General features: G+C 56.2%; 3 protein-coding genes across 8 annotated transcripts in view; 2 read left to right on the top strand and 1 right to left on the bottom strand.

Annotated features, from left to right (window-relative positions):
• Window positions 1-1,329, bottom strand: part of Arrdc5 (arrestin domain containing 5) — a 6,804-nt gene extending 5,475 nt beyond the window's left edge. Inside the window, exon 1 of the mRNA XM_059251814.1 lies at window positions 994-1,329. Within this exon, the coding sequence (XP_059107797.1) occupies window positions 994-1,246 (253 nt within the window). The 5' untranslated portion in view covers window positions 1,247-1,329. The remainder of the gene's footprint in view (window positions 1-993) is intronic.
• Window positions 1,330-3,436: 2,107 nt separating this feature from the next.
• Window positions 3,437-23,358, top strand: Uhrf1 (ubiquitin like with PHD and ring finger domains 1). Of its 3 annotated transcripts, none has more exons than XM_059251852.1 (17): window positions 3,437-3,679; window positions 5,201-5,365; window positions 10,598-10,840; window positions 11,650-11,810; window positions 13,087-13,302; window positions 13,886-13,989; window positions 14,087-14,273; window positions 16,061-16,184; window positions 16,265-16,372; window positions 16,638-16,742; window positions 17,703-17,809; window positions 18,747-18,906; window positions 18,989-19,126; window positions 20,531-20,651; window positions 20,784-20,926; window positions 21,781-21,885; window positions 22,139-23,358. In XM_059251852.1, exons 2-17 carry the CDS (start codon window positions 5,213-5,215, stop codon window positions 22,283-22,285), a joined length of 2,322 nt encoding a protein of 773 aa, XP_059107835.1. In that variant the 5' UTR covers window positions 3,437-3,679; window positions 5,201-5,212; the 3' UTR covers window positions 22,286-23,358. The 3 variants fall into 3 exon arrangements, with proteins under 3 accessions (XP_059107835.1, XP_059107834.1, XP_059107833.1); XM_059251851.1 differs by having other exon boundaries at window positions 14,063-14,273; XM_059251850.1 differs by lacking the exon at window positions 3,437-3,679 and adding an exon at window positions 4,367-4,539 and having other exon boundaries at window positions 14,063-14,273.
• A 20,246-nt stretch (window positions 23,359-43,604) lies between these two features.
• Window positions 43,605-119,315, top strand: Kdm4b (lysine demethylase 4B). 4 transcript variants are annotated; one of them, XM_059251781.1, is made up of 23 exons: window positions 43,605-43,711; window positions 51,828-51,992; window positions 56,490-56,665; window positions 57,010-57,124; window positions 61,739-61,932; window positions 78,161-78,210; window positions 82,215-82,318; window positions 85,696-85,833; window positions 97,801-97,997; window positions 102,654-102,755; window positions 102,915-103,108; window positions 107,110-107,501; window positions 108,840-108,960; window positions 110,449-110,609; window positions 110,834-111,050; window positions 111,669-111,745; window positions 111,928-111,983; window positions 112,201-112,309; window positions 114,402-114,587; window positions 114,714-114,878; window positions 114,964-115,083; window positions 116,333-116,425; window positions 117,198-119,315. In XM_059251781.1, the coding sequence occupies exons 2-23, from the start codon at window positions 51,852-51,854 to the stop codon at window positions 117,378-117,380; spliced, it is 3,291 nt and encodes a 1,096-aa protein (XP_059107764.1). In that variant the 5' UTR covers window positions 43,605-43,711; window positions 51,828-51,851; the 3' UTR covers window positions 117,381-119,315. The 4 variants fall into 4 exon arrangements, with proteins under 4 accessions (XP_059107764.1, XP_059107763.1, XP_059107762.1 ...); XM_059251780.1 differs by having other exon boundaries at window positions 110,431-110,609; XM_059251779.1 differs by having other exon boundaries at window positions 114,402-114,878.
• The last annotated feature ends 13,526 nt before the right edge of the window (window positions 119,316-132,841 follow it).

Below are 132,841 nucleotides of genomic sequence, written 5' to 3'. Positions count from 1 at the left end.
CGATAGCGTACACTTCAACCCCAGCGCTTGGGAGGCAAGCAGGAGGATTGCTGAAAGTTTGAGGATCTCTGTAAGTTTGAGGCCAGCATGGTCTACAGAGCAAGTTCCAGCACAGTCAGGGCTACATAATGAGATCCTGTCTCAAAAAAAAAAAGGACAAAACTAAACTAAATCCCAAACTTAGAAACCCTGTGAACACCCGCAACAACCCAATAACACGGTTTGGGAAGGAAACAGAGTTCCCAGTGATGATGTAAGCCCCTCTCCTGAGGTCTTCCAATGGCCAGGTGCCACCCACAGAACCCTCTAAGTGCCCTAATGGCTGGACCCAGCTCCTGCCCTACAGAGTAAAAAGCCCAAGCTCTGGACTTGAAATCCAACCAATCCCCGTCCTGAAAAGCTCCGTCCCCCACCCCAAGAAACTCTATATAAAGCCTGCCTTCTGTTCGGTTCCCTGCTATTTCTCACCTGAGCAGAGGCAGCCACCTTCCTGGATTTTTTCCCCTCCCAGTAAATCTCTTGTGTGAGGTTTGTTGTGCAGTGTGACTTTGTGGTATTTCTTGGCTCCCGACTGCCAGGATACCTTCCCATCTGAACTATAATGCTTACATATGTCAGAGCTGGGATGGCAGGGTTGACAATCTTTGTCCTGAGTTCTCTGCCCTCCCCTCCTCCCATGTGACCTTCAGGACCTCTTCCTGGATCTCCTGGAGTCTCAGCACCAGAGGGAGATGTTCATGAATTCTAACAAGAATGGTATCTTCGAGGGCCTCTCACAGCCATTTGTGGCACTGAATATAATACCTCCCAGGAGTTCATTTGGGATGTCTGTGTCCTGTGTGATTCCTGAGTCTTCGTATCTTCACACTGGTCATTATTTAACATGACTCCCCTCTGCCTGTCTCTAACCCTTGTCATGATACTCCTAAGGATTGTTGATTGACTAGCAGATGTGTTTGCCTCCCAGCCCCAGGCTGCTGGCTGCATTCTTACCTTTTATTGGGAATGTCTTTGTTTTATGGACGTAATCTGCCTTATTATTGCAAATAACATCTCTGCTATAATCGCGGTTCTGTCCGATTTCTTCGTTCCACTCAACGTAGCCCCTACCCACGAGCTCCACCTTCACAACAGGGTCCACCAGGGTACTGTTGAGGATGAGGACCACCTGCCCATCTATGTTCGAACCGGCCAGGTAGACTGCATCTTGGGGCAGCACTACCTCGATGGACTTCACCACAGTCATGGGAGGTTGGGCGAGGGGAGACACATCCTTCCCCTCCCCCGAGTACCACCCAGGTCCCCCTGGGCTACTCAGCTGTGGTGACCTCTGTGATATCACTACACCCAGAGTTCCGGGAAGGGAGACAGTTTCTCTTGCTAGCCCAGGCTGGCCTTGAGCTCTTTTGGTATCCAAGGATGACTTTGAATTCCTGATCCTTCGTCATCTCTGGGACCATCACACCCCAGTCCTGACCCTTGCTTCCTAGGACATCATAGAAAACCAAGACCCTCCAGTCTGGGCCTGGGACTCCAGGCCTGTCCCCACATCAACGTAGGAGCCTAGGGCAGGAAGCTCAAAACAGTTCAAGGCTACCTTGGGCAACTTTGTGTGAAGTTTGGAATAAAATAAACCAGAAGGCTTGGGGGCTTATGCTTTTAATCCCAGCACTTGTGAGGCAGGAGGATGGCCAGGTTTGGGGTCAGCCTGGGGCTTGTAGTGAGTTTCTAGACACTGAAGTCCTGATGCTCTGTGGGACTGTTCATTGTCTGTGGTCTGTCTTGCCTTGCCTTGTCTGATTGCTTTTGTAGACAGTGACATCATGTCTCCCTGTTTTTTTTTAATGAAAATTAAAAATTTTTTTTTTATTTGTAAGTGTGTGGGCACATACATGTGGGCACACACTCATGGAAGTCAGTTTTCTCCCACTGTTTGTGTTTAGTGATTGAACTCATCTCCTCAGTCTTGGCAGCAGTCACCCCCCGCCTGCTGAAGCTACTTTGTATGCCCGGATTTTTAATGTTAAAATGTTATTTTATTGTTTGCATTTTTGAGACAAGGTCTCATGTAGTCCATGCTGGCCTGGAATTTGCCATGTAACTGAAGATGACTCTGAACTCCCGGTCCTTCTGCCTCTACTTTCCAAGTGCTGGGGTACCAGGCGTGTGCCACCAGGCTATTCAGTCTGGGAAATCCTTTGCCACACTTGTAGAACCTACCTCACTGTGGAAGGCCCTTTTCTCCCAGATCTTGGAGATGAGGGCCTGGATACCATTGGAGGTCACAGGGAGATACTTGAAACATTTTTGGAGGGACAACCTTGTAAGAGCCCCCCAAAATGGGCCAGGTGTGGTAGTGTACCACTGTTAGCCCAGAACTAGGAAGGTGGAGGCTTGAGTTAAAATCATCTTTGGCCACAGAGCAAGTTGGGGCTAGCCTGGGCTATGTGGGACCCTGTTTCTAAAAACAAAAACAGTTAAACAAAAATTGGAAGTTTTCTGCTTAAGGACCTCCAAGGTAGAAAAGTCAGAGGCCAAAGTCCTTCCCGTGGCCTCTGAGGTCTTACCTGTTGTTTGTCCCAGCCCAAGGGCCTCCTCTGCGCCCCCCCCCCCAAGCCTTCTCCACTCCCTGTGTCCTCGGCGGTCCCCAGCCGGAAGTGCCTCTGTCCCAGCCCCCAAGTGGCCGCTGGTCACTTCCGACCTCATGGCTTGTGGTTGTACCTGGAATTGTCCTCTAGACATGAATTTTTTCTTGCTTGGTTCCTTAACCAGAATTTGCTTTACTAGAGACCCCAAATGCTGGAGGGGAGGGTGTGCCTCCCATGCAGTTGGGCCCTGCAGCTCTGGTCTCTCTGGTCATCAGTTACTGCAGATGCCCAGAGCCAAGTGCCCGTGCCCGCCAAGAATGGTCAGAATGGAGCAGACAGGGGCGGAGGGGGCAGGGAGGCGCTGCCCGCCTGGACAGCTTGCAGAAGGCGGGAAAAAAAAATCAGGCGGGAAAAGAAGCCCTGCGGGTGGGTAGCATGGGGGAGGCACTAGCAGCGCCCTGATGTTATTCAATGCGCTCAGTGCGTCTGGGGGTGCTCAGGATATGGGGTGCAGGATGTCTGGAGGAGAGGCACCCCTCAAGTTCCCCTGGGGTATATGGTCAGAGATTCGGGTCATAGATTTAAGAGGTCAAAGTGTGTCCAGCAGAAGGGGAATGGGCATGTACTGAGGTCAGGGGTCTCTCTGAGGGGGGGGGGGTTATCCCTCCCGGGATTCTTATATGGTTTGCATGCTGGAGGACCTGGGCCTTGGTAAACTGGGCACTGCTGGTAGGGTAGGTCCGTGGCCCGCTGGGCGGAGCTGGGGGTGGGGTAGATCCCTAATCGTGGGGACGCCCCCACTCTGTTTCTCGCTTCCCGCCACAGCGCGAGCCAATCAGGAATCAAGAGCCCGCCCCCCTCCACCCATTAGAGTGGCAGAGTCTCGCAGCAGTCTGCACACTTCTAAAAACGCCCTGAGTTTTCGCGGGAAAAAGAAAACCCCTAGCAGCTGGAAGGATCGCGCGCTGCCGAGCTCGCTCAGGTCCTCTGCCACTCACGCGGCCCCCTCCTCGGTCACCCAGCCCCAGAGCCCTAACCAGGAGCCAGGCACTCCAGGCGAGAGGACAGTGCGGATCGCTGCCGCGGGAGAGGTGAGTGGAAGAGCAGGCTGTGCTCACACAGTGGCACGGCCAGGCACGGCGCAAAACCGTAAAGAATACTTCCCACGGGTGGCCGCGGGGCTTGCTTCAGGGGATCCGAGGTCTTCCCAGTCTTCCACGCTAAACCCCTTTCCTGGCTAGCCGCACAACGTTGACGCCCTGGGTTGGAGGAGGGGGGAATTTTGCAAACTTTCCTGCGCGTGGGATGAGATTTGCAGAGAACCATTGCCCACGCGTGCTTCCGCATCGCGTGTAAGGGGGATCCGATTTGTATCCTCCACGCTGGGTCCCCTTCTCAGGCCCCGGGCACATACACGGTTACACCCCAAAACTTGGCAAAACTTTCCCGCGCGTGGCTCCGGGCATTGCAGAGAGCCACCGCGCATGCGTGCTTCTCCGTCCGTTGAGGGGCAACCTGAGTGGCGTCCTCTACGATGAACCTAGGTTTTGACCCTCCTGAGTGCCGCTAAGTCCGCGGGAAGCGCGTGGGGTCTGGTGTGTTTGGGGGGGGTACACGCGGCTCCGCGCCTGCGCGCGGACGCTCCTCGCGATTCAATTGTCGCGCCCGAGTCTGGTTTCGCGCGCCTTGGCTTCTCCAAGTACGTCTCGGCCAATCGCGTGCGAGGAGGGCGGGGCGTGCCACCCGGGCGGAGCCAATCAGCAGCGGGTTCTCCGGGAAGGGCGGAACTTAAACGGCGCGGCTCTGGGGGTCCGACCCTGGCGGCGGCGGAGGGTGTGGGCGTGGGCTCCGGGCCTCGGGGTCTTTAAAGCGTGTTTAAAGCGCCATCCCAGGAGGCCAGGGTCAGTGTCTCGGGGGAAGGTTAGGGAAGCTAGTCGTGCGTGGGGCCCAGGTGAGTTTCTGGCCACGAGCGCGCGCGCGGTGGTGTCCGGGCTCGGACTGCCGGTTACCATGGCCACGGCCGGGGGGGGGGGGCTGCTCCACGCACGCGCGCAGGGGGCACTGGCCCGGAACTCCGGGGGGCGTCCCGAGTGAGGTGTGTGTGTGTGGGGGGGTCCTGCCTTCTGTGTGACCTAGTTCTCCCTCCTGGGACTTAAGAAGTTCCGGTCCGCTTCGGAGTTGGCGAGTTCTCGTTGCTGGGACTTGGACTGTGTGGGATGAATGAATGGGTGAACGAATGAATGAATGAGCAGCTGCGACCACTCAGTCTGACCAGTCCCTTTCTCTCGCCATGGATATTGCTTTTTTTTCCTCCTCTTTGAAGACGTGGTGGATTGTCGTGGATCGCCCAGGATGTCTTTGGTCCACGCTCAAGTGTCCCCACTCACTCACTGGTCATTAAAACATTAGGCGCGTGATTTATGCCACCTGGTTCTCTAAGGTGCGGTCTGGCCGAGTACAGGGGCCAGGACGCCAGGAGGTTGATCCTGGGAGCTGCTTCTTGCTCAATCAGATGTAAAGAAAGCTACCGGGGTGAGGGTCCCCCACTTCCCCACCTGCTGGCCGGCCACAGTGACCCGAGTTTCCCTTTCTCTTTCTCTCTGTCCCTCCAGCATCTTGGCACCATGTGGATCCAGGTCCGAACCATGGATGGGAAGGAGACCCACACTGTGGACTCTCTGTCCAGGTTGACCAAAGTGCAGGAGCTGAGGAAAAAGATTTCGGAGCTGTTTCACGTGGAACCCCAGCTGCAGAGACTCTTTTACAGGGGCAAACAGGTAAGCTAACCAACCACTGCAGCTTTCTGTCCGCCCACTAAGCTTTGTTTCAGGCACCCTGCCTCTCCAAGCCACCAAGCGATAGTAACCCCCCCCTCCCCACTTACTCCCCCCCCTTGTCGGTGACTTCAGATGCTGGGGGGAGGGTGAACAAAGGCAGGCCTCTGCACCGCTGTGGCTGGCCTCTGCGCTGCAAAGCTTGCTACCTTTTTAATTATCCTTTAAAGTCTTCTAAATCATTTTTTGTAAGGAGAAAGTTTGGAGTGGCCAACAGAGGGCTCAAGGGGGTTGCGGATTAGTTTTTCCAACCGTCTTCACGTGGTGGCAGTAAAGAGGGACCAGGTTTTCCTTTTGAAATTCACCCTGATCGCCCACAGCTTGCTCCCAGGAGACATCAAACCCCCTGAGGATCCACGTTACTCACGAATTAGAAATTTATTCGCTTAGGTGTATGGGGAAAATGGGGCTAGTGGCCCTTATGGGGGGGTAGCTACCTTGTTGCACCTCTCTATCCCGTCTCTCCAGCTCTCCGTGGCCTTTAAAATGGCCATCTTTGCAGCCCAGCTGCCCACGCTTGGGACTTTTTATCATTGGCACCTGGCTGGGCCTTCTTTTTCATTGATGTCTTGAGGTGCTGAGAGAGCATGTGGTGGCCTGGGATCTCTGGTGTGGGGTCCGTGCTTGCAAGGGTCCGTTTGGAGCTGGGTGCACTGCACTAGCGGGAAAGGTGTAAGTAGACCTGAAGTCCCTGCTTCATGGCCTATACCCACTCTCGTGGTTGGGCAGGGCATTGCTGCCCTCTGGTGTCCGGGTCCGATGGTTCATTTCTTTAACTAGCTATGCCCAGGTGATGGCAGTGTGGCTGTGATCCCCTCGCCCCTTTCCCAGTCGTGGGGTGTTCTGGGTGCAGCCGGGTGGGGTGCGGGCACTGTGTCTGATTGCCTGCCATGACGACTCATTTCATTCCGTACCCAGCCTGCCAGTTCAGCGGTGTCTCTCCTGTGAGCTGTAGCTGGTCAAATTTACATCGGGTTGGCACAGCAGAGACTTTATTGGCCTTACCCACTGCAGAGATTCAATACGGTCCCCTCGGCTTCCCACTGGCTCCTCTGCCTTCTGTCAAGTCACTGGGCTCACTCACTCCTGGGGCCATTTCTGGTGGAAATGCTTGTCCAGGTTCTTGCTGAGCAGTGTTAGGCTTTTATTGAGAGACAGGGTTTCACATAGCCCAGGCTGGCCTTCAACTCGATCCACCTGCCTCTGCCTCCCGAAGGTGCCCAACTGCAGCCCACGTGACTGCCTGACTCTCCTTTTCCCAGCTCCCTTCATGCGGCAGCTTTGTCAGGGAGCAGGCGGTGGCTTCCGGTTTCCTGACGCAACTTCCCCAGCTGCAGCAGCTCCTGGGGACACAGCAGGCCATGGGGAGGGAGCAAGGCTGGGAGGTGGGACAAGCAGAGGGCTGGAGAAAGGCTGCTTCCCTGGTGGTTGACAGACAGCAACAGAAACCATGCAGACAGGCCGTTCTTACAGAAGGTTCTAGAATGTTCATGGTGCGCTGGCTTTTTCCTTGTTTCTTGTGGCCCAGCTGCCTGGGTCCATTGATACTTCAAAGCTAAAAGGAGCAGGCTGGTGTCAGGGAGTTGGTGTGTGCTCGCCCCTTGTCTCTGAGCACGATGGCAGGTATGTGGGAGGGGACTCTGGCCATCGTCCCTGCCAGGGCAAAGTGAGATGTGTCTGGTTGACCCGTTTTTGTTATCTTAAAAAACCACCTGTGGAAATAACCTTCAATGTGCCCAGTACATGCAGGCTTTAATGTCACCAAGTCCCTTGCCTGTCTGTTCAGGGACAGCTGACTTTCATGTCCCAAATAACACACATGGCTGACCAGTTGTCACTGCATGTGGTGATGGGTTCAGCGGGTCCTGGCTTGGTGATGGAGGCACCAGAAATCAACCAAGGGTCCCCACAGGGCATACGGTGTCTCCATTGCCAGGGCTCTCCACTGTTGAGACAGTCTCCAGACATCACCCAGGGTCCCCATTGCCAGGGCTCCCCACTGTTGAGACAGTCTCCAGACATCACCCAGGGTCCCCATTGCCAGGGCTCTCCACTGTTGAGACAGTCTCCAGACATCACCCAGGGTCCCCATTGCCAGGGCTCCCCACTGTTGAGACAGTCTCCAGACATCACCCAGGACTCCCCACTGTTGAGACAGTCTCCAGACATCACCCAGGAGTCCCTTGGGATGCTTCTCTCCCCTCACATCAGCTGGTCTCATGAGTGATTGATGTCAGCCATGCTGAGATTGTTGGTCCCACACTGGCCTGGCATCACAAACCTGGAGTCCCCAGGACCCTGTAACCCTGCCATGCCAGCACTGGGCCAGTCTTCTCTACCTGTGGAGTCCAGGGTCAGTCTGGGCTACCTGAAACCTTGTCCCCTCAAAAAAAAAAAAAGTGTGGGGAACAGAGTGGCCGGGCCAAGGCCTGCCTCAGGCTGTGGTGATTCAGCATGGCGGTGGCCCCAGAGCCATTGCCTTGCAAGAGTGATTTGTAAGGCGCCACCTAGGATCATGTGACAATCAAGTAGGGCAACGCCTTACCCCCTTCGCTGGAGGCACAGCAGACCTTCCAATAGTGTGGACAAAAGCCACCAGACATGTTGGGGAAATAGATGGGCCACAGCTGCAGTTACCCCAGTTATTCAGGAGGCTGAGGCAGGGTCTCAGCTGCCTTGTCTGGAAACGGTGTTGTTGATGTTTTTTAGATTATTGTGCACGTATGCGCCTTGTGTGTGGGGGTGGAGGTCAGGACAGCACTGGGAGTCGCGCCTCTTCGAGGGCTCTGGGGTCAGACTCACAGGGCAAGTGCTCACCTGCTGAACTGTCTCACTAGCCCTTATTTACTTTGAAGGGTCCCATGTAGCCCAGGCTGTAGTCAAATCCACAGCGTAGCCAAGGATAACCCGAAGTACTTGTTTTCTCTTGAGATGGGATGACAGCACGTGTTAGCACCTGGTTTATAATAGTGCTGAGGATGGAGCCCAGGGCCTTGGGCACACAGCTGTGCACTTAGCCCTACCCTGGGTTTAATTTTCAGTCTTAGAAATTAGCAGGAGGTATGTGTGACTAAGTGCTGGACTCGGTTATTGTTGAGTTCATTAAGTGGGAGCTGGACCTTTAAGCTCTTACAGTGTCTGTAAAAATTCTGGCCCCAAGGTGACCGGAACCTGGGCTTACCTGCTGCTTGAGTTTCCTAGCCAGCCGCTTTGCAAGTGGGATATGGGTGGGGGGCACCCCCTCCCCTAGCCCTAGTCACATGCCAGTGCAGGCTTCTACCTGCCTTCCATGGGGCTCTTCCAGATAGTTCCAGAAGCAGCAGCCAGAAGCTGCCCAACCGGCCTTGTGAGTTAGTTGTAGTGAGAACTGCAGGGTGAGTCTGCTCCAAGCCGGTCCCAGCCCTATCCTGTCCTGCATGTTGAATGGGGACTGTGACCATGGTGGGGCAGCCTGATGGACTCCTAGACACCAGAGCTGGTGGGGTGGCTGATGTGGTCTGGTTACCCACCCTGCTGGCCCTGCCTCCTGGCCGTCCCAGTGCTGATCCCTGGGCCCAGCAACTACCGCATTTTGCTTTGTATTTGAAAACTTTTTGGGCATGTGCGTGTGTCTGTGTGTGACATTGTATGTACATGGATGTCAGGTGGCCTCACTTAGCAGTGCTCCTTTTCATGGCTGAGTAGTGTTCTACTGTGTGGATGGCACATAGCAGTGCTTGGCCATCTGTGGAAGGGCTTTGTACACTGTGGGCACGGTGAGTGTCTTTTTCCCAGACCCCCTTCCATCTCGGGATCCCCAAGTCTGGCCTGTGGTGCAAAGTCCTTATGTGTTGGGTGACAGGTATGGTGGAGTGTAGTCCTGGCTGCAATATAAGTGTTCAGAGCAGTCATGGACTGCTGACCACATTGTCCCCCAAGCTCTCTATTCCTATAGACTCCAATTCTTGCAGAGTCCATTTCCAGCGTGCTACTTCTGAAGAGAGTCCCTTTCCCATCGAGTCTGATCCCTGTTCCCGCCGGCCGAGTCTGTTCCCGCAGGCTGGGAAAGGCCTGGTCTGTTCCCGCGGGCCGGGTCTGTTCCCGAGGGCCGGGTCTGTTTCCGCCGCTGCCCTGTGTCCTGCCGGCCGAGTCTGATCCCCCTGGCCTGTTCCCGCCGGCCGGGTCTTCCCGTTGTCTGTTCCCGCCTCCCGCCGCCAAGTCTGTTCCCGCAGTCTTATTCCCAAGGACTCCCACAGAGCTGGTTCGCGAATGCATAGAGTCCTGAAGAGAAGACAGACCTATTCCTAGTGTGTCCCCCTCTCGAATACAGAGTTAGTGCACTTGGGGTCCTTCTCCACACTAGTGGTCCCAGGCCTATTGTGGGTTACTGTAGTAGGCCACAGGGGCCTGCAAGCCTTTCTCTCACATGTCCCCCTCCCCGTTAGTCTCCAGGGATCTGGAGGCTCTAATTCACTGCAACCCAAGAGCCCCTACTAGTGGATGTGGCTGTCACAAAGGAGGTGCCGTTAGCCTGTAGTGGGGAAGGAGCCCATGATGAGATATGACATGAAGGGACTACTATGGGGCCACAGATGACTCCTTGGGCCCCCAGCTCTTGGCCACCTGCTGCTCAGGAGCAGCCTTGGGGAGATTGGAGGAAAGCCTTAAAGGATTCTGGGGACTGTGTTGTGGGTTCTCCCTGGTTGCCTCTGGACACCATGGGGCATAGGCTTCAGTCTGTCCCTGTGGGGCCTCCTGGGCCCTGCAATGTGCTGGCCATTGCACGCACCTCAATGCCAGGAGCTCCTCTCCTGGAAACACCACCCAGCAACACATACATTGGCTTAATGGCCCTTCTGCCTGCCTTCCCAGCCTTTGGGAGGTGGAGGAAGGAGGACCAGGCATTTGAGATGAGCTTGGGCTATGTGAGACCCCACCTGAACCCCTAAACCCCACTTAGTATTAATTCAGCAAGTCTTCCTGGAAGGGAGACCCCTGGACATCCACGGCATGGAGGGTTGTGTCGCTTATGCTCATGGCCTTCTGTGGGTGCTGACAGTGCTCTGTGTTTGCCTGCCCGGGAGTAGCTGGGAGAGCCTAGGCATGGGACAGGGCTTTGCCTGGCCGTGTATTCTCCATCTGCCCTGCCCCATGCAGGCCTTCGTGGGAGACAGTCTGCTTTGGGTTTCTCCACAGATGGAGGATGGCCACACACTCTTCGATTATGATGTGCGTCTCAATGACACGATCCAGCTGCTGGTGCGCCAGAGTCTGGCACTCCCTCCCAGTACTAAGGAACGGGATTCGGAGCTCTCTGACTCTGACTCTGGCTATGGTGTGGGTCAGAGCGAGTCAGACAAGTCGTCCACGCATGGTGAAGGGGCTGCTGAAGGGGACGACAAGACTGTGTGGGAGGACACGGAACTGGGCCTGTATAAGGTGAGGTTCCCTGTGGCTGTGTGGAGGTATGACACTGGCTTTCTGGATTTGCCCCCAACTCAGATTCTGCCCACCCTGACAGTGCCTGGGCCTCCCTGCCCCTCACCACAATGAGAGCCACACAAGGTGTCTGGGACTCCTTGGTGACCCAGAGCCAATATAGCCAGTACCTGCCATTCTGAACTCTCTCCAGGGAGTTTTGCCAAGATTGAAATGTCTGTGCATTTGACAAACCGGAGGCTGAGCCTCCCTGGGAATCCCAGCCTGTGTGGTTGAGGCTGAACAGCCCCATCACCTTCTGCCCTATGACCACAGCGCTGTGAATCCACCTGCTCTTATCTGTGGTTCCTGGAGGCATGACTTCTTACCCAGGATCCTGGTCTGGAGTGTGGAGGCGTGGGATGTGGCTCAGCACCTGGAGCCCTAGGAACACATGTGGTCCTTGCTTATTTGCTGTCAGCAAACCTCTGGAGATAATCACAACCGTCAGAGCAAAGTCTCCTGCAGAGGGTGGTATTGACCTGAGCCCCCTTCAGAACAATCCGGTCCCATCCACTGTCCACAGTGCTGAGGTTTCCTCCCGTGTGGAGCATGGTGGCTCACACCTGCCATCTCCACTCTGGAGGCTGAAGCAGCACGCTTGATTGTGTGAGGCTAACCTAGGCTACGGAGTGAGGCCTGTAGGCATAGCTGGGTGCAGACACACTTGCCTGGCATGTGTGGCCCTGTGATCTCTGTCTCACAACCCAAATCCTTGACCCTGGTCCCGCCCTGCTGCCGGGTCCCCTGACCCTCGTTCCTTCCTGTAGGTTAATGAGTACGTGGACGTGCGTGACAACACCTTGGGTGCGTGGTTTGAGGCCCAGGTGGTCCAGGTACAGAAGAAAGCCCCATCCCAGGAGGAGCCTTGCAGCTCCAGTGCCAGCACGACCCCAGATGAGGACATTATGTATCACATCAAATATGATGAGTGAGTGCCATTGTGAGCTTGGTCCTGTCTCTAGCGCTGTCCAGAGCCCCTGCCCTGCACTCCCCAAGTGACTGCTGCCAGGGACAAGGGTGGAGAAGCCACAGAAGGCTACTCTTGGCCCATCCTCGGCACCCTGTTTCCATTTGAGACTAGAGGAAGGGCCCTCTTTCCCTAGGAGCCCAGATGTGAGCTGCCCTGCCTTGATCAGTTTTGTTCAGTCTGTGAGGACATGAGGATCTCTTGAGATGGTCCTTGGTCCCAGCCATCTCAGGGTCTCAGGTTTCAGTCCCTGGGGCAGCAGAGCATCTCGGGTCCAGGTTCCACATGGTGACACGGTGGGATGGGGCCTCAGGCAGGTAGTTAAGCCATGTTCCTCTGTGTCCTTGGGCCTGGGGAGGCCACAGTGCTTCCTTGGCAGGCCAGCATCCCGTGGGTGGAGGAGGCCCCCGCCCGCCCGCCCGCAGGCCTTTGCTGAACTGTTTCCTTCTCCTGGTTATGCTGGGTTTCTGGTGTCAGCCCCTGACTAGAGGAAGGGGTGCTGTCATTTCCGTACATGGCCTGGGTGGTTCCCTCAGGGCCGTGGATGGTGCAGGTCCCAGTAGTATAAACTGACATCGTGTGATTTCCATGTTACAGTGCTTGCTGTTGAGAAAGCTTCATTGAAAAAGCTAGTCATTTAGGGTGGAAGTCCTTTGTGAAGATGCTTGCTGAACTGAGTTCTGTGACGGACCTGAAAGGGAGTGAATCTGACATGGTGTAGCTCAAAGCTGCCTAGAGCGCTCACCTCAAGTGCAGTCTAGTATCTTATTCTATAGGCCTCCACACATGGAGGCCGCTCTATACGTGGATGTGGAGAAACATTTACTTTCCCTTCCCGTGGTTTCCCAAAAGTCTGGTCCCCAGACCAGCTGTCCCAAGCTGCCCTGACTTGGCATTCCTGAGCACATGGGCACCTCACCATGGTGTCTGCTGTTACCTGTGCCACATGCTTCCTTCTGTCTGTCACTTCTGTCTGAGAACCTAGAGCTGTCCCTACTCCATCAGGCCCACCGCGCTGCAAAAGCCTTACTTCCAGACTGCCATCTCCCGGGTTGCTGGGATGGGGACGAGCCACTTTGGGAGATCACGTCTGTCCACATGTCCCACATACCTGGCCCACCGGCATAGATGGCTAGGGTCACCCAGAATATGATTCCCCATGCTACCACATCTCTGGGCCTGTGAAGGGACACCATGTAGTGGCCTGGGGGATCTGAGGTTGGGCCTTTGCTTGCAGCTACCCAGAGAGCGGAGTGGAAGTCATCAAAGCCAAGGATATCCGTGCTCGTGCCCGAACTGTGATCCCGTGGGAGGACCTGGAGGTCGGCCAGGTGGTAATGGTCAACTACAATGTGGACTACCCCAGGAAACGTGGCTTCTGGTATGACGTTGAGATATGTAGGAAGCGTCAAACCAGGACCGCGCGTGAGCTGTATGGCAACATCATGCTCGTGTGAGTGGCCTGCCTGGACAGGGACCCTGATATCCTCCCTTATCCTCACACTGGGCCATCCCTGGCCTTGTCTGGCTCCGTGGCCCTCAGACTTGGCTTTCTAGAGGCTTCTGTGTGTTTGTCCATGTTTTCCTACACTGGGAAGGTGTGGGACTGAGTTGCTTCTAGGAAGCCTGCCAGCCTGACTTAGCCTTGTGGGTGCATGGGGACTTCCAAGGGGCCAAGGGCATTTGCCTCATTTAGGGGGCACCAGATCTCACTGTCTTGCCCGAGGTCTCTTTAAACTCTTGGCTCAGTGCTGTGTAAACATGAGGACATGAGGCATCAGGACCTGTTTGTATTGCTAGCAGTGCCATAGGGACATGGGAATCCCTGGATGTCCAGGGCCAGCTAGCCTGACATGTGCAGCCAGAAGTCCAGGATAGACCGCCAAAGAGGGTGCTGACTGTTATGAGACACAGGAATGCCCATGTTACAGAATACACACATGCACAAACCAATGGGGAAGAACCCACCTGGGGTCAAGCCAGCCTCCTGCTTCACCCAGCCCCACGTTGTTCTAATGTTTTGGAATGTTCTGCAGAAACGATTCTCAGCTCAATGACTGCCGGATCATGTTTGTGGATGAAGTCTTCAAGATTGAGCCCCCTAATGAAAGGAGCCCCTTGATCGGGGGCCCCTTGCAGTGTGAGTGCTGGTCGGGCCCCGAGCGCACCTGGGTGGGGGTGGCAGACCCAGGTGGCATGGTGGCCCGCTGCAGCCCCTCCTGCCCTCCGGAAAACAGGGAAGAGCGGCCCATCCTGTCAGTACTGCAAGGATGATGAGAACAAACCGTGTCGCAAGTGTGCCTGCCACGTGTGCGGCGGGCGGGAGGCTCCTGAGAAGCAGGTTCTGTGTGACGAGTGTGACATGGCCTTCCACCTGTATTGTCTGCAGCCACAGCTCACCTGCGTCCCCCCTGAGCCTGAATGGTGAGTGGCGGACCTCCGGGGTCACCTGGCACGCCTGGAAGGGAACTCAAGACAGGCTACGAAGTGGCTTTCAGCCTTGCTTCACAGTTCTGCTGTCCTGAGTTCAAACCCAGAACTTGAATCAAAAGCTGAGTGTGGCTGTTTCATGGCCCTGGGAGCCCAGTGCTGGGGGGGCAGTGACAGGGAGATGGCTGGGACCCGCTGGCTGCCAGCTTGGCCGCAGGCTCAGCGAGAGGAAGCTGCAGTGGTGTCCGGGAGGCTGGCTCGTGCCCCTCAGGTTTGCCACTGTGTGCCCTGCCCCACTCGGTGGCTGGGCACTTGGGGAGCTTATGTTCCTGATAGTGGTGTGCAGAAGGGCCTTTGGCTGCCCGACCCTGTGCAGATGGGAAACCGGAGGCTCTAACAGAGAGGAGGGTGCTATCACATGCCAGTTTCTTCTCCATTACTCAGCATTGGGATTTGCTTGGGGTCTTTTTTTTTTGTTGTTGTTGTTTTGTTTTTATTTTCTTGAGACAGGGTCTCACTGTATATAGCCTTAGCTGTCCTGGATCTCACTCTGTAGACCAGACTGGCCTCAAACTCACAGAGATCCACCTGCCTCTGCCTCGCAAGTGCTGGGACTAAAGGTGTGCACCACCATCACCCAGTCTTTGTTTGTTTGTTTTTTTAATTTACTGTTAGTTAAATTATATTTGTGTTGTGTGTGCATGTGGGCAGGGTGCCACAGAAGCCAGAGATGTCACATCCTGCAGGAGCTGGATGACTGTGAGCCCAGTGATGCTGGTGCTGGGCATGGAACGCCAGTGCTCTGCGGGAGCCACCAGTGCTTGAGACCACTGCACCCATCCCTCCAGCTCTGTTGAGTTTTATGTGTGTGGGTCTCAGTCTTCGCCTGGGCCGGCTTTGACCTGGAGTGGCCTCTGCTCTCTTCATTCTGACTTGCTGGGAGTACAGGCTTGAGCGAGTCTGCCTGGCTGTGAAGTTTTTACTTATAAATTCAAGTGGTAGGGGCTGGGGCTTTAGCTCTGTGTGGTTCTTTTTTTCTTTTTCAAGACAAGGTCTCTGTTGTAGCCCTGGCTGTCCTGGAACTTGGGTGTAGACCTGGAACTCAGAGATCTGCCTGCCTCTGCTTCCCTGGGAAAGGTGTGCGCCACCATGGTTTTCTGTGGGGTTCTTTTCTTTTTCGGTTTCTCGAGACAGGGTTTCTCTGTGTAGTTTTGGTGCCTGTCCTGGAACTTACTCTGTAGCCCAGGCTGGCCTTGAACTCAGAGATCTGCCTGCTTCTGCCTCCCGAGTGCTGGGATTAAAGGTGTGCGCCACCATGCCTGGCTCTGTGGGGTTCTTAAAATAATTTTTTTGTGTTACTTTTGTTTACGTGTGTGTGGAGATCAGGAAACAACTCTGGGAGTCAGTTCTCTCCACCATGTAGGTCCGGGGGAATTGAACTTAAGTCCTGAGACTTGGTGGCAAGCCTCTACCCAGTGATTTCACTGGCCTTCTGCAGGCAGAGAGCTCTTAGTGGAAGGCTGAGGAAACCCATGTCCTGTAGAACATTTGTAGGGATTCTGTAGGGATGGTTCAGCCTAGAGTTTAACTGTGTGCCCATGGATAATGGAGCGTGTCTACACCTGCCAGGGAACCCAAGTTTATGATTTGACCTTGGTTCTGAACTACTATGTGGACTGTGTGTCCCCTGTCTCTGGCCTGTGTGGTGTCTGGGGAAAGGACATCATCTGTCTGGCACTTAGGCATCAGGCCATATGCAGGTGACATTCTTGTTGTCCCAGGTACTGCCCCAGCTGCCGGACTGACTCCAGCGAGGTGGTGCAAGCCGGTGAGAAGCTGAAGCAGAGCAAGAAGAAGGCGAAGATGGCATCGGCCACCTCGTCCTCCCGGCGAGACTGGGGCAAGGTGAGGCACACACACACCCTGTCTCGTTCCTGTACCTGTTCCCCACTCCTGGTGCTCACACAGCCCTTTCTACGTGGCAGGGCATGGCGTGTGTGGGCCGCACCAAAGAATGTACCATTGTGCCCGCTAACCACTTTGGGCCCATCCCCGGCGTCCCTGTGGGCACTATGTGGCGCTTCAGAGTCCAGGTATCTGCTGATCCCACTGGGTTCCAAATAACTTCTCTGTTGAGTTTGTGTCTAAATATGGTTGGGGGCAGGAAATCTGCTGAGTGGGGTTCCTGAGGATGCCTGCTTGGGAGAGGGTGCCAGGTTGGGGCATGACCCTTTCCCCATGTCACGGCCAGCTCTGTTATGGTAGCTGGACTCAGCCATTGGGCCAGTGTGCTCTTGTCAGGGACGGTCATCCTGGGGTTCCCAGGACACTGAATGCGGCTTTTGGCGGTGTTTACAGGTCAGTGAGTCCGGTGTGCACCGGCCGCATGTGGCAGGCATCCATGGCCGGAGCAGTCAAGGTGCCTACTCTTTGGTGCTGGCTGGCGGCTACGAGGATGATGTGGTGAGCACTGCTCCTCCCTCACCATTGCTTGGCTCCCTCCCTCTCCCGCCTCAGCTGCCTCTCACTCTGGCTCTCACATGCCATCCACCATGATTGGTCAGCAGGGGTCACGCCCAGCTCTGAGTGGCCGGTGGCAGTTCTGTATCATTCTGTCCGGTCTCTGCACTGGGCCCGCCCTCAGTGCTGGCCAGAGTTGCCAGGCCATGCTGTCAACATGTTCTAGTCCCTCTTGTCGGACTTCACAGTGTCCCCAGACAGCAGGAACAGCAACACTCGTGGTTCATTTCTGTTGGAGAGATGTCATGAAGTGTTACCTGTAAGCACAAAATAAGTCTTCCGATTTTATAAGGAGAGAAAAATAAGCTCTGAGGATGCCACAGCTGAGTGTGGTGAGGGCGGCAGGAGCCAGGCTGCTTCTCAGTCAGGGCTGCCGTGTGGGGTGTGATGGCCGCTTAATTAGAAGGGAAGGTGGGAAATTACAGGGTGGGTTGAACATTCTGCACCCATGGGTGCCGGGGGCGGTCCGACCCTCCCTTCTCGGCAAGTTCAGCAGTATGAGGCCTCGTCAGGTGCCCTGTCTCTACCATCCGCCGCTAGAACTTTGCATCTTCCCCCTGTTGAGTCTCTGTCCTCTCACCCTTTCCCTGGCCTGCACTGTCCTCCCTCCTGTCTGGGTCTGACAACTCCAGGGTCCCAGGGCATTGGGCCTGTGCTGTCTGTTCCTGTGTCTGCTCATGTCACTGATCATTGTGCCTTCAAGGTCCCTCCATGTTGGAACAGGACCCAGTGGCATTTCAAAGAGCTGTGCTTGGTCTCTCTGTCACTGCCACACGGTGGCCCTCACTCTTCCCTCTTGCTACAACCTCACTGCCTCCTCTGGGTCTGCACCTCTGGTCCTCATTGAGCTGGGCAAGGCTCGCCCCTATCCGAGGGCTCATGTAGCCCTTCTCCCTATTGCAGGACAATGGCAATTTCTTCACGTACACTGGGAGTGGCGGCCGAGACCTCTCCGGCAACAAGCGCACTGCAGGACAGTCCTCTGACCAGAAGCTTACCAACACCAACAGGTGTGTGGGAGCTTGGCCTCTGCCAGGGGTGCTGGCCCCACATGGCAGCAGGTGATGGGGACACAGGCTCTTCTGTTTACCTCATGATGGCGCTCTGTCCTGTTTACAGTCCAACCAGGGGTATCATTTCTATCTCAGTCTGGAGGTGGCGTGCTGGTCAGCGTCCTCTGTATTCTGTTCTGCTGCAGCCAGGGTGCCTCAGATCTTTCAGCTTGTTGAGAGGGGAAAGGTTTGTTATTGTAACAAATCCTGAAAACTGTGAGCCTATAGGGAAGGATTCTGTTGCAGTAATAAATCCCTAGTTTATAGACAGGATAGTTTTTGTTACTGTAACAAGTCCTGAGGTAGGATTTCCCCTGGCTGCACACCTGGGTTGTCTTTGGTTGGGCTGTAGTCTTGAGGTCTCCCACTAGGGGGCAACACATGGCGGAGGTGTGTGGCACATGGGCCAGGCGTGAGAATGAAGAAGACACTGGAGTCTTTAAGGGCCCCGCCCCTTAAAAACTCCATTCCCTGTAGCTCTACCCTGGGGAACCAGACATCAACACAGGGACTTCTGGGGGACATTTAAAGAATTGTTTCATGTGTATAAGTGAGTATGTTGCCTGCAAGTCTACATTACTTGGGTGCAGTGTCCACAGAGGCCAGGAGAGGGCATTGGATCCCCTGGGTCTGGAGTTACACCACCGTGTAGGTGCTACGAATTGAACCGGGTCCTCTGTGACACCAGCTAGTTCTCTAACCACTGAGAAACCTCTGCAGGTCCTTTTGGGGACACTTAGATCAGACAATAGCCTCTGGCAGCTTCTGGCCTATGCCAGTGATCTTGTCCTGGTGTCCTGTTGGTGATGAGGTCCACGTATCTATGGATGCTAGGGTGTGCCTCTCTGGGAGGACATGTTAGAACTTCCCTCATGTGTGTCCTGTCTCCCCAAAGGGCTCTGGCGCTAAACTGTGATGCTGAAATCAGTGAGAGCGGATCGGAGGCCAAGGACTGGCGCAAGGGGAAGCCAGTGCGTGTGGTCCGCAACATGAAGGGTGGGAAATACAGCAAGTACGCACCTGCAGAGGGCAACCGATACGACGGCATCTACAAGGTAAGCTGTGGGCACCTGTCCTCACGCCCGTGCCCCGAAATTCCTGAGCCACACTGCACCAGCCATGCCGTCCTCTCCACAGGTGGTGAAGTACTGGCCAGAGAAGGGTAAATCTGGCTTCCTTGTGTGGCGCTACCTCCTGCGACGGGATGACACGGAGCCTGAACCCTGGACCAAGGAGGGCAAGGACCGCATTCGGCAGCTGGGGCTCACTATGCAGGTGTGTGGCCTGGAGGTCAAGGGCTCTAGTCTCCCCCTCTGAGGCTGTCTTCTTTGGAGCTTGTTGCCCATCATGGTGGGAACTGGGAGTGGAGACACCTGTTCTGTTTTCAGGTCCCAGGCTTCCCAGGGTCCTTGTCTCCTCCAAACCAACTGCCAGAATCAGGAACAGTGGTCCAGGTCCTCAGAAGGCTGAGGTCAGCCTGGCCGTAGCAAGACTCTCTCAACAAGATGAAAATAGGTCTAGGCCAGCAGCTCAGTGGGTAGAGCGTTCTCCTGTGCCAAGTCTGCATTCTGTCTCCAGCACCACATAAACCTTGCAGGATTAAGGCCAGCGTGGCCTACATGAAGAAACTCAAATATGGGGCGGGAGAGTTGGCTCAGTAGTTAATAGCGCTGGCTGTCCTTGCGGAGAAGCAGTTTGACTCCCAGCACCCACGTGGTGGCTCACGGCATGTGTAACTCAGGCCCGGGGCTGGTCCCCTCTGCAGGCACTGCACACACCATACACTGAAAAATCCAAACCTTGAGGTTACGGGTAGGTGTGGGCACACAGGTGACACATCTGGCCAGCCACACCTGTCGCTGATGTTGCTTCTGCCCCCTCTGAACTCTGACCTATGACCCCTCCAACATTAGCAGAGGAAGCTACCAGAACTGATAGAAAACAGGCAGTGGGGGTGGGCAGGTAAGGATATCAAGTCCCTAGCAGCCACCGTACCTCTTTGCAGCTAGAACATTTCATAAGCCACATGGTGGACGCTCCCCCTGGGGCTCTAGTCATGTTTCCATCGTGTTGGGAACTAACTAACTATTCAAGGAATCTTAGTACCCATGGGACATGATGGCGCCTGTCCCCAGGTGTGGGGGCTGCATTGAGTGTGTATAGCAGGGTGTGCAGAAGCCTGCCTGCCTGCCTGCCTGCCTGCCTATGTGCACATGCGGGGTAAGAGGCTGGGCAGGGTCAGGGGTAGGGCTGATAAATTTAGTTTTTCTTTCTGGTTTTTGAAGATCTCATTCTGTAACCCAGCTGGCCTGTATCTCATAAGATCTGCCTCAGTCTCCTGGATGCTCAGGAACCACACCTGGCTTCATGTAGCCCAGGCTAGCTTTGAAGTTGCTACGACCTTTGAACTCCTGACACTCTTGACCTCTAGTGCGGATGACATGAGTGCCATCACCCCTGGCTTTAGTTTTCCGTAGGGATCTCCCTCACATAACCCAGGCTGGTTACAGGACTCTCCCTTCCTGACTCCCGAATGCTAGGATCCCTCCATTGCCACACCTGGCCCTCATGCTTATCCAGCAATACCTTCCGGTGCCCAAGAGCTCGCCGAGTGATGGCACTCTGCCTCTGCAGGGTGGGCTGAGTCCTGACTCTTTCCCACCATCCCTCACCCTTCAGTACCCCGAAGGCTACTTGGAGGCCTTGGCTAACAAGGAGAAGAGTAAGAAGCGCCCACCCAAGGCCTTGGAACAAAAGCCCACATCCTCCAAGACAGGCTCCTGCAAGCGGAAGACCACAGGTGGGTGCCCGTCCGTCCGTCCCGACTTCCTATGTGTCCTGATGACTTCCTGTCCATCCCATATGCCTAATGTTTTCATTAGCACTGCTGTACTCCTCACAGGTCTTGTTCTGTTCACCCCCCTCCCCCCAGGCCCGGCCACTAACACGCGTGTATCCAAGAAGAGCAAACTGGAGCCTTACACACTCCCGGTGCAGCAGGCCACCCTCATCAAGGAGGACAAGAGCAACGCCAAGCTGTGGGACGACGTGCTGAGTTCCCTTCAGGATGGGCCGGTGAGCCGCAGGGCCCCATCCCTCTGAGGGCAAGCTGGGTCAGGGTCTGTGTTCTGGCCTGCTGCAGCACGCCAGGGTGGCCTCACATAGCCCATCCCTGTGGGTGTGCAGCTGTCCCTGGAACTCTCCATGTCCCCACACTAAAGCTCTGTCACCTTTTAGCGTTAATTGGCTTCTGGCACCCACCATTCCTCTCCTCTGTGACTCTGCTGACTTCAGGGACCTTCTGGGAGTGGGACCCGACGGCTTTGCCTTTTTGTGACTGCTCACGTCACTGAGGCCCATCTATGTTGGACACAGTGGGTGTCAGAACACCTTTCTTTTCTGCTTGAGTGATTTTCCTCTGTGGGTAGACTGCCTTCTCCAGTGGCTGTCCATCTGTTGGGGTTCCGTGGGCTCTTGTGCCACTGAGACCTGGGTGTGAGCTGTCCCTCAGCCCCTGCTGTGCTTGGCTTCAGTGTGTCCCAGGAGTGGGAGTGTGTGTTGATGAGGGCTTCGCTGCCATCAGCAAGGCTGGGACAATGTGGGGCCTTGCCAGGATGGCTGCTGTCGTGCTGAGGCCAGCTTCTCTGGCTCATTCAGGGTCCAGCAGGATGAAGCTTCTACTCCTTATGGACCGTGAGTCCCAGTCAGTCAGTCCAGAACTTGTTGTACCTCCAGGGCTGAAATCCGCTGAGGCTCTGATCAGGTCGTCTGCACAGGGCCACCACCCTGTGCTGTCAGATGGCTTCTCCTGCCTCATACTGCAGCGTCTTCAGTCTTTGTCAGGCTCAGATGGGGGGCGGGGTTGGTTTCTGACTTGTGCCTGGGTGAGGATGATGGAAGTTGCCCTCCCTCCCACACCCCCTCTGCAGTATCAGGTCTTCCTGAGCAAGGTGAAGGAGGCTTTCCAGTGTATCTGCTGCCAGGAGCTGGTGTTCCGGCCCGTCACCACTGTGTGTCAGCACAATGTCTGCAAGGTGAGGAGGCGGTGGGAGGCTTGGGAAGATGGCCTGAACCCACTGCCTGCACTCTTGGGGTGTCATGACTGTTCCTCAGCCTTATCCTTTATAGAGACCCCAGGCTCCCATACACTCACCCCATCTAGGACATCACCAGGGACTAGAGGAAGGAGCTGAGTCCTGAGTGGGTGCCTGAGAGTCAGGAGGGAGCTCTGAGTGTCTGCGTGGCTGCTCCCAGCTGTCCTCTTCACCCTGCTCATGTCTCGTGCAGGACTGCCTGGACAGGTCCTTCCGGGCCGAGGTGTTCAGCTGCCCAGCCTGTCGCTGTGACCTGGACCGCAGTTCCCCAACCCGGGTGAATCAGCCTTTGCAGACCATTCTCAACCAGCTCTTCCCTGGCTATGGCAGCGGCCGGTGATGTTGAGAACCAGGCGGAGGCCTCTTGGCCCTGCTCTGAGTTCGTAGTGGGCTTAGCTTGAAGGTGTTGTCCTTCCATGTCTGCCCCTGGCGACCCGTCTGCCTCGGTCGCCAGTTAACCAGGCATCTGCAAGAATCCCGTGTTCTGGCTACCAGTTGGACATCTTGTTTTCCATTTCTTTTTTTTCTTCTTTTCTTTTCTCTCTCTCTCTCTCTTTTTTTTTTTAATACAAAGCCTGCAATTCTCCAAGAGAAGGGAAAAAAGAAACCTGCCTTTTTCTTTTTTGAAGAAGGATTTAGAAACTGTTCAGCCCCGTACCAGACCTCAATGTCATGTCAGGAGTTCTCATCCCGAAACCAGCTGCCTAGAACAGTCCTGCAACCATCTTTGAAGAGATCAGGCATATATTTTCCTGGCAGCTGGCAGGGTGCTTTGTTCTGGGGTTGGCCCCAGCAGCTGTCCTTCAGGCCTTCGCAGGAGACCTGGAGGCGGGGCCTGGGCCAGCCTCAACCCTGGCCTCGCCATCCTCACGGGTGCCTCTGGGGCGTAGCTGACACTACCTCAGTGGGACTCGACTATGGCCTCAGGCCAGGGCATCAGCTGGAGCGAAACTGACCACGTGCCTTTGGCTCATTGCCCCTTCCACTGTCCTCGGCCCTGAACTGTCGGATGCCCGCCTCGGGAGCCTGGCCACTGGGGTGCTTACTGTCTAGGTGTCGTGGAGGTTTGAGGTGCAGTGACCAGTTTTCACCTTGTTTTTAACTCAGCAATGAGAATTATGAGGGTTTCTGTATTGTATTTTTTTTTAAACAGGATGAATGGTTTCCTCGATGAATTTCTCTTGTAGTTACAGCCTGTACTGAGGAAGACTGTGACTGTGTGTTTTGTTTTCGTTGGTTGGTTTTTGTTTTCTTTTGTTCCTTGTAACCTTACCAAAGTGAGCAGGCCGTACCTCAGTAGAACCTGGAAACTGAACACATAACCGCAGGCAGACTGGGCAGCACTGTTTTAAGGGTCACGTTTTGTGGTGTTTTTTTTTTAGATTGTTAACATATTGGGGAAGAAAATGAAATTCCATGTGTCCATGTGGATATTTTCTAAAGTTCAATACTTTTTGTTCAGATTTTAGATCTCAGAATAAATTTTTTTTTTCTGCAGATATATTTGAATATTTGTGTTTGCTTGTTTTCAAACTGCTTTTGGTGCTGTCATGAAAACGAGTTGAGGCTGATGAGACAATGGGCATAAGGGCACTCTGATGTCCAGGGCCACAGCTCGGTTGTGCAAATAAAGTTTTATATAGACAGCTATTCCCTCATACATGCTGGTCCTGCTGCAGTCAGCACCATCCAGTAGGTCAGACAAACTCCACAGTTCTGAGAGCGGAGAACAGTACCATCTAGCCTTTGACTAACAGTTTGCTGGCCTCTGTTCTGGAAGATTCTACCGTTGTATAGATGGCACTACAGGTTTCTAGAAAACTGGATGTTGAAGATGTGTAGGGAAAAGGCAGTGCTAACTTGTGAGACCAGAGCCCCTGGCCCATGGTGGGGGTTAGGAGGGCTTCTGTGGTTTCTGGTGTGGCTGGCGTGCTTGCATTTGGCACAGGCGCTGCAGGCGGCAGAAGGGTCTGGGCTCCTGTGGAGTGGTGGATGGGGGAGCACATTGGAGGCATGTCGGCCACCCACAGCACATTAGGTTGCTCAGAATGGTCTAGGGGCCGGGGGTGGGATGGGGCGCTTCAGGATGAGTCTTGCTTTTAAAAAAAAAATTTACACTTATGGGTTTGGAGAGTTCAGAGCACTTGGGTTTGATTCTCAGCACTCACGTAGTGATGCAACAACCTGCCTGTAACTCCAGTTTTGGGGCGTTGATGCCCTCTCTGGCCTCTGCAGGTATTGCACACAAAAATGTGCAGGCAGAACACTCAGACACATGAGTCTAAAATAATGTTAGAACGTGTGAGTCAGACACCTTTGGAAGTCTGTTTTCACTGTGTGGAACCTGGGGATGGAACTTGGGGTTGTCAGCCTTGACCGAAAGTTCCTTTATATACACATGGTGCCGTCTCACCAACAAGTAGGTTATTGTTAAGAAACATGTCATGGCTGGGTGTGGTGCAGTATGCCTGTTAGCCTGAGCTTGACTTCAAGACTAGCCTAGGCCACATAGCAACACCCTGTCTCAAAAGCAAAATGCGCTGGGCATGGTAATGCAGGCAGACCTGTGAGTTCAAGGCCAGCCTGGTCAACAGAACAAGTTCCAGGACAGCCAGGGCTACACAGAGAAACCTTGTCTTGGAAAAACAAAAAAAGCCAAAAAACAATGGTTCCATCGAAGGCTGACCTGGAACTCAGATCTGCCTGCCTCTACCTCCCCAGTGCCAAAACTGAGGGCATGGGCCGCCATGTAAAAAAAATTATTTATTTATTTATTTATTTATTTATTTATTTTTGGAGACAGGGTTTTTCTCAGGCTGGCCTTGAACTCACAGAGATCCACCTGGCTCTGCCTCCCGAGTGCTGGGATCAAAGGCGTGCGCCACCACCGCCCTGCTTAGAAAGTTTTAATCATATGAGCATGTGAGTGGATGCCTCTGGAGGCTGCAGGTGTTGGATCCTCTGGAGCTGGAGCTGGTTGTAAGCCGCTTGACAAAAGTGCTGGTGTTTGAACTCTGCCCTCGGAAGAGCAGGATAACCATGTTAACCGCTGAGCTACCTCCCCAGCTCAGACGAGTGCCCAGAACACTCTGTAGACAGGAATCCTGAAGGTAGAGCAGATTTAATAAAAATCCACTCCTAACTCAAAACAAACCACTGCTTCACACAGGTCGCGTGCCCTTGAAAACATGGTGGGGATGACCATACATGATTCTCTTCCTTTGTGTGTGCGCCTGTGCGGGCCCAGTGCCGTCTGTGGAAGCTGGAACAAAGGACTTCCTTCACCATGTGGGGGGCTCTGGCCGGCTCAGCTTACAGAGCTGTCTCACCTGCCTGCTGATACAGGGTCTTCGGTTGGTTGGTTTTCCGAGATGAGTCTCATTGCGTAGCTGTGGCTGTCCTGGAACTGGCTCTTTAGACTCAGACCCACCTGCCTCTGCATCCCAGTGCTGGGATTAAAGGAGTGTGCCACCACTGCTTAGCTGAAGAGAGAGGCTGGCCTCCAACTCTACATAACTCAGGATGACCATAGTGCAGGGTGGCGGCAGGCATGGTAATGGCTGTTTCCCTTACAATTATCGCACAACGAAGAGCAAGGGAAAGAAATCAAGAGCCATCCAGCTTGGAATAATTTATGCATGGGAGTTAGTGAATGGGGAGGGGCAGAGCGAACATCTTGCTCTAAGGAGGGTACTCCAGATATTAGATGTTAAAATGGAAGGACTTATAGTCCTGCCCCATAAAATGGGCACACCTTCACCCTTGCTTGCTCAAGTATAAAAAAAAAAAAAAATGATGGTGGACCCATAAGCAGACTTGGTGGGTAAAGGGGCTTGCAACCCAGCCTGACAAAGTGAGTTTGATCCTGGCACCCAGATGGCAGGAGAGTCAAATCCCAAGTGGTCTTCTGACTTCTATAGAGCACACAACACAAAATAATAAAAATTTGTAAGTACATATTGATGGGGATGATGATAATAAACACTCCATAGAGCCACAGCTGTAGCTGGAATCTGGGTGGCCAGGCCTCCAATTTGGAACATACTGAGCTGGAGAGAGCAGAACGGAGGAAAATTGAGAAGTAGAGAAAAGAACCTCTCCTTTCATTGAATTATTGCGAAATTTTACGCGGGCACCGCTATCATTTCATGGGAGGAAACAGAGGCCCAGTTAGGTGACTTCCCCAGAGGCACGGCCCCAGCTGAACTCACGCACATTAAAGGGAACGGTGCTTTGGGGACCGTCTGTATCCTAGTTTGGCCCCTTGTAAAGCTGTGGTCAAATCTCGGCTCCGGGTTTTGATCCACCGGGTCTCGAACTACTGTCTCCCGGCGTCTCGGACCCGGTGCCGATGTTGTGCAGGGTATCACGTACTCAACAGCCGCCTGATAACAGGGCGGAGTCCGGAGCAGCCAAGACAGTGACTGACGTTCAGTCCCAACCAATCAGCGCCCAGAGGCCGGTACCAAACACCAATCCGTGCTTCTCGCAGCGGGGTCCCTGAGAACGAGCATGTCAATCTGCCTGAGCTCCGGGATATCCCAGACCTGACCACTGTCGGATTGGCTGCGTCCCTTTAGACGGGCGTGCACAGCACCCACTGAGAGTTGAGCCGGTCACCGGGCACGTGAGTGGGTGCCGAAGCGTCCTCATAGTTGGACCAATGAAGGAAAGAGGTCGTGAGCCTGTGCCCGCCCCAGGTCGCGGAGGGCGGGGCCGCGCGGTGTTGATGAGGGGAGGGGCGGAGCTGTCAGCCACCACCAATCAGCGTGCGGGCGTGGGCTGGCTGCCCAATGGCGGCCGAGGAGGAGCCGTCACCCCGCCCCCTGGAGCTTCGCCTCCCCGCCCGAGGCGCTCGCTGAGGGCTCGGCCGCGAGCGAGCGAACGATCGAACCTGCGAACGAACGGGGCGAAGTCAGGAGCCGAGCGGCCCGAACGAGCGAGCGAGGCCCGGCGGGGGCGACGCGAGGCGGCCGAGCACGCGCCGCTCAGCCCGCTGTCCACACTCGGGGCCGCGCGCGCCGCGCCAGGTGAGTGTGCGATCGGCCGCGGCGCTCCGCAGCTTCCAGGCCCCTCCGGGGGGCCGCGCAGCCGCCATGCCTGCCCCCGCGCCGCGCCTCGCGGCCACGGCGCATACTCTAGGCCGAGGCTTCGGCTGCGGCCTACTCGGCTCCGCAGGGCGGTGGGGTACGCCGGGCTTTTGTCCGCTCGGGAGAAGCTGCTGTTTGTTGAGCGACAAAACGATTGTGTGCCTGGGAAAGGAGGGTGTGTTTTTTGGGGGGACGATGGGGCCGGACAAAGGCGGGGCGGGGGCGGGGCGCCGCGTCCCCTTTCCAGGGCACAAAAGATGACAGCGTGGGTGGCCCGGTCCAGCCATCCCTTCAGCACTCCCAAATCCTTAAAAATAAAAAACCCACTCCAAGCCCTCGCTTCCCCCCGCTTGCATTTTGATTCCCTTTAGGGGACACCGATGCTGTCCCCTCCGAACACCCCATCCATCATGCCTTCCAAACTTGACCCCCTCTTGTCCCAGAATCCCTAAATCACCATGTAATCTGCCTTTTTTTAAAAGTTAAAATAAATAGTGCACGTATCTGCTGTTGCGATGGCAGCCTTCCCACCTCGCATCCGTCCCCAGGTCCGTGTCTGCCTTCCAGCCCCCTTCTCTCTGTAAGCCATGAATTGTGCATTTGCCTGCGTGCACACCCGTCCAGGGCGTCCCCGGCAGACAGCCCGTTTCTCCTTCCTGGGAAGCCAGCAGCCAGCAGAGCCGGGGACAGCTGGGGATGGCTTTCCTACCGTCGTGTGCTGGGGGCTTCTGGGTCGGGGGGAGTCTACAGGGGGTGTGGGGGCTGCGGTGAACCAGGTGTGAGTATTAGGGATTCTGGTCCGCCTGGGTCCCGGTTTGCAGATTTGATGGTGTAAACGGTGCGGTTTGGGCATTGCCACTCCTGGGCTTCCCCTTGTCCCACCTGTCTGACTGGGGGAGGGGAAAGGATGGCATTGCTTTAATAATTCAGTAACACCTGGGGAAGTGTCTTGCCCGAGTTGCTAGTTAGTTTTTTCAACTAGCGAGAGGGTGGATCCTGTAACATGTTTCAGAAAGCCAAGAATGTATCTTTCCTTGTGTGCAAGTGGGGTTTGCTCAGCCTGCAGCCTGCTGCCTGCACCTTCTTAGGCTCCAAGGATCTTGGTTGCAGAAGGTTCGGGGCCCGGGGATGTCTCTGTGTCCCAATAGTTGTGTATCTGACAGTCCCCGGGCTGACGCCTGCACCGTCCCCAAACAGCTCTTGCCTCAAAATGGGCTCATTACGTGGGTCTTCAGAGGCTCCCCCACACAGAGACACACCAGGAAAAGGGCTAATCACTCTCTTTAGTTCTCCAGTAATTGCTGCCTTCAGAGCCACCAGGAGGGCGTGTCCCCAGACAGGGCCGGCATTTTTTTCCCACCCTGCACTAGCAGCATCCAGCTATCATCTTCCCCTCTCTTGTTCCCCAAATCTTGTGGGTGCCCTGTAGAAACTCTCAGGGTCCCTTTGGAAGACACTGGGAGAGTTTCCATGCTCTCCCTGGGAGGACACGAAGCCCGAGGCAAGAGATTGGGTTGCCCAGATTGCCATAGTGTGTTTTGGTGTTTGGAGTAGAGGTGTTCCTGTGCCAGGGGCTCTGTCTGTGTGCCTGTGTGTGGAGTCAGGTGCACCTGTGAGTGTGTGTGTTTGGACCTGGGAATGTGCAGGTCTGAGTGACAAGTGGTTTTCTAATTCTTTCCTCCCAGGATGATGGCTGCTGACTACATAGAGGGGTCTCCAGAGACTCAGTCACTGTCCTCTGGATAGCTTCCCCACCCATAGCCTGTCTCCTTCCCCTGTCCCAGGGGTCCTTCGTTCTCCCAGCCCACCCAGCCCTGACCTAGACTTCTGGTCCTTGCTCCCCCTCCTCTGCTGGGCTCTGGCCCCCTTGTTCTGCCTGTCCCTGTCCATGTTGTCGGGGGAGTCCCAGCACGGGGTGGCCATCTGTCCCTGTACCACCTGACACCTGTGGGGAGTCACCTGGCCCATCAGTTGGCAGGTTGTGCAAAGCCTCACTCCAGGGGCCCGGGGCTCTTTGGGAGTGCTGGGAGGAGGCTGCTTGGGCCAGCCCAGCACCCACAGACAGTGAGGCCACAAGTGGTAAGGGGCAGAGGTGTGAGGCGAGAGACACTTCCTGATGGTGGTCTAGAGATCTCGAGTTGGAGTGGACGGTTCAGGCCTGGTAGCCTTAGGCTTGTCACTTGCTCCAGAACCAAGATCAGAGCTGCTAGTCCTCCCAAGCCTCCTGGGAGCAGGGGGCGGGAAGCAGACTGTAGCAGATGGCCAGCCTCTGGAGAGACCTGCCACTGCAGGGCCTGGGGGGCAGGGGTGGTGCCGGGCTCCAGCCGCCATCCGCGGAGTTCAGGCCATGGTGGAGTCCCAGAGGTCTGGGTTGAGGTCCTTCCTACAGTCAGGTAGTTGCCTTTCTTGCTTTGTCCAGCATCCTGGTTCCTTCTCCATCTGCAGAGTGGGTGCCCAGCATGCTCCTGCCCTCAGGTGGCCTTGAGGGTCAGGGACAAGGAGCCAGGAGCTTGGAAGCTTTCTGCTCTGCCCCACTGTCCCCACTGGCTTAGTCCACTGTGGCCAGGGCACACCTAGGATAGGCATTCAGAGTGCTTAGTGTGCGGCTGGTCCTCACCCTCTTGCCAGGACCTCATCTAAGTCCCTCCACATGAGACCTGGGGCTTGGCCTTCAGTCCTATAGATCCACCTGCCTCTCTGTCCCAGATATCCCACCCCCCGCCCGTCCACCCTCATTGTTTAGTGGTTCTGTTTACTGCACTGTCCACTGGTCCAGACTCTAGTCCAGGCTGTGACCGCACAGATGGGATTTTCCTGCGACCAGCCTTGGCACCCCCATGCCCACCCTGTGCAGGTCCCACTCTGGCTGCCTTGGTTCTGTGGAGGCGGCACCAACACCCCTCCCTTTGCTGTACCCCATCCTGTAGCTTTGAGCAATTTGCCGCTAATCGACTTTGGTTGACTCATTTCTTTAATCTTGGCCTTCTCATCCACAATGATGTCCCTGAATTCATGGGGTGTTCCTGCGCTGCCTGCTTCAGAGACAGTGACAGAGACCCAGTGACTTGCTAAGCCTTAGTGTCTAGTGGGTCACAATGGTGAGGCGTGAGGCCCTGGCTCCACCCCAGCACCACAAGAACAACTTTGCAGCAGTGAATTGATTTTTAAAGAAGTCTCAGATGAGTTGGTCTTCTGTCCCCCCTGGGTACGGTCTGCTCTAGGACCCTCCTCTTGGCTCTGTCATTCTCCCGCTGCTGCCCCTGTCCCGGTGGGGACAGGAGGGCACCAGCCGTCACCACCTAAAGCCACTCCAGAAAAGTAAAGTCTACTAAAAAATGAAGCTTCGGGGCCAGGGCTGGGCTGGGTGAGCACAATGCATGCCTCGCATGTGCTTAGCACTGGGTTCCAACTGGGCGTGGATCGCAGCACTCTGGAGGTGGAGGCAGAAGAATGGAGAGTTCCAGGCTAGCCTGGGATACATAGAGAGACCCTGTCTCGAAACACAGCCACAAAACGATGGCTGGGAGAAGGATGGGAGCCGCTGCTGTGTAAGCACAGGCCCAAGTTCAGGTGTCAGCACTCACTTAAAAGCCGGCCATCACCAGGCATGCCTGCAGCCCAGTCTCCACTGGTGGGTGGAGACAGGAGGCCCCCAGGGCAGCCAGCCTAGGTCAAATGGTGAAGGTTGAGGGTGATGGAGGACACCCATGTTGACCTCGCCTCCACCACACACACACACACACACACACACACACACACACACACACCCTAAAAACACAGCCATAAAGAAACAAGGCCGGGGTGGGGGTGGAGCTCGGTGGCGAGTGCTCACCTAGCTCACACGAGGTCCTGGGTTCCTCCAGCACCAGGTCAGTGACAGCGAGGCCACAGCTCCCTAGTTTGGTGTGTTGCCTGTCCTCACTTTGGGTGACAATTCCTGTGGTGTGAGCAACATAGGAGCCCGACATATACTTAGCCTTGGGCCTCGTGGAAGCCCCCCTCCCCTGGGTGACATGTCATAAGCACCCTGCCTCTCTCTGAGCCAGTGCCAGTGGCTGTGGAAGAACACCATCACCCCTAGAGGTGGCTTCTACTGCAGGTCTGGGTGAGGGCCGCTGCCCCGGGTGCCCGCCATAATCCTGTCTCACTCATGTTCCCTGATTTCACCCTCCGCTCCCGAATAGTGTCAGCCTGCACAGTTTTGACAACAAGGCCCTGCCAAGCCATCCGTGCGCTGTGGGCCCTGTGGTCCTTTATTAAAAAATCTGCGTGTGCACACGTGTGTGTCAGGACAACCTTAGGTGTGGATCTTTGCTTCCACTGTCTCCCAGTGCACATACCAGGGCAGCTGGCCCTCTAGCTCTTGTCTCAAAGCTGCACCTTGCTTTCTGGGGATTTGAACTCAGCCCAGCATACTTGTACAGCAAGCACTTTACCTACTGAGATCCTAGAGATCCTAGAGATTTTGGCCTGGAGATCCTCCTGCCTCCCCCTGCACAGTACTGGGATTGCAGGCCTGCTCGACATGCCTGGCTTTGTTATGATTTCTGGGAATTCAAACTCAGGTCCTCATGCTTGAAGTGCTTTATCCTGGCTGTCCTGGCCCAGGCTGGAGTGCCAGGCTGGCCGTCCTTGGAAGGCGGACAGAGTGAGTGTGTAAAGCAGGCTGTGGTCCCTGCTCAGGGACAGAAGGGGCGCAGCAGCCTGCAGCCTTACCTGCGGGCCCGCCCGAGGGGCCGCTGTGTATGCATTGCTGCAGGTGGGACTCCAGGGCAGACTCCAGCCTCAGTGCCTTTCCGGGGTAGCTCCAGGCACTGGGCCCCTTCGCGGCCGAGGCTGGCCCTGTCCTAGGGCATGGGATGTGGAGCCAGGTGATTCCTTGCAGGAGGAGAGAGAGGCTGCAGGGTGGTGGGTCTCTGGGGTCGCCTTGACCACAGAGTTGGCAGAAGCCTCCCTGGGTGGGGGATGTGCCAGGGACCCCGGGCACGGTGAAAGAGAAGGGGCAGCCAGGCCTGGGGCGCCCAGTGGGTCTCAGTAGCTCCCCCAAATTCCTGTGTCCTCTCCATGAGATTTTTTTTTTGTTTACACTCTCTTCAATTAGAGAGGGTCAGCCATAAGGGGGTCCATGTGTGCTACCACCTCAGAGAAGCTGTGGGCAGAGGGACAGGGAACCATGGCTTCTTTAGGAGCAGAGCCCCAGGAATTTAGGACCCCCTCCTAGGGGTCACTGGTACCTTGGGGACCTAAAGGGGTCCACTGCAGTGCTTTCAGACTGTAGCTGGGAGCTACAGCATCCCAAGTCAGAGATACCAGTGCCCTAACTTGGCACAGGGAACCCTTCGTGTTCGGGTGCTCTGATTCTGCCTGTCCCCGTGGCTCTCCACCAGATGATTGGCTGCAGCTGGTCGGCATGGCCTGGCGTGGCGGCAGCCGGGGTGGCATGCTGTTCTGCTCCCTCTGTGTAGTTGGGCAGAGTGTGCCTAGGGCAAGCGCAGTGGCAGCCAGTGACCAGAGCCCGATGTGCACAGGTTGTCCTGGCACTGTGGGCGACCAGGCCAGAGACAGCTGGCCGGGGGGATGGTTGTGGTTTCTTAGAGGTGCACCTTGGGGCCATACCTGTCTATCCTGCTTGACGATGGGCGGAGGAAGGAGGAAGGGATGCTAGGGTCATGACCTTGGAGACCCTGAGAGGCAGACCAGGAGGAGGTGTGGTGCTAGACTGTGGGGTGTCTCTTGGTTTCTGGGGCTCCCCAGCACCAGGGCCCCATGGGCAGTGGGTTTCCCTCAGCAGTGCTCAGTGTCACAGGCAGTGTGAGGCCTTCTGCTCCCTCCCCCATGCTGGAGGACGGCTCAGTGGTTAGACACAGTACTGGGAGGTCTGACAGCCTCATGATAGTGACCCTGTTGTGGCCAGATCTGGTGTTTTAGGATCTCCTTCCACTAACATGACCCCACTGTGGACCTAGCAAGCTCTGGCCCCTCACACATGTAGGGCGTCACCATCAAAGTTAACTGCCGTAGTCTGAGGTGCTTTAGGAAATGGTTAGTTTTGGATTTAAATTTTTTTTAATAATATTTATTGTGGGGGGCAGGGTGTTTGCCACAGTACACATGTGGAGGTCTGGAGGTCAGGCTTGGCAGCAAGCACCTTTACCTGCTGAGCCCTCTTGCAAGCCCTTAACATTTCTGAGCCACAGTAGAAGGAGAAAGCAGAGCAGGTGAGCCTGGCCTCAGTGCGAGCCTCCAGCAGCCAGGGCAGCAGCGAGCCATGGGTATCTTACTGCATGTTGCTTTGTAAAAACTTTTACTTATTTCATTTATATGGATGCTTTGCCTGTGTGTGTGTCTGTGCAGTGCCCGCTGAGGCCAGAAGAGGGTGTCAGATCCTCAGAGCTGGAATTTCAGACAGTTGTGAGCTGTCTTGGGGGTTCTGGAAACTGAACCTGGGTCCTTTGCAAGAGTAGCTGGTGCTGTAACCACCGAACTATCTCTCCAGCATGGGGGAGAGAGCAGGAGGCCTCACACTCACGGACTGTGACGCTGAGCACTCCTGTCTTTCCTGCTGTACCTGTGACCTGAGCATGGCTGCAGTCATCTGGCTGCCACCAGCTACCTAGAGGCGTGAGAGCAAGGATCGGGGTGAGTGTCACCTCCAGTACCCCAGGCCCAAGGCTTGTTCCCTTACACCCCAGAAAGTGTGGCATGAAAACCAACTGCAGGGCCCCGGTGACATGGCTCGGTGGGTAGAGGGGTTTGCTGTGAAGCCTGACACCCAAGTTCTATTGCCAGGGCCCACAGGGTGGAAGGAGAAAACCAGTCTCTGCCGGTTGTCCTCTGACTTCCTCCAAAATAAATAATAAAAATAAATTGTAGCCGGGTGGTGGTGGTGCATGCCTTTGATCCCAGCACTTGGGAGGTAGAGGCAGGTGGATCTCTGTGAGTTTGAGGCCAACCTGGTCTACAGAGCAAGTTTCAGGATAGCTAGGGCTACACCGAGAAACCTTGTCTCAAAAAAAAAAAAAAAAGAAAGAAAAGAAAAGAAAAAGAGCTAGAGAGATGGCTCAGGGATTAGGAGCACTGGCTGCTCTTCTAGAGGACCCAGGTTCAATTCCCAGCACCCCACATGGCAGCTCACAACTGTCTGTAACTCCAGTTCCAGGGGATCTGACACCTTCACATCAATGAACATGAGATAAAGTTAAATAATTATTTTAAAAAAGTAAAAATGTATAATATATAAAGAATTAGCTGCAGAGTTTGTTTCCTGAGATGAGTCCTCATATGCCAGGCCAGGTGCTGGGACGTTAGCACAGGGTCGGGGGGTGTGAACGGGGCAGGCACCAGGGAGAGCTGAATGGAGGCCTCCTGGTCACTGCCCCTGCACCAGATGTCCTGCAGGTGATGTGGGCAGAGACTCCCGAGGACAGACAGACCACACACGTGCAAGCCTGGGGTGGTGCTCCCATTGAAGGAGCTGGTGTGCCCCAGGCTCACAGGCCATGCCAGCCTTGGGGAGTGTCAGGGGATGACCCTGTGATGGCAGAAGAGTCCTCGGCAGTGCTGGTGAGCCCGGCACTTCTCCGTGGCTGTGGCGACTTTGCATCATGCCTCAGGACAGGGTGGGGGTGTGTGTGTGCCTGAGCGCTCTGTGGGCGAGGGGAGGGGAATCCCTGGGCATCAGCATTTCCTGGTCCAAATGGCAGTCACTGATGTCTGACTGCACAGCGTCCGTCCGACCTTCGCTGTGTCCCTTCGGTGTCCTCTGCATCACCTCCCCTGGCTCTCACCTTCATTTTCCCGAGTTGTTGGGAAGGTTTACAGTGCATCACGGAATGCACCCTCCTCCAACTCTATGACCTCCTCAGTGAGGTGACGGGTGGCACTGCCTCCTCCTTGCTCCTCTGAGGGCTGGGACTTTGGTTCTCAGAATTTCCACCCATGTCATGTCATCTCCTGTGCCCCCCATACCTCTACTTCTGGGTGGCCTTGGGCAAGCCATGTCCTGCCCTGTGTCTCCTTCAGCAACTAGGACAGTATAGTGATGGTGCTGCTTCAGATGGCTGTGGTGCCGGGCAGGCAGCACCTGTGCGTGTGCGCATGTGTGTGTGTCCATCCGTGTCCGTGCATCTTTGTGTGTGCCTGTGTGCATGTGTGTGTGGACCAGACTCCCTGCTGACCTTGTTAGCTGAGGCAGTGGCAGGTGAAGGGACCTGACCTAGGCCACTGGGCTCCGTGAGCCCAGGGATGGCAGGGCATCCAGCTTCATCTTTGGTCCCACCGACACTGGTTATGGTATCTAGTACAAGGCTTGCTCAGGGGTCAGTAAACAGACGCTGGCCAAGGCTGGCACTCAGTAGCCGAGGATGCACCCAGAGGCCTGCGGTGTGTGCAGGAGGCGGTGCTGCTTGTGGGGGTCTCTCATCTGCAGTGCTGGGTGCTGGGGTGCTGGCAAGGGACAGACAGGTGGTTCTCACCAATCTGCTCCCTCCCTCTGAGCTGGTGGTACTGGCAGGCCCTGGCTTCCTGCAAGGCTGTGGGGTTCCAGGGGCTAAGCAGCCATGTCTATGCCCCTGTCCATACTCCAGCATTGACTTAGTTTTCATTTTATTGTTTTGTTTTTTTTTTTGTTTTTAACTTTTAGTGTACTTATAGTGTGTGTATACATGTACTGTGCCTGTGGAGGGAGTCCACTGCAGGGGGTCCTGGGGCTTCAGGTGGTTCAGGTGGGCACTGGTCTTTTTTTTTTTTTTTTTTTTTGGTTTTTCAAGACAGGGTTTCTCTGTATAACAGCTGTGGCTGTCCTGGAACTCACTCTGTAGCCCAGTCTGGTCTCGAACTCACAGAGATTCTCCTGCCTTTGCCTCCCGAGTGCTGGAATTAAAGGTGTGTGCCACCACCACCCAGCTGCCTGGTCATTCTTACGTTTGTCCTAGGCAAGTCACCCTGGCCTGATTGGTGTTATGTAATTACACTGATTATTTGCCTGAGTGAGTGTGTGTGACTGTGAGTGTGTGTGCTCACTCATGTGTGTTCGTGGTGGGGTCAGTGTGCAGATGTGTGTTCCCGTGCATGTTCTCTGCCTCAGTCTCTGAGATAAGGCTTCATGAACCAGAAGCTCACCTGCCAGGCTGGGCTGCCCGCCAGCAGCAAGTCCTGCTTGTGCCTCCCCATAGTTCTGCAGTCCAGGCACACGTGGGCCACCAGAGCCAGCACCAGCAAGGGCTTCGGGAAGGGCTCTGGGGTGTCTTCCTGAGGCTCCCACGTTGGGGCACTCTGCAGATGTCTGCCTCTCCTTTCTGTTTACCTGAGCCATCTCAGGCAGCTGTGGGCAGAGTCTTCTGTATCTCTAATATTAAGTGCGTGTTCCCTCCAGGCTGGGACTCCTGACCAAGTTGTCAGATCTGTTCCTTATGATACTGACAGGCCCCATCTTAACTCTGTGGTGGTCTGTCGGTAGAAAGAGAATCCAGGGTCCAGTTGGCCCATGTCCTGTTGTTCCTTTTTACTGGGAACAGTCCCTTGAGCCTGTGTGGGTTTCATGAGGTTGGGCCCCAGGTGTGGCAGGGGAAATGCCACTGTGTCCTTGTAGTGTGGGTGCAGAAGGCGATGTGGATCCGTCCCGTTTGGGGTGATGTGAACTCTGATTAGTGGAGAGGTGTGGCCCTCCACGCTCTCTCTGTGTTCCTTAGGAGTCTTGGAGGGAGATATCAGAGCTGTGAGAGCTCACTGCTGGTCCCCACCCGGGGAAGCTGTGGAGCGAGAAGGGTGTCTGTGCCATTGTGCCATTGTTCTGTGCCTTCCGTTCTGAGGTGCAGCGGCTTCTCTCCCTGGGTCATTGGTGAATTCTCCTCTTCCAGGGACATCACAGAGTGCAGGCCTTTTGAGCTGTGCTGCTCTCAGTGCAGCCTCACCTGCTGCCCAGGGGTGGATTCCCAGATGGCCTTTCCAGGAGCTGAGCCTTGCGCTGTCCTGTCTCAGGGCTGTGGTTCTTCTAGACCCTCATCAGCATTGCAAGGCCACTGTGTACACTCAAAGTACAGGCATGTGACAGTATCTAGTTCCAAACTGAGGGACATGTCTGTATGTATAGCTAATCTAGGTAGACATTTTTTTTTTTTACCCCCGAGACAGGTTTCTCTGGCCTTGGAACTCACTCTATAAACCAGGCTGGCCTCGAACTCACAGAAATCCAACTTCCTCTGTCTCCCAAGTACTGGGATTAAAGGTGTGCACCACCATCACCGAGCCCCAAGTAGACATTTTATCTATCCACTTACCTGTCCTTCCATCCATGTTTCTGTCCACCTCCCCACCCACCCAACCACTCATCCATCTGTCCATCCATCCGTCCGTCCGTCCGTCCGTCCATCCATCCATTCATCCACTTGCCCATCTCCCACTCCTGTCCTGTTCCTAGTAGCAGTGCTGTGAGTCCACACCAGGGCCAGCAGATCCCATGGAGAGTCCCTCGGTCCTCAGTTTCCTCTGCTGACAGTGGGGTCCACCCTGTGCACTGAGAGCCCCCAGAGGAGTTGCATCTTCCATGTTTGTCTGTCCTAGGGCACATAGTTCAGGCTTTTGTGCAAGTTCTGTGGTCATGTCCCCTAACTTGGCCATGCTATTTCCTTGAAAAAACATCATTTCTTTGGTTCTCCTCCTGTCTGAGCAGGGACACCTCTGCCCTCACAGTTTCTCCTTGCTGGTGTCTTTGGAATGTGGAAGGAGAACGAGGTTCAGTGTTGGGTCTGTTGGGAAGGTGTCACTGCCCTGCCCACCGCCTTCCTCAGAGGCTTGGGCTCCTGCTGTTAGCACGTGGGTGTGGAGCCCACAGGCTAGCTTCTTGCGCCTCGTGCAGCCAGTGTCCTCTGCCCAGCCTGTGTCCCCAGTGTCTGCAGCGCCACCCTGTCGAAGCACAGCTGGTGCACTCCCCACGTGCTGGAGGAGAACCCTGCCTGCTGCAAAGGCCTCCTGGGGTCCTGGGGCCCCCATCCACATGCTATTCCCCGCCTCGCCACCAGAGTGCACTGTTCTCATTCACAGTGCCTGCAGTCTGGACTGCAGGGACCTCTTGGTTGGTGTCAGCCTCCTGAGCAAGGTCAGCCACCTTGTCAGAGTAAGGCCATCTTCCTGTCTTTCCTGAAGAAGTTTGTTTTTGCCGTTCACTCATTTTCTAGGGGAGTTTTGACCTTTCTTCAACTTTTATTTAGTTCTTAAAAATTGCATTGGTTTGTTTCTTTACTCACCCTCTGTGTGTACAGGAGGGTGGCCCTCCTCAGTGTGTGGGAGCTCGGGGACAGCTTGCGGGAGTCGGTCTCCCTCCCACCACGCAGGGTGCCAGGCTTGGCTGCAAGTGCCTTTACCTGCTGAACCGTCTCAAAGCCGACTTTTATTGATTTATTTACTTTATAATTTTTACATTTTAGTATTTAATTAAATTATGTGTGTGAGTACAGTGCCTGTGGAGACCAGAGAGTGTGTCAGGTCCCCTAGAACTGGAGCTACAGGTGATTGAGAGACATCTGAAACAGGTGCTGGGGACCAAAGACACATCTGGAAGAGCAGCCAGTGTGCTTAGCCACTGAGCCGCCTTTCCAGTCCTCCACCCTTCATTTACTTTATGTCCGTCCTTCCTCCCTCCTTTCCTTCCTTCTGTCCGTCCTCCCTCCCTCCCTTCCTTCATCCCTCCCTCCCTCCTTCCCTCTCTTCCTTCCTTTTTTAAAGACAGGGTCTTACTGTATAGCCCTGGCCTGGGGCTATACACAGAGATCGTCTGCATCTGTCTCCTGAGTGCTGGGATTAAAGGTGTGAACCATGCCTGACAGTTTTAAAAACTTTAAAATTTGATTTTTGCTGTTTTTTGAGACAGGGTCTGGTTGTGTAGCCCAGGCTGGCCTCAAACTCATAAATCCCCTGCCTCAGCCCTTGATGACTGGGATGACAGGCATGCATCATCCCGAGCTACACCCCAGTCTGCTTCTGCATATTCTGTTGCTGTAGCAATTTTGGGGATCAATACGACTGACCTAAAGAGAAAAGGCAGTTCTGGGTTGGCAGGAGGGCTTAGTGGGTAAGGTGCGTACTGCCAAGCCTGGCCACGTGATGGCAGGAACCAACATCTGCAGATTGTCCTCTGACCTCTACATCTGTGGCATGGCATGTACACTCACATATGAGATAAAGAAATGAAAATGTAATAAAAATAATTTAAAACATGCCCATTTGCACTCACAGTAGCTTGCCCTTCATTCACTCCACTAAGACGTCTGTCCCCATGATGTGCCTTGTTGCCTGTCTCCTCAGGCCTCTGTGTGACCCTTCTGTGGCTTGTGTATTTCCTATTGTGCCCATGTGGTAGGTGATTATTATGGGTTAGACCACAACAGTAACATCAGAATTCAAGGGGGTAGGGCTATGGATGGATGGATGACTTGTGTCCTTCTGGAAAGTGGTCGGTGTGCTGTTGGGGACACAGGGCCTTCGATTTGTGTTCTTGAGTTCTCCTGGGCATCACCCTGTGCCAGGCCCTTACCTTTGGCAGAAGCCAGTGGCCTGGCTGTTCCTGCCATCTGCAGCCACCCTGTTGTCTGATGCTCAGGCCTCGCTTACATCCACCCTTCCTTGGCTTCAAGCCCTGGACCTCCTCACTGCCCACCTGCCAGGCCCTGCCTGTGCCCCGGGTCTCCAGTGACGACAGGTCGGAATGGTGTGGCCAAGGGTCCTGCTGCCTGGGACAGGGTGCAGGTGCAGCCTTCTCCTGTCTTCCTGGCCCTGTGGGCCAGCCCTGCCTCGTCCCTCTCGTGGACAACATCCCCACCATGCCCTGGGCCAGCCTCTGTTTCTCCCCACCATAACTCCTGCCCTCCCACCCCTGCTGCCTTGGGGGCAGGTGCCGGGTGCCTGGGTTCTTTCACATCCCAGCGGAGGCCATCGGCAAGCCTGTGTGGCCTGTCCCTGGTCATCTCTGTGTTGACCCATCCTGAAGGGAGGCTGCAGAGCAGTTCCTAGCGTCATCCCCTTGAGCTCTGTGGCTGGCATTGTGTGATCACTTCAGCCAACGGCTCCATGGACAGGACTATGACCTGACTCTAGTGACATCCCAAGGGTACTGAGGATAGACACATCTCCTCATGTACCTAAAGCTCACTGTGTGGTGCAGAGCCTGGCTCTAGCCACTGAGGGACCTCTCTCTGTGGCAGTCCATCCTGCCTGGGTTGCCATCTTGGTGACTTTAGCTAGGGAGGAGCTTGGAGTCAGGGAGGTGTGGGCTCCTGGACTCTTGTCATGACTGGCTGCTACCTGCTGAGGTGGTGGCTTTCTGTTTGGTCCCTTGGTGTCTCTGGTGTGCAGCCTGGGCTGGGCAGATGTGAGTCCCCTGATGGAATGGATGGAGTCACAGCTACAGACCTGCTGGGAGGATTTCTTTCTGGGGGATGCTAGGCAATGTCTGCCCCTCACAGTTAGGCCAAGCCACAAACTGGACGCCCAGTCTGGGGAACTAATGGCTTTATTGGGCTTACTTTTTAATTTTTATTTTATTGTTTTTAAAATTGTATTACCACTATGTATTACCTACATATGGGTGTTTTGCCTGCATGTATGTCTGTGTACTGTGTATGTGTATGTTCCTGGGGCCCCTGGAGGCCAGAAGAGGGCATCAGATCCCCAGGAACTGGAGTTACAGATGGTTGTGAGCCACTGTCGGGGCGCTGGGGTGCTCTGCCAGAGCATCCAGTTCTCTTAACCATAAGCCATCTCTCCAACCAGGCTTACTTAAGGAGCATAGCGGGAGGGGAAGGGGTTATGGGCAGTGGTGTGGGTCCCCTTAAAGCCGCCATAATGGAAAGTCTGCACCCTTAATGGATAATGGAGTCCCCTGTCCTTATCCTCTCTGAGACCATCTGCAGTTAGGGTAGAGTCACCTCAGACGGCTCAAGGAGCAGCTGGATACTCAGGTGCTGCTCCCGTGACCCTCCCCACACTGCTCTGTGAGTGGAGTCCATAAGCCCCGCTGATCCAGTGAAGATGACGGACGTTTTGCTAGGGGAACAGCACTGTACAGGAGCTGGGATTCAGCTGAGTGGTGGCCACTGCTCAAGTTTCTCAGTCCTTCACCTACCCCATGTCCCTCTCAGAATCACCGCAGAGTCTGTGCCCAATGCCAGCTCAAGAGTAAGCTCCTCCATCTCTGGTGTGATTGTTCCGTTGCTGTGAGGCCAAGCAGCTGCTTTTCTTGGCCACACATGTCCCTGAGAAAGTGCTCAGACCCTCACCTGACTTTTCACGGCTTGTCTTTGGTTGAGTGGCAAGGACCCTTTCTGTGTTCTGGATGCTGGTCCCTTGTCTTCTTGTTGTTGAATGGTGTCTTAGTCAGGTCCCTATTGCTGTGATGAACCTCATGACCAAAACAACTTGGGGAGGAAAGGGTTTGTTCAGCTTACACTTCCAGGTGACAGTCCGTCGTTGAAAGAAGTCAGGACAGGAACTCACACAGAGCAGGATCCTGGAGGCAGGAGCTGATGCAGAGGCCATGGAGGGTGCTGCTTACTGGCTTGCTCAGCCTGCTTTCTTATAGAACCCAGGACCAGCAGCCCAGGGATGACACCGCCCACAGTGGGCTGGGCCTTCCCCATTGATCACTAATTGAGAAAATGCCTTACAGCTGGATCTCACAGAGGCATTTCCTCAGCTGAGGCTCCTTCCTCTGATGACTCTAGCTTGTGTCAAGGTGACATGAAACCGGCCAGCACAAATGGTGAGCTCCTTGTATATTCTGGATACTGGCCTCTTGTTTTCTGGTTGAGCGGTGAAGACTCTTTAGATGTTCTGGATGCTGATCTTCTTAGACCTGTGGCTGTTAGGTGTTTCCCAGACTGTCTCTTCCTTTCATCATGGTAGCCTTTGCGTTCAGAGCCCAGTACATGTTTTCTCTTACATCTTGTCTAAAAGCCACCTGCTTCAAGGCCATAAATATTTGTATTCTAAGAATTTGATGTTTGATTTTAAATTTTGGTCTGGACCCATTTAGAATTAACTTTGTGTGGTGTGAGGTCAAGGTCTGAATTCATTCTTTTCCACGTAGATTGTAGGACCTTTTCTTGAACAAAACCCACCCCCTCCCTAGACCAGCCTTCACACAGACCTTCCATTTTGGTCTATTCTGTTCAGGAACCTTGACTCTGGTAGCTCTTGAATGCCCTTAGCCAGGGTTGGCGGTGCTGGGACTAGAACCCAGGGCTCCTGGAGTCACCCCCATCCTTATTTGTTAAATTCTTGTAGCTTTGCCACCCCAAGCCGTCTGACATCTGGTCCTGTCTGGATGCTCAGGCTGAATGACCTCTCCCACCTTGTCCAGAGAGCCCCAGACTAGCCTGGGAGGGTAGAGCCTTCCCTGGGGTCTCAGCCTGGCACTCATCATAATCTGCTGGGCTGGTGGCCAGAGAGCTCCTGTCCCCACAGCTCCCTCCCGCCTCCAGCATCAGTGGCAGCTGAGCGCCGCTCTTTACCTAGGTGCTGGGGTTCAAATTCAAGTCCGGTGGGGCGCAGCAAGCCCTCTCCCCACTGAGCCGTCTCTCCAGCTCTCTGTTGGCGTCTCTGCTCTTTCAGGGAGAAGGTTGTGAGCTGGTGCTGGCAGTTTGGTACCCAACAGGCCCAGAAACAGAGTGGGGGTGGGGGGTGGGGCGAAAAGGTGACTTTGCACTGGGCAGGGGTGAGGACAGGAGCATGCAGGAGGGCCCGGCAGTCTACAGAGAGCAGAGGAGGAGGGGCCTTGCTGGTGCTGGACCTGGAAAGACTGGCCCAGGGGATCCTGAAGATGCATGGTGACAGTGGGGTGGGCGTGCCACGGCTGTGGGTGCCAGGAGGGGAGTCATCAGCCTCACACTGTGTAGGGCGAGCTTCCCTTAGACCCGGGCCATGTCAGCCGGGACTGGACACCTGAGCAGGGGTGAAGGCAGCTGGAGCCCAGGACAACAGGAGGCACGGGTGGGGGCCAGAGGTCGCAGGTTGGTGACCTCGGCCACAGGCTCCCATCATGAGGTCCTAGTGCCACAATGGCTCTTCCCGTCACCAGGCCCTGAGCATCTGAGTCCCTGTACACTAGAAGGCGACTCACTGGCAAGGACCCACTGACCTCCCTCTAGAAGCCAGGCACTTTGGAAGGAGCCAGGCACTTTCTGCTTTTCAAGGCCAAGTGTTAAGTAGCCCAGGCTGGCCTCAGACTTGGTGTGTAGCTGAGGCTGGTCTCAGGTCCCTGCCATCTTTCCTCCACCTCCTGAGTGCTGGATGACAGGCATGTGCCATCACACTTAACTAAACTTGAAAATCAGTAGCTGTCTGTGGCTTCTGGCTTCTAGAAGCTTCTCTCCTGTCACTTGACTGGTCCTGGTTCTCACTGCACTAGCTCATAGTGGGCCAGCACAGAGCTGGGTACAGCCTGCATGCTGTTGAGAACGGACAAGGGCTGGACGGGCTGGACCAGGCCAGTGTCCTGGCGGAGGCTGTGCTGGGAGGATGGGACAGGCAGGGACCGCAGCCCTGCACATCAGTCCTCACTTCCGTCTGTACCTTGCAGGACACTGTTGTCACTGGAGGTGCCTGACAGAAAGCAACCCTGACTGCTTCCTTGAGCCTGGGTCATTTGGCCACCTCAGCCCCCTGGAACCTCCTGGAACCTCCAGGTAAGTACAGCAGCCAGGCTCCAGATGGGTGACCTGATTGTGGGTCCATGGGTCCTGAGATTGGGCAGTGCTGAGGCCTAGTGGCCTATGGGTGGAGTCTGTGCACCTGTCCAGCAGTGACTCAGGCTTCTCTTAGCACTGGTGACTGGGGTCCTCTTGCACTGAGGTAGGACCTGCAGCTCAGGACCATCTGGCTTGTGCATGTTGGTCTCTGGGACACTTTCTTTGGGGCTATGGGGCTGTGGGGCCTGTTTCCGTCATCCACCTACAGCAGGAAGTTGGGATCAGGGATGGGGCTAAGGTCTCCAGCAGTGGGAGGCAGCTTTTAAAACACTGTAAAGACTGGATGTAAGCCAAGGGTGGTGGCCCATGCCTTTAATCCCAGCACTTGGGAGGCAGCAGAAGCAGGTGGATCTCTGGGTTTGAGGCCAGCCTGGGCTCCATAGTGAGTTCTAGTATAGCCAGAAGAGCATAGTAAGCCCCTATCTTGAAAAGAAAGAAAAACAAAACAAAACAACAGCAACAAAACCCTAGTGGATGTGGGGCTAGAGAGATGATCCAGTGGTTAATAGCAATGCTGCTCTTCCAGAGGACCTGGCTTCAGTTCCCAGCACCCATGTCAGGGGCCTACGACGGTCTGTAGCTCCAGTTCCAGAGATCCAGTATTCCGGTACCTGCAGGCACCTGTACTCACGTGCACACACAGCTTTCATCTCACTGTGCAGGGCACTACTGTTGCTCACATGTACACACACAAACACATATAATTTTTAAAAATCTTAAAAAATGAAAGAGCCTGTTTATGGGGTAGTATGTGTGCATACACATGTGTGTGCATGTGTTTCTGGGGCTGGGGTGAACCCAGGGCCTTGTGCATGCTGGCCCATGCTTAGCACCAAGCCTCACCCCAGCCTACTTGTGAAGTGTGAATCATGTTAACTGCACTGTCCAGTGCTCACCATGTTTCTGTGGTGGCCTTCAGAGTCCCTGCCCAGCATGGGATGTTGGTTCTACCCATGTCCTTCTCAGATCCCCTTGAAGTGCAGTGAGGTACTGCTATCCCGTCACCCTCTCTCACCTCAGGTTCCTCTGACCTCAAGGAAGCCAGATGGGTGTGTGGGGGTGGGTAGGTGGGGGGGTAGGAACACAATCCAGGACCCTGTGTGCAGAATTTGGACACAACCACTACACCACTCTGCAATTTGGACAGGCCTAATACTGCATCTGCAGTGGTCCAGAGCTCCCCAGGAAGGGGACAGGGCTGAGAAAGGCCATTGGGGCCACTGAGTTGTGGTAAACATTGGGGGTTTCAGGTTGGGCTCCTGTTGGCAGTGGAGATGCTGCTGCCAATTGGTTTAACTGCCACCTCTTAGTTCAGGGACGCGTCCCAGCAAGGTGATTGTGCAGGGCAACTGAGCTGGGCAGGCCCCTGCAGACTGGAACTGGGGAGGCCTTTCCTCTTGCTGTTGACAGGACGCCACAGCTCAGAAGGGTTGACCTGCAGGGCCCAGGCTGCAGCAGGGCCCAGGCTGCAGGCATCTTAGGTGGGGCTGGGTCTCTGGGTCCCTGCCTATCTTGTAAATAAAACTTTATTAGTTTACAGCTGGCACAATGGAGTCTTGTACCAGAGATTACTGCCTGTGGGGCTGAAAATGGCCAGAGCCACTATACACAGGCAGTGTGGATTACTGGTGGGCAAGAGGCGATGTTGGTGACCTGGCTTGGAAGTCATTCTATCTTAACCTCCTGAAACACTGCTTTTGTCCGTCAAGCTCAGCTGTGCTCCAGGCAGCCTTTGCCCTCAACCAAAGTGCTCTGAGCCAGGATGGGCACACAGGGAGCAGAAGAGTGCATGCTGAGCCCGGCTTTCCCTCCAGCTCCCCAGAGGGAAACTAAGGACTCCACAGTGAGGCCTTGCCTAGTGATGGTGCTTGGGACAGACGGGGCTTGGCAGGTCCTATGGGTGCCTCTGTAAGGAGCATCCACTCAGGCCCGCCGCCAAGAGTGGACAGCTCAGTGGTTTGCAGTATATTCAGAATAGTGCCGCCCTTGCCACTGTCGAGTTCCAGAACATCCAGCTCACCACTCCAAAAGGAAGCCCCATCCCCATGAGCAGTTACCTCTTTCCCCAGCCTCTAGCACCCACAAATCCACTTCCCATTTGTGGATTGGCCCGTTTTGGAAATTTCCTGTTACAGATTCCCACACTGAGTGTTGACTTAGTCAGGGTTTCTGTTGCTGTGTTGACACACCTTGACCAAAGCAATGTGGGGAGGAAAGAGTTTATTCAGCTTACACTTCTTCCAGGTAACAGTCCACCATTGAAGGAAGTCAGGATGGGAACTCACATGAGGCAGGAACCTGGAGGCAGGAGCTGATGCAGAGGCCATGGAGGATGCTGCTTACTAGCTTGATCCCCGTGACTTGCTCAGCCTGCTTTCTTATAGAACCCAGGACCAGCAGCCCAGGGATGGCACCCCCCACAATGGACTGGGCCTTCCCCATTGATCACTAATTGAGAAAATGCTCTATAGGCTTGCTTGCAGATAGAGCTTATGGAGACATTTTCTTTTTTTGGTTTTTTCGAGACAAGGTTTCTCTGTGTATCTTTGCGCCTTTCCTGGATCTGCTCTGTAGACTAGGCTGGCCTCAAACTCACAAAGTTCCTCCTGCCTCTGCCTTCCGAGTGCTGGGATTAAAGGCGTGTGCCACCACCGCCCGGCTGGAGACATTTCCTAATGAGGCTCCTTCCTCTTAAGTGACTTTAGCTTGTGTCAAGTTGATGTAAAATTAGCCAGCATGAGTGGCCTTTTGTTTCTGGGTCTCGCACTGAAGCTGATCTTCAGGCCCTCCACGCTGTGTGTGTCTGAGTCTCACTCTTGTTCAGGGCTGCCTGGTGTTCCAGTGTATGGCTGGGCCACTCTTTACCTGTCCTGTGTCTTGTCTGTGTTGGTGGCTGTGTGGGACATGAAGTCACTCCTTGAACTAACGTTGGCTCTGGTTTGTGGTGGCAGTAGCTTTGGTCTATGGTAGTTTGAATAAGAATGGCTCCCGATAGGCTCCTATATTTGAATAGGTGGGATTAGGAGGTGTGGACTTGTTGGAGGTGTGTCCCTGGGGTGGGCTTTGAGGTTTCAAAAGCTCATATCGGACTCTGTCTCAGATCTGCCTGCTGCTTGTGGATCAGGATATAAACAAGCTACTACTTCAGCACCATGCCTTGTCTGCACTCCAGCCTGCTCCCCGCCATGGTGATCATGGACTAAGCCTCTGAAACTGTAAGCCCTCAGTTAGATGTTTTTCTTTATCAGAGTTACCGTGGTCATGGTGGCTCCTCACAGTGGTAAAACAGTGGCTGAGACAGGCCTTTGGAGCTAGCAGGCGTTCCCAGTGGCTGCCCCACCTTCCATCTGTAGTTGGAGTGAGAATGGTTGTAGCCTTTGCAGAAATGCCTGGAGCATCATCTGGAGTTGCTCCCCACCTTCTCAGAAGCTGTGATCTGGGCTGTGACAGCTGCTGGCAGCCCTGGACCGCAGTTCAGTCAGAGCTCATGTCACACTTCCGCTTTAATCCTATTCTGCCTCCTGCCGCAGCCCTTCTGAGCGTCACCTGACACCTGCTCTGTGCCTGCTCTGAGCAGCTATAGGGAGTGGCCCAGTGTGATGGCGAGGGCCATGACCCTTGTTCTTGTGCTGGTGTGTCCAAGACGTTGTCTTTTATTTCCTCCTTTAACAGACAAGAGTGTGGAAGTGGCCTAGGCCTTCATGGTCAGGAGCTTGCCCAGCAATTCCCTTCACTCTGGTGGCTTCCAGCCAATCACCCGGGAGGGGACATGTGGACGCTGCACTTGATCTGCATTTGAGATGCTGAGGCAGGAGGATGGCAGGGTGGGTCCTTGCTGCAGAGAGCAACCTTGCTGTCTTCTGGCTGTTACTCCTGTGGGGGAGCCAGGGGGTCTGTTCATGTGGCTTGTTGGCCTGGATGTCCCACGTACTTTCTGTAAACATGGCAGGTCCCTACAGTTCCCTGGCAGCATTGAGTATTGCTCTTGGGACTGCACCACCCCTCAGCTGGCCTCAGGGAGTGCTTAGTCGGCTGGCCTGTCTCCTCTTGGTCCTGTGCCAAGCCCACTGCCCACACATCTCTGTGGCCTGGGTGCCCAGCCTCCTCATCCCAGAAGTTAAATAACAAAGTTCTGAGCCCACCAGCCCCAGCTCTCAGCCCTTGGCCTTGGCCCTTGTGCCCTGTCCTGTCTGTTCCTGCTGTCCTGCAGCCCCGCCGTCCATCCCGCAGCCCTGCCATCTATCCCTCAGCCCCTGCTGTCCTGCAGCCCCACCGTCCATCCCGCAGCCCTGCCATCTATCCCTCAGCCCCTGCTGTCCTGCAGCCCCGTCGTCCATCCTGCAGCCCCGCCGTCCATCCTGCAGCCCCGCCGTCCATCCTGCAGCCCTGCCGTCCATCCTGCAGCCCCGCCGTCCATCCTGCAGCCCCGCCGTCCTGTGGTCTGGCTGACCAAGTGAAGCCCTCAGGCCTCATCCTCTGTGCCTGCCCTTCTTGTTCCCATCTCACCCCCGCTGTTCACTCAGATAAAGGAGGGCAGGGCTGCTAGGGAAGGCTGCATGCACAGGCCTGGGAGGTCCTTCTGTTACAGCATATGGACTCCTTGTGCTCAGGGGTCACGTACAACTGGTACACAGCTGAGGAGCAGGGGAAGTGGGGCAGACAGTTCTAGGGGCAAATCGTTCTCACCTTGCCTGGGCTCTCTGCAGGTGGGACCTGTCAGGAAACCCACTTTCTCCTGCTGTGTGACTTCTGGAGCTATGGGGTAACCCCAACATGAGTCTAGCCACACTCCTGAACCAGGCTCAGGGAGTCATGGCCACCTCCCTGCTGGGGACTGAGCTTATGTTGAGGAGCCTGTCAAGATGGTGGCCCAGGCCCATGGCCAGCCAGAACTCACCAGAGTTTGGGGTGTCACCCAGTGGCCTGACCTCCAGCAGTAGGGACCTTCGGGAGCAAGTGGGGTTGGGAACCCCCCCTCACACTTGGGGGACTGGTGCCTTTAGTGCCACTGGGAGGAGCGTGCCAGCCTCCTGTGCTCCTCTGTGTTTTCCTAGGATGCTGACCAGGGCATAGAGCCTGTGCTGTGCTGGCCTCATGGTACCGTCCATTGCTGTGCACCTAGGGGCTCAGTCCAGGGCCTGTCACTGCACTTTCAGGACCTTTGGAACCCAGCCCGTAGCTCCTTAGTTTTGCCCTGGGGGACTGTTCTGGGGCTTGTGTAAGGTGGGACAGGTGTGCACAAGCAGTGGGGTGCAGGTGATGGGACACGGCCTGGCCATTGCAGTGGTCCTCTGTGGACAGACCCTGCTCCACAACCAGCCTGGCCTGAAAGCGCTGGTCTTGACATGTGCCCCTGGATAGTGGGAGCAACCTCCTGTAGGGTGGGGTGAGTCTCAGTAGACTGCTCCCTCTGAGCTCTGTTTAACCGACAGGAGGCAGAGAGGGCACTTTCTCTGTGGGCAGTAAGGAGCTGTTGTCACTAGGGGGAGTCAGGGCGCTTGCTGTTGGGCAGCTGGCATGAGGTGGCTGGGTGTCTTCTCCCTCCAGCCCCCAACACACACACTCTGAGGCTAGTGGGTTCCAAACCCACTAGCCACAGCTCCCAGCTCTAGGTTACTAGCTCTGCCTGGGCTGCTAGGCTCCTTGCTCCCAACTACGAGGCTATTAGCTCTGCCTACCTCAGATTTTCAAAACAAGTGGCACCTGGCATACTCATTGTGCTGCCCATCACAGGCTTTGGGGACCTCCATCTCTGTGTGCACCCCACCAGCTTCTGCAGCTGGTGGCTATAGACATGGTGGCCGCTGCCCCATATGGGGATCCTCAGGTGGTGCCCTAGTCTGTGGTGCGTCTGTATGGTAGCAAGTGAGATGTCTGGCCCTCCTGGGGACCCTGGAACACTCGACTTGCCAGTTTGTCCAGCTTCTGGTGGCATTTGAGCCCTCGGCTCCTGCCTCCCTTGTGATGACACTGCCCAGGTAGCTCTGGCTGATCCCTGTCTCTGTCCTTCCTCCCGTCTTAAGAGTCCTTTTCTTTGTGTGCTGTTCCAGCTGTAGGGTTAGGCTTCCCGGGGAGTGGCATCCCGTCGTCCCTAGTTCTGGTCCACACCTCCGCTGTGTCTCTCAGAATAGCTCGAGGGATCAGCTGTAGCCCTAGCTCTCTGCTGATTCTTTGCAGCGGGACCTTCACGATCTCAAGTCCTGGGCAGGAAGATAGATGCACCTACTGCTAAGGCTGGCAGCTTGAGTTCCATCCCTGGTCACACACGGTGGGAGAGACAGCTGACTCCTGCAGCTTGTCCTTTGACCTCTGCACGTGTGCTTGGACAGCACTGCCTGCTGTGCCCTGGTCCTGCTGCCCCTTCTGTCTGCAGTGCCCCCTTGATGGAGTACAGCCCTCAGGTCCCATGCCCATCACAGTCGCCCACACAGGACCCTGGTGACAACCTGGTCTTGGCTGGCCATGCAGGCCTTGAGCAAGAGACAGGCAGGAGGAAGGACTGCTGTGTGCTGCCCCAGCCCAGGTGGACGTAGTCCCTGGGAAGGAGAACTGTGTGAGAGGGAGGAGGTGGGTGCAGGAACCCTCATCATACAAGGGTGAGGAGTCAGACCCTGGAAATGCCCTGTGTGCCAGGGCTCAGCAGTAGGTCATGGAAGAGGAACTGTACTGTCTTCGTGTCATCCAGAAGACACACAGTGCTCCCCCGTTGAATGTGGCCTGCTGGGCAGCTGAGGTGGACCCTGTCCAGGGCCGAACTCTGCTGGTGGCTGCTGTGCCCTCCCATGCTCCTCCCACCTGCTCACCTGAACACTGAGGCACACCAAGGCTGTTGATTTCTAGGCTGTGAGGTCCCCGAGGACATGATTCCTTCTGACCATCTCCCCCAGCTCTCAACTCTGCATGGGGTGGTGGGATGGCAGGTAGACATTTGGATCCTGGGCTCAGCAATTGATGTGAGGCTGGTGGGGACAGTGGTGGCCCTGAGACCTGCGGTGGGTCAGATCTCCAGCAGGATAGCTTCTAGTCTGTGGCTGGGGCCTCCCCTAGTGCCCTTGGACTGGAGGACAGTGTCTGACAGCCCCTCTCCGTAAACCATGTCCTAGCACATGGGACTGTGGTTCTGAGAGCTGTGTCCACTAGAACCCCAGGGCACCCAGGTGTCTGGTACAGCCCTGGGGCTCCCAGGTGGTGCAGCCTCATTTCTATCCAGAGCCCATCAGGGCGGTGGCCTTTGGGTGCCTGGCCACCAAACCCTGGCCTAGATCTTTTCTGTGCCCATCAAGCCCTGCACTCCATTCCTGGGCATGTGCTGCTACCTGTCAGTCACCCTGGGAAAGTGCGTGAAAGCTAGGGGTAGGGGAGATCTCCAGGAGGAAGGGACTCTGACAACCCTTCTTGGACCCTGGGCTGCAGGCTATGATGTGGTCTCCCAATGAGGAGAGGTCACGGGCTGAGAAGGTTCCTATATATACAAGGGGCAGTGAGGAGACCGGCTGTGCTGCCTCCCTGCAGCATGGGTGCTCCCAGCATCTGTGACGTCCCCTCCATGCTGGCACACAGGTGGTCGGTGCTAGCTGTGGCTTGAGCTGACTCATGGGTTCCCTGAATAGCTTGATGGATTCTAGGCTGTGAACAGTTAGCCCCTGTGCACAAGTGGGACATTCTCAACCTTCCCAGGATGACCTCATGTGTGCACAGGGCTCCTGGGTGGATGTGGTGACCACAAGGCCACAAGGTCCACATGGAAAGAAGGTCCTTGCTGAGGACAGTTCTGCATTCTAGGGGCCTCTGGTTAGAAAGCGCGCAGCTTCTGGGACCTGTGCGTTTAGTCAGCTGGGGTCACTTGGGTGCTCAGGCTGGTGGGAGTGACGGAGTCCTGTGGTTTGCTGGCAGGCCCCAGCTGTCTGCTGTTCCCCTATTGCAGCTGGGGGTGCTTTCGTTGCCTCTGAGGGAACATCACGGTGGTGATGGCAGGGCTGTGGTGACGGCAGGGCTGTGGTGACGGCAGGGCTGTGGTGACGGCAGGGCTGCACTGACTGCTCTTCTCTCACAGGTGTGGCTCTGCATCGCTGCAGTCATGGGGTCCGAGGACCACAGCGCCCAGAACCCCAGCTGCAAAATTATGACCTTCCGCCCCACCATGGATGAGTTCCGGGACTTCAACAGATACGTGGCCTACATCGAGTCGCAAGGTGCCCACCGTGCAGGCCTAGCCAAGGTGGGTCATGCCCTCCCAGTCTGCTTTGTGCCTAGACGCCTTGTCACTGCCGCTCCAGCCTCTTTACATTCACAGAGGCACCAGGCTCTGTGTGGGTGCCTGGACCAAAACAGGGCACTCATGTTCCTAACCCTAGGGAGCAACCCAGCCTGGGTGGGACACAGAGCCTGCTGCTGTGAGGGATAGGGCTACACTAGGCCTAGGACAGAAGGCAACCCAATGCCTAGGGGCAGTGGTGCCAGGAGACACCTTTAATTCCTGATTAAGTGGCAGTGACCCAGAGAGAGAGGGAGTATAGAGAGTCGTGTGTGTGTGTGTGTGTGTGTGTGTGTGTGTGTGTGTGTGTGTGTGTGTGTAGTCATAAGGCCTTGCATAGTAGAGTATGCTTGACATCTACAGAAGGGTGTTGGGGTCACCTTGCATCTTTTTTTTTTCTTTTTTAAAAAAGAGCCAGGTACTGGTAGTGCATGCCAAGAAGCAGAGGCAGGCAGATGTCTCTATGAGTTCGAGGCCAGCTTAGTCTACAGAGCGAATTCCAGGACAGCCAGGACTACACAGAGAAACCCTGTCTCAGAAAACAAAACAAAATGTGTGTGTCTGTGGGTGTGCATACATGTGTGTGTGTGTGGTGCATGTTGGAGCCACAGCAGTTTTGAGCCTCCTCATGAGGTGCTGGGCTCTGAACGGTGAACCAGCTCTCTGCCTCTTGCTTCATTTCTTCTTTCTCCTTAGCACTGGGATGTGCCAGGTCTCCCGTGTGCTCGTAAATGGCCCTTCCAGGCCTCTCATGTGCAAGTAAACGGTACTCCAGCCTCAGGATTTTTTCTGAAACCACCCAGGCACTAAGAGGGCAGGCCAGCACCCTCACACCTGGCCTTGCTCACGGGACACGTGAAACAATTGCTTGTGGGTCCCCACATGGCCACCATGCTGTCTAGAACACCTGGTTCTCTGGAGTTGAGCCAGCACCCCAGAATGCCAGAGACAGTCCAGAAACCCCACAGGTGGCAGGTGCCTGTGGAACTCTATTCCCAGGCAGACGATGGGGCTGGATAGGTAACTGCACCACCAAGCCTGAGCTTAGTCCGCCCAGATCCACACACTAGGAAGAGAGCTAACGCCTGTGAGTGTTCCCCTGACCGCCATGTGCGTGCACATCCATGCGCACCCGTGATAAATAAGCCAGTAAAAAAGCCGAGAAGGCACACGGCCGTCCTCAGGGCAGCAGTGCCCTCTGAGGAGGCAGGCCTCCTGCCAGCCGCCGCCCCAGCTCTAAAGCTGTTGAGCACTGTCCCCTCCTGAAGTTCAGTGTCTCAGTGAGCACCTTCCTTGTGCAAAGCTCAGGGGCTGGATGGGGCCTGGACCCAAGCTCGCAGGCCTTAGGCTGTGTCTGCCCTCCCCTGTGTGGGGCTTCCCCATGGCACCGCCCCACTGCCACGTTGGTCTGGTGGCTCTCATCCTTGTGGCCTGGAAGCACTTAATGACACGCTCATAGTGTTCCCTCCTGTTTTGGCCTGACAGGTGAGTACAACAGACTAATGCCTTTCCCCTGCCCTGCCTCTCTGTGCCTGCATGTAGGGACCCAGCTAGCCTGACTGGTACACACCCATGTGCATATATACGGGTATGCAGCCATTTGACGTGTGCGTGTGCAGGCCGGAGCAGAGTGTTGGGCGTCTTCCGCTCTCACTCTTCCGCTTCTGCCTAGAGACAGGGTCCCACTGAACTGGAAGCTCACCAGTCTGGCTAGGCTGACTGTCAGGCTGTCCCCATCTGTCTCCCCGTGCTGAGGTCACAGGTGTGCAGCCCTTTACATGGGTGCTGGGGATTTGAACTCAGGTCCTCAAGTTTTCAGAGCAAATGTCCTTACCCATTGAGTGTCTACCCAGCCGTGTGTGTGTGTGTGTGTGTGTGTGTGTGTGTGTCTGTCTGTCTGTCTGCACTCCTGCGCATATGCCACCTGTAGACTGCCTCCAGGCATTTTACAGTCCTGGGGTTGGCCTTGGGTTTCCTGTGGAGGATGCCATTGCTCACAGATACTCTTGTCCCCAGCCTCAGCTGGAGTCTGTCATCTCAAGGCTCTTGAGCCGTTGTTTTTGAGCTGCAAGTTCCTACCCCTTCCTTTCCCCCCATGGCCACAGATTGGGTGACATGTCCTACCGTGAGCCCCTTCCCCTGCCTGCAGCGCCCTTCCACCAGAGGCCATTGGTCACCGCCATCGTAGACTACCCTCTGCTTCTGCTGCGGTCCCTGCAAATGAGACCATGGCATCTTTGATCTGCCACCTCCTGCCACAGCCTGTGCAGGTGCAGCTTCCTCTCAGGCATTTCTAGCATTGAGAGTGCGCCCGCGTGCACATGCGTACTCGTCCATGGCTTTGTAGGGCTGCTGCTCTTCCTGTGTTGGTTTCTGGCCCTCCCTTCCTCTGCCGCACCTTGTCCTCGGGGACCGTGCTGCTCAGCCACACCTTTGCATCCCACTCTTTTGCCTGCCTGTCTGAGTGGAGCCATCACACTAGGTTGTGGCTCAGGTTCCCTGTGACTTTGGGGATCTGTGGTACCCATGGGAGAGAAACCTGGGGAGGCTGACTCAGTCTGAGCACTGGGCACACATGTGCAGCACAGCACAAGCACACACACCTCCTGCCTTCTGAGGGCAGATGGACTCCAGGAACTGCTAGGCACGTACAAGCTGAGGGCATGGGGTTCATCAGCCTCAACCATTGTGTGTGTGTGTGTGTGTGTGTGTGTGTGTGTGTGTGCGCGTGTGCGCGCGTGTGCACGTGCGCGTGCGTGTGCGCACATGCGTGCTCAGATGCATGAATGCATGTGCACGTGTTTGTATGTAAGAATGTGAGTATGTGTAGCCAGGCAGTGGTGGCGCACGCCTTTAATCCCAGCACTTGGGAGGCAGAGGCATGTGGATCTCTGAGTTTGAGGCCAGCCTGGGCTACAGAGTGAGTGGTCCAGGGCAGCCAGGAACCCTGTCTTGAAAAGAGAGAGAGAATGAGTGTGTGTGTGTGTGTCTGTGTGTAAGAATGTGTGTATGTGTGTCTGTAAGAATGAGTATGTGTGAATATGTGTGTGTGTGTGTGTGTGTGTGTGTGTGTGTGTGTGTGTGCGCACATGTCTGTGCTGGGAGCTTTTCTGGCAGCACAGCTGTCCCCACCACCTCCACAGGATCTGTGAGCCCCAGAGCTAAGAGGGTGCTTGCTATAGGCAGTGAGAACCAGACTCACCCAAGGGTGGGGAGTGCTCTGAGTATGTGCTAGGGTGCACAGACCAGGGCTTCCTGGCTGCTTGGTAAACGCTGGGTGTGAAAGCCTTGGAGGTGCTGGCTTGGGGTCTCCTGGAGGTCAGGTTCCTTCCCATGGGGGCCAGCAGGAAGCTCAGTGGCTTGTCAGAATGGCTGCTGCCCCGTGGCCACCTCTCACCTGCCACTTGTTAGCCTTATATGAAGTGCGGTCTCAGTCCCCCATCCCCACCCCTGCGTCCTGGCACTGTGGACATGGAGCTGGCTGGTTCTCTGGGGGCTGTCCTGGGCACTGCAGGGTACCGAGCAGTGTCCCCACCCACTGCAGAACAGGATGCCCTCAGTGCGTGTCAGCCACAGGCATCCCTAGACATGAGCAGAAGCCCCAGCTGAGACTTCCCTCCCTGCATGCAGCGTGGGAACTGGAGTTGCTGCCTGTGTGCCTGTTGAGTCCATGGGGACCACAGGTGACTTGAGCCATCCGAAGCTGTCAGCAAGCTTAGAACAGTCCTGTTCTAGTGGCCAGAGCAGAGAGGGAGGCCTGTGAGGCTTGGTACAGCGGCCCTGAGAGCCGCAGGCCTTGTGCACTCTACCTCACCTCAAGGAGGGCTGGGACGGTTCTGATGCTTCCCATCTTTGGGGTGATAGTGCCACCTTCCTGGCCCTGCCTGGCCCTCCCTTGTATACCAAGTGCCGTCCCCATCCCAGTGCTCGGGGCTGGGTTGATGAGCCCTTGTGCCTCAGCTTCCTCAGAGCGGCTGCTTGCAGCCCAGCACCGCTCCGTCTTCCTGGGATCCCAGACTGCTTCTGACCTTGTCTCGTGCACTCCCTTACAGCTTTCGGCCGTGTGTGTGTGTGTGTGTGTGTGTGTGTGTGTGTGTGTGTGTGTGTGCGCGCGCGTGCGTGTCTGCGGTCTCCTGCAGCCAGGGGCACCTGTGCGTGGTAGCAGTGATCAAGAACAGGTTCACGTGTAAGAGTGTCTCAGAATGGGGCCCCTGCTGACCCTTGAGTGCATTGGCTCAGTTTAGAACCACACACACCATGCCCGGCTCAGCCCTGGCTTGTGGCCCAGTACCGCTGTGTCTGCTGCAGTGGGGCCCAACTGCCGCCTCGGCTGCCATGGCTGTCATGGTTATGTGGTGCCTGTGTGTGGCAGCATGAGTCTGGGGGCATTTAGATCTTTGGGGACCTGGGATTTCCTACCCTTGGGCGCTGCATCACCCACACCCTTCTTGGCCCGCACAGATCATCCCACCCAAGGAGTGGAAGCCACGGCAGACGTATGACGACATTGATGATGTGGTCATCCCAGCACCTATTCAGCAGGTGGTGACAGGCCAGTCGGGGCTTTTCACACAGTATAACATCCAGAAGAAGGCCATGACCGTGGGCGAGTACCGCCGCCTGGCTAACAGTGAGAAGTATGTGGGTACAAGCTGTCTCCCTGCTGCTCAGACTCCCCACTTCCTGGAGGCCCAGCTTGGTCCATAGGGCCCCTCACCCCTTCCCTGTCCCCAGGGGCTTCCCTCATCCCAGTGTGTGGCCTGGTAGCCTTCCAGTGGAGGTCCCCCAAGCTTCCTGCTCTGCAAATCTTGAGACCTACAGTCATAACGTGTGTAGACACATGGTCCCCGTGTTCTCTGCTCCAACTGCCCCTGGTTCTGAAGCTCTGGGCCTCTCCTTGCCACAGCCAGCCTTGGTTCTGAGGTGGCTAGAGGGTGTCGTACTGCCTAGAGCCCGATCCGAGCTGTTGTGCTGTCCCCAGGTACTGTACCCCACGCCATCAAGACTTTGACGACCTGGAACGAAAGTACTGGAAGAACCTGACCTTCGTCTCGCCCATCTACGGGGCCGATATCAGTGGCTCTCTATATGATGACGTAAGTGTCTGTGAGTGGCTGCCATTGTGGGCTCTGGGGATGGGAGGAGAGTGGCTATGCTCAGGACCACCCTGACTCCAGTGGCTCCCACCACCTTCATGTTTCTGGACACTGCTTGGCAGGACTGTGCTGACTTCTGGCCCAGGGTGGCATGCTGAACAGGAGGCTACAGCTTGGGCTGGTCTCTGTGATGGTGGGGACTCTGGGTCCTGCCTCTTCTGACTCCTGTGTCTGTGGCCTCGAGGTCTTGGCTACCTCGGCGGTGGCTGCTGAGGTGTGGAGCTGGGAGCCCTTGGCTTGGAGCTGTAGCAGGATCCCAGCTTGGTGGTGACTCCTACCACCTTCACCTGCAGCCTCCCTGCCCGGGCTCAGTTGTCAAGCTCAGGAAGAGGAGCCACCTCAGGAGCCCAGGGCAGAGCCACGTTGGTGCTGGCACCTCACTACATACATGGCTCTGGAAGGTTCTGTTGGTTGATGATGTGTGTGTATGTGTGTGTGCGCACACACAGGAGGCCTGTGGATCATCTTGAATGTCTTCCTCAGACCGTGGTCCTGTCTCCCTTGCTTGTTTTGGAGACAGGGTCTCACTGTGTAGACCAAGCTGGGAGGTATGCTTGCCTCGTGAGTGCTGGGGTTACCTGCTCCACCTTGTTTTTTTACTTTTTTTTTTTTTTTTTTTTTTTTTTGGTTTTTCGAGACAAGGTTTCTCTGTGTAGCTTTGTCCCTTTCCTGGGACTCACTTGGTAGCCCAGGCTGGCCTCGAACTCACAGAGATCCGCCTGGCTCTGCCTCCCAAGTGCTGGGATTAAAGGCGTGCGCCACCACTGCCCGGCATTTTTTACTTATTTTTTAATTCTGTGTGTGGGTGTTTTGCCTGCATGTATGTTTAATTCCCTGGAACTGGAGTACCGCTGATGTGACCCTCCATGTGGGTTCTAGGAACTGAACCCTGGTCCTTTGGAAGAGCAGCCAGTGCTCTTAAGCACTGAGCCATCTCCCCAGCCCCTCACCCTGCCTTATTTTCTGGGGCAGGGTCTCACTGAACCTGGAGCTCACCCGCTAGGCTAGATTGACTGGCCAGCAAACCCTGGGGACTCCCCTTGTCTGTCCAGAGCTGGGATTGCGAGTGTACACTGCTGCATCCAGCTTTCTGGTGGATGCTGGTGGCTGGGCTCAGGGTCTCCACTGAGCTGTCTCCTCAGTGTTGATTGGTTTGTTTGTTTGTTTTTTAGTTGTGTGTGGTATAAGTGTGGGTGTCTATTCTTGTGTGTGTGTGCATTCAGGGACGTGCGTGTCCCGCCTCTATGTTGTAGATCTGAATTCAGGTCACAAGGCTTGGTGGCAGCACCTTCATGCCGAGCCCTCTCAGTGGCTGTGATTGTTCCTAAAGGCAGCCTCACTTTGTGTGGCCTACGTGCCATGCACTATAGCGGTTAAAAGCACAGGGTTCAGTGGGCTCCAGTGTACCCACAGTGATATAGATTCCTCGCCTACCACCCCACAAACAGTCCCCCCTCCCCAGACTGACACCCAGGAGTCCACGTCTGTCTGGACAGTTCTTGTTTTTAGTGTTCCACGTTGAGGTCTCTTGTGTCTGATTCTGGATGTCCTCAGGGACCCTGCACATGAGCGTGTGGAGGGCCACCCAGCATGCCCTTGTCTGTCAGGTGATAGATGTGTGGGCTGTTGCCTACTTGGGCTCTGGGAGGTGAGGTAGCTGTGGGTGCTGCCAGGTCATGTGCTCTGGGCTTTGTTTCTCGGAGGTCCATATCTGGGGTGCCCCTCAGGGCTTGAGAGGCACTGGTGTGTAGTAGTTCCTTTGGACAGGATGCCGAGTCTGCTGGGCGCTCGCTGCTTTCTCTTGCCTCTCTGGAGAAGTCTGTTCATAGATTCTCTGCCATGGGAGCATGTTTCTAGATTACTGAGTTGTGGGGTGAGTTCGTCACCAGCAGGCCATCTACAGCCTGTCTGACTGCTCTGGGAGCTGTCTGTCTGTCCAGTCTTCTTTCCCTCAGTGCTGGGATGGACTGTGGGGCCCTTGTGCGTGCTGGGCCGGTGCTCAGACTCACACTCTTTGTACTCTCTGTTTGCACTTCTGAGTGCCTGGGGCCACAGGCCTGGTAGTTTTCCTTCCTGGCGTGGCCTTACTTGGTAGAGTCCACATAATCCTTTTTTTGCTTCTGTTCTTGGTGTCACATTTAAGAACCTGTTGCTGATTCCACAGACAAGAAGGGTTGGCCTTGTCCCTTTCCTGAGAGTTCAGTGGCCTTGGTCCTCAGTCTGCTGCTCTGTGAGCTGGGGTCAGCCCAGGTTGGTGGGGAGAGCCACCGGCCCAGCATCAGCTACTGGAGAGATGCTTTTACCCCAGGGGATGGTCTGGATGCCAGGGGGAGTTCTAGGTCAGTATTGGTTATGTTGGTTTGTTTATAGGGCTGGTGAGGTGGCTCAGGTGGGGAACGTGCCAGCTGCTGACCTGACACCCGAGTCTGATCCCAGAACACACACTGCCGAGGGAGCCGAAGCTGTCCCTTGACTCCTCATGTCACACACAAAAGAAATAAATGGGGACAAAAGTTCTCTTTGAGACAGGCTTTCTCTATGTAGCCCTGGCTGTCCTGGAACTCTCTCTATAGACCAGGCTGGCCTCAAACTCACAGAGATCCACCTGCCTCTGCCTCCTGAGTGCTGGGATTAAAGGTGTGCGCCACCACTGTCAGGCAACAGAAGCTCTTATAATAGACTTTTTTTGGATCAGTTTTAAGTCCACAGCAAAATGGAGCAGAAACCTCAGTTTCAGGGGCTGGGAAGATGCTCAGTGGTTCAGAGTACTTCTGTTTGTTCAGGGGACCTGGGTTCTATTCCCAGCACCACGTCAGGTGCTTCATCACTGCCTCTAACTCCAGCTCCAGGGCATCTGGCCTGTGGGCGCTGCACTTGCACACACGCACATTCACACTCAAGTAATTCAATAGTTAATGAAAGTCCCACGGAAGTCCCTGCAGTCCCCTGCAGTCCCCTGCAGTCCCCTGCAGTCCCCTGCAGTCCCCTGCAGTCCTCTTGCCTCCCTGCCTCCATTCTTGTTCCCTTTCTACAACGTCTCAGGACTGGAATCATGGCACAGCTTTTCCATTGGCTTCTGTCCTGCAGCCATGCGGGCTTAGGACTCGACCATGTCCTTTCTGACTTGAGGGGTTATTTCTTTCAAGTGTGTATGCTCACCTGTGAATGCGGCTCTCCCAGCCCAGTGCCGGTGCCTGAGGAGGAAGCTGTTCCACAAGTCCTTCTGCAGCTGGTTTCTTTCTCCTCCCTGAGTCAGGCTCTCACGGAGCCCAGGTTGGATTTGAACTTGCTGAGGATGACCTTGAACTCCTGACTCTCCTGTTCCACCTCCTGAGTGCCAGTGTGCTGTGCCCTGTTCACAGTGCCCAGCAGTGCACCCTGTGTGAGCAAAGCCTCTGCTCTCTGATGGGGGAGGCTGTGGGGGTCTCTTGGTGGTTTAGTCTGCTTTACCCACTTCACAGGTGGCAGGAAGGTCTTGGGTATGTGGCCATGTGTTCTTGTCTCTTGGTTTTGGGCTCCCCGATCTCTAGTAGGTGTCTTGCGCTGTCATTTGCGCTCCCGGGGTAGTGCTGCGTGAGATCAGAGTCTGGGCTTAGGCCTGCACCCCGCTCCTGTCAGCCAGTGTGCCGACTTTGTGGAAGGCTCTGTCCACACACAGGCTTCAGCCGCCAAGGCCAGTCCCTGGGCTACATCTACCGCAGGCCACCTGGAAGCTTGTGGCTTGGGCCTCACCTAAAGTAGTACAGAATCTGTTACAAATGAGGAAACTGAGGACCAGAGCAGAGGACTTTTGACCCAGCAGCCATGGGATAAATTCTCCCTGGGAGGCTGTACCTGGGTCCCATTCTTGTAGCCTATGACATGTCCCATGTGGTGACTGTCCTGGGTGGCAGGCAGGGCAGCAAGGCCATTGTATGCTTAGTGACCTGTTGCCGTGCTGCTGTGACCTCAGCAGCCTCTGCCCTCCAGACTTGGGTCTTCGGCCTCTTGGCTGGGGAATGGCCACCTCCAGGGTCACTGTGTGGAGATGCTGAGATGCACCCTGGTGGTTCTGGGATGAGGAGAGGTCTCCGGTGCATGCACCTGAGGCTCCTGCTCTGCCTTAGCTGCAGCTAGCAGTGTTTGATGAGAGCATGCGTTGAGGTGGGGCTTCATCCATAGTTGCCTGCATCCTCCTGAAGTAGTCTGGTCTTGTCTGATGGAAAGTTCTGGAAGGGCTGTCATTTGGGCATGGGTTCACATGGAGACTGCCTTTCTCCTTCTGTGTTACTTAGAGGTGTGGAGGTTACCTCCAAGCTATAGTTTTCCTTGGCACATGCTGGCTTGTAGATTGTTGCCTGTAACATGCTGGGGTGGCAGGTTCAGAGCCTGAGCAGTTCTAGTCTGCCCATGACCCTAGTCCCCTTAACCTCTTGGGATGACCAGCTGGAGCCTGGATACCTGATGCTGACACACCTCAGTAGCCCCGTTCTACCCCAGGTGACTGCAGCCAGGGTGCAGGTGGGCACAGATGTCCTGGGAGGATTCTGCTGACCACACACTTGCTGTCCACAGGATGTGGCCCAGTGGAACATCGGCAACCTGAGGACCATCCTGGATATGGTGGAGCGTGAGTGTGGCACCATCATCGAGGGTGTGAACACACCCTACCTGTACTTCGGCATGTGGAAGACCACTTTTGCCTGGCACACAGAAGACATGGACCTGTACAGCATCAACTACCTGCACTTCGGCGAGCCCAAATCCTGGTGAGTGCCGGGGTGTGAGGTGTGGAGAGATCTGGCCACTAGTGACAGGTTACTGTGGGGCGCCTCCTGTTCCCCCTTCAGGCCTGGGGGAGATATGCTGGCCTAGGACCATGGCTTTGGCGGTACCACGTACCCACATGCAGTCCTGTCATTCTGGGTAGCAAACCAAGGGCTGTGTCCTTGCCTGAGGCTCCGCCATGCTGATCGATGGGGGTGTCACCTGCAGGCCACATCCCAGGGCTTAGTTCCCACTGGACCTGGAGGCGGTGAGGTGCCAGTGTGCCAGCGGCGCTCTTTCTCTCTCTCCCCATCTCCCTGGAGACAGCCAGCCGTCCCCCTGGGCCTCTGCTCGGGGTGCAGGGAGCCCCATTGTTCCCTTCAAGTGCTTTGTATCTGGGGCACTTGCGTGGCTCTTGCAGTCTCCCTGCAGTGTAAGGTGGTGGCACAGGTCTTCCTGGTCGGGGCTGCTGCCTCCTGAACACTGGGGCTCTGGTGCCCCTTAGTTGCACCCTGCGACCACATAGTGTGGTCCTTGTGTCCCTACTGTCCAGCACCTCCCTGATGTTCCAGGTGTGACAGGGACACCTTGTCCTCCACAGGCCTCCCCTGTGCTGCTGCTCAGCTGTGGCCAGGACTGTGTGCCGAGCCTGTGGAGGGCCACGCCAAGAGTGCCCTCTTTGTGGGTGTCTCTGCACTCAGCCCCCAGGCACACAGTCCTCCCCGCTCCAGTGGAGTCGGTGCTCGGCCCTGGGCCGCTCTCCTTCCCTGGAGGACACTGCTGTATGTGTGCCTCCCACGTGAGCCCTGCGGCCAGCCATCGCCGAGCTAAACCGAACCAGGGCTGCCCGGGCAAGTGAACCCCAAATACTGTCCCTCTTTCTGACTTTCTCGTGTCTTGTGTGAGTCCCAGCACTGTTCCCTCATAGTTACAGAAGTGAGACACCCCCGAGGTGTTGTGTCTGCCACTTCCTGGTTCCCTGGGCCCTTAGGGAGCGCTGCACTCTGCTGCCCCAGGGTCAGAGGCCCTGTGTTCCCTGGCCTGGGGCAGGACCCTTTCTCCCAGTCTGCTTCTGACCCCCCTGCCTGCCTCTGAGGGCTCTGTGGTGACACTGGTGATCCAGGACAGTCCCCTGTGCATGGGGAGGTGATCTCCCACAGTCAGGGGGGCGTGGGCAGCACTCTGCCAGCCCTGGCTCTCAGCTGCTTTTCCTGTTGCAACAAAATCCTCTGACAAAGGCAACTAGCAAGAGGAAGGGTTTGCCTTGGCTCCACCGTCATGCCGGGAAGGTGCTGAGGCAGATGGTCACATGACAGGAAGGGGACCAGATGGGTGCTGGTGCAGCTCCTTCTTGTCTCTGGTCCAGGATCCCAGCCCAAGGGATGGCGCTGCTCACAGCAGGGCAAGTCTTCGCTCCTGGAGGCCTGTCTCTCAGGCTTCTGGATCCTGTCCACTAGACAGATAATGCCGCCCAGTGCACTGGTCACTGTGGGCTCCTGCTGGGCTGTCTAAGCTGTGCATACCACCGATTTCTGTAAGTTCAACTGACAAGATCCCTGTTTGTGGAAGCCTGGTGTTAACAGTGATAGGCTGGGTGGCATCTCATGAGCAGCCTAGACTGTGCCCTCAACCCCCAGGGTGGCCCCTGGCCTTTGATGGGACTGTCATCTATGTACACCTGTCCAGCCAGGTGATCCCCCCATGGTGCTCTGCTACTACCTGTGTGGAGGGCAGCTGTGGCAGCTGCTACCTGGGCTCCTGGGATCCCCTGAGAAGTGATGTGGCAGCAAGGACCAGTGGCCTGCTCCTTGTGGCTGCATTGTCCTGCAGGGCTAGGGACACCCTTGGACACAGACAGCTCACGGGTGCTCCTGCTGCAGATCCCCACATGTGCACAGCAGTGGCCTGCATGAACAGCTGTTTGTATGTGAGACTAGCATGTGCTGGGACCAAGTCCTGCTCCTGGTGGCCACTAGGTGGCACTCCCGCCCTTCCGACGGGCAGCCATTCCCTGGCTCCCAACCTAGCTACTCCTAGGTGCTGTACCCAGCTCCCTGGCTGCCTGTTGTGTTGGGGATGGGGAGACAGCCCCCTTTCTCCCTCAGAAAATAAGAGTGGAGAATGAGAGCTGCAGGCCGGCCGGCCAGGGCTACATGCTGTGGCTACAGCTCAACCAAGCAGAGACAGAGAAAAAGAAACCAGGCCAGCCCCTGGCGGGAGGCTGAGATGGGACCTGACTAGCACCCACTGCTTAGCTTCAGAGAGACCCCTGAGCTGCCAGGAGCCATCAGAGTGGCCAGTGAAGTGGGTGCCAGCCCCAGAGAGACAGGCTGGTGGACCTCTTTGGGACTAGAGCATCCCTAGTGTTAGGAAGCACCTTGGCAAAGACAGTGAGAGCCATGCTGCCTGAGGGTGGCGATGGGCCATGCCCGGCCACATGGCCCTGCAGCCTGTGAGGCCTGGAGCTTCCTGAAAAGTGATGGCCACACGTGGACAGCTGTCTGTGGCGGGAATCCACGCAGTGTGCCACAGGCTGGCCCTCTTTTACCACCAGTCACCCATTCCGCACACTGGGTGCAGGTCCCTGTATCCTGCTGTGACTGGGGGTGGCCATCAGGGCTAGTAGTGAACACATTGGCCACTTGTTTGGGGACAGAAAGCGCCGGCAGAGTTCAGCCTTGGTCTTGGTGAGAGAGGCCCTGTTGCCTATAAACAAGGGTCTCCTACTGTGAGCGTCCGCCCTGTCACCCCCCTCCCATGGCAGGGAAGGGTCTTAGTTAGCTCTCTGTTGCTGCAGTAGACACCATGACCCAAAGAAGCTTGGGAAGGAGGGCTGATTCTGCTTACCCATTCTAGCAGTACTCACTCCATCATGGCAGGAAGTCAGGGCAGGAGCTGATGCCGAGGCCGTGGAGGGTGCTGCTGACTGGCTTGCTCCCCATGGCTGGCTCAGCCTGCTTTCTTACAGATACCAATAGCACCAGGGATGGCACCTCCCACAGTGGGCTGGGCCTTCCCCCTCTGATCATAATCAGAACACCGTCCCACAGGCCAGTCTGATGAAAGCATTATCTCAGTGGGTTGGCTCTTCCAGGGCAATCTAGATCTGTCACATTGACAGCTGACCATTACAGGGTGAGACCGGACCCATGTATCCTTGGGGACACACAGACCAGGTGTGCATTTGACTTGGGTTCTCCCTACCAGGCTATGGGCCCCAGAAAGATAGAGCTATATCTGTGTCCCTAGCTCCAGCAGGGACCTCAAAGGGGTCAGCACTACTCGGGTCCTTGTTATACCATTGGAGTTAATACATTCTCCCTCTTGGACATGTGGATGCTGCTCCCTGGATACGGCTTAAAACTGGGGAGTCCCCACTGCTGAGCCCTCTGTCTCCCCCTGTTGTATGACAAGAAAGAATTTTCCCGAGGAGACCGGACACACACGACTACTCACCAGGTAGGGAGCCCACAGCAGACCGAAGTGCAGACACCACCAAGTCCTGCTAGTGAACGTGAGTTTTCCTGGGGTCACTGACAGGCATATGGGTGAGGGGAGACAGCTGTGTCACCAAGGCCCACCCCAGCATGGGTGACGGCTCACAGAGCTGGGAACCTGGAGTGTATTACACAGCCCGCAGGCCACAGGACAGGCTGGAGAACGTGGTGCCTCAGCTGGCCTCAGCCTCTTCCAGGCAGCTGGGCTTCCTGAGGGGACCCTCAGCTTTTATTGTTCATTCTGGTGGGGAGGGGCCTAGTGAAACTGGTCGGTTTCAGAGACTTCCTGGAGCTATTTTGAGTTGCTTACCTTCCTGTTTAAAGAGCCTTCCTGCAGCATGAAAAAGGCTTCAATCCCAGAGGAAATTATTATCCCACCCCCATCGGAACCTCTAGTGTGGGCTGTGTCTGCTTTGCATCAGCACCATGATGGGTTGTGGTGCATGAGGCTATCTGCAGGTCCCAGCATTTTCTGAAGCTTCTCTGGGTTTGTTGCTGCCTTGGCTGATGTGATCCGGGTCAAAGGACTTTGAAGGTGGTGGGGGATGCGCTGCCCTGGGCAGGCAGAGTAGAGAACCCCAGGCTCTGTGCAGTCCCCCAGAAACGGTTGCGGCAGGTGGAGGTGGCACTTGGAGGTGGGGTGGGTTCTCATGCCTTCCACAGAAAGCTGTTTCTGTACTGGGGTCTCTGGAGGGGTGGGCACACATGTGCGGCTGCAGTGTGGCCCCTGCGGACAGGGCCTTGCATGAGAAGTGAGGAGCTTGCACTTGCAGGGCTCCCGGTGGCGGCTGCTCCTCCTCCTCCTCCTCCTCCTCCTCCTCCTCCTCCTCCTCCTCCTCCCTGGGTAATCTGTGGCCACTGCTTAGTCAAACCCTGGGCTCTAGCCTAGGGAAGGTCACCTGCATCACCACCTAAGGCCCGAGGGGACAACTGGACCTGTTGGGGACCTACCCTGTGTCACCTGGGGTGGTACTGGCTTCTGAGTGCCTTGCAGTCCCCATCCTCAGGGACCAAAGATGGTCCCTGCACCTCACCGTAGGCATGACCCTCTGCAGTGGTCAGCTGCTACCAGGTTCTTCTGACCACCAAGCCAGTAGGAGGCAGCTTGGCTTGCAGTGGTTGGTTCTCATCTGGCTTACGTCAGGTGACCCTCCCCGTCCTGTTTCCACTGTGTGACGCCTGTGAGGTGTGGATGCTCTCCACTAGGGAAGTGTCAGGTTGCTGCTTCCACCTGAAGCCAGTGGCTGTGATGGTGGCCGCTGGGGGAGGCTCTTCCCTGGTCCCTGCTCTGCCACTCTGCCCTCTCCAGAACACCTGGCCATGGTGCCTGTCCTCAGCTGTCCTAGGAGTTCTGTGAGAGGCAGAGCGGTCTGCAGAAGGAGCCTCCCCTGAGGGTGACAGTTGTCCCATTGGCTACCCTGGGCTGGTAGAGCCTGGCAGCGGGCTCTGGCTGTGTTGCTGGTGCACCTAGTATGACTGTGGCAGGGAGGATCTTTCTCTACCCAGTCCACATCTCAGTGGTGGCCTTGGCCTCTCTGTCCCAAAGATGCAGCCAGCTCCATGTCCCCTGACCTGTCCTGTCTCAGACACTGCAGGTGTATGAGGCAAAAGGTCAGCCCACAGGTTGCTGTGTGCCCCCTCACACCCCGCTGGGGCTGCTAGAAGCCAGGAAACCCCAAATGGCAAGGTGACCAAGAGCCAGCCAGGGGTGCTCTCCAGCTGGCATTGAGGCTCTGCCCTGCAGGGGTTGGCATGCCAGTCAGCTCAACTGCTTGGTCCAGACATACAGAAGCTAGTGAGAGACAGCTGTATTATCCCTGGCCCGGTTCCCCTGCAGCCTCCTTATTGGGCCTCTGGCCTCACCCTGGCCCCAGTCACTCTGTCACCCCGATGCCACTGCTCTGGCCTTCTGCTTCTTGAGATTGTGCTGTATATCTCAGCTACCTTGGGAACCTGGTGACATGCCTGAGCTCAAACTGGGGCATTGGGGCCCTTGGTACAGCAAGATGAGCCCTGTGTCATTAGCCACTGGGGCGCTCTGATGATGGCAGGCAATTCAGAGAATCTGGTGCACACGGCAGGGTGCGGCTCTGAGTCACACCCTGTGCCCATTAGCTCGATGAGCCATCCCATTCCACATCCTTTCCACAGCCGGGCCTTGCCAGAGAGGTGGTTGTAGCAGGCCTGCCCCGCAGCTGTGTCCCTGGGATCATCGGAGAGTCAGAGCAGCGGGACATCACTGCATGTTGGGGCTCTCAGGGCCTCCACTGACTGTGTCCCCAGCCTTTCTGCCTCGGAAGCACTGAGCAGGAAGCTGTCTGAATTCTTTGCCCAAAGCAGGGCTGTTAACTTGCAGCAGGTAATGGAGCCTCCCCACAATAGATTTGAGGAGTTGGAGCTGAGCTGGGCTCTTGGGTCAACTGCTGAGCTGGGGGGATGGCCTGCGAGTTTATCTCTTTGATTGTGGCCTACTTTTTTGGTTGGGGATTCCTCTCCCTTGCTCCTCTTCCTCCCTCTCTCTGTCCCCTCCTCCCCCTCCTCCTGCCCCTGCTCCTCTTCCTCCCTCCCTCTGTCCCCTCCCCCTCCTCCTGCCCCTGCTCCTCTTCCTCCCTCTGTCCCCTCCTCCTGCCCCTGCTCCTCTTCCTCCCTCTCTCTGTCCCCTCCTCCTCCTCCTGCCCCTGCTCCTCTTCCTCCCTCCCTCTGTCCCCTCCTCCTCCTCCTGCCCCTGCTCCTCTTCCTCCCTCTGTCCCCTCCTCCTGCCCCTGCTCCTCTTCCTCCCTCTCTCTGTCCCCTCCTCCTCCTCCTCCTGCCCCTGCTCCTCTTCCTCCCTCTGTCCCCTCCTCCTGCCCCTGCTCCTCTTCCTCCCTCTCTCTGTCCCCTCCTCCTCCTCCTCCTGCCCCTGCTCCTCTTCCTCCCTCTCTCTGTCCCCTCCTCCTCCTCCTGCCCCTGCTCCTCTTCCTCCCTCTCTCTGTCCCCTCCTCCTCCTCCTGCCCCTGCTCCTCTTCCTCCCTCTCTCTGTCCCCTCCTCCTCCTCCTGCCCCTGCTCCTCTTCCTCCCTCTCTCTGTCCCCTCCTCCTCCTCCTGCCCCTGCTCCTCTTCCTCCCTCTCTCTGTCCCCTCCTCCTGCCCCTGCTCCTCTTCCTCCCTCTCTCTGTCCCCTCCTCCTCCTCCTGCCCCTGCTCCTCTTCTTCCCTCTGTCCCCTCCTCCTGCCCCTGCTCCTCTTCCTCCCTCCCTCTGTCCCCTCCTCCTCCTGCCCCTGCTCCTCTTCCTCCCTCCTTTGATGGTGCAGGTGGGTGGGTCTGTTGATGAGGAGCTGGTGGTTCAGCTTTCCCATGATTCACTCCTGCCGTCCATAGACCCTGCCTGCTGTGGCTCTTGGCTGGTGAACACCGTGCCCTGTGCAGATTCGTCAGTGTCCTGCACAGTCCCCTGGCTCCTGGATTCCATCTAGAGTTGTAAAGTGTCCTTGGCTACTGTGGGCCAGCCTGTTGTCTGACTTCCCTTGTGCTTGATGGCCTTGGTGATGTGGAGCATAGCATGCTCTGTGGTCACCTCCATCGCAGGCCAGCCCTGCTGATGTCCTTGACCGTGTGGCTGAGGTTGTCTGCTGGTGTCCTCTCCCCACGCTGCACTCTGAGGTGAAATGAACTCTGTAAAATGAAATGTTTTAATTATCAGAGAAGTCAAGAGAGGAAGGAGCAGAGCGGCTCTGTGCCAGGCTGGCAGCTGGGCCCAGCGCTGCGCCGACTTGAGTTCCTTTCCTTCTTCCTGGAGAGGAATCACAGATGGAACGCTCGCCTGGGGTTCCATGGCTCAGAAGCAGAGTGTATGGGCCCTTCAGGCTCTCAGGTGGCTTACAGCAGGCCCCTGCCTCCAGGCTGCATGGGAACACCCTTGCTCTAGCAGCCCTGACCTTGGAGGGACTGTCCCCTGATGAGGCCAGGCTCATCCCAGGAGTCGGTCAGTTTTGTTTTTTTTCACTGATGTATTTATTTTTATTTTTATTTTATGTGCATTGGTGTTTTGCCTCCATGTGTATCAATGTGAGGGCATCAGATTCCCTGGAACCGGAGTGAGCTGCCATGTGGGTGCTGGGAATTGAACCCGGTTCTTTAGAAGAAAAGCCAGTGCTTTTAACTGCTGGGCCATCTCTCCAGCTTTGAGTTGCTCAGTTTTTTTGTAAGCTCCAGGTGTGCCATGGAGCCCCCTCATCCCTTCCTGTGGGACAGAGGACAGGTTGTCCAGGGCCATGGTGTGTGTGCATGTGCCCTCTCGCGTGTGTGGGGGGACTAGAGCGCTCTGCAGCAGCCCCTGTCCTCCTCCGTACCCTCTGTACTTAGCACTGCCGTCCTGGCTTTGGGGAGGTGAGCTGCCCCCTTTATCCTTGTGGTCTGTGCATCTGTCCCTGGGCTGCATGGCCTGGCAAGGGCCACTTCCACACTTTGTACAAACAGGCCAATCTTGTCTCCACCTGCGCGTGAGAGTTGGCTCTGCCAGGGGGAGCGGTGCTTGGCACACCTTCCTGCTGGGAACTCCCCTTTTCAGGACTGTATCAGGGTTTGCTGGTGACTATTGAGCTGCCCCTGCAGAGGTTATGGCACAGGACCTGCCACCGTCATACCTGCTGTAGGTGGAGGGACATCACCTGGCTGTGAGCCTCACTCAGAAAACACTGGCCTTGCTTCTGAGAAAGCTCAGAAGGGCTTTTGTCCCTGCTGCTTTCCGTACTAGTGGGCCAACACCTGGTGGCCCAGCATTACCTCAGGACTGGTGGTAGGCAGGCAGCCAACACTGGTCACTGGGCAAGCCCACAGCCTTAACCCGCTCCAGCCTGCCCTCCACCGGGGCCCTGCAGAGTGGTCTAGCGTAAATGTAGCATACTCACTAGCACGAGGCAGTTGGGCCACTCTATGTCTGATGTTACCTACTCTGGGTCTGTTGCCCCCCCACCCCCACCCAGGGTACAGGTGGGAAACTGGGGCACTGCTGGAAGATGAGGTTGGGTCAGGAGTGAGGAGTCCCTACAGTGCAGAGTGCCTTTGAGGAAGGTTCCCTAGTATGTGGGAGGCTCTGGGACCCACAGATGTTCACAGTGTGGTCCTGTCCTGTTTGACACCAGTGGCATGTCCCCAGCGTCTCTGGTTGGGTCTGGTGGCAGCAGGTGACCCTGCATCGTTTCAGCATCTTTAGGGTTAGCGCCATGACATGACAACCTCGGGTGCAGGAGACCACAGGGTCTGTGTGCTAGGAATGCCCCTAGTCTATCTGGACCTGGCTAGGTGTGTCCCCAGCCATCTGGCCGCCACTCAGGAGGTCTGTCCTGTCACCTAGGGCGGCTCTGAAGTAGGAGCCTGCAGTGGAAAGAGCCCCCCCCCCCCCCCCGCAGCAGCTGGTTTCCACAGCAACCACTGCTTGAGTTAGAGTGCCTGCCTTGTCTCTGCTCAAAAGTCAGTCACTGGTACAGTGTGTGCCCTTCCACAGCCTTGGCTTCTGATGGGGTTAATGGCCCTGCTCAGTGGCTTCCTGCCCTGATTTTGAGAGTGGAGGACTGGGGGAGAGTTGACCCCTGTGTGTTCCAGCCACTTCTAGTGCAGGAACCTGGAGCCCCATGGAGCAAGTGGAGTGTTGCAAGGTTCCTCCAGCAGGCATTGCGTCTGGATGTGCAGTGGGAGCTGTGGGAGAGGGCCTTTTGATGGGCCACTAACAGTGTCCTCAGTTTGGGTCTGCACTGGGCTCACCCCGGAGAGGTCTGAGTGACCACGGGCCTGGTACCCATGCTGCCTACCATGCCAGCCACTGTGTCCCAGGAGTGTCCCCTGAATACAGCCTGTTGTCTCCACCCATGCCCTCTCCCTCCTGAGCAGCACCCCCCTCTGGTTCCCAGAGGACCTGTCCTTAATCCTCGGTTTTCAATGTTTGAGCAAGTGACTGGCTTGGGAGACCAGTGCTGCAGGTTCATGCGTGGACTGTGGAGTCCAGGCTCGTGTCTTTGTGTGAGCTCCTGGTTGTTTAAGCCATGGTTCGGGGCAGTGGAACACGGGAATTGGAAGCTTCTGCATGCCCACAGCCACAAGTCCAAATGCTGTGCCTGCAGCACCAGGCTCCTTGCCAGCTCTGCACCATCACCAGGACCTGCTTCTCCGACTGTCTCCTGTGAACAAGTCCCAGACTTTTGGCAGTGCAGGGTAGGTGCCATCCAACTCAGGGCCATGGGTGGCTGTGTAGGCGTTGATCTTGGTCATGTGCTAAAAATTGCCAGGCTGGGGTAGGGTCCCACATCTCTGCTGAGCATGCAGCATCTGCTAACTGAGATGGGTGGACATGAATGGGCCAGTGCCCACACCTCCTCCCCAGGCCCCCAGGGAGTTGTGACAGCCACAGATATCCACCTACCCCCACCCCGGCCACCAAGATGCTGTTCCCCCAACACCGCCAGCTTCCCTGTGGGGGGTTGGTTCCGTCTCCAGTTCTCTGTGTTCTCCAAGCCAGCTCTCTTGATCCCCTGTGTGTTTCAATAAAAATGTCATTACAAGAAGCCATTGACACTGCTGGTGTGTGACACCAAATTCTACTGCCTATTGTCCCAGAAAACGATCCATTAGAGATAAAGTCAGCAGCTCGATAGTCTCCGCCCTGGGAGCAGCCTTCCCGGTTCTGGCTGCTGCTGTCTTTACTGCAGTCTGTGTCTGTACCACCCACGCAGGCAGGCCATAAGAGATGGGATTCCCCGGTGCAAATAGGCAGGCCTCACTTGTGCCAGCTAGGCCAGGTGGTTCCTGGCTGGAAGCCCCTTTTAGCTCAGGTGAATTGAACCCCTTTTTGCAGCAATGGTCAAATTGGGGTACACAGAAGCCTGTTCCCTCATATGGAGCTGTTTGCAGCCCCCATGTGCCTTTCCCATGTGTGTCAGATCCTCCGTGGCCTCTGTAGGGTGGGCAGAGGGTGGATGACAGTGTCAGATCCTCCGTGGCTCCTCTGTAGGGTCAGATCCTCTGTAGGGTGGGCAGAGGGTGGATGACAGTGTCAGATCCTCCATGGCCTCTGTAGGGTCAGATCCTCTGTAGGGTGGGCAGAGGGTAGATGACAGTGTCAGATCCTCCGTGGACTCTCTGTAGGGTGGGCAGAGGGTAGATGACAGTGTCAGATCCTCCGTGGCTCCTCTGTAGGGTGGGCAGAGGGTGGATGACAGTGTCAGATCCTCCGTGGCCTCTGTAGGGTGGGCAGCAGGTGGATGACAGTGTCAGATCCTCCGTGGCCTCTCTGTAGGGTGGGCAGTGGGTGGATGACAGTGTCAGATCCTCTGTGGCCTCTCTGTAGGGTGGGCAGCAGATGGATGACAGTGTCAGATCCTCCGTGGCCTCTCTGTAGGGTGGGCAGCGGGTGGATATCAGTGTCAGATCCTCCATGGCCTCTCTGTAGGGTGGGCAGTGGGTGGATGACAGTGTCAGATCCTCTGTGGCCCCTCTGTAGGGTCAGATCCTCTGTAGGGTTGGCAGAGGGTGGATGACAGTGTCAGATCCTCCGTGGACTCTCTGTAGGGTGGGCAGCGGGTGGATAACAGTGTCAGATCCTCCGTGGCCTCTCTGTAGGGTGGGCAGTGGGTGGATGACAGTGTCAGATCCTCCGTGGCCTCTCTGTAGGGTGGGCAGCGGGTGGATGACAATGGGTTTGCCAGTGTGCCTTCGGTGCCCAGATGCCTGAGTTCAAGGGTACCTTGAATACCTGTCCAGGTTTTACTCTGACCTGTGGGGTCCCTCCTTTTGTGACTCAGCTGCAGTGACCTCTTTAGTCACACCAAGATGTCCCTGGCTGTGGCTAGGGTGAGGGTCACCCTTTCTAACTTTTGCCATTGGTGTGACCACAGGCCTCAAAGACCCTGGTGGGGGCCGGGCGGTGGTGGCGCACGCCTTTAATCCCAGCACTCGGGAGGCAGAGCCAGGCGGATCTCTGTGAGTTCGAGGCCAGCCTGGGCTACCAAGTGAGTTCCAGGAAAGGCGCAAAGCTACACAGAGAAACCCTGTCTCGAAAAACCAAAAAAAAAAAAAAAAAAAAAAAGACCCTGGTGGGGGCGGGGGGTTGTCTGCCACTCTTGTCTGCATTCCTGTTGCTAGGGACAGGTGACCTTGGACACCAGGCAGCCTTGGTTTACCCCTCTATCAGCCCGTGCTTTCCGAGTCCCTTCTGCTGTGGGCAGTGCACAGGTGCCGCCCGTGGCTTGGCTCAGCTCTGAGGGTGCGGCTAGCTCTGGGCCTCCGCTCTTGTCACTCCCTGAGCGCTGTCTCATTCCTGCTGGGTCCCTTTGCCTGGTGTTTCCAGGGTGGAGCTGCTGGGGTTGTCTGTGATGGGCCACTCACCTGGCTCCCACGGTTGCCTGATCACTTCTTCAGTGTTGCCCTTGACTACAGCAGGAACGCTTGCGAACACAGCCCTACCTGTCCTGGCTGTCCGAAGGCTTTTATGTGGAGTGGCTTGGTTTGTTTGTTCTCTCTGTCTCTTTCATTTTAAGATCTCACTATGTAGCTCAGGCTGGCCTTGATCTCATAGGGATCCACCTATCTCTGCTTCCTGGGTGCTGGGATTAAAAGAGTGCATCACCGCTCCCAGCTGGCCTGGCGTTTTGTACAGGTTTTTGTCTCCAGTAGTTTTCTAGCAGCCCAGGGGGTCGGTTCTCTGGCCGATTCCCTGCTGTGGGGCTGGCCTGTCACCTGACACATCCCTGTTGACAGCATTGTTTTTGTCTGTCCTTCCTTTCTCTTCCACTAAGAAATCTCTGCCAGGGCCCCTGACTCAGTTAATAACACCTGGCCTTCTCCTCAGCCACAGCCTGTGGGCAGGTGGCACTATGTCTTCAGTGGCCAGGGCCACAGCTTTTTCCAAAGGGAGGCCTATGACCTGGTGCTTGCTTCTCTGATGGGCCCAGGCCATTTGAGGTTCCGTTTGCAGTGGATGACACACTGACCTCATCCTCGGAGCCGAGATGTTCAAACAGCCCTCCTGAGGGGTGACACCACACCCATCCTAAGGTACTGTGTGCAGGGGCCACGGGAGGACTTGATGTGATCATCAGATCAGTGATCGTCAGATACGTCTCCACTGTCTTTGGCCTTTGATCTCATGGTGCACGCAGAGGGCCACCGTGGGGCTTGGGCAGCTTCAGGCTCACGGGGTGGAGGGCAAGCCATCCTGCTGGGCTGGCAAACCCCAGAACGGGAGCTGCCCTGTTGTTCTCAGCCCAGGGGGCTTTGTGTCTGAGGGTGGCCATGACAGGTCAGCTCCTGGGGCCCTGGAGAGCCACTGCCGTTGAATCTACAGTAGCATCCAGGGTTATAGTGAGAGCACACGCGTGTGCATGCGTGTGCCAGGGGCCTTCATGTGGCATGTGGCCTGGCCTCTGTGGCAGAATGAGAGTACCCTGTCCCTCTTCCTGGGTCTGTACAAGTTGCGGTTGTCCGGAGGTCTTGCCTGGTGCTGCACAGGCACTGTGGAGTCACCGCCCTCGTCCTCAGCGGCGGGCACTGAACAGGGCACCCTCACTGCCCGCCGCTTGGCACGCGGTCTCAGTGTTGTCACCATAGCCCTGAGCTCAGCTGGAGGATGGTCTCCTGTCCCCAGCTCAGAGCCATCAGTGGGGACTGAGCAGGATGGTCCCCAGCAGGGCCTGGGAGCTTGGGGCTCAGATGGGGCTAAAGGCTTGGTGAGGTACCTCACCTGTAGGAGCCAGACAGAGGCCACCAAGGCCAGAGGGCTTAGAGCACATTAGAGCAGCTGGGACGTATGGCCCATGGCTCACTGTCACCCTGCTGAGGGGCTCTGTGCGAGTCTGCTCCCCACCAGGCCTTTGTGCCCCTTTCTGACACAGTCATTTAGTTTTTAACTGGTGAGGCTTTTGCTTATTTATTTTCGTTGTTCTTGATAATAATTCTGAGCCATTAGAGGGGAAAATTATATTCAGAAACGCTGTTTCTTGCTTTATTTGTTTGATGATTTAGAGCGATAGAGAGCAGCACATACGCTGGCTTTTATAGTCTGGTAATTATTCACATCCATCAGCCCTTCCGGGGGATAAACAGAACACCGCGGAAATTGCACTATTAATAGTGGCCTCCTCCGTGGGCGGGAGGCAGGCAGTAGGGCAGGAAGGGAGACCAGTGTGTCCGCTGAGCCCTCTTTACCCTATTGCACCAGGGCTCAGCTGCTCAGTTCCACCCACAGGGCTGGAGACCCATGGCACCCTGGGGCCTCGAGCTGCCCCCACTTACTTGAAACCTGTACTGTACCCTCAGGGCCAGGTGCCGTGTGTCTCCCAGCTGGCCCTGGGCTACTCAGCACCACTTGACACCATAAGCCTGGCACAGAGTTCATAACTCCCCCTCCCCTGGCCTCATGTTGAGGCACCTGGGGCTTCTGTGTCTCCAGTTTGCCCCAGACCAACCTTCCCCACATGGCTCAGTCACTCCCAGAGTCAGCCATGGTGGGTGCAGACAGGGCTGAGTCACCGCTCATGCCCTGGCATGAGTTTGTGGGTTCAGCTTAGGGTTTAGGGGAGGCAGGACTTGCCTTAGAGGTAAGGAGCCAGGTCGACTATCCTGTCCTTCCTGGAGACCCAGCTCTTGCTTCCTTCTAGAACCTTCAATCCAAACTCACCCTTGCCCTTACTCAGGCTTGTCGCATAGTGTCATGAACCACTAATGGGGGAGAGTGGCCACAACCAGCACACCCGTCTCAGGGCTGCATCTGGAGCAGCTCACACTCCCCCAGAAGGCTCTGCTCCTCTGCTTCGTACCTGAGTCTCTTTCCCAGGGGTCCCTCAGCATAGCACCCCCCCCCCCCATATGCAGGCACAGAGCTGGTGTCTCCTGATGGCCAGTGCAGTCTCCCAGTACGGTTGCCAGGGAAACCAAGTCCGTAGCGCATGCTAGAGACACAGAACAGGGTTGTCTCTGCTGCAGGTCTCCTGGACATACTTTGTGCACAGCAAAGGCTTTAGTACGTGGAGACAGGTGCCAGGGGACTATGGGAACTCTTCAGAAGGATGCAGCCAGCCTGACATGAGGTCTCTGACCTATGCATCTCCTAGGAAGAGCCAGCTAAACCTCAGAATCTTAGGGCTTTGAATGGCCTGCTTAGTGTCCATCTCAAAGGCTCCCTATAGCCCCCGAAGCGTCCTCCTGGACCCAGTACACAGCCCAGGGCAGCCCACAGTGTCCACAGAGCCCAGCCTGCTGGAAGCTTCTCTGCCGTGCTGAAGCACCCCAGGGTGGCTTGGTCCAGGCAGGTATAGGTTTCTCAGCTGTTAGTGGAGACAAGGGCAGTCAGTCCGGACTGAGACACATGGGGCATGTGGATGTGTGTGCATGTTTGTGTACATCGATACAGGTGGGAGAGCGGAGGTGAGGTGGGAGTGCCAAGGTGGGCAATATGCAAGCAGTGACACACAAGAGAGCCTGGATCAGTCTGCGACGGTGGCTGCTGCCCAGGCCCAGTGTGGGTGCTGTCTGTGCAGATGTGCTGTCTGGTGCACAGCTGCTAGGGCACAGGGTATTGATGCTATGGGGAGTTGGACCTTGCAGTGGGGGCACTTGCCTGTGCTGCAGCTCCGAGATGGAGTCATGGTGCTGAGGTGGCTCCTGATCCTTGGCAGGGTGGTGCATGGTTCCCAGCCTAGACTGCCCTTTGCAAAGCCAAGCCTGAGTGTCAATGATGCCCCAGCAGAGAGCTGGCCCGAGCATAGTCGTGGTTCTTGTGGGTGTGGGTATGGAAGGATCCATGGGAAGGCTGACTCTGCACGTGACTGTGGCCACCCATAGCTGTCCTTCAAGATGGGCCTGGCTGCCCTGACTTGTGCAGCTTCTTCCGGGTTAGCATTGGACCCTCACCCTGGCCTCAGCTTGGGGGTCAAGGTGTTTGTTGGCTATGGCCTTCGGCTGGGCACAGTTTTTGTGGCCTCATCTGACTGTAGTGTAGCATAGAGGTTCCTAGTACTGCTGCGCCCTGTCACCGTCCACAAGCTTGTCTCCCCAGGGCCTCCCTTCTGCACCCCTGGCTAGCGGCCTGCAGGCTGCACTTTCCGATAACGCCAGGCGTGTTCCAATGTATTAAACTTCCAGCAGCCGCCAGATTCAATTAATCTTATCTTTACAACTCCTAATTACAGGCGCTAATTAAGTGGAAGGCACTGTGGACTGGGGATGCCGCATTCATCATTGTGGCCAGAGCTGGGAATTGGTTCCTTCCAGGCCTCGGGTGGCTTCCCAGAAGCCTGCCCCCACCCCTACGGCTCCCAGAATCACGGTGCTTTGAGCTGTGGAGAGATAAGAGACCTGGACAGAAGTGTGACCTCAGCTTGTCCAGACATGGAAATTCTGGAGTAACCCTGCAGCTGAGCGTGCTCAGGTTTCCTCAGACAGAGTCCTGGGGTACCTGAAAATTCTTTATTGTGTCCTCTGCAGATGCAGTGACAGGACAGTGGCTGAGTCTCCCACCATCTTTTTATTTCATTGGAAAACTCCTCAGTTCTGGGCTCTTTTGGGCTTCCTCTGCCTTGGCTCCTGTATCCTGTTGTGTCTGAGCCCTGAAGGGTGCCGAGCCACATCCCAGCCTTCCTGCTCCACTCCAGGAGCTCCCCCATTGGACCCCCTGCCTTATGGTTTGGTGGTGACAACCCTGTCTGCTGTCTGAGTGTGGACTGCGCTGGCCAGAGGTCCTCACTCTGATGTGCCCCCTTCTCTCACAGGTACGCCATCCCACCGGAACACGGCAAGCGCCTGGAGCGCCTGGCCATAGGTAGGTATCTGAGCCCCAACGGGACAGGGACAAAGATGAGACAGGCAGGTGGCCCATCCAGGTGAATCTCACTGTGCCTGTCTCCTGGTCACACGACCACCCTGCAGTCACCCCTCTGGGCCCTCTCCCTGGGGTGATGGCGAAGCTTTGGGTACTGGCTGTCAGAAAGGAACTAAGCAGCCAGGGCTCAGAGAGCAGAGAGGTTCCGACTAGAGGCCCTATATGTGTTTGAGGGGTGGGGGAGGGACTGTGACCCCGATCTCCTGACTCCAGGGCTCAGAGAGCAGAGAGGTTCCGACTAGAGGCCCTATATGTGTTTGAGGGGTGGGGGAGGGAGTGTGACCCCGATCTCCTGACTCCAGGGCTCAGAGAGCAGAGAGGTTCCGACTAGAGGCCCTATATGTGTTTGAGGGGTGAGGGAGGGAGTGTGACCCCGATCTCCTGACTCCAGGGCTCAGAGAGCAGAGAGGTTCCGACTAGAGACCCTATATGTGTTTGAGGGGTGAGGGAGGGAGTGTGACCCCGATCTCCTGACTCCAGGGCTCAGGCAGCAGAGAGGTTCCGACTAGAGGCCCTATATGTGTTTGGGGGAGTGGGGGAGGGAGTGTGACCCCGATCTCCTGACTCCAGGGCTCCTAAGTGCAGGGAAAGACATCACAGAGTCACCTTGTCAGTGGGGCTGGGTGGCAGCATGGCCTAGCCTGGCTCTCTGAGGTCCGTGGGAGTGCAGCGACATGTGCTCAGATGGGGTGCAGCAAGCCATGCCTGGTTTTCATACTGGGTTTAGATTTGTAGCCCAGACTGGTGGAGAACCCTCCATCCTCCGCCTGAATCTAGGACATGTGGGACAAGCGTGTGTGCCACCACACTGAGCTGTTCCTTTCTCCCACCATGCTCTGGTACGGGATGGGACCCAGGGCCTCGAGCTGCCGCTGAGTCACTTCAGCCACGTTGGTTTTTCTTTTCTTGGCTTTGTTTGTTTTTGATTTCTCCAGATGGTTTCACTGTGTAGCCTTGACTGCCCTGGAACTCACTCTATAGATCAGGCTGGCCTTGAACTCACAGAGATCCACCTGCCTTTGCCTCCTGAGTGCTGGAATTATAGGCATGCACCACTACTACCCAGCTTTTTGGTGGCTTTTTGAGTTTTGCTAAGTTGCCCAGGCTAGTCTTGAACTCACTTTGTAGCCTCAAAATCCTCCTGCCTCAGCCTCCCAAATGCTGGGGTGACAGGCCCGTGCCACCATGCCCAGCTCACCCATTCCCTTCATCCGGTGTAAATCTGTATATGGGAACCTCAGACACACACATTGAGAGGTGTGAGTCCTGACTACTTGAAAGGTCTGTCTGTCCTCTGTCATCCCCAGAGCAGCCCTGACACAGGCGTCATCTTCTGCTAGCCAGGGCTTCAGGACTGAGATGGACTAGCTAGCCACACAGCCCTTCTGATGGCCTTGGTGGGCAGTCAGGTCTATGGCAGCTCTGAGCTTCTGGAAATTCTCAGCTGTGCAGCCCCTCAGGAAGGCTAACCTGGGTCCTGTAGGACCCATCTGCTGGAAACCCACAGCTGCAGATGGAGCCCTAGACGTCTCCCACTGTGGTGTTCACAGTGTGGACTTGAGTGTGGCCCCTAAGGCAGCGCTGGCCACTGCTTCCCAGCCCCACTGTGCCCAAGCACCACAACCTTGGCCGCTGTAAACAGCCTAGAAGGCACCTCCACAGTTCAGAGTCCATAGGCCTGGCAGGGTGTCCTGGGCGTGCTGCAACCCACCATTCTAGAGGCCCCACGTCCCTCAGCTCTCCACCCCTTCTTCCTAGTTCAGTGCCAACAGTACAGCATCTCCCATGTTCTCTGTCTCTCCCCTCACCCCCGCCTTCCTCTGAGGGCCGTGAGGATACTGGGCCCAGGATGCTCCCGGCTCAGGGTCTTTCACTTGGGCCAGATGCAGAGTCTCTTCTGGCCCTGGAAGTGATGCCACAGGTCCTGGGGAGTGTCCTGAGCGAGCTGATGCTATATATGTTCCTCTGCTCACAGTGTCTGCCTGGCCCCTGCTGACATGACAGTGTCCCCCCCGCATGGGATGTGGTTCAGTGAGCCAGGCTCAGGTGCTTCTTGCTCTGTGGCCTCCTCTGGAGACAGTGAGGCCGACCTCAGAACGATAAATGGTCAGGATCTCAGTGCCCTCTGTCCACCCCAGTAGCCACATCCCCATTTCCAGTGCCTGCAGGGGATGTAGGTAGCAGCTTGCCTTCCCAGAAGGTGTGTGCAGAAGCTGAGGGAAGGGAGAGCTAGCTGCAGAATTTCAGTTCTGAGGCTCCAGAGCGGCTGCTTCAAACACCTGTAGGGCATGGTGGCACACTCCTTTAATCCCAGCACTCAGGAGGCAGAGGCAGGTGGATCTCTGTGAGTTCCAGACCAGCCTGGGCCACTTAGTGAGACCCTGCCTCCTAAAGAAAAGAGCCAGCAGGGTGGGGCAGCTGCCTGGAACCCGAGAAAGGACTGAGAAGTCTGCTCAGGGGAGGGGTAGGGTGGGGACAGGACAGGGAGGCAGGATGCATGACCCAGCAGTGTCTGCAAGAGGCACATGCAGCTAGCTCCCCCACAGCTCTGGCCTTGGCAGCCCTGAGACCTTCTTTGGGCATGCGCCACTGATGCCACCCACGGCAGAGCCGGGTGGAGTGGGCTCACAGTTAGCACAGAAAATGAATAGCTGAGCCGTAAATGGGCTTACGGGGAGAAGCGCCCGCGGGAGAGCACTAATGTGGGGGCGCTAATCACTTCAGATGCGAGCCTTTATTAGGGCCCTAATGAGAGTCACTTAAGCCGTGCATTAAAAGGGGGACGTGTGGCTGGCAGCGGCAGTCATAATTTTAACCAAGGCGCTTTTAGCATCAAGGAAGGAAAGATGGGGATGCGGTCCTCATCCCCTCTGGAGCCTGCTCTTCCAGCTCAGCCTCCTGCCAGCAGCCAGGGCCTCCAAGCCCTGCTCCCTATGCGTCTGTGCACGTGTCTGTGAGCATGCACGCTCGCACCCATCAACATGTGCTCTTGAAGCAGAGACCGACCAGGGGCATGCTAGCCTGGAGGCTAGGGTGCGTGTTTGTGTGGGATTCTGGAAAGTTCCCCAGACTGAGGCTGTGGATCAGTTCTATCATCACCCTCTGCTTTGCCCACAGCAGACTTCTGTGACCCTTGCTGTGGTAGGGTGATGGTGTGCAGGCATGCTCTGAGGATGCACAGGCTAGTGTGGTGAGCAGCTCTCTAGGGGCTGGGTATGCCCTGCCTTGGTTGCTCCCTATACTGCCCATCTTGGTTCTGACAGGGTGTGGCTGAGCCCCAGCCTACCCTTGGCTTCTGAAGGGACATTCCCTCCACACTGGGAACTGTGCATTTCACCCCAAGGAGCCCAAGGCCAGGATCCATGTTGGGATCCTAGGATGTGGTTGAGCCTTGAGATGGCCGTCCCTGCTCTGAGGCAAATGGAACATCTGCCTAGGGAAGCGAGGGGACCCCAATGGGAACATAGGCTGCTCCCTGTCCTGAGATCAGTTGTGTCCTGGGACCTCAACTTTCTCCCCTGGGCTACTGAGGTGCGGGGACCTGGAGGCTGCTCACAACTGTTATACCTGTGTTGTCTCTTGGTGGTGACCTTGAGTCTTAGCCTTGTTCCTCTGAGCTTCCAGTACCCTCCAGGGAGGAGCTAAATCCTGCGAGCTTGCCATGGCCCACCCATATGGTCCTGGAATGCTGTGTCCTGGTGAACAGGGCAGACGCTCTGAGTTTGCTGGAAGGTGTCTGCTGGGCAGTCACGTAAGTGGCAGCTCCTTCTGTCTTGCACAGTGCTGGGAAGTGACATGCTGTGATCCACTCCACTGAGCCCGGGGCTGAGACACTGGTCTGAGACCTGTCTGAGGTCCCAGCTTAGTGCCCACTCCCTAGGATGAGGCCAACAACCTCTGTCCCCACACTGATACCCATTCTGACACTGCTCTCCTCTACCCAGGCTTCTTCCCTGGGAGCTCACAGGGATGTGATGCTTTCTTGAGGCACAAGATGACACTCATCTCGCCCATCATCCTGAAGAAGTATGGCATCCCCTTCAGCCGGGTATGTACAGGCCCCAGAGAAGGTTCTAGAATGGTGACCAACTGGTCTTGGCAGGTGACCTCTTGTTCTTCTGCAGGGGAAGTGGGGGAGGGCATGGGACAAGTGTGGGTTTGGCAGGGTCTTCGTTGTCTCCAAACCACACAGAGCCCTGTGCCCAAGTGCAGGTCCCTCACTGCCCAGGCCACATCTAGTGTTAGCTGCTTACAGCCAGCAGGGTGGCTGGCCACAGAGTGCAGGTGTCCTGCTTAGCAATGAGTGGTTCAGCATTCATTCCTGAGCGTGGAGACTGAGTCCATTCAGTGTGCCGCTGTAGAGGCTATAACAGAGGATGTCTGAGGTTGGTGAGGCAGCCCTGTGGCAGCTGTTGGGGGGACAGTTGACAATGGGCTTCCTATTCCTGGATTGACAAGTTTACAAACCTAGGACCTCAGGTTTCTTTGGGCAACATGGTGTGCATCCCAGCAGGGAAGGCTAGCCCAACTGGGCATGCGTCAGCAGAGGAGTATAAGCCTGTGTGCTCTGGGGACCAGGGAGTTGAGAGGGCCCTCAGGACAGCTGTTTCTGAAGGTCTCTTTGAAGAGCAATTTGTCAGCCTAAGAGCGAGTTCTGTGATGAGACCCCCTCGCTCCGTGCTCACACAGGGCGTCAGCATGTTGGAAATTGCTCCTGACATTTCAATCAAGGCACCCGCAACATCCGCTGTGTTCTTCCTGCTGGTGCAGCCCGGAGGCTGCTCCCGGCTCTGTCTCTGAGAAGCACAGATCCCATTGTCAGGTGGCAGCGTTGTTGCTTGTGGAAGTGAGAAGTATCTGCAACCAGCTTGGGAATGTTCTGCAGGCTGGTGCTTCATGCACAGAGACCCCTGTGGACAGAGTGACTGCCTGGTCCCTTCCCGCGGGGCAGTGCTCGGCAGTACCATGGATTGCACATGGTGCCCAGCCCAGGGCAGCTGCCTGACCTCCAGACTACAGAGGCTGCAACACTGGAGCCATGCTCCTCACACTGCTGGTTTGGGTGTCTGGGGCCTGACCTGCCCCAAAGGCTTGTGGGTGAAGGCCCTTGTCTGACCTCAGAAGGTAGCTGCCCCATCTTGGGATGGGACCTGAGGACAGAGCAAAGGTGAGAGATGAGCGTCCTCTTGCACATGAGTTGTGGGTGCCCTCATCAGAATTCCTGTCACCCTTCAGACGAGCAGCTGCACACTGCACTTGTGAGTCTGTAATGGTATTTACTTTTAGAAGGGAAAACTGATCAATAGCCAGCTCGTTAATAATTAAGAGTGTGTATTTCTGTAATCTGTCCTGCTGAAGCGTCTCCAGCTTTCTCCCTGACTGGCGCCGGCCCTGGCTCCTGTGACTCTGCCGCACAATCATCCATCATCTAAGGCCTGCTAATTTATCCCTGGGCTCTGTTGACAGCAGAGAAGGGGAGGGCAGCTACAGGGGATCAGGGCATCGGGACACAGCGGCTGTGACAGGAGCCCAGTTCTGTCGCCTGCCTGAGCAGGACTTTCTCATGGCTGTGGTGTCTGCCCATACCTGCATCCTTGCTGTTGGCCTCAGCATGTGTGGTACGCTGCGCCCCAGAATGTTACAGCTCCCCACATGTGCGCACCGTGGATGCTGGACAGCTGGAGAGGGCCAGCTGTGAGCGGTGTCTCCACTGCTGCCTCCAGACCTCCCTTCCCCTCGCCCACTTAGAGCTCACGGTGAAGCGGCTAAGATTCCCCGAGGGACACTCGTGTGTCACAGTCGGCTATCCTTCATTCTGCCGTGAGGGGCTGTCACTTGGGCAGGAATTTTAAAACATAACTTAATGTAGCTGACTTCCCTTGATTGGCGCAGTTAATTATTTGAAAAGAAAAATATTGGTGCATTCTCCAGGGCAGGCTGTGCTCTGGGCCGTGTTGGTTTTGATGGATTTTTTGAGGGGTGGCTGGGGATCTAAGTGCCCCACTGTAGTGTCCACTCTGTCCCCAGAGTTGCCAAGAGGAATCCAATGACGTGACTCGGTGGCCTCTGGGGGACACAGCTCAGCCGCCCGGGTTGAGGGGTTGGGGGCAGGGAGTTAGAGTAGTATCATTGTGACTTGGAGCGCTCAGAGAGAAGTCACCCAACACCATCTCAGTGCGGTCCGTGTCACAGTGAGCCACTGTGGCAGACAAACCTGGTGGTGCCATTCACCCGGGCCATCTGTGGAGGCTCAGAAACCAGTGAAACACTCTCCTGTGTGCTTGAGACGAGAAGCCAGGGTGACCAGGGTCGCAGAGTGAGCCAGGCCGAGTAGCAGGGCCTCCCCAGGGCTCTGGAATCTTCCTCCTTTGTTGACACATGTCAAGCTCGGAATCCTAGACATCTGTGCTCTTCACGCCTTTCTGCCTGCACAGTGGACAGTGAGGAGCCAGCAACCTCCAAGAGACACCCTCTTCTTCCTGGAACCTCAGTTTCCCCATCACAGATGAGGCTCTGTCCCTCCTCTGAGGAGTGTGTGTCCTCCGTCTCTCCTGCGCTGTGATGCAGCCTCGTCTCAGGGACGGAGGTCTGCAGGTTGGCAGGTGTTCCAGAGTGCTGTCCCTGGAACAAAGGGTTGTGTCCACACCTGCCTCATGGAGAGCCATATGCATCAGTGATGTCCTCTAGGGCACCTCCTGTGCACGCGTGTGCTGTGGCCTGGCCTCAGAGAGGGTGGGTGAGGCTATAGCAGTCAATGGCCCAGTGCCACACTCTGGTGAATGACGTCTCTTGGGCTGGGTGGGATGGCCAGGCCATGGTGGCCACAGTGCAGAGTGGGGAGCATGGTGCTTGCCCTGTGTCCTTTGGTGGCCAGGACTGGAACCAGGTCTTTTCATGTAGACCAGCCTAGTCTCAAACTAGGTGACTCTCCTGTCTCAGCTACCAAGGGCTGGAATGATTGACATGTTCCACCATAACAGCTTTGCTCTGTGGTTGCTTGTCTGAGACAGTGCCTCTCTGTGTAGACCAGACTAGCCTGGAACTCGCAGAGATCTACCTGCCCCTGAGTGCTGGGTTTAAAGGTGTGCACCACATGCCTAGCTCTCTCTTCTTAAAAAACTTTATGTATTTTGTGGGTGTGAGTGCTGTAGCATGCATGCTGAGGTCTGAGGATAGCCCATAGAAGTCAGGTATGAGTGTGAGACCTGGGGACTGAACCCAGGTTGTCAGGCCTGGCAGGCAGCAAACGCTTTTAGCACTGAGCATTTCGCCAGCCCTAAACCCACAGTCTCTAAGCCTGGCAGGGTCCCACAGGTTCCTGAGCTCTGTGCCATTGCTGATCCACAAGTTGATCCCAGGGCTCCAGCGGCTGGGAGCCACCCTGGAGCCGGCCTCGCCCACTGAGTCCATCACTCTTCTCTGTAGATCACCCAGGAGGCTGGGGAGTTCATGATCACTTTCCCCTATGGTTACCACGCGGGCTTCAACCACGGCTTCAACTGTGCCGAGTCCACCAACTTTGCCACGCTACGCTGGATTGACTATGGCAAAGTGGCCACACAGGTAGGTGCAGCGCGTTTGGTGGGTGAGTGGGAACAGCCCTGTACTCACGTGGGTGCAGCCCAGCTGCTGGCAGTGTTCAAGGGGTGGTGTTGGTGGGTTGTCTTTTTCAAGGAACCCGGTCTTTGGCTTTTTCATTTCTTCTTTCTCTTTCTTTCTTTCTTTCTTCCTTTCTTTCTTTCTTTCTTTCTTTCTTTCTTTCTTTCTTTCTTTCTTTCTTTCTTTCTTTCTTTCTTCCTTCCTTCCTTCCTTCCTTCCTTCCTTCCTTCTTTCCTTCCTCTCTCTCTCTCTCTCTCTCTCCTTCCTACCTTCCTTTTTCCTCCTCCTCCTCCTCCTCCTCCTCCTCCTCCTCCTCTTCCTCCCCCTCCTTCTTTTTGTTTTGTTTTGTTTTGTTTTGTTTTTTTGAGACAGGGTTTCTCTGTGTAGACCATACAGTGATGCTCTGGCAAGCTGGCCTTTGTTGTTGAGCAAAGTTATTTATTAGTTAGTTTTGGATTTTGAGACATCAAACATGGTCTGGCTTGGTACGGCCTCATCCTCCCTGGTGGTAGGATCACAGGATGCCCCCATGCCCAGGACTGAGCCGTCATTTAGCTTTTCTCTGTGTTGCTGCTTTCCTTGTACACGTGTGTGCACATGTATTCCACATCATCTTCCTATGTGAGGCAGGGTCTCCTGGCCGTGGCTTCTTGGATGCCCTGTCGGTTTCTCATCTCACTGGCATGCACTAGTACATCCAACTTTATGTGGGTTCGGAGGATGAGAAGTCAGGCCAACAGCTGCTTCACCCACGGGGCCATTTCCCCATCTTCCCCTGCTTGCTGCCCTCACTCGGCCTTGTGGGGCAGTTGTCTCCTTTTGTGACTGGTCATGAAGCCAGGATCTGAGCTCTGGGCAGGTGCTCGCTAAGAACGTGGCATGGACCTGGTGGTATGCTCCAGCGGGTCGCTGGAGCATATCTTCAGTCTTCATGAAACACTAAGTCTGGGGGGAGGTGGCATGACCCAGGATTGGGACCTGCGTCCTGTTTTGATTGGTTAGACACCTTAAATGGTCAGGGCTGGTGGGATGGCAGCTGAGATCACCTGCACCTGTGGCAAATTGAGCTGTGATGGCGGGGTCTGTGCTTGTGGGACTGTCTCAGCCGCAGTCACAACAGGAACTGCCCAGATAGTAAAAGCAATTCCAGGCTCAGCCATGTGTTCACAAACAAGCAACATTTGGAGAGTGCTGTCCGCAATGGCGCCATGCTCACATTGTCAGGCAGCGTAGCGTGAAATTAGGGAACAAGTGGCCTGCGGCACCATAGACCAGCCAGGGACAGGGCAGGGTGGCAAGCACAACACCCTCCCGGGTACACCCAGCTGCCAAGGTGCGCTCGTGTGTCGGTGCCCACCAGTAAGGAGGACTCTTGAGTCTCATGGCGGGGACTGGGAACCAGGACTACTGCTCCTCAGCCAGTGTGGACAGAGGCTGTGAGGGGTGCCAAGCCATGCAAGGCAAGATGGGCTCTGAGTCCCAAGGCACCTGGGCAGGCAAGTGCCTGTCTCTCCTGTCTCCCTCCACCGCCACCTCCAGCCTAGCTGTTCTCACATGGTGGTCATCACCCCCTCCCTACCCCCACCTCCAGCCTAGCTGTTCCCACATGGTGGTCATCGCCCCCTCCCTACCCCCCCTCCAGCCCAGCTGTTCTCACATGGTGGTTATCACCCCCTCCCTACCCCCACCTCCAGCCTAGCTGTTCCCACATGGTGGTCATCGCCCCCTCCCTACCCCCCCTCCAGCCCAGCTGTTCCCACATGGTGGTCATCGCCCGCTCCCCACCCACCAGCCTGCATGCACTTTGTGGTTTGTCCCCGCTCTCCGGGACCTCACCTGCTCTCCCACATGCGCAGTGGCAGTGGGGAGCGGCAGGCAAGCTGCCTTGCTCCCTCTCCTGCCCAGTGGCAGGGCAGGTACCACTTTGCGTTTTTAATGGCTGGAGGGTGTAGAGGCGAGTGCATAGTCCATGGTAGGCACTGGAGCTCCACTTGTGGGTCCCAAAGGCACAGGAGCCACCAGCATGGGAGTCATTGACCCCTCCCTGTAGTGCCAAGCCAGGTCCTCTCCGCAGGCTGGCAGCCCCTCTGAGTCTCCCAGGAAGGCGCTTGCTGGCTGTGTTCCTGAGACTTCAACCCTGCCCCGCACTGTGCGCATCCCCATGCCTCTCCCTTCATAAGAGGGGCACTGAGGGCCCTAGCCCGGAGACTGGGCAGTGAGCTGTGCCAGCAGCCCTTGGACTCCGCAGTGGGAGACAGTGCTCACACTTACTGGAGCTGTAGGCTAGCCTCTGGGAGGAACCAGTCAGTACCGAGGCCACCAAGGTCCCCAGGGGGCCAGTGTAGGGCTCCTCAGGAAGGGGCTAGGCACAGGGGAAGGACCACTGGCATCAAGAAGCTGGGGTGGGGACACCTCTGTCTGCTCCCCTCCAGCCAGCTGAGGCACACCAGAAAGTGTGGCTGTCAAAAAGGTGCCAAGGCAGATAGTGGGGGAGGGGAGGGCAGAGCATGCACACCCCTGCGAGCCGTGTGTAGGAGGGGGAGCAGCCCTCTGACCCACTGCCCTGTGGGGTTCTCAGCATGTCATGCTCAGTCACACAGAAGCCTCGTGGTGTGGACTCCGTGATGGAGACCACCCACACTGGGGAATTCAAAGGTGGGAAGGCGGAAGTGGGCGTGCCAGGGCTGAGGAGGGGGCAGGGCTTCCTGATGGGGTGATGGGGTGTTCTGAGGCATGACTGAGGGTCCTGTAGGTCTGTGAATGTTTTAGAGTTGTTCACTGAATACAGTCTGCGTCCATGGCTGGAAGCAACACTCTGGTGGCCCTAGGAGATCTTCCAGTCACAGCCCCAGGTAGCCCCAGATCCCTGAGCTCCACGACTCCTGTGTGGACTGGGTGGAGGCCGACCACCACTCCTGTGTGGACTGGGTGGAGGCCGACCACCACTCCTGTGTGGACTGGGTGGAGGCCGACCACCACTCCTGTGTGGACTGGGTGGAGGCCGACCACCACTCCTGTGTGGACTGGGTGGAGGCGTGTACAGGCTGTTCGTGGGCTAAGCACAGCTATGTTCCCCAAGTGAACAATTTTCTAGATTGTGCACATGGGATCTGAGACTTTGTAGAAAGCTCAAGCTTATCCTGAGGACAGGGGAGAAGCCTGGTATTGGGCGATCTGGGGCACAGACCCCAGAGGCCTTGGGTCAGCTGCAGCAACCCATGATCCCTTTTCAGAAGGCCATCCCACAAGTCATGCTTCCTCTCACTTTTGGCCTTGGCCACTTCTGTCTAGGGACAGGTGCAGTATGGTGTCACAAACAGGGACGGCCAGGGCCTCCCCAGAAAAGGTAACACATGCTCGAGGACTACTACACAGCCATCAATGAGTCCTCTCATGGGGCGTGTCCCAGCGTTAGTGGTGTGGAGAGGTGAGCCAGTGATCTGACTTAAAGAGCAGGTCATCGGCCATGAGGCTCAGCTCCCGCTTCTGTGTGGGACAGGGCAGGGCTCCTTATCTAAGTTTGGTAGGAACTGGTTCTGTGCAGAGATGGGGTCAGCTGAAAAGCTCGTGCCAGCTTCTCTCTGCCTTAGTCTTCTTGTGGCTTTCCTTCGTGGTCACAGCGGGACGGTTGGGCATGGCCTTGGTTTTGGTGGGCACCTCTGCAGAGCCTTTCTGCACTGTGTGTGGCACCAGCTGTTGGCAGCGGGTTTGTTGGTTTGGTTTTGAGGTGAGGTTTAAAAGTCAACCAGATGCTCCATGTGTCATGGGGCAGAAACTCACCTGGCACACACAAGGCCCTGGCTCTGTCCCAGCACCAGAGAGTAGGTGTGGGGCACACCTGCACCCAGCACTCAGGGGGTAGCTGCAGGAGGATCAGGAGTCTTCAGGATTCAAGGCTGTCTTCGGTTACATAGTGAGTTTGAGGCCAGCCTGGGCTACATGAGAGGCTTATATGAAACCTCACAGGCCTGTGTCAGGTGTAGACCCCTCAAGGTCTCTTCTGCCTTGGTAGCATCGTCCTTACAGGGAAGTTTCTGAGCTTTGCCTGGTACATACATGGAGTCCCAGCACCCAGGAAGCTAAGGCAGGAGGATTGCCCTGAGCTTGGTCACAGCCTGAGCTACAGAGCATGACCCTGTCTCAGAAGCAAAAATGAAACAAAGCTGAGAATCCAGAAGTTCAGTAACCCAGCTGGATCACGTTGCCTTCCATGTGTACAGCAAGGGCCTTGAATGAGCTTGGGGCAGGCTGCCAGTACCTGGTGGGGCTGGGGTGAGTGTCCACGAAGTCTCAGGCATTTCCATGTGCTCCCCGTAGAAATGGCCTATTCTTGGCTCCATGAAGCCAGCACCCTCTATGGGATGTTCACACTGGGCTGACAGACAAGAACAGAGAGGCCAAGCAACTTTGCCAGTGCTGCACAGTAGGCACCATGTCCAGCATGCCCTCCAGGTTCCCAGCCTGTTCAACAGACGTGCATATGTGTGTGCCTGTGCATGCACGTGCGTGTGCGTGTGCGTGTGCGTGTGCGTGTGTGTGTGTGTGTGTGTGTGTCGGAGGGTGAGCCTCGGGGGGTGCTCCAGGTCAGCGCTCCTCCTCAGAGTTCTCCAGTCCTGGTGACCTGTGCTGGCCTGTGGCACAGTCTGCCTGCCCACATTGCCAGCCCTGGCAGGCTGGAGCAGGAGACCAAAGGAGTTCTCCAGGGAGGGGACACCACCTGCACAGCCTTGCTTCTCCTTGCTCCTCTCTGGCCGTTGCATCAGCCCTGGCCTGCATACTTCAGGGGAGGGGCTCTTCTCATCAGGGACTTGCTGTGACTCTAGCAGGCTTAGCTGGGATGAATGAGACAAGGGATGTGGTCAAGAGCCTGGCCCTGGCTGCCCGCTCAGCGCCTTTGTCCGCTCCACAGTCCCTGTGGCCGATGCCAGTCCTCCCAGGAATGCTTGGCATGCCTGAGGGGGTAGACATGGAGTTGAGAGGTCTTCTACAGAGTTGGGGTCACAGTCTGGAGGCCTTTTGGTGCCATGTCACCATGCCCTTATGGTGGGCTGGTAGCCGCAGTCACTGGGTAGGAGCACTGAGCTTAATGACCACATGAGAGCAGACGGCCATGCTCCCCTGCTGTCAGTGATGGCGTCTTCCATGCTGATGCACGGTGAGCTGCGGCCACCCTGCCTCACTGACCCCTGATTTGTGCCATGGAAGAGTTGTGTGCACAGGGCTGGCTATAAATTGCTTTGTGAAATATGTTTCCCCCTCACTACCTGTCACAGTCTTCTATACCATGCATCCCTGGCCATGTCTCTAAGCATGTACATGCCCAGAAGGCCTCCGGGAGCACCAAGGGTCCTGTGCAGGGCACAGCTGGCCCATGATTGGGAGAGGAAGGATTTGAAAAGATGGCTTAGCATGGGCTCCCCAGCACTGTACATGGTCTTGGCATCCTCTGTGGGGTATCTTAGCCTTGCACCCCATGCCAGAAGCTCCCACAGCCCTCATGGCCACAGTGATCCCAAGTGTCACTGGGGCCCCTGGTTGGGAAAGGACCTGCTGATAGACCCCTGACCTCTAGCTGCACAGGGGCCTGCGATGGACCCCTGACCCCTGTCTGCACAGGGACCTGCTGATGCACAGGGGCCTGCCGATGGACCCCTGACCTCTAGCTGCACAGGGGCCTGCCGATGGACCCCTGACCTCTAGCTGCACAGGGGCCTGCTGATGGACCCCTGACCCCTGGTAGTGACTCAGTAGGTTGAGTGCATAGTAGATGGAGGATGCAGACTCTGGATGCTCACACATTGTGTGTGCTGGGCACTGCCACCTTGTGCCTCAATTTCCCCATGAACAAAATGGGGCTCCAAGAGTGTCCATGTCAAGGGATGTTGGGTGTTCTAGGCTGCCCTAGAGGTTTTTGGCTTATTGTGGTCACACTGAGGTCTGCAGAAGGCAAGAGCTGGAAGGACCCAGTCAAAGAGCAGTGCAGGAAGAGTAGACGGCCAGCACCACCACTCCCTGCTCACTCCCCAGGGGGTGCCCCATGCCACCCAGGACAAGTGGCCCCTATGCCAAGAGGGGGGTGAGGTGGATGTTGTCACGGGCACAGTGCCACGGGAGGGGCATGGTGACTCTAGCGTCTGCTCAGGGGCACAGGCCCCACCAGGCAGCACTGAGCTGGCGCCTAATGGTCCTGTGCACAGGTCCCTGTGGCTGCCTAATGAACTGGATGTTGTCACAGTGCTGGTAATCACAGCAGAAATGGGCCAAGCCACAGCCAGAGCTCTGTGCTTAACCCTTAGTGGGCTGGAGCACCTGCAGAAGTGTCTCCTCACACTCACTGAGTCAGCCTTCCTCTGCTAGGGTACCAGTGCGCTCCTGTCCTCCCAACACTCAGGAGGCCGAGGCAGCAAGATCGCCCCAAGTTCAAGGCCAGCCTGGGCTATGTTATTTTTTAAAAGGTGTTTCTGACCTGGGAAACCATGGTGGCATTGAGAAAGGGTGCATGTAGCCACAGCTAGCTGACGTGGTGCCATGGTTCGGCAAAGTCCGCCTTTAGGGACTGACAAACCAGGCCTGAGCCAAACATCCAGAGGCTCAGTCTCCATCAGATCAGCAGGGTGGGCAGTGTGCCTTTGCTGTGCTACTATCCTTTGCTGCTGGACCCCAGGCCAAGAGTTCACATGTTCACACTGTGGGACCCCCATCTCCAGACAAGTCTGGAGACCCAGGGAAAGTGGGGGTGGTGGGCCACTGGGCATGATTGCTTGCCAGAGGAGTCTGGGTTTGTTCTGAGTTTGGAAGCCATGTTGGACATCTCAGCAGGGACAGGATGCCTGTGGGCAGGGATCCTGTAAGGTTGTGTCGTCTGCGCAGAGAGGATGTAGTACACACCTGGGTGAGGGTAGGGACAGTCACACCAGAACATGTCCAGCTACAAGTGACCATGGTGATCAGCTGGGGACAGTTTTGCTGTCCCCCTCAGGACTGGTGCTTTTTAGGGATGCCACCCCTCACCCCCAGCAGGAACCAGCCACCCGCAGCAGGCTCAGTGTTCTGCCCTGGTTCCTCTACCGTGTCTGAGAGTTGGTCACTGCCACGCTGGCGAGCAGGAGGGTCCCTGCAGTAACATGCTATTCGGGTGGGTGGTTTTATTGAGCCGCATTTTAATCACCTCTCCAGCCACCGCCATCCCTGGCTCACTGTTGTCCATGAGTGAGCGCTGGTGTATGTAACCCAGCCTCTCAGAACAAAACAGCCTCCGACCAGAGTCCAGAGCCAACAGAGGATCCTGGGAGCCCAGGTGGCCTCGCTGCTATACACCCAGCCCAGCTTTGGCAATAGGAATAGAGTGAGGATGTGGGAACCCTGAGGGCACAGCGGAACCTCCATGCCTGACACAGCCCAGAAGGAGCTGGGAGCCACGGGCTTAGAAGCCCTCAGTGGGGCAGGAGTAAGCGTGTGTGCACCCCACTACAGACGAGACACCTTCACACTCCTCAGGTGCTGGAGATGCCTGGCAGGCAGATACAGTCCCTTCACAGGGCTGATCCTAGGGAGCAAGACTCAACCTAAGTGCAGAGCCCTGGTCCAGCCACGAGGGAGGGAAGTGTGGGGCCTCAAGCCGCTGATTGTGCCCTGTGCTCGCCAGCCACACCCCAGTGTTCCACCCCCATGACTTGGATAGCCTAGGAAGACAAGTCTCCTTAATGTCTCTGATGATGTCACTGGCCACAGGGACCTGCGGGGTGGACAGAGGGTCTCTACCAGGACCTGTGTGGCGAAGTGGACAGTGTGAAAAAAAGTACACTATTTACAAACAGTGTAAAGTGACGGTGCCTAGGGCAGGAGCGGGCTGTATGCTTTGAGGAATACCAGTCCCCAGTAGTGAGGGCCACCTGGGGAAGCAAGGTGCCACTGTCAACACAGGTGGGGTCTCCTGGGCAGCAGCATGTTGAAGGTGTTTGTGCTGTGTGCGGGCATAGTAAGCTCTGGACCATACACGGGCCCGAAAGGTACTGGACATCATCCTAGGCTGGGTAGTGGCCCTGTGGCTGCAGTAGGGTAGTGGCCCTGTGGCTGCAGTAGGGTAGTGGCCCTGTGGCTGCAGTAGGGTAGTGGCCCTGTGGCTGCAGTAGGGTAGTGGCCCTGTGGCTGCAGTGGGGCAGTGGCCCTGTGGCAGCAGTGGGGTAGTGGCCCTGTGGCTGCAGTAGGGTAGTGGCCCTGTGGCTGCAGTGGGGTAGTGGCCCTGTGGCTGCAGTAGGGTAGTGGTCCTGTGGCTGCAGTAGGGGGCAGAGTGGTGGCTGTGGGATGTCATTTGTTCACAAAGACGAGGCTGGCAGGTGGGTGGGTGGGGAGGGGGGTGTCGCAGGTCTCCCTAGAGTCTGCATGCAGAATTGGAGGCTGGTCCAGGTTGGCTCTGCAAGCTTGACTCCAGGTTTGCTTGGTGTCCACCTCCCGAGAAGCACATGGCAGGGCAAGGCATTCCTCTGGGTCTGCAGAGCCACTTCTGTGCCTGGAGTCCCCTCGGGCCAGTCTGTGTTCATTGTCTACACCGCACATTCCAGTTCTTCCTTGCCTGTGAGTTCTGCTGAGCCTCTTGGGCACCCAGCTAGGCCACTGTGGCTCGTAGCACCTGATAGGCTGCCATGTAAGGTGGGCAGGAGAGCGGGCCTGGGGAGCTCCGTGCCTCAGATGTGATGTCCTTCACCAAAGCCCCGGCTTTGTCCGGCATGCCCACGTCCTGTTGGGCAGTTATGGAGGCTCCTAGAGGAACCGCTTCAGAGTGGAGCGGAGAATAGTGTGGGCAGCTGGGGTGCAGGCTTCATTTCCCTCTGGCTGCTTCCAGGTGATGACAGAGAGGGACAGGAAGCAGAAGTGGGGGTCCCAGGATCTGGGGGGCAAGTATCCCCCTCTTTCACGGCCCCAGCAGCAGGAGGTCCAGAAGGAATTTCTGTGCTTTCCCCAGGGCTGGCATGAGGCACCAAGGTGTCCACACTTAGAGGACAGGGGGCTTGCGGTCAGCTTTGGGGTCCTGGAGAGTGAGAGGTGGGGGAGAGCCAGTGTCTTCTGGTTCCTTCCACAATTCCCTGCCCTAGACCCAAGCAAGGAGATGGCATGCAGCGTGAGGCTTGGTTGCAGCCGTTTTGGACATTGCCCTGTGACCTGCACTGTTACGGCATCCTGAGGCAACTCGGCGGGTCTCTGGTTACCCCCCTGGGACTCCACCCTGCACTCCTAACAGCCCTGTCTCGTCCTCGGCAGCACTGAGAGTCCCTCGCTCACTTTGGGCAGTCGCAGTCATCCCAGCTGCATGTGCTGCACGGCCGTGAGCAGCAGCCGCAGCCGCAGCTGCCTTGCCGTTCACTCCCTCCCTGGACGCCAGTGGCCTGGGAGACATTGGGCTGTCTGATGTGTTGATCTCCCAGGAGTGACAGCGTGGGCAGGCGGCTGGGGAACACTGATGGTGACCTGCGCCCTGTCGTAACTCCCCAGCTTGTCATGCATGAGTGACAGCTGTCTCGGCTGAACCTCAGCTTAGGCCGTTTCTACAGGTCTGTGACAGGACTCCTGCTCAGGACTCCAGTGCAGCCTCAAGAGGGCATGAGGGGAGTCTCTCCTCCCATGGTCCCCACACCCCATTCTGAGGCAGATTCAGCAGGCAGCTCGTCCTGGTCAGTGGCTGGGGAATGTCCCTGGCCTTCCCATGCCCAGCCCTCATCAGGGAGGTCACCAGAGCAGAAAGCCACTGGCCCAGCCAAGCGGCGGGTAATCTGGCTGCTTTCTCACCCTCGGTGTGGAGCCCAGCGGCTGGGGTGTGGCTCCAGTCAGTGCTGTGGCCACCATCGCAGACGCTTGTGCTGCTGCTGCGTCCAGAGCCACGGGAGACAGAGGCTCGGAAACGAGGCCCTGGCTCTGTGAGGGCCCTGATGCTGTGTGTCTGCTGGAGTGTGTCCCTAGGCCACTTGCAAGACTGTCCTGTCGGTAGGAGTGGCATGCAGGGATAGTGTAAGTGAGGGGCTGCCCAGGTGATGTGCCTGTGCCTCAGGTTCTGGAAGGTTCTTCGCAAACTTCACTGAGCAGGGGCTCCTGGGAGGCAGCTGTTGTTTTCAGCTGAGTGTGGGGTCACCCAAAACTCGGTGTTGGAGCTCTGGTTACCAAGGCACAGGAGTGTAAGGTCAGGGTGCAGAAGCTGAGTCTGGGCCCAGCAGGTAGTGTCAGGTGTCATCAGAGAGCTTGCTTATCCCCAGCAGCTGTAGCCCCCTCACCCCAGTCACTGGCTGGGTTCACCAGAAAGGTCTGTGGCAATATGGTGCCCAGGTGACAGCTGCCCACCAAGGGGAGAGCCTGAAGTGCACTGGTGGGTGAGCCTTAAGGTCACTTCTGTCCCTAGGAGGTGTTAGAGTCCTGGGCCCCACCTTGCTCTGGAGTGGGTTAGGGTTGGTGACCACACCGCTTTCCTTCTTTATGGCTCAGGGTGACTTTACTCTGTACCTCACTGGGTGACACCCAGGCCTGAGCGGCCTCCAGCCTGTAGGGGTCCAGTCAGACCCTCTGCACAGATGGCCCTCTCTGTCCATCAGGAGAGAGTGACTCTGCTGTGGACAGCCATCTGCCATCTCCTCTGCCGATGTGCTAAAATGCCAGGGCCAGATGCAGAGCCCTAGGCAGCTGCGTGGCCCTCGGAGTGAGCCCTCCCTGTGGCTGAGCCTCAGCCCCCTCCCCCTCCCCCAGGTGACTGTCTTAGGTCCACCAGGTCTGCAGGCTTCCAGTCCCAGACCCAGCTCCTCTCCGCATCACGTTTGCATTTGGGCCCACACTCCCCAGATCTGCAGAGCCCACACTGGGTACTGAAGGCCACTGTTCCTGCAAGGCCAGCCTGTGCTGGCAGCCCTATCCTGGCCGCTGGTGCTGGCCATGGAGCCGGGGCTGGCTGTGGTGGTGTCTGTGGGCCCCGTGGGAGCACTCAGGTGCTTTTGCTAATTACTGACGGCAAGCAATGGCTGAGCCACTTGGCACAGATCCCTTAATCTGCAGTTGATGGGGGCTTGGGGAGGCCAGGCGCAGGAATGTGCAACCTGGGCGCTATCAGTGGCCGCCACTGACCAGCCCAGTCCCTGCATAGCCGCTATTCTGCACATTCCCATTAAGAAAGTTGAGTTTTCTGGGAATCACTCAACCATAAATACTCCCTCTCGCTCAGCATGCTGGGCCCAGACAGATCCCAAGCCCCCCACTCCCCACCGCCAAGGGAAGAGGGACAGGAGCTGCGGGACATTTCTTCATGTACCAGGCCCAGCCTTGCCGTGTTCAGCAAGTTGGGGACACTGAGAAGGGCTTGTCATACTCACCTCTGTTTCCCCAGATGGCCACAGCTGCTGTGGAATGGGGTCAGAAAGCACCCTGTCTGCAACATCACAGCCCGCAGTCCCTCAGGAAAAGCCAGGGGTGTGTCAGCTGCCATGCCAAGGGCTCTGCTCTGGGCCAGCTTGTTGGGTAGACAGGCCTGTGTCCACTAAGCTGGGTGAGGAGACTGGACCGAAAGTGTTCAGCCTGGGTAGTGAGCACAAGGCCCTGACTGCTCCCTGTCACTGTCTGGATCTGCCAGGCCTTGCTCTGGATCTGTTCAAGTCCTGTGTAGCATCTTCTGGGCCCATTAGGATGGCACCCAGACTGCATGGTCCTGGTGGTTGATCTGTAAGACCATGCTGCCCTCTGGAAAGGGTCTGTGTGCACCTTTTTCCTTGCTTCTTGCTGGGCAAGACTGGGCATCCACTCACTGATGGGCATTCCCTCTGGGGGTTTCTTGGTCTGACCTGAGTGTGGTGGGGGCCACGAAAGCACTGGGCTAGCAGTCCATCCTCGCACCAAGTTGTCTAGAGTATGGGAGCCGGGCGCCTTGCATGAGACTCAGTGCCTGTGTGTGTGTCCCCACAGTGCACATGTCGCAAGGACATGGTGAAGATCTCCATGGATGTGTTTGTACGCATCCTGCAGCCCGAACGCTATGAGCAGTGGAAGCAGGGCCGCGACCTCACTGTGCTGGACCACACTCGGCCCACAGCCCTGAGCAGCCCTGAGCTGAGCTCCTGGAGCGCCTCACGTGCCTCACTGAAGGCCAAGCTCTTGCGCAGGTGAGTGGCCACCTCCCAGCGTCCTCCCCCTTCCTCCCCACCCCTCTTCCTCTTTCTTTTCTCTGTCTCTCATTTCCACTTCTATAACAGGAGGTGTCTGGGCATCCAAATGCTGCTTCCCCTGGTGACATAATCTTGGTACCCTTGCAGCTCTGAGAGATGGCAGGTCCCCTGCAAGCATTCATATGGCCAAAGCCCATACCAGATGCCATGCTTCTAAGGATTGCTGGACCCTCCTGGCTACTCGTGGTCACTTCTGACTGGGGACCTAGGCAGGGCTGCTACAGCCTTGAGCGCTGGCCTGTAGATTTGCAGAACAGGTAGCAGGCTTAGGGAGTGAGCTGGCTCCATGGTCTAAGAGGGAGGTCTGCACAGCTGGGCCCACTCCCTCCCTCCAGGGTCCATCTTACTCCTTGCCTCCAGCAGCGCAGCAAGGGCGGGAGCTGCTGATAGGCCAAGGACAGCCTTAGAGCTGAGCTAGGGCCACAGTGGTGGGACTGCATGGAACCAGGTGTCTGCCTGTGAAGGGCCAGGGAGGCCCAAGAACTCTGCACCCTGCAGGCCAGTCTCGGGCTGCCACTCAGGAGCCACCACCATTGACAAGACCTTACAGAGGTTCCAGCTGCTAGCTTGGCCTGCAGACACTGCCCTGGGATCCCCGATGGCTTCCAAGCGCTGCAGAACCCGTGGCGTCTTCTGGAACCAGGTGCAGCCTGCCCCGTATTGGCTGTGATGTGGGCAGCCTGCCACCTTCCATTCCGGGCGAGTTCGAGGTCACTGCTGCCTTAGCCCTGGTCATGGGGCACTGCTCTGCAGACAGGCCGTGAGGGCTGTGTCTGGGCCAGTCACCTGTGGTCTGAAGCCTTCCCTCACGGTGTCCTCTTGACACCTCTGTGTGTGTGCTGCAGTCTTACCCACCCACTTCCTGCTCTGTGTCCTCCTCTCTTGGAGAGCAGTTTGTGGTTCTAGAACATTCTGTAGCAGATTCTGGCAGCACCTAGCAGTCAGGTGACAGCCTGTGGTGGGGCCTGAGTGTGCCTGCAGGATTTGGGGATGCTTTCATGATGGTTGGTTTTCAGTGTTTGGGCTTATGGGTCAGCTGAGCAGGCGACAAGTAAACAGATACCATTCCAGAACCACGGTGACACCAGGGCCGTCCAGAGATGGGACCCTGTGGCCAGAGGAAGTGGCCCATGGTACCTCCCACCCTCACGCCTCCAGCCATCCTCTCACGGGCTTCCTCCCCACACAGCATCCCATCCTTTCTCTCCGGAAGCCGTGCTAATGCAGCAGTGGCTGAATAGCACATGAAGCCCGCTCCCAAGGACATAATTTCCTTTAGAGCTGTTGAAATGGACAAGGCCAGAGCTGTTTGTTTCTTGTGAAGTCCCGGGTCTCTGCGGGAGACCGCTGCCACGGTCCATGGCATGTGGTGCTGAGATTGCAGTGAGCATGTGCCAGCTTCTCCCAGGTGTGCCTCGTCCCCATGCTTGACTCTCCTGGGGAAACTGAGGCACGTCAGGGCTTCAGAGTGGGGCCAGAGCACGTGTCTTCCCTGACACACAAGGGCCTGGGGCTACTGTTGTCAGCAGGAACTGAGAGAGCACCCTGACCTCTCTGCCTTCTGTGCAGTGCCCCGGTCACAACCCTAGACACGAGACACTCCCCACTGGCCCCCTGCTGGGAGCTGCTACGAGAGCAGCAGACCTGTACTTAGCCTCCTCACTGCACGAGGGGCGCCCTTCTGTGCCCCTGTACGTTTGCACGGAGCTAGCTCCCTCAGCACAGGCCTAAGCTCACGCTGTCCTGTGCCCACCCTGTCCCCATTCCCAGTCTCCTGCAACAGTTTAACAGGTGAGCTGACCACAGTCCTCAGCCAACCTAGCCTGCTGTGTACATGTTGGGGTCAGGAGGTGTTGGTGCTTCACAGTGTGACACCCCAGCCTACTGACCTCAACACCAGTCGGCCCATGCCTCAAGGCATCTGCTGGTCCAGAAGCACTCACAGCCAGGGCCTTATGAATGTCTCCTGAACCCCCCAGAATGTACCTCAGTTTCCCAGGGGATATTTTAAACACTCATAGATCTGCCTTAGTGGCTGGAATGGAGCAAATTGAGGGCAGCTGGAGCCTGCGGGCAGTCTAGCTGCTTTGTGGGCGCAGGTCACCGTGTTTCCACAGCTGTCACCCCTTATCGTGTGTGCCTGCCTCTCAGCGAAGGCTGTGGGCTTCCTCGGCACACCCGTCACTCAAGTCCCAGGGCACCTGCCTTCCTTCACCTCAGAAGCATTTGTGTCATTCACATACCAACACTTGACTTCTACAAACAACAGAATGACGCCCAGTTCAGCCATGTGCTGATCCCACTGGGGTGTGCTTGAGGGGGCAGCAGGAGGCCTTCGAGAGCAGACTGGACTGGGCCACAACTTTGAGGATCCCAGGCCTTGTTTGCCTTGCATAGGCCAGTGGGAGCCCTGGTGTGGAGGAGTCCTAGCCTCTCCTTCCTGAGCCCCCATAGCCAGGCCTACTCCCTGGGACACGCCATTCATCTCATGGCACAAGACTGGCATCTTGAGTACAGGTCCCATCTAGTGGCTCTGATCGGAACGACCGTGAAGCCTCCCACGTCTGCCTCCATCTGCCTGGTCAGCAAGCCCCTCACCCACCCTCCAGTGCACCCTTAATGCCAGATCAAAACAAGGCCAGGGGCCAGGATGGGACAGACACGGCCTTCAAGGAGATTCCAAAGCCACCACAGCATATGGGAGAAGAGCAGGGATGGGCAAAGGCAGCACAGCTGGCCCAGGATGCTGCAGGGGAATGCAGGAGCACCGGGCAGCAGCGGAAGGAAGGAAGGAAGGTGCTGAAAGCCGAACAGAGGTAGAGGAAGGAGTCCAGCCTCCTGTGAGTTCTCAGAGAAGCAGACAGTGGCTGTGTGCAGCCTGGTCCTGGGGAGGGTGATGGTCACCCACGATGTAGAACACACCCATGGGTCCCTCACCTGGCCTCAGCAGGCAGTCCCCAGAGCTTCCAGAGAGAACCTGGCATGAGGCTAAAGGCTGCAGAGCCAGGATCCCCTCCCAGGGTCCCCCAGCCTGACCGCCTGCCAGACTCAGGAAAGACAGCTTTAGACCTGCAGCTCCACAGTGCACTTCTTTCCGAGGAAGCTGCTGCGGGACTGCAGAGGCTCACCTTGGCAGAGCCACAGTGACGTATGCCATCTAGAACAGGCAGGGGTGCCAGGGTCACCACCGTGGAGACAGTGACAAGCTACTTAGGAGTTTAGAGGGGGGCCAGAGCATCCGGAGATGCCAAGAAGTGTTAGTCATCAAATAGAAGAGGGTTGCAGCAGACCCCAAGAGTCGGGCTGCTCCAGCTCAGGCTCACACAGGTGGGAGGGAACAGGGGCTGCCTAAAGAGGCTGTTACAGAAGGGTGGCCATGTCTGTGTGTATTAGGCCTGGTGGGGGCGGGCGGCAGAGGAAAGGATATAGGTCAGGCCTTGTCTCTGGGAGGGGTGTCAGTGTGGGGTGTGACAGCTGGCACAAGACTGGGTCCCAGCTTGTCGTAATACAGCATGGCTATTCTTTGGCATACAGTGGCTCTCCCTGCTCTGGATGCGTGCAGCATACACACCCAAGTCCTGAGTCCCTTATTTTCTGGTGTGGGGCACAGGTGGGCTAAGGTCCCATTTCCTGGAGCCTTGAGCACTGTGACTAGGGGAACCAGGCAGGCTGCTGTGCTCAGTTGTAAACAATGTGGTGTGAGACCTTGAGTGTCCCAGTCAGCTGTGCAAGGGCTGGGCGGACCCCTGGGGTGGCTTCCAGGACCAGCTCACAGTGGGGTCAAGATAGTGACTGAATCAGGGCCACTCAGGAAGCTGTGGCCCAGTGAGTTGGTGGCAGGGTGTGATTGCTGTCTGGAGCTGGGAGCCACCAGGAGCATCCCTGGACGCGGGGGCAACAGTTAGGGTCTGAGCCACCAGCCTCCTCCCTGACTCGGTGTTTCCAGGTCACCCCTTGGCTGGGCTGCCCACCCAGAGCAGAAGGGGTGGAGTGTCCCCAACCTCCCTTCTGTCTCTCCTGTCAGTGCCTCCTGCCCCTCACTCCTGCCTGTCCCCCAGCCCGTCCTTCCGCAGCCACCGTCTACGCACACCTCGCCTCTGCCTGTATCCCCCTCGGAATGCCACCTGCTTGCCTGCTGCTCATCTCGGTGGGGCTTGCACATTCATTGAGGGGTCCTGCCCTGGTCTGGGGTGTTTCAGGAGTGAGGGAAAGGAGGGCAGGCTGTGGTCAGAACCTTAGAGGCCACCACCCAGAGCTGGGCTTTCCCAGCTCTCTGGGCCACTGAGGGGCTGTGATGGGTAAGGGCTACTGGGCTAGGGACCCTAGGGACACAGATCTGCAGGAAGCCGTTCACCTTGTCAGTCAAAGCAGCTTTAGGTGCTGGTGGGGGAGGTCCTGCCTCTGCCTCTTTCGCACATGCTCACCCCACCCCCTCATGCAGTGGAGCCGGTTTGTGGCACCAGGGGCCATCCCTGCCGTCATTAGGGTGGCACGTTCCTGTGCTCAGGCTGGGCATGGGGCCTAAGAGCCCCATGTGAAGGGCTGTAGAGAGGGCCCCAGAGCCAGAGGAAAACCCTGAAATTTACATTCTAGACAAATTAGTGTGAAGGAGAACAGACCCTGGAGAAAGGCTGAGGAGGAGAGGAGGCCGAGTCTAGAGAGGAGGCGGGAGCCGACCAGAAGGCCAGGGCCGGCGTAAGTGATCTCCCTCGAGTCCACAGCATCCTGCCCATCCCGTGCCACCATCACCTGCTTCACCCCAGCCCTGCTCCTCCCTGGCCCTCCTCCCTGCCCCCCCTGGACTACCTCAGTCTCCTCCGTTTCCCCTCCTGCCTGACCAGTGCCCTCCTCCAGGTCGCACCGGAGACGGAGCCAGCCCAAGAAGTCCAAGCCTGAAGACTCCAAGTCTCCTGGGGAGGCGGCGGCTGGGGTGGCTGGTCTGGATGAGGCTGGGGGCTGTTCCCGGGAGGAGGCCACACCTGAGGACGAGGATGAGGATGAGGAACTGCTGCCCTCGCAGAGCCACGAGGCCGGGCCATGCATGGAAGGTCAGTGCCTGCAGCGTGGGGTTTGGGTCCCTTGGGCCCTGCTTTGCTATCTTGCTCCTGCTGGCCTGGATGCACCATGGCCCAGGGTGTGCAGGCGCCTGTGCACATGGGACCTTGAGCTGCAATCTGGCACTGAGTGTCCCAGCCCTCCTACCTTCTCTCTGTGTGCCTCATTCCTGCCGCTGGCTTCCACTCAATTGCAGTCTTGCCCCTGAGGTAGGGAAGGGCTTCCCTCTGTCGCCTTTCTGGCAGGGGTGAGAGGCCAGGGACCGGTGTGTATCAACACAGCCTTTCAGATTCCCACTGGCTGCTGGGGAGAGTTAGTTACAGAGACCTGTCCACAGCACGCCATGACACGGTCTTCCAGCCCGGAAAGGCCGAACAAGGGAAAGCAGTGTGGTCACAGTGTAATGTGACCACAGGCTGATCCCTGGGGCTGCCGGAGACTCAGGACGTGCAGGCACTGTGGATGAGCAAGGACACTGGTGGACAGCGGCTCCACCCAGCCAATAAGAACCAGTCAGAACCAGCTACACTGCACATTAAGGCTGACAGGAAGAAACTGATGGCCACGGATCCGGGGCCTCCAAGCTAGATGCCTGATCATGGTTGGGGTGAGGTGTGAGGTGCCTGCTGGCCTGCGCAAGGCCTTGCTCTGCCCTGCACTGAGAGTAATGGCAATAGCAAGTTATTGCAGAAGCAGGAGACGCCAGGAGGCTGCAGGAGTGGAGGCGCTGTGACATTCCTGTGTCCTTCTGGATTGTCTGTGATTGTCACGGTCACATGTGGATCCTCAGGAGCTGAGGGCTGGAGTGATGCCATACCCACAAATACACACAGAAGCCACAAGACGTAGGCAGTGTGCTGAGGGTCTAGCCTGGGCTCCCTGCTTCTACCTTCCACACTGCATATGGGCCCCTGTAGCCATGCAACTGGTTATGGGAACTTGGCACCTTAAAGTATGTGTCTATTCCCTGTGGATCTAGTGTCAGGTGCGCCCCCATTCCTGAGTATGATGTGAGGGAGAGGGTGGTCCCCTTGACTCACCTAGCAGAGTGGCATCCCCATCTCTTGTCTTCTCATCCTGCTTCCTCTGAGGATCCTGTGGTGACCTCAGAGTCCTTGGCTTCATCCTATCTAAGGAGTCCCTTCAGCTATGGGAGGTGACATGGCCCCGGCCCCAGGGCAGGGTGTGACTGTCTTGAGGGTTTTCACTACCACTGACTTAAGGATTCTCCTTGACCTTAAGTCACCGTAAAGTAGAAGCAGTGTCTGTCCTGTGTAAATGTGTAGGCAACGTTTTACTGTGGAACACGTGGATGATGGTCAGCACGTCCGACTGGTGTCTGAAGCCTTGCTCCTCAGAGAGCAGAAAGAGGAACCGCTAGGTAGGAGGTGGCTGAAGCAGATGGAGGTGACTGGGTCTCATCCATGGCATCCCAGTAGTCAGTGGGGTGGCCACAAGAGACACAGCAGACCATGGCCATGTAGCTCAGCCTGCCATAGCTGTGGCCCTCCATCTGGGGACGGGCTGCCTCTAGTGTGGTGAGCAGACACTTCTTACCTGGCGCCTGCCAGGGCATTCCAGCAGAGACTGGGGCCACCAAGGATGGTGACAGGCAGGCAGATGTAGCGTGTCTCCTGCTGGACAGGGACTCACATGGCACCTAGGATGTCCTCTCTGATAGGTGTGAAGAAAGAGGGTGCTGGGGCTTCCCAAGAGGCCCTCAGCCAGAGCTCTGTGCATCATGGGCACCCACTGTCACCCTGCAAGGTCACACTCGCCCATCAGTTCCAAGTTCTTATGGTGGGGCACGCATGTGGGCCTTTGGGCCATGTCTCCTCATGTGAGGGATCTAAGGTCCACAGACTGTGACTGACATTTGGTCAGAGTGTAAGATCCAGGAGTGATTGAGCCCAAGGCTGGGAGGAATGCCAATCCCATGCCATTCTATCACCAGGGAAACCTGCCTCGTGCCCCCTCTTGTGAAGACACCAGGCTAACCTCAGCACCAAATCATCTATGTCTTTTGGTGACCTCTAAGATGTATTCTGGAGCATGATGTGTCCCTTGAGGGGTCTATATGTGCAGAGCAGAGACCCCAGGCTGTTGGCAGGGCAGGGTGGCCTATGGGGGTGGCAGCTCATGTCCCCATATCCACACTATGTGATGAGACAGTGTGACGAGGGTCTTCTGAATGGTCAAGAGGTCATCTCCCTGACCTGGTGAGTCAGGGACACAGGAAGGGTTGAATTAAATGCTCTTTGTGCATCTGCTATTCTGTCTTGTGTGTGGGGACAGCCACATATCTGGAGGCCTGGCTGTCACCTGAGTGACTGGAAATGGTCACAGTGGCTACGGCACAGCAGGGCCTCTGCTGCTCTGAGGGCTGGGGTTGGGTGTGCCACAGGGAGCCAGCCTAACCTTCAGGATAGGGTGCTGGGCACTGTCCTCATGTCCCACAGCCTGTCTGAATTGGTGGTGGCAGATGATGGAATCCCCCAGCAACACAGCTGGACTTGATACCATGATGGGTCAGAGCTGGCACAATGACCCTCAACAGGGCCGTGACGGGCCAATTCTGGCTCAGCCAAGCCAGGCGGCAGAACCACTTGTGCCCTCCAAGTGTGTTCAGCCTCAGGAGCTAGAGCAGAGTCCACACCTGTAGATAGATGTGTGGCCTACCTCAGCCTCCTGTGGCCTGTGACCCTGAACCAGACAGGCTGATAAACTCAGGCATGTTGTGGGGCACCTGGCCATAGCTCCCGGTCACCCCTGAAGGACTGTCCGCCAGGCTTTCCACCACAGCCCTCCAGTGGGACCAGGCTAGGACCCTCAGTCCATCTCTCCTTGACCCCCAAGGCAGGTGTGTGGCCACTGATGTGGCCACTGAGGGTCTGTGGTGAGGCGATGAGCTTTGAGGGCCCTTCTTGGGCTTCTCCTGCGAAGGGCTCCAGGCTCTCCTGGCCGTACAGAGCTGTTGTCGGTCATAAAAAAAAGCAGGGCAGGACCCTGTGGTCCAGGATCAGGGGCTGTGGAAGGGCCGTGCTCACCATGGCACTCCACGGCAGCTAACGTGGTTACAGGAGCAGATTCCTGAGGCCATACTCAGCATCCTTCCCTGAGTCCAAGAACCCCAGCACAGGTTAAGTGGTGTGCTGTACAGCCATCGTGGCACCAAACTAAAGTACCACCAAAGACACGTCCCATCGGCCCCTCTTCTTCATGTCCCCGTCAGGAGGCTACCACATGGAGGTCCTCAGGCCTGTCTGCTGCTTCGTCCCTCTTTGGTAGCTGCGTGATCTGTTATCTGCTCTAACCTCCCCATACCTGCGCTGGCCTGCAGGAACCCACAGCTTGGGACAGCTGAGTGTCTTCACAGCCACTTCCTGAGAGCCCAGCTCCCCCTCCCAGACCTACTCCAAAAGGGTCCTGCTTTCTTCCTTCTTTTCTCCTCTCCTCTCCTCTCTCTCTCTCTCTCTCTCTCTCTCTCTCTCTCTCTCTCTCTTTCCTTTTTCCTTCCTTCCTTCCCTTTTCTTTCTGTCTTTTTTTTAAGACAGGATAGTATGAGCCCAGGCTATCTAGCCCTTGTACACCTCCCTTATACTCTGAATGCTGGGATGGCAGGCTGCAGCTCTACATCAGCTCAGGATTGTCTTTTTTTGTTTGTTTGTTTTGTTTTGTTTTGTTTTTCAAGACAGGGTTTCTCTGTAGCTTTGGAGCCTGTCCTGGAACTCACTCTGTAGACCAGGCTGGCCTCAAACTCACAGAATTCCTGTCTCTGCCTCCCAAATGCTGGGATTAAAGGCGTGTGCCACCACTGCCTGGCTTAGGAATCTCTTTTAGTGCAGTGGCCCAGTGTTGGGCACTTTTGGAAGGTTGAACTTGCCTAAGCTTTGGGGATACTGAGTCCCCAGCCTCTGTGATCTCCTCGCCACAGACCATAGTCTCCTGCTCTGTCTGCTTCCGCTTGCTTCTAAGTGATGCTTTCTTTCCCCAGAGGATGGCAGAGGCAAGCCCCGGCCAACCAAGGCCCGGAGCAAGAAGAAGACCCCCAGCCCCCTGTCACCCCTGTTGCCGCCTGCCCCACCAACCCTGTTACCCACTGAGGAGGGCCTGAGGCCACCACCCCCACCCAAGTCTCCGGTTCCAACCATGGGCCCCATGGCCGCAGAGGGGGGTCCTCCACCAGCACCCCTCAATGTGGTGCTGCCTCCCGGGGCACCGGGAGAGGAAGCAGAGGTGCGGCCGAGGCCCATCATCCCCATGCTGTATGTGCTTCCCCGCACCAACCCCACTGATGGCGACAGGGAGCGCACTGCCCACCCACAGCTGGCACCCATGGAGCTGGGGCTGGAAGACGAAGGCCAGGCCCAAGCTGGCAGTGCACAGGTGGGTGATTAATGGCCACCAGGTGCATCTGTGGCTCTGCTCACAGCTGTGTGTAGCATCTGGATGCCAGGGTAGCAACTGGAGTCAGTGTGTGTGCTGTGGATGACACTGGATGTGAGTGCGTGTGTGCACGCTGTGGGTGACAGGAGTGGACGTGAGTCCATTTGTGCATGCTGTGGGTGACAGGAGTGGACGTGAGTGCACGTGTGCATGCTGTGGGTGACAGAAGTGGATGTGAGTGTGTGTGTGCACGCTGTGGGTGACAGGAGTGGACGTGAGTGCGTGTGTGCACGCTGTGGGTGACAGGAGTGGATGTGAGTGTGTGTGCACGCTGTGGGTGACACTGGATGTGAGTGTGTGTGTGCACGCTGTGGGTGACAGGAGTGGACGTGAGTGCGTGTGTGCATGCTGTGGGTGACAGGAGTGGACGTGAGTGCGTGTGTGCACGCTGTGGGTGACAGGAGTGGATGTGAGTGTGTGTGCACGCTGTGGGTGACACTGGATGTGAGTGTGTGTGCACGCTGTGGGTGACACTGGATGTGAGTGTGTGTGTGCACGCTGTGGGTGACAGAAGTGGATGTGAGTGTGTGTGTGCACGCTGTGGGTGACAGGAGTGGACGTGAGTGCGTGTGTGCACGCTGTGGGTGACAGGAGTGGACGTGAGTGCATGTGTGCACGCTGTGGGTGACAGGAGTGGACGTGAGTGCATGTGTGCACGCTGTGGGTGACAGGAGTGGACGTGAGTGCATGTGTGCATGCTGTGGGTGACACTGGATGTGAGTGTGTGTGCACGCTGTGGGTGACAGGAGTGGACGTGAGTGCATGTGTGCATGCTGTGGGTGACAGGAGTGGACGTGAGTGCGTGTGTGCACGCTGTGGGTGACAGGAGTGGACGTGAGTGCATGTGTGCATGCTGTGGGTGACAGAAGTGGATGTGAGTGTGTGTGCACGCTGTGGGTGACACTGGATGTGAGTGTGTGTGCACGCTGTGGGTGACACTGGATGTGAGTGTGTGTGTGCACGCTGTGGATGACACTGGATGTGAGTGCGCATGTGCACGCTGTGGGTGACAGGAGTGGACGTGAGTGCGCGTGTGCACGCTGTGGGTGACACTGGATGTGAGTGTGCGTGTGCACGCTGTGGGTGACAGGAATGGACGTGAGTGCGTGTTTGCACGCTATGGGTGACAGGAGTGGACGTGAGTGTGCGTGTGCACGCTGTGGGTGACAGGAGTGGACGTGAGTGCGCATGTGCATGCTGCGGGTGACAGGAGTGGACATGAGTGCGTGTGCACGCTGTGGGTGACAGGTTCCAGCATTCATAGTCTGTGTCTTTCAGGCACCATCCTCCTTCTCTAAGCTGAAGGTGGAAATCAAAAAAAGCCGTCGTCATCCCTTGGGTCGGCCACCCACACGGTCCCCACTGTCTGTGGTCAAACAGGAGGCTTCGAGTGATGAAGGTGAGCAGGGCCCCAGCCACCATGCTACCTCCCTCCACTGGCATGGGGCCCAGACCAGCCCCTCCACAGGTGCCAGTGTCCATCCATCCAGTCCCTTGAGTCAGGCCATCCATACACTGTGGAAACCCACCACAGAATTCTCTGCTCCTTCACATCTGCAGAGACCCAGCTGCCCACCTTCCCATACCTTTAACCTCCCCAGTTTTTTGCTGCCTGCAGGGCCTCCACCACACCCCACCATCCAACCAGTCTCAAATGTCATGTGACCAGTGAGGGCCAAGATCACAACCATCTCCAGCTGGGGGCCCTGGTACCATTGATAGTTCCACTCCCCATCCAAGCAATGGGCTGCAGCGTGCAGACAGTGGTGACAGGGCGCAGCGTGCAGACAGTGGGGACAGAGGGGTGCAGCGTGCAGACAGTGGTTGGGGCCATGGTCATGGTCTGTGGCAGCAGCTCCTCTGTCCCAGGGCTGCACCCTCAGTTCTGCACAGGAGCTTCATCAGCGCTTGCAGAACTAGGCATCTAGGGTTTGTCCCCCCCGATGTGTGGAAGCAGTGCTAGCTTAGGGTGTGGCTGTGGATGGATGGTGGGGGCTGGTGAGTGCAGGCGGCAGCCCCACGGGGACTCCCCACTGCTGGTTGAGCCTTGGGTACAGAGGTCTGCTGGCTAGCAGGGCAGGTGGAGCAGGCCTGTGTGCAGGTCCTGGTGGGTTTCAGCTCCTCCGTAAGCTGTTAGCAGAGTCTGAGAGCTGGCTGGCAGCTCTTCCACCCAATGCCGTACTGTGCTCACAGGATGGTTCTAGAAGCACCCAGGACCCCAAAACCTCACCACAGGAGTGACAGGAATCTGGGAAACAGTTGAGACCAAGCCCCAGGCTCTTGCCTCCCAGCTGAGCTCTTCCCAGAAGGCACTCTGGGGAGTCCTGGGCTGGCAAATTTTCCCCAGCTCCATACCCTGAGTGTCTCTTGGCCGGTGGCAGGGTCCAAACACAGCACAGTCTTGGGGTCTCTGGTGCCCTTGGGCTGTGTGAGGCTTCCCCAGGCTGAGCAGGCTGGATACTAGGTAGGATGTCCCAGACTCTGAGGAGTTCCTAGGGCTGGAAGGTGTAAGGTGATAAGAATGGAGTGGGTTCTGCCTGACACTCCCTCTGTCCTGTCGCCCACCTGGGGCCATGCTGCTGCACAGGTTGGCCAGGCTTCAGCAGGCTTGTGGCTGAGGCTCCTGGGCAGGTAGGCAGCACTGTGCCCAGCTTCACAGACAAGAGCCTGTGTCTGAGGGTGGCATGTTTGGTCCAGGCCTTAGGTTAAGCTCTGAGGAGACCCATGGAGGGAAACCAGCCCCTCCCTCCATGCTAGGAATGCAATGCAGCCCACCAAGTACCAGCCAGGGCTGTGCAGACGGGGGCAGCAGTGGGGTGGTGCCGCCGTGGGGCCTTGTTTTCCAACTCAAGCCCCCCATCCATCACAGAAGCCTTCCTGTTCTCAGGAGAGGACGACGTGAGTGACCCCGAGGCCTTGAAGTCCCTGCTGTCGCTGCAGTGGAAGAACAAGGCAGCTAGTTTCCAAGCTGAGAGGAAGTTCAATGCGGCAGCTGCCCTCAACGAGCCCTACTGCGCCATCTGTACTCTCTTCTACCCCTACAGCCAGGTGAGCTTGGCCCCCCATGTTGATGCTGCAGCTGCTGGATACTAGGTAGGGTGTCCCAGACTCACCCGTCCCACTCAGTCCCATTGCAGCCCTAGCCCCAGGGGAGAGCAGCTATGAACACCCCAGACTCTGAGGATAGGTGAGGGGGGGCTGCAGCAGGCCTCCTGTGGCCCTGAGCTGGTTATGGGACTCTCTGTGACCTCCTGATGGCCGTGCCTCTGCAGTCAGTACAGACAGAGCGAGAGGTCCCAGCCACTCCAGGGGACAGTACTGTCCAGCCACCCTCGAAAAGTGGCCAGAGGACACGGCCACTGATCCCTGAGATGTGCTTCACTTCGAGTGGGGAGAACACAGAGCCACTGCCTGCCAATTCCTATGTCGGTGAGGATGGTACCAGCCCACTCATTTCCTGTGCCCACTGCTGCCTGCAGGTCCATGCCAGTGAGTGTTCCACAGCATCTGGCTGTGAGGGGTTCTGGGGACAGGAGGGCACTTTCTGGACCCAGGGCTTCTTGAGTTGGGGGGGCACTGTCCAGGGTTCTGGACCAGGAGGCTACACTATACAAGTGTGGGAAGCTGCAGGTGTGGGGAGGGCTGCAGGTGTGGGGAGGGCTGCAGGTGTGGGAAGCTGCAGGTGTGGGGAGGGCTGCAGGTGTGGGGAGCTGCAGGTGTGGGGAGCTGCAGGTGTGGGGAGCTGCAGGTGTGGGGAGCTGCAGGTGTGGGAAGCTGCAGGTGGGGAGGGCTGCAGGTGTGGGGAGGGCTGCAGGTGTGGGGAGGGCTGCAGGTGTGGGGAGGGCTGCAGGTGTGGGGAGGGCTGCAGGTGTGGGGAGCTGCAGGTGTGGGGAGGGCTGCAGGTGTGGGAAGCTGCAGGTGTGGGGAGGGCTGCAGGTGTGGGGAGCTGCAGGTGTGGGAAGCTGCAGGTGTGGGGAGGGCTGCAGGTGTGGGGAGGGCTACAGGTGTGGGGAGGGCTGCAGGTGTGGGGAGGGCTGCAGGTGGGGAGGGCTGCAGGTGGGGAGGGTGACAGATTTGGTCTGATCCAAGCACTCTGCTGTCTTCCAGGTTGCTACGGTGTCCGGCCTGAGCTGGCCAAGGAGGGCTGGACATGCTCCCGGTGTGCGGCCCATGCCTGGACTGCGGTAACTCACCTGTGCTGGGTGACACCTAAAGCCTGGGAGGTTCTAGGCCTCCATGGGCCAGTGGTCTTGATCTTAGCTGTGCTGAGGCTGGGGCTTGACACTCGCTATCCCTAGGGTGTCCCTTGGGTGGGGCGGCGCACATTGGAGGTGGCTGCACTTCACCCTGATGCTCTGTCCCCTAGGAATGCTGTCTGTGCAACCTCCGCGGGGGAGCGCTGCAGACGACCACGGAGCACAGGTGTGTGCCCTGCTCTGCCCTGCCCTGTGCGACCCTCGCCCTCCTGTCTCCCTGCCCAGCTTCTCTGGAGGTTGGAGAGAGACAGGGTGTCACCGTGAGGGGAGCCGTGTCCTGAATGCCCACAAGCCTCGCTGCCCGCCCCCGCCCCCACCCCCCAGCCTGGCTGGCCCCTTGGAACTATCAGCAGTGCACTTGTGACCCTGCCCTGACCTCTCAGGTGGATTCACGTGATCTGCGCCATTGCAGTCCCCGAGGTACGGTTCCTGAACGTGATTGAGCGCAACCCTGTGGACGTCAGTGCCATCCCTGAGCAGCGGTGGAAACTGGTAGGTCCCCAAGGCTGTGGTCACCAACCGTAGTCCTGGGGTGGACTAAGAGACCCTAGGAAGACAGCCCCAGCCCAGCCTAGGACTGCCATTTCTCCAGGCCCAAAGCCCTGCAGCAGGGAGGGGAGCTCTGAGTGTGCAGGGCACAGTCCCCCAAGTGCAGCCCGGTAGCCCTGGGCCAAGTATCCCCGCTCGTTCCAGACACTTGCAGGTACTGTTAGTGCCTGAGCTCAGCGTGCTCGTGATGCATGAGAGCCATCCCTCCAGGCCATGCAGCAGCTGCAGCCTGCCCCTCCATGCTGCTTCTTTCTCTGACTTGGGGAAGAGGAGCCTTGTCCTGTGCTGGGACCCCTAACCCCCTCAGAGTGACATCCCAAGCTTCATCTTCCTCCACTGTGTCACGCACTCAGCAGTGTGCCCTGTGTGTGTGCACACGTGTGCGGGCACCTGTGCAGCCAGAGGACGACCACGGGTGTGAGTCCTTGCCCTCCATCCTGCTTGAGGTGGGGTCTTTCCGTGTGGATGCCCAGCTACCTGGCCGCTCAGCTCCCACAGGTTCCCCAGCTCTGACTCCCATCATGCCATGGCAGCGCTGGGCATTAGACACTCCGAGTCCGGCTTTGCATGGGTTCTGTTGATTCACACCCGTGTCCTCAGAGCTGGACAGTGCTTTTCCACTGAGCCGTCTCTTCCTTTCTTCCTTTCTGTACATGGCTGAGTGGCCGGGCTCACCTGCCCACCTCTGCATCTTAGAGCACCGTGATAGTGATGCTGGCATAGTCAGACGCAGGAGACACCCTTGTCTCTGCATGCATGCCACAAGCACACTGGGTTGTCACACTGTTCTGAAACTCTAGGAACCCTCTCCGGTGTCTTCCACCCCCGCCCTCGGCATGCAGCCCTCCCCCGCCGTCAGGGCGCAGGCCCACAGTGTAGCCTGAGTCCCTGCACAGCCCTCTCCACCGTCTCGATGGTTCCCCTCGTGACCGCACACAGGGCACCTGCCTGGATCCACCTCCTTTGAAAACTGTCGGCCCCGGTTGGGTCACCGAGTATCTGATGAAGGCACTCCATGTTGGTACATGCTGAGGCTCCTGTGAGCATTGCCTCTTCTGGCTTGTGAATGAACACACACCCCCCTCTGTAGCAGGATTGTGAGGGAGGTCAGAGGTCCAAGTTTGCTTGCCCACGTACAGTGTACCTCTAGAGTGGACTGCCATGGCCATCTGGAGAGCATCGGGGTCCCCAGGCCTGTCCTGCTGCAACCCCCCTCCCTACTGTCCTCTCCTGCCTCTGGGTGTGGGCTGAGTGGGGCCCAGATGCACATGGCTACCTGAGGCCCGTGCTGCAGCCAGTGGCTGCCTAACCTGTGTCCAAGGCATGGGCCAGGCCTTCCTACATCTGGAAGTCGGGGGATGAGGGAATGGAGATGGTTCAGCTCGGACTTGGGATAGCCTCTGCTCCGGGCACTTAGCACCACACGAGTTGGGAGGGCAGCTGGCTGTGGTCAAGCTGGAGGCCAGGCCCTCAGCTAGGGGCGTGGACAATGTCCTGTACTTGTTCTGCCTGCCTGGGTCATCTCTCCTGCTGCCAGGACACACTGGGTGGAGGGCTGCTGTGGAGCCCTGTAGGGACTGGGCTGGCTCACAGCCAGAGCCTGGGCTCCCTGGTGGCTGGTGACAGGGTCACAAGTCCAGGGGCCTGGCACCATGTTCCAGTCCAAGTGCAGGCCACCTGAGCAGGCCCAGTGGATGGCCTCAGAGACCCCTTCAGAAGCAGGGGCTGACAGCTGGGTGCCTTTTAATGAGAGCGTTATGGCTCAGGTGGATGGCATGCTGACTACAAATCCTTCATGTGGCCTCTGCATCCTCGGTCCTGACAATTTAGAACCCCGATGGCCCTGCACTAGGACGGACACACACACACACACACACACAGCTCTGGGCTACAGGGAGGAGGCCTGAGAAGAGGTGATTTGGGTTGAGATACCTTCAAGCCCCAGTCCTGGCCTGTGGTTGTCCCCCTGACCCCCACCTGTTCTGGAAGGTTCCTCCCTGTCCTTGCTGGTAACCCTGTACCCCATCCTCTGCAGAAGTGTGTGTACTGCCGCAAGCGCATGAAGAAGGTGTCGGGCGCCTGCATCCAGTGTTCCTACGAGCACTGCTCCACGTCCTTCCACGTGACCTGCGCACATGCAGCTGGTGTCCTCATGGAGCCCGACGACTGGCCCTATGTAGTGTCCATCACCTGCCTCAAGCACAGAGCGGGCGGCGCTGGGGTGAGTGCTGAGGCCACATTCCCGGCTACACGAGGGGCCCCGCCCATGTGGGCTAGCCCTGCCCACTTGGCCTCCTCCGCTTGGGCAAAACCCCGCCCACACATGCCATTGCCCCCCTCCCCCCAGGGTCAGCTCCTGCGCGCTGTGTCCCTGGGCCAGGTCGTCATCACCAAGAACAGGAACGGGCTGTACTATCGCTGTCGTGTGATCGGCAGTACTGCGCAGACCTTCTACGAGGTCAACTTCGACGATGGCTCCTACAGCGACAACCTGTATCCAGAGAGCATCACTGTGAGGGGCAGGGCAGGGAGGGGCGGGGCGGGGCGGGGCGGGCTTCCGGGACGGGGGGCGGGACCTCACCGTCTGCTTCCTGCAGAGCAGAGACTGCTTGCGGCTAGGCCCGCCTCCTGAGGGCGAGCTGGTGGAGCTGCGGTGGACGGACGGCAACCTGTATAGAGCCAGGTTCATCTCGGCGGCCACCAGCCTCATCTACCAGGTGAGCAGCCGCACAGCGGCCGTCTGGCGACGCTCAGCCTCTGCCAGCCTACCCCATGTCAGTGCTCACACAGGCTACCGGCGGCGTGGAGGCCAGGGCTGGGGACGCTTGGCACCAGGGTGGGGCTTGGGGAGCTACCCACAGAGCAGCCTGGGGTGGAGCTGCCAGCCTGAGCTGTGCAGCAACACCTGGTCTCAAGACAGCAGGAAGCACAGAGCTGAACAACACAACTGCAGCACAGCTGTGCTCCCACCTGGGCAGACGCGAGGGGAGGGGGCGGGTCCAGCCCAGCCATCCCTTCCCAGGAGACAGGCAGCTTGGGGACACACACCGCACAGTGTGTGGCCAAGCAAGATGCTGGCCCAAAGTGGGAGGGCAGCCAGGTTACCCCACCCTGGAGCCCAACAGCAGGGCATGGGTGTATTCACTTGTCCATCACACTCCTCTCAAGACAGTTCCAGAAGCCTGTGTGAGCCCATGGAGACAGCCTGGACTGAGGGCTGTAGCTGTTCAGAGTGTTGGGGGCGTGGTACAGCCTGCCCTTTGGAGTATCACAGATGGGTGGCAGTGGGCACCTTCCAGAATTCCCCTCCTGGGGAACCTGACTCTCAGTGTACGGACTGTCAGAGCCACACTGTGCAGTCCAGCTGCTTCCCGGCAGGCCTCCTGTCCAGGCTCACCCCTGCTCCAGTGTCCCCTCAAAGGCACCAGAAGAGCCTTGGCCTCCACCACTTGACTTCATCCAGCCAGGAGGCCAGGCTGAAACCCAGGCCACTGGTCACTTGGGCTCCTCACTGCTGTCACCAGAGAAGGTGGCCTGATGCCAGAGCACCCATGGTGTCCACCTCCCAGCCCAGCAGCCTGACCCATCCCTTGGGCATCACTTCTGGAGGAGGGGGTCTGTTTGGGGTGGCATGCCAAGCTGTCACTCTGAGTTGAGGAAAGCAGGTCCTGAGGACCCTGGGGATCCCCTTAGTCTCCCGTCCAGGACCTGTGCCCAGCCCTCTGCACAGTCAGACCTGGCGTCTGGTCCTGGAGGCCACAGCGCTGCTGCCTAGGCGCGTCTCACCCATGTCAGCCATCTGCCACCCAGGGCCTGCTCAGAACCTTGGCAGCCCTGGGCTTGGCCAGCTGTCCACAGGGCTCTGTGACCCCAGGATGCCTGAGTCTTTGCCACCTCTGGACTCTTGGTGGGTGTGGGGCCAGCACCCTATGGCCCTCCCCATGCTGACTCCCCATGTTGCTGCAGGTGGAGTTTGAGGACGGGTCTCAGCTGACGGTGAAGCGTGGGGACATCTTCACCCTGGAAGAGGAGCTGCCCAAGAGGGTGCGGTCCCGGCTGGTGAGTGTCCTGGGCACCTCCCTCTGGGGCGTGGAAGATGCAGTCCCAGACAGGCTGCCCCCTCCTCCTTGGCCATAAGTGACGCCCCAGCACTGACCACAGTCATCAGGGCTCACGACTCTGGACTCTGCTCAGCCAGGGGACAGCTGTCTGCAGAGTCTGCAGATCTAGGGACGGGTAGGCACCACACCTTGGGTGTGAGTCAGGGTGCAGTGGCAAGCGTGGTCCCGAGGGGCTTTGCCGGGGTGACAGCCTGACCCATCTCATCTCTGTGGTTGTGTTTTTGTTTTTTGGGGTTTTTTATAGCTCTTTGGGGACTCTCCACCCAGCTCCCAAATAAATACGTGGAGACTTATTCTTTCTTACAAATGCCTGGCCTTAGCTTGGCTTGTTTCTAGCCACCTTTTCTAGCTTAAATTATCTCATTTCTCTTTACGTTTTGCCTTTGGGCTTTTCACCTTTCCTTATTCTATATATCTTTCTTTCCTTCTTACTCCGTGGCTGGTTGTGTGGCTGGGTGGCTGGCTCCGGGTGTCCTCCTCTCCTCCTTTTCTTGCTCCTCTCCTAAGCCTAGATTTCTTCTATTTCTTCTCTCTGCCTGGCAGCCCCACCTAGTTCTCCCTCCTGCCTAGCTATTGGCCATTCAGCTCTTAAACAGAAAAATCAGGTGTTTTAGGCAAGCAAAGTAACAAAGCTTTACTGAATTAAATGTAATGTAAAAGAATGGAACCCACCTTAAACTAACTCCACAACGTATCTCTGATGTCTGTAGTCACTGGGCACTGGCATACCACAGGAGCCCAGCTTCTCTGGAGACGATGTGAAGGCTGCTAAGCGCCCACGGGTGGCCACCATGCTGGCCACCACCACGGAGGACACAGGGCACAGCCCAGAATACCTGGCCTTCGTGGAGAGCCTGCTGCAGGCACAGGGCCGACCTGGGGCACCCTTCTAGATGCTGCCCACCCCTGTCCCCACTGCGGGACCTACCTGGGCAACAGGACCAGCAGGATCCAACATGGCCGGACTCAGGGAGAGGGGCCAGTGTCCCTGGACTGCAGCGATTCCGTGGGACCCGGCCTGGCTGTGCTTTTCTCCTAAAGGTGCTACGGGGCATCCCAGAGCCTCCTGTGACAGACGCCAGCCAAGGACGCTGGGGCACAGCCCCAACTGTCTTCTAGATTTGTGGCTTTAAAAACTGACAGCGGAAACGCTCGTTCTCCTCGCAACCAAGATGCGAGGAGGTAAAAGCTTCGTCCTTGTTTGCTGCCTGCAGATGTCATTTGTCTACTGAGCAGGTGGAGAGGTACTTCTGTACAGGTGTCGCCCTGGAGGACGACAGCCCAGTGCACAGTGACCTCTGTGGTGGCTGCTTGTGGTGTCTTCTGCTTCCTGCTGGGGGAGGTGGGCCCTGCAGGAGCGTGAGTCCCTTCCCCGTCCTGCCCCCCCCGCCCCGCCCCCGCCATGCAGAGTCCACCTCACTCTGCCTCCACTGCCTAGGATGGCAGGTGTCCCCAGGGGTGAGCCAGGCTTCCAAGGTGACTGAGTCCCACAGCTGTGGCCTGGGGTTCCATGAGCCTCCACGGCTGAGGGCCGGGGAAGCAGGTGCCACCTCCCTTGCAGCGCGAGTCAAGAGACAGGGACCCAGACTGCACTGGTGGCGCTGCCTGTGGGGTAGCGCTGTCGCTAGAGGCCACTGCCATCCTAGCGCTTCAGTCCGTCCCCAGGATGGACAGCTCATCTAAGTGACAAAGGACCGCACAGACAGGCCTGGCCTGGGGACCTGCTGGGTACTTGGAGGGACCGGGCCTCTCCTGAGTGCCCAGTGCCGCCGTGTCCATGTATACTTGGAAATTCTATTTATATTGTAAAGAGAATAAAAAGGGCCCAACCTTGGGCCTAGAGGAAGAGGCTGGGCCACAGAGGTCTCGGGCTGCATCTCTTGTGGGCTCTGCAGTGGCTGCAGAAGGCCCTGCACACACACCTCACAGAGACGCCTGGGTTTTACTTTGTGCAAAAAAAAAAAAAACACAAAACAACAAAACCTCGCCCCCCCCCTTTTCTCCCCACCCCAAATGAAGGATGTCGTATTTTTGCCTCAGTCTCAGGCCTCTAGTTCAGTATCAGTTAAAGCCCTTGAGCACCTCCTATTCCCGCCTGGCCATGGCTGTGTCCTCATTTCTGGCCAGGGCCAGATGGGCTCAGGATGGAGGTCTCCTTAGCCAGGATGATGGGAACAGCGTGTCCTGGTCTGGGTATAGGGGCTGCCAGGAGGTGGGACACCATCCACAAGACCTCTCCATCTTACCGCAGTGGCACGGGGCTGAGTCAGTGTATCCCCACAGGATGCCAGGGTTCTCTGACTCCCCTTGCTTGTCAGTAGCCCAGCTGCTGTCTGCCTCCCATGCTAGCTAGGGCCACAGATGAGCAAAGGTCCTGGGGTTGAGCAGAGGGAGCCCAGCAAGAGTCACAGAGGGAGGAGTGGGGGCAGGGTGGGCCTGCTGGTGGGCTGCAAGGGAGACTTGGGTTTGACCCGAGGGAGGAGGAGGGCCGGAGCCATGGAGGCTGTGGGTAGAAGCCTAGAGGATACTCACAAAGGGATGTCAGCGGCAGGCAGCCAGGTGGGGCAGATGACCCTTGTTTTCCATTCCTCTTTGAAACATAAAAGACTTTGGGGCAGGCAAAAGCTCTGGGGAGGAAAGGGGAGGCAGCCTTGGAGGGGACATGGCCAGGATCCTGTGGAGGTAGGGTGCTGTTCCAGGAGGGGACATCTAACTAGCTCTGACCCTGCCTGGCACATCCTACTGAGCTCAGACTGTGGCCTGCAGCCCTGGGCCAAGTCTGGCCCTAGACCTGTTTTTTTTGTCAATAAAGTTTTATTTGCACATGGGCCACTGTGATACTTATTTGCATGTGGCAGCCATTGGCCCTACCTCTGTGATTGCCTGGCCTGGAAAGCTGACCCTAGATTGGACCTGAGCTACCGGCCGCACAGCCCGTGCCCTGGCAGCCATCTCTTCCTGCAGCAGTGGGGATGCCCAGGAACACTGAGTCAGTAGCTGCCTTCTTCAGTCAAAGCCCACCCGGCCCTGCCTGCCCCTGCCCCTGCCCCTGCCCCTGCCCCTGCCCCTGCCCCTCTGTTCCTGTCACTCATAGGCTCTCGGGTTTGGAGAGCACTTGATCCCTGCATGAACCTGGGAGCTCAGGGTGGAGAGACGGTATGGCCTCCATCCTTGTCCCGCCAGTGAGCTCCACAGAAGAGTGCAGCCCTGGTTCCTAACCCCAGTCACAGCTCACAGCCTCCTGGACAACCTCAAAAGCCATGTCCTCTTCTCCCTCATCAGACATCCCCACACTGCTCTCCATCCCTCTGAAAAGCTGGCCATTCAGCTGCCCAGGCCTGAGGAGAACCATTCTGACAACCTGAGTCACAGACCCCAAGGACGTCACCAAAGCAGGCACAAGGGGGGCTGCCTCAGGGCCCTGGCAGCCCAGCAGTGACGTCGTGGCTGCAGAGGGCTCCTGTCATGACACATGTCCCCACACAACCCAGCTTTATCCTCAAGAAACGGAACCCAAGCTTTGGCTGCTTAGATGAGTCCTGAGCGTCCACGTAGGCAGCCAGATACATCCCTGTTGCTACTTCTTCATTTTCCGGGGCTGCTGGGAGTCAGGGCTACAAAGTAGGGCCTTGGGTGATAGGTGGAAGCTTGAAGGCCAGGACCAAGCCGAGGGCCCACAGGGCTATGCCCAACCCAAGGCTCCATGGTCCCAGCCCACAGGAATCCTGAGTCCCTTGGCTTGGGACATGATTGCTCTGGCTCCTATCTCAGTGCCAAAGTTTCTATTGCTATGATCAAACACCAGAGCCAAAGCGACTTGGGGGAGGGTTAGGGTTAATTCACCTTACACTTCCACATTGCTGTTCATAATCCAGGAACTCAAGTGGGACAGGAACCTGGAGGCAGGAGCTGAGGCAGAGGCCGTGGAGGGTGCTGCTTACTGGCTTGCTCCTTATGGCTTGCTCAGCCTGCTTTCTTATAGAACCCAGGACCACCACCCCAGAGATGGTATTATTTACAGTGGGCTGGAGTCTCCCCATCAATCACTAATTAAGAAAATGCCCTACAGCCCAATCTTATGGAGGCATTTTCTCAATTTAGGATCCTTGACATGGAACGAGTCAGGACACTGGTCTTTTCATAGCTTTGCTTTTTTATCTGTCTCCCCAGGGGTCTCTCATATAAACTCTTGTCATAGGTTTGAGATCCTTTCAAACAAACCAGCCCACCCCCTCAGGCCAGCAGCACCCTCAGCAAACATACCTTCTCCCAGGAAAGCCTCCTCCACAGGTTATGGGAGAAAAAAGTAAAATAGGTATTAGGCTGTGGGTATGATCAGGGTGAAGCCCCACCTATAATCCCCCAGTGAGGGCTGGGGGCGTGGTCAGGATGGAGCCCCGCCTAGAATCCACCAGTGAGAGGCTGGGGGCGTGGTCAGGGTGGAGCCCCACCTAGAATCCCCCAGTGAGGGGCTGAGGGTGTGGTCAGGGGTGGAGCCCCGCCTAGAATCCCCCAGTGAGGGGCTGGGGGCGTGGTCAGGGTGGAGCCCCGCCTAGAATCCCCCAGTGAGGGGCTGGGGGTGTAGTCAAGGTGGAACTGTCACTCTAGGAAATTGGGAAGGTGCAGAGACAGTTGGGTTTAGTAATCCACAGCTTCCTGCTGATCGTTGGAGGAAGGAGCAGGCAAACGGCCCCTGGCTGAAGCGGTGCCCACTGCCCGGTTGTGGTCTCTGGATTTTGCGTTGCACAGATGGTTTGTGTGCTTGGTTTGTTTGGTTTTGTTTTTTAATAATCTAGTGTTGGGCATGGCCGATGTTTCTAGTGCAAACATTGCTGAAGCAGGACACCTGGGGACACCACCCTCAGTTCGTACACACTGCTGGGGACAGAAGTCTGCCTACAGTCCACAGATACAGTTGATTTTATTTATTTATTTATTTATTTATTTATTTATTTATTTATTTATTTTTGTCATTGAGTTTTTGTTTTTTCTAGACAGGGTTTCTCTGTGTAGCCCTGGCTGTCCTGGAACTCACTCTGTAGCCCAGGTTGGCCTCAAACTCACAGAGATCCACCTGGCTCTGCCTCCCGAGTGCTGGGTTTAAAGGCGTGCGCCAACATGCCCTCCAGCCTTCAGTGAACAGTGTTCTGCGGGTCGAGGACACTGAGGCAGGAGGATGAGGCATCACTGCAGCCTCCTGATGGTCTCAGGGCATGGAGGCCTCTGACTGCTCTGTGTGCATGCGTGTGTGTGTGTGTGTGTGTGTGTGTGTGTGTGTGTGTGTGTGTGTAGAACACAGGTCAGCACTGGGTGTCTCGCTCAGTTGCTCCCCTCACTGAGCCCAGAGCTGATCCATTCAGCCAGGCTGTCTGGCCAGCGAGCCCAGGAGACCCTCGGGTCTGCAGTTACAGTGCTCAGCACCATGCCTGGCTGTCTTTCCCCGTGGGTTGGGTCCTGAGTCCCCAGGCTTGTGCCCCTGCTGTCCACTCTCTGGTCCTGACTGGAGTTTTCCTCATTGTGGAATCTGGTTTTTGGTGAGAAAAGCGGGGTGAGATTTGAGCTCATGCCGCAGCGGCCCCTCCTGGTGTCCCCAGCTGTCCCAACTCTGATCTTCGCAGGATGCCCTGTGGCTCCTAAAACAAGGGTGGACAAGGACTAGTTACGATCAGCAGAAATCCTCGCTGCAGCTTCTGGTTGGCTTCTATGCAGAAGACAGGAAATCACAGTTGTTTCCCAGGCTCCTTGGCCAGGCTCCACGGTCACATGACACAGCTCTGGGGAATGAAGCATAAGTGGCTGGGGAATTCTAGGGACATCTCTGTCTTCTCCCCAAGAACAACAGAAAGTCAGGCGGGGCCACCCGTTTCTGTCATTCATTTACCTTTCTCCTATATGCAATGTGGTGTGATGGCTGGAGTCACAGCAGCCATCAACAGTCCTGAGTGAGGCTAAGTGCTCATGAGGTCACTCGGGGGTTGGTTGTGTAAATTGTCCCATCATGGCCAATCTCAGGCTACCAGCATGATGTTGCAAAATCTTGTGGGTTAGAGGATAAGCCCAAGCATGACAATGGCTGTGTAGCAATGGTATCAGCCAGGGAAGTGTTCTGGATTCTTCTGGAATCATCCATCTGAAAACTGATAACATTTAATTTCTTGTTACAGCCCCAGAGTTTATGGTGATTGACTCCCTGCAGCCCAGACACCTGCCTGGTGGCCTGAAGCCTGGCTTGTCCTATGCAGCCTCTGAGGGTGGCTTTTCCATCCAGCTCCAGCAGGAAGTCTGTGGGTGGAATGTTGGAGTCTCATCTGCTTGCTTAGTAACAGGGTAACATGACCCATCGCGAAGGCCCAGGTTCCGGAAGCCTGTCACCTGTCACCTCTTGGGGCTGGTGGCCGCAGACCCGCAGCTCACAGCGTGAGGTTCAGCTGTGTCCCTTGCCTTCTGATTCTGAGTGGGCTGCTGTCACACCTGGGTGAGCCCCTCCCAGCCACCGAACCGCTATTTATTTATTCTTACTTATGTATTTGTTTGGTTTTTCCAACAGGGTTTCTCTGCGTAGCCCTGGCTGTCCTGGATCTCACTCTGTAGACCAGGCTGGCCTGGAACTCATAGAGATCCGCCTGCCTCTGCCTCCCCAGTGCTGGGATTAAAGGCCATCACCACCCAGCTGTAAAAATAAGTCATAAAAATAGTTTTTAAAAGTTGTTATTGCAGCCGGGCGGTGGTGGCGCACGCCTTTAATCCCAGCACTCGGGAGGCAGAGCCAGGCGGATCTCTGTGAGTTCGAGGCCAGCCTGGGCTACCAAGTGAGTTCCAGGAAAGGCGCAAAGCTACACAGAGAAACCCTGTCTCGAAAAAACAAAAACAAAAGCAAAAAAAAAAAAAAAAAGTTGTTATTGCAGGGCCTGGTGGTACAGGTTCATTATCAGAGAATGGAGGCAGAAGGGTCAGGAGTTCAAACTCATCCTTGGCTACATGGGGAGTTTTAGGACTAGCCTCGGCTACAAAACAAAACAAAAACAATTTGCATATACCATGTACAAATGAAACACCATTCCCCTCTTACTTACACACATAGTTCACCATGATGGAAACATTAAATAAAAATGCCAGAAATGAATGATTGCACGTGCCTTTCTGTGTGATGAGATCTTATGTCGTTTGTACCACGTCCCAGGATGGATGTGTGTCCTCCACCTGTGTAGCATCTGGGCTGTGTACGTGTAGTGAATGTACGATCTGCTGATTAACTGTCACAGCGTCACAGAGGTCATGGTCAGGTCGAAGGTCACATCAGCCTAAACGTACAGTGTGTTGCCTCGAGTTATGGGAACAACAGGTGGCCACAGTCACTGTAGTGAGAGTGTGACCTGAACACTCTTGGCCGGCTGGTTTTATGTCAGCTTGACACAAGCTAGAGTCACGTGAGAGGAGGAGACCTCCACTGAGAAACTGCTTCCATAAGATCAGGCTGCAGGCAAGCCTGTAGGGCATTTTCTTAATTGATGATTGATGGAGGAAGCCCAGCCCAGTGTGGGTGGTGCCATCCCTGGGCTGCTGGTCCTGGGTTCTATAAGAAAGCAGGCTGAACAAGTCACAGGGAGCAAGCCAGTAAGCAGCACCCTCCACGGCCTCTGCCTCAGCTCCTGCCTCCAGGTTCCTGCCCTGTGTGAGTTCCTGTCCTGACTTCCTTCCATGATGGATGATGATCTGGAAGTGTAAGCTGAATTAACCCTTTCCTCCTCAGGTTGCTTTTGATCATGGTCTGTCACCACAGTAGTAGAAACCCTAAGACACCTTGTCCCAGAATTCTGGGCACCCGAGTCTATGTATTTTATCTTATGCCTCCTCTCACAGTACCTGACTTATAAAGAAAACATTAAATTTCATCAGATGTGTTTCTTTGAAAATGTACGTGGTTTTTCCAGAGAGGGTTTCTCTGTGTAGCCCTAGCTGTCCTGGAAATTGATCTGTAGACCAGGCTGGCCTCAAACTCAGAGATCCGCTTGCCTCTGCCTCCCAAGTGCTGGGATTAAAGGTGTGCGCCACCATTCAGCTCTAAAAATGAGTCTTAAAAATAGTTTTTAAAAGTTGTTATTGAGGGGCCTGGTGGCCCAGGTCCAGACATCCCCCTGGGGTGCTGGAGGGGTCCTTGAAGGTCTTGGGTGGAGTCTCTGTGTCTGAGAGACCCCCTTGGTCCATATTGAGGAGGTACACGGCACAAACCTAAACACAACAAACATCCAGAGAATGTGTATGAAAAACTAATTCGGCTGCTTGGTGGTGGTGGCTCACGCCTTTAATCCCACCACTCAGAGGCGGGCGGATCTCTGTGAGTTCGAGGCCAGCCTGGTCTACAGAGTGAGATCCAGGACAGCCAGGGCTACACAGAGGAACCCTTGTGGCGGCATTCCTGCTGAGCAGCACCCAGCCCATTAATCCATCTTTTAGTTAGCAGACACCTTTTGTTTCCCTTGTTGCCCTCTATGTGAATCCTGTCTTGGAGTTTCCCAAGGATCAAAGTCCTATGCAAAACTTGATTCAAGAAAACCTCGGTACCTGAGAAATTGAGGAATTTGCACTTGGCATTGTATTGTTGGGAGCTCATTTCAGGTTGTTTTGAACATATGGAAATTAACTGCTAAACTGTAATAGAAAGAAATAAAAATGCCCTAGGCGAAGGGTTAGTGCTTCAGTCCTTTGAGGCTGGACCCCCCTGCAGCCATGAAAGGCTAGATTCATTCTTAGGATGCCTCTGAGTCTTCTTTCCACAGATCCACGTGAACCCACACACCAGTGCCACAATAATTGGTTACAAACCCTGTCTCAAACTGGGTGGTGGTGGCGCACGCCTTTAATCCCAGCACTCGGGAGGCAGAGCCAGGCAGATCTCTGTGAGTTTGAGGCTAGCTTGGGCTACAGAGTGAGTTCCAGGACAGGCGCAAAGCTACACAAAGAAACACTGTCTCAAAAAACCAAAACAAAAAATAAAACAACAAAAAACCAAAACCAAAAAACAAAACCATATCTCGAAAAACCAAAATAATAATAATAATAATTAGAAGGCAACAGACATGTTCGTACATGTGGACTGGCCAATGCCGTCTTTGAGGCACATGCATTGCCTTTGAGTTGTCAGAGTCTCACAGATTCCTGGGCCTTTATTCTTGAGGCTGTGTTGGAGTTTTGTAGAAACAATAGTTTCCCTGCAGTGCCCCAAGTCTGCGAGGCCACTGGGAACTTGGCTGAGTGGCATCCACGTTTGCAGCATGATTGCCCTACTCTGAATGCTCTGTTCCTGACACCTCTGCACCTGCGCCCCTCAAACCTTTCACTTTTCCAGGGGATAGCAAAGGCTAGACCAGGCTCTCCCTCCAGGAATGCTTCCTCCACTGCTTCTGTTCTTCAGTTCCATGTTGTTGTTCAGTATGGTTTGAATGAGAATGGCCCCCACTGGCTAATATATAATATAATATAATAATATGTAATTTATTTTTTATTTTATGTACTTTGGTGGTTTGCGTGCATGTATGTCTGTGTGCAGCGTCAGATTTTGGAGTTATAGACAGGTATTAGCTGCCATGTGGGTGCTGGGAATCGAACAAGGGTCTTCTGGAAGAGAAGTCAGTGCTCTTAAACTACTGAGCCATCTCTCCAGCCCCTGGCTCATATATTTTTAAAGCTTAGTCCCCAGTTAGTGGAACTGTTTGGGAAGGATTTAGAGGTGTGGCCTTGCTGGATGAGGTGTGTCATTGGCTTTGAGGATTCAATAGCCCCATGCCAGGCACAGTGTCTCTCTCTCTCTCCCTCTCTCTGTCTCCTGTTGTGGATAAGTAAAAAGATCTCAGCTGCTGCTCCAGAGCCATGCCTGCCTGCTGCCGTGTTCCTGCAATGAAAGTCATGGATTCGCCCCTGTAACCATGAGCCCCAGTATACTACTCTGTTATAGTTTGCATGGTGTCTTATCACAGTAATAGAACAGTTACTGTTCATTTTGGGGCCTGTTGAGGCAGCTCGGGGTCCGTGATGGGGTGTGGTGAGTGATCGGGCACAGTACTTACCTATGCCTCAGACTCTCAAAACCAGCCCAAGAAGTCTATCCTACTTTCAAAGGATTTGTGGAAATAGAGAAATGGCCCTTAAGTTGCCTAAGGCACACACAGGGCAAGGGGCAGAGCTGGGATTTGACCCCGTGATATCTGTGCTCAGAGTCCACACTCCTAGCACCTGGACCACATTCTGAAACATACGGAAGGGAAGGATTGTGTGTGCTGTGGCTCTGGGTGGTCACAGGGCAGGTGATCAGCAAGGCCTTGCAAACATCTGCTTCATAGAAAATGCCCCAAGTGGCTAGTGTAAGTAATCCCTTCTCCCCGTGACATGCCCTATAGCTCTCACCAAGCACCCAGAAACCCTCGCTGCTCAACAGAATGCCCACCCAGGCCTGACATTCCGGATTCCCTGAGAAGGGTTGACTTATTGTGTCAGTCAATATTTGCCCCAGGGCAGCCCGGCCCGGGAACCTACACAAGATCCTTTGTCATTAGGGGTTTAATTCTATTAGCCATCCTTTTACCCTGACCACGCCCCAGCCCCTCACTGCGGGATTCTAGGCGGGGCTCCACGCTGACCACGCCCTCAGCCCCTCACTGGGGGGATTCTAGGTGGGGCTCCACCCTGACCACGCCCCCAACCCCTCACTGGGGGATTCTAGGCGGGGCTCCACCCTGACCACGCCCCCAGCCCCTCACTGGGGATTCTAGGTGGGGCTCCACCCTGACCACGCCCCCAGCCCCTCACTGCGGGATTCTAGGCGGGGCTCCACCCTGACCACGCCCCCAGCTCCTCACTGGGGATTCTAGGCGGGGCTCCACCCTGACCACGCCCTCAGCCCCTCACTGGGGGATTGTGGGTAGGGATCTCACCACTGAATCACTCCCTCAGATATGGAACCTCGTGCATAAATCATGAGGCTAGGAACCCCACTCATATCCCTTGCCCTGAAACTCAGGAACTGAGGTAATGTCTACACACGAGTTTGAAGCATTAGCCTTGGAGATAATTCGTTATCCACCATTAGGTAACAATTCCCTGCAGAGCCATTTTTCCTACAATGTAAGGTTGTGAACTTTTCCATTTATGTTTAATTGTGGACATTTCTTTGGTCACTAATTACCCTTGTCCCACATTTAATACCATCTCGTTTTAAAATTTTTCAGTGATATCCTAACCAACAGGCATCCGTACCCCTTCAAGTGTTGGTAAGTTTGACCAGTGCACACTGTTTACTGACCACAAGAAAACATGAAGAGACCATTTTCCCCAGAATATTTTACATCATAGTCACCATCAGCGCTTCCTGCATGGCCTCTGTCCCTCAGAACCAGTGGGACTCTACCCGGCCTGTGTCTGGCCCGTTCCTCTTTCCTGGCCGTGGGATATTCTACCAGAAACAACAACTTTTTGATCGTTAACGGAATGATAACAATACAGTGTTGCAGATGCACGTGGAGCTTTTGTGATTATTTTGAGGTGTTGTATTTCTGTCCTTGTGATGATCGATGTGAAGGGACCTAAAATCAGCAGGGTCTGTCTGAGAGGGGCTTCCACACCCACGTGACCTCCCGGATCGGGGCAGCACTGACCCAGGTGCAGCCAGCATCAGGACCCTCCACCCCCAGGCTGCCCTGGAGTCCTGATCCTTCTGTCTCAGCCTGCCACGTGCTGGGGTAACAGGTGTGCATTCTCACAGCTGTGAAATGAGGCTTTTGTAAAGAAACTTCTACAGTTGCCTTCACCCATGATTTCGAGGGAAGACCTCACACCCAGAACACGTAGTCACCACGCCATGGGGAGGGCAGTCACAAGCAGGGTCACAGTGAGGAGCCCGGCTGGTGTGGCATTTGGTGAAGGGACAGGAGGTAAGTAAACCCTGTGTGGGACAGCAGGGGACATCTGATAAACGGTCTGCCTCAACAGCTGTCTGCTAACAACTGCAATAACGTGTATTGATGAGGACATAATCACCCTAATTAAAAGCTAATAATGACAAGTTAATTGCCTTTAAAAGACTAACTGAGGCCGGACGGGATTTATCTGCCTCCTCCCTCACTGCAGAGGCTGATATGTGGGGACTAATTACTTGAATCAAATCTTACAGAAAACTAATCATCCCTGTGCTGTTGGCCAAGGAATGAAATGGTGGTCTGGACGGCTGCAAGATCTCCAGGCCCACACAGAGAGGAAGGGTGGGAGAGGCTGACACCAGATTCAGGGGATCCCCTGACCACGCCCCCAGCCCCTCCCTCACTGAGGGATTCTAGGCGGGGCTCCATCCTGACCACGCCCCCTAGGCTTCCCACATCACCGTCCTCAGCTCTAACTGAAAACAAAGACTCCTTTCAGAATATTCCTATATCTTTGTTTATCATCTACTTGGGCTAATTGTGTGTAACTTCCCCAAAGACAAAATGGTAAGTTTGTTAAGGAGCATCTCCACGCAGCCAATCCTCGGGGTCAGGTAAAGGAGGGCCTTTCTGAGAATCTTTGTTGTCTCACAACAGGGTTTCTCTGTGTAGCCCTGTGTCCTGGAACTCCCTCTGTAGCCCAGGCTGGCCTCGAACTCACAGAGATCCGCCTGCCTCTGCCTCCCGAGTGCTGGGATTAAAGGTGTGTGCCACCACCGCCCGGCTGACAGTGTCGTTTTCTTGTTTTAACATCCACAGAATCATACGGCTTCAGTCTGATTCTCAAACTGTTCCCTGTGTCAAAAGTGACTAACACCCCCACCCAGCCCTCCTGGAACCAACTTCCCGTCTGTGGATCCCTGCCCTGGACACTTCCTGTCATGGAGTCTACAGTGTGGCTTTTGTGTCTGGGTCTCTCTCCAGCACCTGGTCCCTCCACACTGGCTAGTGTCAGCGACTTTATCTTCTTTGTGGCTGTATGATATTCCAGTGCCACACCTACCTTTATGGTCTCCCCAGACACTTTGGTGGTTTTTGCTTTTGTGTCAGGCTGACCTTGAACTGATGATCCTCATGCCTCAACCATGTTGGGACGTGTCCCCCACATCTGCCTGAGGTTTGGCTTTGGAGGACAGAGGGGCAGCGTGGGGCCGTGGAGGGCTGTGAGAAGCCCTGTGAGGGGATAGGGGACAGGCAGGGTGAGCCTGTCCCAGCTGTGACCTGTCTTCCTGCCTGCTTCTGGGTCCAGGAGGCCACAGGCTGAACACAGCTGGGCATGGGAGGGTAAACAGCTGCCTTTGTGGGGTGTAGACGCCCTGGCTTTGTCTGAGGGCCTGGGGCGGGGCGGGGGGGGGGCAGCCAGTGCTGTATCTTTTGTCCTCTGATTGAAATGCAAAGTGAAAACCAAGTCCGCGGCTTTCCCCAGCTGTTAATACATTCAGGCCCAGGGAACAGATTTTGTTATCAGAACAGGTTCCCCCACACCTACTTTTCCTCCTGTTTGTAAAGTGACCTGACAGGACAGAGGACGATGGTGAGAATCAGAAAGGAACTCACTGTCCACAGGTGCCACACTCACATGGAAAGATAAGGCTTAATCTTGGAATAAAAAGATGGGGAGACAAGCAGGGGCCCTTGGGACCAAGTCACATCCAAGTAAACCCACTGTCACTTGAAGATGCATTTAGCCAGGGGCGGTTGCACACGCCGATAATCCCCCAACTCAGGGAGGCTGAGGCAGGAGGGTCGTAGGTTCAAGGCCAGCCCGGTCTCAATAGGGAATGCCATAAGGCCATTAATGAAGGGGACGAAGTTGCTCAGCCCAGGGTCTGAAATGCTTGGTGCATGCTCGAGGTTAGGACACCCTCACCGAGCAGCTTGCTTTAGAAGATGCATGTCTGGCATCGTCTATGCACATCCCATAATATTTCCAGCCACTGTATGAGGATCTCAAAGGTTCAGCCTCAATCCAGAGGGGAGTACTACACAGCCATGAAAGAGACCTAGGGAGGGAGGGAGGGTTCCTGGAGGGTCCTCACCCTTCCCAACTCCTGGTCAGATGCTGCAGCGGGAACTACAGCGGCTGAAAGACATTGGCTTGTGAAAACACTGCGGAATTGGGTCAGCCAGTATATGACAACGATGTCTTCACATCTTCATGGAGTCTAGGAACAGTGTAAGATGGGGCTGAGGGAATGTTTATGTTTCTACAGGAGAAACGAGAAGTTATGGATACCATCAAAAGGGATAAAAATCTAGCATGAGCAAGAGGAGTCTCTTGGATGCTTCGGCAGCTGAGATGCTTCTGGGAAAGATACAGCGAGCCTTTGAAGAGACAGCTGATCCTCCCACCTGGGGACAGCTTAACCATTTATGCAACAAAGGGGAGGCGATAATTCGAATGACTCAGAAACCTCAGGATGCTGCAAACCTGTTCCTTGCTATGCTATCTGTGATAACTACACAGGTAACAGGGCCAACTATACATATTGGGGCCTATGTTCCTAATCCTCCAACTAACTTAGGAGTAAGTTGGGAGATGTGCATATTCCTGTGATGGTTAAACTGCTGAGTTCATTAGAGACTGGCACAAGCATTCTACAGAACTTTGGACTCAACAAAATAAAACAGTGAGATAGTTAATGGAATAGCTGATGTGAGACAAACTGTTATACTGTTGGGGGGGTCAGTTGGAAATATTGAAGAAGCAGATAAAATTAAATTGTGATCAGAATGTTACAGCGTATTGTACTACACCTTTAAAGTTCAATGATAGCAAGCTTGACTGGAAAAAGTTTAAGATGCATTTGATGGGTCCCCCCAATTCTTCTCAAATGACTTAAGATTTGCAGCAAGAAATTAAGAAAACTTTTACAAAAAGGTTACCTCATGTGACAGGAACGGACATTACGGAAAGCCTTGCAGATACAATAGCCTCACTGAACCCTGTGAATCACTTGACTAGATTTCTTGTGTTAGCAAATACTACTCTTGTTCTACCTGTAGTAACCTTATTGGCTTTAAAATGTGTTTTGCCTTACTTACATGAGAGTGTAAAACAGAAAAAACTGTATGTGCTGTAAAGTTACATAATCTCCGATATGATTAATTGTTGCATATAAAAAAGGGGGATATGTTAGGGGAGATCCTGCAGATCTCTGTAGCTGGTTTGATTCCAGAGTTGGCACCTAGGTGAGCTGCCTTTGGTGGCTGCTACCTCGTGTCCCGTACTCTCTGAAGTGTGGAAATTTCATCTGAGAGTTTCCTAGGTTCAAAGTCTATGCAAAACTCGGTTGGGGAACAACCGGTCTGTATTCCGAGAATTTGCACTTGGCCTGGTCTCTTTGGGGGGCTTGGGTGTGAGGTGTTGGTGTGTGGAAAGTCACTTGCTAAAGGCGTGAACTGTGGACAACAAAAAGCCCTTTGCTAAGGGACAGGGTCAGCCCTCCAGAGGCTGGTCCCCCTGCAGCTGGAAAAGGCTAAAATTCATCCTTAGAGTGCTCTGTGCCTTCTTTCCATGACCCACGCCTGAACCCACACCCGATATACAACGCGACACTTCCGCCTCCATCTGTCCAGAGGGATGCGCTCAAGGCTCAGGCGGCCTGTGAAGGGAAAAATCGGAGATGCCTTCTTAGAGGGCTTTAGTACTGGGCTTTGAAGATTGGGTAGGAGTTGCTTAGGCCCCATAGCCTGTTGGTCGGACTGCAGAACATTCCAGAGGGCCAGGCCTAAGCTGGTTCCCTCCTCGGTTGTTTCCTCCACTTCCGAGGTCGGGTCACTAAGGCAGACTTGTCCCAATCACCCTGCCTTCTTCAGTGTCTTCCCTACTTCTCCCCAGCCCCTCAACAGCCCACGTCACTGGCTGGTGAGCCCCGGAAACACGTCTGTCTCCACCTCCCCAGAGCTGGCATTGACAAGCATCTGCAACCATGCCTGGCTTTTTATGCGGGTGCTGGGATTCGAACTCAGGTGCTTTATCTGCTGTTTCCTCAGTCACTGTGTGACCTCGGAGGACAAACCCTTCTTTCTGGGCCCAGTGGTCACCACACCCCCCACCCCCGTCCTGGCCCACCCCCATGGGTGGCATCAAGGACCAGTCCACACTGAGGTCGGACGAATCTTCCTTTAATACAAAGTTGGTTTTTATCTACATACAGGGCAGCAGCGCCCATTGCTTCTGCCCCCAAAACGGCGCAGACAGAGCTGACCCGCTCTGCACTTGCTCCAGGGAGTCAGATGTCCCCAAGTGTCCTGCAGTCCCAGGGACCGGGTCCTCCACGCAGGGCACGGAGGCCACAAGTGGATGAGGATGCTCCTGGTGGCCGGGGCTGGACCAGTGTCCTCGGTGGCCTGTCCCTGCAGTCTGGCCCGAGTGCCCCCCA

Source organism: Peromyscus eremicus, unplaced genomic scaffold (genome assembly GCF_949786415.1).
Source record: "Peromyscus eremicus unplaced genomic scaffold, PerEre_H2_v1 PerEre#2#chr22_unloc_1, whole genome shotgun sequence".
NCBI lineage: Eukaryota > Metazoa > Chordata > Mammalia > Rodentia > Cricetidae > Peromyscus > Peromyscus eremicus.
This window is presented reverse-complemented; position numbering and strand designations above follow the sequence as displayed.

What these genes read in the sequence shown, in the direction of transcription:
- Uhrf1 (XM_059251851.1), top strand. Translation starts at nt 5,213, where the DNA reads ATGTGGATCCAGGTCCGAACCATGGATGGGAAGGAGACCCACACTGTG. An exon ending in TATCACATCAAATATGATGA is followed by an intron (nt 11,811 to 13,086) that starts GTGAGTGCCATT and finishes CTTTGCTTGCAG; the next exon opens with CTACCCAGAGAGCGGAGTGG. An exon ending in GTCCCCCCTGAGCCTGAATG is followed by an intron (nt 14,274 to 16,060) that starts GTGAGTGGCGGA and finishes TTGTTGTCCCAG; the next exon opens with GTACTGCCCCAGCTGCCGGA.
- Kdm4b (XM_059251778.1), top strand. Translation starts at nt 51,852, where the DNA reads ATGGGGTCCGAGGACCACAGCGCCCAGAACCCCAGCTGCAAAATTATG. An exon ending in CAGACGACCACGGAGCACAG is followed by an intron (nt 111,984 to 112,200) that starts GTGTGTGCCCTG and finishes CTGACCTCTCAG; the next exon opens with GTGGATTCACGTGATCTGCG. An exon ending in CCACCAGCCTCATCTACCAG is followed by an intron (nt 115,084 to 116,332) that starts GTGAGCAGCCGC and finishes ATGTTGCTGCAG; the next exon opens with GTGGAGTTTGAGGACGGGTC.